The following is a 125487-nucleotide window of genomic DNA, read 5'->3' as shown; positions in this document are numbered from 1 at the left end:
ATTTTTCCAAATTCGCCTACTTTCTTAGCTTTTAAAAAAACAAAAACCACGCAACCGCGGTAATAGCGCAGATACACCAAATTTAGCGAAGCCCTCAACCCTCTGTGCGATCCTTCTGGCGCTCCAAGTTCCTAAGTAACGACAGGTGGGCATTCCTACTATTTAGGACTGGTAGTGGCAGGCTAATCCTACCCTGTTAGAAATCAAAATGGCTAATCTACCCTGTTAGAATTAAAGTGGACTAAACAAGGAAAACAAAAAAATTTTTTTTTAAAGTTTCAAAACTATTTAAGTCATATAAATTTTCATATCATTTAATATTTTTCATAATTCTAAAAGGTTGGGCATAAGTCCCTGCAAACTAATTAACACGTCTTGTTGTTGTCTCACTACAGGGGCGCCACCAATTTATGTAGACATTATCAGCCATTTAAATTTTTTTGTTATTTGACAGATGACCTATGAAGATTCGACGTGTTTTGATGCACTACTCAGCAATGCTTCGCCGGTTGGAAAAAGCATGGGAAAGTATAATCCCTCTTTAAAGGTGGCACGATAGATACTGACGAAAGAATATAAATATGTATTTTTTAAGAAAAAAAGTAATTCTTCTTTGCACTGTGACTTGCGATTTTCCGCTTTTCTCTTACTGCATGTCCACTGTGCCCCAACACAACAAAGCACATGTGGATTTGTATAAACTCTCGACACTTCACGCAGTTATGTTTTCTTCCACTTCTCCTTTCAAAGCAACTGCAAACGATAAGCGGCGATTCGTGATTGCGGATCACTAACAGTGCTTTAATTGTTGGGCTTGCGTTGTTGGTGTTGTTGCATATGTTTTCATGTACATATTTACAATGTGTGCTTGTTTACGATGCGTTAATTTGGCGCTTAAACTGAGTTTGAGTTGTAATTTTTCACATTTCTCTGTGACCGTCACTTTTGCTGCTGCTGCTGCTGGCTGAGGCACTCGCGCGGCACCCTTCCAAAGTGTGTTTTTGTTAGTTTGATTTTCTATAAAACTTATGTGAATACGTGTGCTTAATTACCAAACAGCAAAAAAAAAAAAAACAAAAAACCAAATTTATTTATGCTCTGATTACATTACACTTGTACTGTTAAGTATGATTTTAAAACTGATTTTTGTTTGCGGTGTTTTCGGCATTTTTGACTTCGGCTATTCAAGGTGCAAATTCACTGCATGCGGTCGTATTTTAAAGTCATGCCATGTTTTGGTGCCTTTTTGTGGATTTAGTGTGAAGTGAGTTTGATCTTTTGTTTGCGCTTTTTATTTTACTCAGATTTCCATTTGTTTAGGTTTTTGTTTTGTTTGGTTTGTTTTGTTTGACTAACTGGGTGTGTTGTAATAACCCTGGTGAGGAGGGATGCGCTTGTGGAACTGAAAATTTCATTAAAACTATAATTTGCATATACAAAACAGGAAATTAGAAATGCATTTTGCTTTGAAGTATTACGTTAGGCTACGTAGGGTGTGTTCACTTTAGTTGCTCTCACTTTACAAAATCAATTTAAATGATAATACCAAATATTTAGCTACGGAGACTGGCAAAACTTTATGGTGCAGGTATAGGCATAGTTGATATCACCAGGTTACATAAAAAGTTGATCAAAATGCAGTTTAATGTGAGTCTAAAACTTACACTAGTTTACAGCCAAAGAAGAACCAAGAGATAGACCATCAGATATTTTTGTAAAATCGGACGCTGAGTCTGAAATCGGTGATTTATTTTGCTTTTGTTTAAATAATTCGCCCTTTCTGCGTGTATGATCGAGCTTCTCCTCTTCTTGTGCATGTTTCTTGATGTTGTTCCACAAATTGAGGGACAACATGGGATGATTAATTTTGCGCCACCTTGTATTTTCAAATAATAAGAAAATAATTTAAATTAAATAGTTTAATAGTAGCTTAGTACCAATTTCATGAAATGCTACCGTTATAACCAATACTTAAAAGGGGTATTCTGGTCTAGAAATTTGAAAAAATCGATTTTTTTGCATATTTTCAAAGTTTAGATCTTCAAAAATATGCCCCTCATCGGATGTTTCAAAATTCGAATTTATTTTCGTATCGAATTTATTTTTGTATCCCACACAACCGGTCGATTTAAAAATCGCTCATTGCTCTGTGAAAACCGTATTCTAGGGATCAAAATAAAAACTTTGCCGAAGGAACCATGCCTCTAAAACGAATTCTGATGCCCCCCAATTTGGGTCGAAAGAAAAATCCCACTTTGACCCACTTAGAGTGCTCCAATCGAGTCCAAATGTGTGACCGACCCCCACTAACTTTGGACGGCCGATTCACCCATGCCAGTGGCACACCCCCTGGAACTCGCCTGGGGGGTTCCCCAAATAATCATTTCAAAATATCACCATTTTTGGCCTTTACATGAGAAAAGAAACTAAAAAGTTCGACCCAAATTGGGAGACATCAGAATTCGTTTTAGAGGTATGGTTCCTTCGTCAAAGTTTCTTATTTTGATCCCTAGAATACGATTTTCACAGAGCAATGGGCGATTTTTTTGCCTCCCCACAAATTGTCCCGGCCTAATACATATACCTATGTATATATGTACTTTATACTTCCATAATATATACCTGCAAATACATCGCCGATTAATCTAGAGTGAGTAGTAAATATTGTGATCTAAGTTATTCTATTGGAATTGTTGCTCAATTGTTGCACTTCGAACGCGATTTTCTCAAAACTCCTTTTTTTGAGATGGCCGTCATAATATCTCAAGTTCTACTTGACCGATCGCTTTGAAGTTTGATAAGAATTTTTTATTACACATCTGTTTATCGCGCCTGCCTCGGATTTTGAAAAATTTAAGTTTGAAGTATTTTTAAAAAATTTGAAAAGGTAAAAACAGAGGGTAAAAACATTTTTTTTCAAGTTGACGGCATTTTGTGAATTTTTTTTCTATTTTGATTTGGCGTAATACGATAGCGACATCCTAACTTATGAAGAATTTTTTTTTAACTTGTTTCTTTTAGATCACTACAAGGTTTGGTATCATGTCAACCATGGATCATCTTTTTTTATGTAGTCCCTCTCCGCCGGCCTGTAGTTCCACAATTAAAATTTTTTTTTTTATACATTTCCAATATTTATAAAAACCATAAAAAAATGGATAGTAAAAATGTTTTTCATTTCTTAGTTTTAAAAATACCTAAAATTAATTGCACCTAAAACTAAATTAAAAACTAATTAATTAATTTCAGCTCCTTCGGTGAACTTAAAAGTAACAAAAAAACTAACTTTTAACATTTTTAAGTTTGCTGTTTACTATGCACATCTCCCTTGGAATAATAAATATTATATTTACATATGTATTGTACATAAGTACAATTGTATATTCCTGCTCATGCACAGGAGGCTGCATCAGATCTGCTCGCTTTGAGATTTGTTCCACTTGATTGCCGCTCTTAATTTGTTTTCTTTCAGCGCCGTGCTAAGAATTTGTATCGCAACAAATTTAGAAACATAAATAACTGCCATGATTTATTTGGACAAAAACGCTGCTAATGAACGTAAAAGGCAACAATCGATAACCACCTACAGCGCCATTAAACCAAAGACTTAAGTAGCGAACTCGAAATGTAAAATCAAAAATAAAAGGCTTGGACAAAGAACGAAATAAAAAATACAAATATATAAATGAACTTAAACACTGAACCAGATATGTGAAATATAAATAAAGAGTAATAAAATAGAAGTTTGAGATAAAGATAATCGCATTATATGTAAATTCGTGGAGAAACTTAGAAGAAGTTCTTATGTAAATATTTAAATGAAAAGAGAAGAATGCAATGCAATGACAGGGGGCTGTAACTTAAATTTATGCTCACTGTTTGAAATATTTGCTAACTAACAGGCTGATTTAATAGCTTTTAAAGCCTAAAGCAATTTTTGCATCTATACAAATAGTCGACCTGCCATCAATGCCTTATGAAATTTTATGAAAATTTTTTTGATTGTTTATATACGAGATTTATTCATTAAATAACAAGCCAACATTAAATTGATGTGGATAGCTAGTTACTGTGGTATTTGAGGCAATAACCTCGCCCACAAATGTTGTAAAGTTGCTCTGGGTACACCGTATTTGTAACCAGCTTTCATGCTATAGACTCGTCTTCTTGTGTCTCTGTCTGTGAGACCTTGCTTTGTTGCACTGTGTCGAGGTTTATCTTTTTTCCGAAGTCCTCGATGTATCTCTTTACCGCGTTTCAGCTGTCCTCGCGTTCGAGCAATTTGCTAATTATGTTGCTCGGCGCGATGTTGCCAAAAATGGAATTTACAATTGATTAAAATAAGCTCTAGTAGCTAATGGAACAGTTTAAGACTAGTTGTTGACTGTATTTCCAGTTAATTGATTTCCTCAGCATGACCATAACATTTTCAAGTTCTTAGCATTATTGGTGGTGAGATGAAGAACAATAAAAGTGGGGATAAAAGTGCAACAAATGCCGTCATGATGTTGCAATTCTACCGCCTATCATTTACCAAGCTATCACTAGACCTGCTTGTATAGCCTTATTGCACTGGATTATTTTTTATCAGTTTATTTATTTTTTATTTGTTGTTTTTTGTTTCCTAAATGCTTGGCTTTTGTAATCAGGCTTTCGTGTTGCAATGCTGTGCCGTTTGACCATAGAAGCAGCCAACAGCAAACAGCCAGCAGCGAACAGCGTTAATGCAATGTCATCACTGACGCGCCAACACGCCAACACGCCTCAACAAATATGCCACTTATAGTAGAATACCAACAAACAAACACGCACACACTCACACACATACAAAGAAGCTATGATAGCAATAATAATAAAACATAAAATAACTGCCGGCATCATTCTTGCTTGGCTGTACTTCAGCTAAGAACCGGAAAAAGAACGCAACGGTGCGACTGACTGACTAACTGACTGGTGGGGGCATTACATGAGTGTGGCTGCAATACAGCAACAACAGCAGTAATAACAGCAGCAGCAGCAAATAAAACACACAAAAGTAACAAACGCCACGCGCCTGCGCCGCATCATGATGTAAGCCTAAACGCTGGGAAAGTAAGCAACTAAATGCCTCAAATGGCATTTGGCCGATGGTGGTTTCCACCGCCATCGCTACTCAAAGATAATTACTTCTTTAGCGCCGACGATTTTCGAGTGCCGGCTTGCACGCAGGCGCAATGTTGCTCGCTTAGGAGTACTGTTGTTGTTGTTGCAGCAGTATTTGTTGTTGTCGTTTCTGATTGCCGCTCTTGGCATTGATTTGGTTAGTGGCTAAGCTTTTTGTTTGTGCACGATTTATGTTTACATTGGAACTAACAAGCAAACGAAGAAGAACAAGGAGGACAAGGAGGAGAAGAAGTAGAAAATGAAGAAACTGAAATTGAAGTAATATAAAATGAGTAGCATAACAAACGGCGCATAGATAAATGAAGCACCGAATACTAAAAATTAATAAGCAAGAAAAAGAAAGGAGATGAACAAACGGTCCATTGATGATGACTTTCTTCTTCTGTTCTCAGCGCCAACAATACCAATACTAAAGCACGCATTTAGATACATACAAATGTATGTACGTATGCATCTATTATCTATCCATGCATTCCCATTCGTTCCCAACTCAATGCAGGTGATTAATGTGTGAGCGTTGCCTCTTCACTGCCAAGCTAGCCGCTCGCTTAGTCGAACTCACTCCGCCAAGAATGATTCTCAATTCGACTTTTGAGCCGCCTGGACGTAACATTTGTGTTGTGCGCATCACATTTTGCATCTCATCAACTCCGAATTGTTTTGGCTAGTGTAATATAATATAAAGAAATAAATTTAAATATTTCATCCAAAGCTCAGTCATAACAGCCAGGAGGCCAATCAAGTTGATGCGTGTGTGTAATTTAAGTAATACAATAATTTATATGCCGTGATTATTTTAATTTCGTGTTTTTGCGATTTGCATTTGCAAGATTAACTGCATTTATGCAGCTGTAATAGTGCAGTTCAATTGACAGTAAATACGGTAAGTGAGCAGCAGGCAGTGACCGTAGTCCGCAGCGTCTGTATGCAGCGGAAACAATGGCGGCAATGAAGTCAGTTACATTGTTGCATATCGCCGTGAATACACTACGATGCCATACAATATAAAAGTAGCATTTATGCTGTGTGTTAGTACAATATATTAACGGTTTTGTCACAGCGGATATCGTGGAAAAAGTGTTGTGTGAAGTAAAGTTCGTTTCTTAAGTCTTTTGTTGGCAGTGATGTGACAAGTGGGAAAATTTACTCAATAATGAGTGCTCAGTAATATTGTAGTTTACGCGTTCCATTACAACACAGTGATAGTTGAATTATTGTGCATAAAGTGACTTGTTTTCATTGCATTTGGCAGCGATAGTAATTTAGAAATGGATATGGATTACATACTCAAATTGGAGCAAATGGTAAGCAACAATTTATGGCTTGGCTATTAAGAAATTAAATCAATTATAACTATTTAAGCGCATAAGGTGAAAAAACTAACTGCATAGTACAAATTGGCGTTAAACTAATCGCGCTATCAGAAGATTTCTAATGTTTACGTCAATCATATTTGGTACTTGTGGACCAGATGGTGGCAGTATACAAACAGTCAGGCGATGGAGTGCGTATAGATGATTCCAATGGGTCTCTACCCAACAAGTTTCCAGGCAGAAATTCATGTCATTGAGATATGTGTGAGTGAATTTCTCTGTAGGAAAATGAGAGGAACTCACATTTACATACCTTCAGATAGTCAGGCGGCTTTGAAAGCCCTTCTATCAACTTGATAAATCACCTCAAAAATAGTACAATCATGTGCCTGAATCTTCTTAACATGCTAGCGAACTTTAACACATTATTATTGGGTTGGGTTCCTGGACGCAAAGGACACTAGGGAATTGAAATAGTGGATCATCTAGCTAAAAAAGGGGTAAACATGCCCCTAATTGGTCCTGAACCTTTCTGTGGACTTACCAAAGGCAACATACGCGAACTTCTTAGGAGGTAGGAAGTGAAGAAGTTCGTTGAACAATGGCGAAACTCCTTAGGTTAGCAACAAGCGAAACAATTCCTAACGCCACACAGAGGAATTTCTGAGAAGCTACTTTCACTCAGCAGAGTAGATTTAAGACTTTTAACTGGTTTTTTACAGGTCACTGCAGCCTGAGGTATCACTTAAATAAAATTGGTTTTTCTGAGACCATCGTCTGCCGATTTTGTGAGATCAACACTGGAAATTCAGAACACATTCTTTGTAAATGTCCTGCACTAGGCAGAAAACGGCTACAGCATCTTAGTGGTATTGCCATACCTCCATATAAGCCATGGAACAATAAACCCCAGAATGTGCTGAAGTTTTTAAAAGGCCTTAAAATATCGGGTACCTCAGGAGGCTTTGCACAATAGATCTATTGGGGTCGTAGGGCGCAGGAGCCTAAAAATAATAAATAATATAGGCATTTCGATCTTTTTCTTCACATCACTCAAACTAATTGGGTATTTTGTGTTTTATTTAGTACAAAAGTTTAAAAAAAATTAAATGGATAATTAATTTTGTGCCACCTTGCATAAGGTGAGTCCGCCTTTCGGACGGCTGATTTGACTTCCCTAGAATTTTTTTTGTCCTTGTTCACTCCACTCGGGAGCATAAGGCCTCGACAAGACTCAGTCTTGCGTTGGTTTTATTAATCTATTTGCTTTCTGACAGGGTAGGTGATTAGCCTACCGCTACCAGTGCCCACTTGTCGTTGCTTAGGAGTAACGCCTTCTTACTGCTTGAAGCGTCATCTGTGTGTCACATTTTTCTGGCAAAAGGATCACACAGATGGTTGAGGACTTCGATAAATTTGGTGTGTCTGCGCTATTACCGCGATTGCCCGCTTCCTCTTGCTGGCGCCACTGATGCAATGTGTAACTGTGTCTTTTTTCTTTGTTTTTTGCTTATTTTAGCAGCCACAATGCAAGTAATGCGCTGACTTTTGTGTGGGAGTAAGGATTGGAAGGACAAGGTTGTTGGGGTTAAGCTTTTGTGTTTTTTGTAATTGAAGCTAGTAAAGTAGGAAAGTTTGGAAAAGTGCGAAGACCCCACAGCCTCTGGGATGGCAGGCTAGTGCACTTACGCTAGACTTCCCTAGAATACATTTGATACATTTTCGGGCTTTTTAATGGGGATCTATGATTTTGAGTAAGTCCCTCCATTTGTGGAACAACATCAAGACGCACACCACAAATAGAAGGAGGAGCTCGGCCAAACACCTAACAGAAGTGTACGCGACAATTATTTATTTTTTATTTTTTTTATGATTTTGAGTTTCAAGATTAAATTTGCCAGAAAATTTCTTTGTTACCCAATCCATAATTTTATGGATTTAAGATTTTAAAATTTTGGAAACAAACCGTTTAAGGTTTATATATTTTCAGAAAAAAACTATTTTTGCGTTGCAGCTCTTCATTCCGATAGATCTCTCGTTACTCTCTCATCATCATCAAATTTACAGGACAATTAAGGGAAACAATTTTCGACAACCAACTAGAATTTTGAGCCACTTCAAACTTGCATATCAATATACTAAAATTTAATGGACCATTAATCTGATTTAAATTTGTTACTTGTGAATTAGGCAGTTACATTGTGCAAACAGACAATCAATGGAGTGCGTAAAGGTTAAAATAAAGATTATCAAGTAGAAATTATTCTACCACGTGAGATGATCGTATAAAAAATTATATTCTAAAAACTATTTTTCTTTATAAGTTACCCGATTTTTGGAGGCACTTTAATATCAGTGCAGCTCACGTAAGTCTTAATATTTCCGTTGGTATTTGCTGTCTTTTCTTTTTTGCTTTCATGAACTCAAATTTGCTTTCAGAAAAACAATTAAATTAGCTACATTATTTAGTGAATTTCTGAGTTCCATTCTCCTCCTGTCACACCATTGTCGTGAAGCTTGCAAAAAAATATTTATCTACGTATTGTGACAAACACAAAAATCTATAAATTCTACTTACCAAGTAATTTACAAAAATTACTGTGACCTCGTTTACGAAAATGGTTGGAAATCATTTAAGTTTGTGTCTGCTACGTAGCTGACATTTAAATAAAAACTCTCCGCAAAAAACGAAACAAATATTAAACAAAAAAATTACAACCCTCAATAGCTATTTTTGCTCTGCAGTAGAAAATCACTTTGAAAATTCTTGAAATCGCCAATTATCCACGCTGTTAAAGCAACTAACAATAGGCCATTAGATACAGCAGCCAATTGTCGAAACAACAAGAAAAGAACTCAAATATATGTTGGGTGTTTTTTTATACAAATATGCGTAGCCCACAAAGTTAATGAATGGCAAGTGCATATGCACATACATATGTACATACGCGCATGGGGGCACAGCACAATTTTAGAAGTGACAGTGGCTGAAAGTACTACGCAATTCTGCACATGCGCACAGGTGTACTCTCCCACCACTTGCGACATGCCTTGCTTATACTCATGCCTGCGTGTGTGTGTGTGTGGGAAGTGGGTCTTTTGTTTTCACTCTTATGCACGCAAAATAAAAATCTTTCATTGAAATTCTTGGCAATATTACAGTTCTTAAATATTTGCGTTGGCGTTTTTGGTTCTAATTGTTAACAAGCCTTAATTGTGCGATTCACTGATTCAGAAGCAGTGAATTTAATGGCCATAAAGGCTGCCCATACAAATAAATATGAGTTTCCAAAAATTAACAATTGCTTCGAAAACTGCAAATTCACTGTAAACAAGTTGAAATTTTATTATGAAATATATTTTGTATGCAAAAGTATCTAAGCAAGCAAGCTGATTATTGGAGATTGTTTTGAAAAAACCAAATTATGTGTTGGAAATTTTCGTGGATTTGTACATTAATCAATTGCATGACGCCGTGACGGTACAGCGCCTTTAAGATTAAAATTCAATGATGAAATTTTGTCTATCCGCAAAAAGTTGGGTTACATTTTAGAGGCAAATTCTAAGCTCTCATTTAAGCATAACTAAAATGAAAATCAGAAACTTCAAAATAAAAATTAAAAAGTCAAAAATTTTGAAAACTGAAAAATTTTAAAAAAATATCAAAAAATTTGAAATTCAAAATAAGTTTCAAAAAATAAAAATCAAAAACTTACAAAATTACAAAATTATGAAAAGTTTTAAATTCGGAAAACAAACTGGGCATTTTTATGATATTAAAAAAAAAACTAATAAAAGCCAATTTGTTTGGAACGAAAAAATCAAAAAAAAAAAAGTAAAATCTCTCTCTCTTTGTAATGTGAAAAAATTGAGCCAAAGGTTTAGTAATTTAAAAAAAATATTTAAAAATTAAAAATTCTGAACGTTAAAAAAAAATTTAAAAAAAATTTCGAAATGTTAAAAAATTAGAAAAACAATCTAAAATTTCAAAATTAAAAAATATAAAGAAACCAAAAGTTTGGAAATTTAAAATAATTTAATATACAAAAAAATTAAAAGTTCTGAAGTTTAAGATAAGTTCCAAAAAAATAAAAATTTTGAAATTTCAAATATATTAAAAAAAAAATTTTCAAAAATCTTGAAATTTCAAAACAACTATAAATTTTCCAAATTTTACAGAAATCGTAAAAAATTAATGAAAGATCACAGATTTCGTAATTTGAAAATTTCTAAATTGAACAAAAGGTTTAGAGATTTAAAAAAAATTTAAGAAATATTAAAAGTTCTGAAACTTAATATAAAAAAATTGCAAAAAATAAAAATTTAAAATTTCGGTATCGCAAACAAATTACAAGAAAAATCTAAACTTTCGAAATTTGAAAAAATTAAAAAAAAAAACAAAATTTTGAAATTAAAAAAAAAAAATTACGAAAAAATTAAAAGTTCTGAAGTTTAAGATAAGTTTCTAACAACAATAACAAATTTCGAAATTTAAAAGAAGAAATTACGAAAATTCCAAAAAGAAATCAAATTCTGAAATTTTAAAAAAAGTTAGAAATTCCAAAATTTTAGAAACAAAGATTATAAATAACCGAAAAATTTGAAATTTAACACAAATTACAAAAAACCACAAAAATTCCGAAATCAAAAAGAAAATTATAAAAAAATCAAAACTTGTGAAATTTAAGATAAGTTACAAAAAAATTGAAATTTCAAAGTTTGAAATATTGGAAGGTTGAATTAGTTTTAAAGGTTTTTTTCGAAGATTTGGGGCTTTATTGTGAAAAAACGGTACAAAATATTTTATTTGAAGTATTGGCCATCGCTAGCTACAACTTTCGCCCATCTTTCGGGCAATTTCCGGATACCGTTTCTTCAAAATTCTGGCCGCTGCTTGGCTATCCATGACTCAACCCATATTTTGGTAGCCTCGTACGAGGAGAACCGCTGGTCCGCCAAATCGAGACTCATATGCCGGAACAAATGATAATTGGAGGGAGCTATGTCTGGACTATACGGCGGGTGGGGTAACACTTCCCAGCCAAGCGTTCCAAGGTATTTTTTGACAGGTTGAGCAACATGCGGCCGAGCGTTGTCATGTTGCAAAATAACCTTGTCGTGCCTTTTTACCGTTTCCGGCCGTTTTTCTTTCAATGCCCGGCTTAAACGCATCAATTGCAGTCGGCAACGATCCCCCGTGATTGTTTCGCCCGGTTGGAGCAGCTCAAAATATACGACGCCGACCTGATCCCACCAAATGCAGAGCATGATTTTCTTGTCGTGAATATTCTGCTTGGCCGTCGACGTTGATGCGTGGCCGGGCAAACCCCATGATTTTTTGCGTTTTGGGTTATCGTAGTGGATCCATTTTTCGTCGCCAGTCACCACCCGATGCAAAAAACCCTTCCAATTTTGTCGCTCGATCAGCAATTCGCACGTAAAAAATCGCCGTTCGACGTCGCGCAGCTTCAACTCGTACGGGACCCAATGTCCTTGCTTTTGGATCATTTCCATCGCTTTTAGACGCTTGCAAACGGTTGATTTATCAACGCCCAATGATTCAGCAAGCTCTTCCTCGTTTACCAATTCCCCCAATTCCGCGTCCTCGAACTTTTTGGGCTGGCCAAGACGCTCCTTGTCTTCGGTGTGAAAATCACCACTTTTGAATCGTCGAAACCAGTACTCACATGTTGAAATCGACGGAGTATGGTCTGGGTAGGCCTCCTGCAGCAATTCACGGGCTTGGGCTGTATTTTTTTTCAAATTGAAGCAGAAAAGCAAAGCTTCCCGCAAATTGCGTTTCGACGGCACGAAAGTTGACATACTCGGAGCACGAAAACACTGCGTTGTTTATACTTCAGCGAAATGACAGATACTGATAAACAAAGCCTAGGGATGAGGCTTTGTCATGAATATATATTCAGTATTGCCAACGCGATAAAGTGATAAATAGCGCCATCTGTGTGTCACCTTTAAAACTAATTCAACCTCCCATATATTAAAAAATTTTGATAAAAATTACAAAAAACTAAAATTTCGAAATTTCAAAAAAAATACAAAATATCAAAATTTTCAAAATTTTCAAAATTGAGCCCAAAAAACCAAAATTTTGAAATTTGAAAAAAATTGAAATTCCGAAATCTAAAAAAAAATAATAAGTAATCAAAAATTTCGAAGTTTAAAACAAATTACAAAAAAACATAAATTTGAAGTTTGAAAATTTTACAAAAAAAGTTTTCAACTTCAAATTTTGAAACAAATTTCAAAAAAAAAATTAGAAATTTCAAAAAAGTTATTAAACAATCCAAAATTTCAAAACTCCAAATAATTTAAAAAAATATTTAAAAAAGTTGAAACTTAAAATTGCAATTATTGATAACAGACTTGGATTACTTCACATAAAATGCCCTTACACCACCGGTTATATTTTTCTTTTTCTTATTTTGCCCTTACACCAGCCGTTTTATTTTTATTTTTTAAAGCTCAAATAATAATAGAATTGTTAAATAAGCAAAAACAATTTATTTATAATAAAATTTGTCTTTTGTTTCTTATAAGACAAAATTTTCTAAGCTGATGCTGTTTATCTGCTCGATGGCGCTCATCGTACAGTAGAACCAATTTTCATTTTTTAATCTTATGATTGATTCCATTTCACAATTTTAATCAAAGCTCATCATCGACCTTTGTTGTTTTGTCTTTTTTCAACATTGAAAAATTATCCAATATTTCCATATATCCATTTGCTTAAGTAGCTTCTTCGGTAGTAAGAATATTTTCATAAGCGCTTTTTATACTCATTTGATTCTTTTGTAAAAATATTTAAAAAATATTACCGTAACTGCACCCGATTCTTAACAAAAAGTGCTTTACTGTTATATACGGTAGAATGGCAGTAGCATCTTTTTCTTAATTGAATATTCATTTCCTCTCCTAAAAGAAAATTAATGACAGATATTTTCTTTCATTTATTGTTTTGATTTTTAAGAATTCCTTATCAACACGCTTAACGTTTCACTTCATATACAACGCCTTAGAATTGCCTCTATTACAATCGAGACAATCGAGTTCGTTGCTTAAGTCTTTCAATTGCTCACACCCTTCCATTCATTGGCTGCGTAGTCAATAATTAAACTAAACACATACATTTTTTTCTTTCGCAATATCCACGGATATTTGAATAATTCCACCCGAATAGTTTACCGTTGCGCCACCACAACAATAAATTCCTCAACATACGAGGCGTAAAGGCGCGATCACACACAAGCCCGTGTTATGCAGCATTCGCCAGTAAGGCGCATATGATGGAAAAGTTGTTGTTGTTATTGTCGTTGAGGCAGCATGTCGTGCGCATGCAACACTGTAGCTATCATTCTTATTGCCGTTGCGCCTGTTTAGCTGTACATGTCAGCTGTGGCGCAAACGCAATTGCTACTTATACATACTTAGGTATGTGTACATACATATATTTATGAATTATCACAGACATACGTACATGCATACATATTTATACATGAGCATTCGAATGTCTATCGCTGTATATTTGCGCTGTGTGCCAGCATTCTGCCGCTATGCGCTCATTTGGATTTCCAGCTGTGTGCTTGCAACTCTGTGTTTACATACCGATTCCACAGCCACTGCAATGGGGGCTATTGCTGATAAAATAGCGCGACAGCAACAGCAACAGCAGCAACTACCACAACTATTAGCTGTCAGCCACTTGCAAGTGGCATCCAAGTGACCTACATAATTTTCTAAACTTAATGCTAGCAATGAAATTCGCTAAATAAATACTTTACGACAAGATAGGCACACATACATGGGCGTGTAAGTGTGTGTGTGTGCATGTATGCATTTGAAAATTTGTTAAGAGCTTTGTGTGCTTGTGGCACAGTAGAGGAAACCTATGCAATTGTGTGTGTGTACGGTAAGCAAATGACAATCGCATGAAATTGTCCGAAGCGGAATTTTTCTTATAAAAAATTTCTAGTTCCTTTGCTGCAATAATATTTTAGCGCAAATTTTTTATAAACTTTTGTTGAATGTAGCAACGAAGCCACACTTCAAATTTCGAGTTCAAAAGAGTGTTTTTGATTCTGCTTTTTCTGAGAAAATTAAAAAAAAATTAAAAAAAAAATTTGGAAATTTGAAAAAAATTCAAAAGATTGAAATTTGAAACTTCTTAAAGAAAATAACAAATTTGGAAAAAAATTAGGAAACAAATCTAAAATTTTGAAACCTTAAATAAAAAGAAAAATTCGAAATTTGAAAAAAGTTTCAAAATTTGAGAAAATTACAAATGAAAAGACAAACTTTCGAAATGTGATAAAAGTCAAAGATTTAAAAACATGAGAATAATTGAGAAAAATCGAAAAAATAAAAAATTCCGAAAAATGGAAAAAAAGAAAAGGTAAAAAACAAAAACTTAAAATGTTGAAACTTGAAAAAAAAATAAAAAATTTCGAAATCTGAAAAAAGTTTCAAAATTTAAGAAAATTACAAAAAAAAACTCAAATTTCGAAATTAAAACAAAATAACAAAAAATTTTGAAATTCAGCAAAAGTCAAAGGTTTAAAAACAAAACAATGAAAGTCTAAAATTTTCAAACTTGAAAAAAAAATAAAAAATTCCGAAATTTGAAAAAAGTTGCAAAATTTGGGAAATGCACAAATGAAAAACTGAAACTTCGAAATTTGAAAAAATGTTAAAAGTTTAAAAATTTGAGAAAATTCCAACAGATGCTTTCCATTTCAATTCAAAAGGGCTATTCGGGACATGTTCTTCGATTTCGATGTAACTCAAATATGTTTTGGGCGAAAAAAAAAATACGTGTCTCATTATTTTGACCAGAGAGCAACATATTTCAGTTACATCGAAATCGAAGAACATTACCCGAATAGCCCGTTTGAATTGAAATGGAAAGCATCAACAAACAAAAAATTTCGAAATTAAAAGAATAACTACAAGAATAACAAAAAAAACTTGAAACTCGAAAAAAGTCAAAAGGTTAAAAAAACATACAAAAAACTCCAAAATTTTTAAATAAAATTTAAAAAAAAAATAAAAAAATTCGAAAAGTGAAAAAAGTTTAAAGTTTCAAAATTTGAGAAAATTACAGAAAAAAACCAAATATTTCGAAATTTTTTAAAGTTTACAAAAAAAAAATTATAAAAATTTACCAAAAAAATGTCTCTGATCCGGTTTTCAGTACATAAGAACATGAGGGAAATGAAATCGCTGATGAGCTTGCCAGGAAGAAGTCGACAGAATTCATCTCAGACGTCTCCAATACGATCATCATCATTCCTCTGACTGTTGTTAAAGGGAAACCGCACAACTTATTTCTCAGGAATGCACAGTTCAGATGGAGTTCTAGGGACTCAACGCCATTCAAGTGCCAAACTTTTAGCTGTGCTTACCGGTCAATAGACGTAAAAGCTGGGTTAACCATTTAATCCCCATTGCAGAAGCTGTGGCGACCTTTCAGAGATGGAGACTGTTGAGCACTTTCTCTGTAAATGTCTGAGTTTAACTGCTAGGCGATTAAGGTGACTGGATGCTCCCTTCTTCGACAGCCTGGGGCAGTTGTGCAACCTAAATCCTAACAACCTTCTCATTTACATCAACAGCTCTGATTGACTGTAGATATCTGCGTGTTGGAGGCCTCTTAATGGTACCAAAACGGCAATTTATTGCTACTTGGGGAGTGCCGGAGTGGAACTTGAACCATTTCACCTCAACTTTTTCACTTCAACCACCTACCTGCCATACAATAGTTATACATAGTTTTTATTATACTCATCAGTATAGTTTTTATTATACTGTTTAGTAGTCTCGTAACATACACCATAAATTTTGCCAAATTTTATCAAAATATTTGAAAATTTTATTTTTCCCTAATTTTTATTCCATATGTTAAGTGTACATTGTTATCAAAAGTCACATACAAAATGTATATATCAATGTATACAGTAAATAGTAAATAGCTAACATATTTCGCTAACAGCGCTGCTGCTTTACTTGTCGCATAACAGCTACCAACATACTGTTCCTGCTTCGTCTAAAAGACCGGTTGCTGTTAGAGCCTCTGTTGCCAACAGTAGCATCTGTTGATCCCATGCTGTTGCGAACATTTACATGTGGATAAGTATTTGTAATGTAAAGCAGTGATGCAGCAGCATTTTCCTGAGCTCGTGACTAGGTATTTGAAAATTTTTATATATTTTTTTTTTGTTTTTACATATTTCAACTAACATACAAGTGCGCAACTGCAACTATTTATTTACTTGTAGATTTCCATGCGAGTATAACATATGTACATAGCAACAAAGCGGCATCAACAATTTCACTATTTTTCGAACATCAAGAAAAATTTTGTTAACAGTATTCAAACATGACTTACCCTGTAGAGGAATCCTATACTTGAATTATTACTATACTTGAAATTGTGGATCTGCCAGAATGATAGTTCTAACTACAGGTAGTCCCCTACTAGTGACAACATTACTAGTTTTTTACGTAACAGTAGTAGTGCTGAAATCTTACTACTTCTGTTTTCCTGCAGGTTATGCATATATCTCTCAGTATTTGCATGTGTATGTGTGCTTTATCTTCCTTGTTTTTATTCTCATAGCGCCATCAAGTTTTCTAGTTTCCTCAACGCTAAACAACATAACGTTTATTCTTGATTCTTGAAGTGGGTCACTCAGTCACTATGGCAATGATGTGACTAAATATTTTAACAAATCTATGTATGTATGTACATGTGTTCGTACATAGCTTGTTCAGTATTTGTGTTGTGTCGGCACCAGTGGCACTTTTACAGTTGCACAAACATACGAGATTTTATACATACAAAGTTAGTAGGTATGTAAAAACTTACAGCTGCGAACTTTATGCAAGCAAATACGGAAATTCTGGATTTCGGTATTTTGATTTATATACGAAAAGCATCCCCGTAAATTTTGTCTACAAAAAAAGTTGTTAGTTTACAACCGACGTAGAAGTTGAACGACAAGTTTTGGCGCATTAAGAATTTTAGTATATTAATATAGAATGTTCGTAAATTTGTAAGTTGTAAAGCAACTTTAGCTACAGCAAATTTTGTAGCAAAATGTGATTTTTTTGGGGGAGGTTAAATGTTAGCCGCTATGAAGTAGAATTGCATAGATATGTATGTATATGATTCGTATGTTGCATATCAGCATATTCTGGGTACTAGTAGTTGCGTAATAAAGTGGCTTGTTTTTGGTCATTAATAAGTTTGTACGTATGCTACCAAAAATTAGGAGCTTTACGCCGCGCCAATGCTTGTTTGTCTATATTAGAGCAAAATGTTGCATGTATAGGTGGCTTTCAATAATAACCAGTACCCCAAGGCTGCCGAAATTTTCATTGGTGTCTCAATGGTTAACAAATCAACACCAGTTATTTGAAGGCATTCAAAATGCGAACTAATGAAATTTTATGCATCTTGACAGGATATGCTTTTACGAGTTATTTCATCACGATTAGTTTTGTTCGTATTGTTTTTCTTCTCCCAACTAAAGGGTTTTCCAATAAGAGGTGTTATTTTGATATTCAAAGAAAAATGCTATTTTTTAATATAAATGATCGGATGTTTATTCATTATAAAGAGGAAGGTATGCCGTTAATAGTAGAAAATAACATCAGGAAAATTACCACCACGACCACGCTTACAGGAAAATATCCATTTCATGAAATTTTCCATAACTGAATTGCAAAGTGGCTGTCCTATGTCCTCGATAGTCTCACGAATTCCATCTTTGAGGACTTGAATTGACCCTGGGCTGTTGGCGTAGACCTTTTCTTTCTCGTGGCCCCAAAGAAGGTGTTAAATCACAAGATCTCGGTGGTCAATTGTGATCACCTCTTCGAGAGATAACACGGTCCGGAAACTTTTCTCGTAAAATATCAATGGCTTCTTTGCTTGTGTCGCACGTAGCGCCGTATTGTTGAAAATAAACGTTGTCCAGATTAATACTATCCCATTCCGGCCATAAAAAATCGTTAATCATCTCTCCTGTTTAACACCTAACGCCTGTTATTGGAAAACCCTTTACATCAGATTCTTTTCTACTGAATTCAACGTAGTTTACCCGTCTCATTTTCTTCCTTTCTTTCTCATGTCAGCTCATACGATTTAATAATTTTACATTTAATTTTATCTACTTTTAATAGACCTTTCAATGAAGAAAAACACTGCCCTACCATTACCATCACTACCATCATTTGCCATTTGTATAATTTTTTCTATTCAATGAATATGGCCCAGCTTATCTTAACTCGGTAAACTAAATCGAAGTCTATGTAAAGCTTATGCAGTCTCTGATTAAAGAATAGAAGAAAAATCTATAAATATTTTTGAAAATAGTGTATGCTTCTGGCTTCTTCAGGTACTTCTTTTCACCCAGTCTTGCCATAAGTTCTGTTACAAGTTAAGTTATTAATAGTAAAAGTTATCGCTGTTTGTGTGGAACCCGTTTCTCCAGAAGTCTCTTGCGGTGATCATCAAAAGTCCTTGGAGATTCATCTAAAATCAATTGGACAAGAGAAATTAGTTTTATTAATAGATAATCTTGTACCTGATCAAAGCTTTGCTTTTTTTTTCAAAATTAACAATATGGCGGCCTTAGGAAATATTTTTCAGTTTTTCGAGAAAAAAAACCGATAAAAACATCGAAATTTTTGAACAAAAAATCCTTCGCTCGTGCCTGATTTTTTATGTTATTCAACAGTAGTATAAATTTTATTGAAATCTACCAAACGGTTTTTAAGTTACAGTGATCACCAGTTCAAAAAACTTAGTTTTGAGAAAAACGCATTTAAAGTTTTGCTATCGATTTATGGAGCACCCGAATAATTGTTGAATAACTCAAAAAGTATTTGTCGGATTCACTTCAAATGTATCTTTTTTTTTAATTATACTTTAAGAAAATGCAAAAAAAATCCAATTTTTTGAAAATTTATTTATTTAATTTTAATCTTCACTCGAAATTATCACCATTTGCATTTACGCAAGTCCTCAAACGATTAAGACACTCAGCTATTGCAGCACGCACGGTTTCTATGGACATTGACGTCGCTGCTCGAACCAAAGATTGTTTGAGATAAATTTCTGTGAGGTCTTCGATATTCCACGTTTGTAAATTCTGACCACAAACTGTAGTCCAATGCATTCAGGTCTGGACTTCTAGATGGCCAATCTTCTGCGACTATGAACCCATGAATATTATTTTTTAGCCTCTGCTGGGTGGTTTTCGCTTTATCGGCTGGAGCGGAATCTTGCTGGATGACTCAACGATGTCCATTGAAGATGGGATGGACGTTGTTAAAAGATGATCAGTTCAGCGACGGAAGGCTTTCATGTGAAGATTATCTCTATTAGTCTTAGTATGGATCTAGTCGATAAATTCATTTCCCTGGACCTGATTTTCTGCTTTCTAAGGGGATTTCTGCGAATTGTTTCTCGAACGGCTTTTATGGCTACACTGGTTTGATCCACGCGAAGGCGGCCACTTCTTTTTCTGTATGCCACTTCAGACTTTTGGGAAAAAGGATTGATTGTGCGGTAAACGAACATTCTCGAAATATTAGGTTATTTCAGCAATTCGTAAATCTCTTTTGCACTTTTACCACACTTTGTAAAGCAATAACTGCAATGCGACTTTCCTTAGCTTCTCACTCCATTGTTAACAAGCGAAATTTGCCACGAAACTGAGTATAATTTATGAGTAGACAAAGCAAAAATAAACGAAAATTTTTTTGCGAACTTGCTCTCACCGTATGCATTATAAAATTTATCACAGAATTTTTGGCAAGACTAAGTATATATAAAAATGTTCAAATACACTTCCAAGATGAGATTGCTGAATATCCATAAATGGAGCAAATCCCATTATCATCTACACCGATGTTTCTCTTTCCAAAAACCAATGGCGTAAGGACAAGAAGTTTCTCTGAAGTACTAAATGCCCTCCTTTTGTTTAGACTGCATAAGTTTTGTAGCGTCTTCATTCAGTTTCATATAGCCAAAGTCAGGTATTGAGCTCGACGGTTGAATGAATAGATATCTCACTTATATGAGTTCCACATCATAAGAGCCTGCAGGTTAAGGAGATGATTCTGATTAATTGCTATTGCGCCGATCACTGGATGCATAGTGTTAGAACAAATGGTTTCTATTGATTTCAGGTTTCAGCGTTTGCCTTAACCAGTGCCATCGGATAACTTTTAACTTTCTCACCCACAAGGGCAGAAGGCATGGTAGTTGGCCAATCTAGACAATTTCTCATATTTCTTATATTTTAAGTGCAAATAGATCATCTACAAAATTTCATCAGAAATAGACCAGAATTACTTTTGTCTGCAGCTCATACACTGTGCGGCATGTGCACAGTACATACATATATGAGACGCTTTGTCATTGCGAAAATGCACAAGCAGGTTTGTAGCAGCCTTCCGAGTGCTAACCCTCCTAAAGCAGAACTTTTCCTATCATTTTATGTCTTATGCTCACAGTTAGCAACGAACCAGGGATCAATCGAAATATAGTCACTGGCGTCACTCAATAGGCAACGACGACCGCCATTGCTTAATTTATTTAAAAATATCAACATGTGTGTGTATGTGTATACGCATTGCTCACCTCATTCTGCACCTCAGCATTCCTGTAAACAGCGAATTCTAAAATATTTATAATTGGCTTAATTATATTGTAAATTAAAAATTTGACATAGTCCCACTGCTGTACGTTTTGAATAATTAAAAGGCGAAATAATACCAATTTTCAATATCCAATACAGGTCACCGCAAGCATTGACATATTCGACATACTTTTGTTGCTTAGGTTTCTTTCACAGTGGTTTTTTCTGCAGAGCGCAAAATGCTTAAGCAATAGGTCAACTCAATTCTTTGTTTCAAATTTCTTCGTTCAAAATGATGCTAATGACTTTTACGGCTATTTGTCCGCTATAAAAATTGGATAGGTTTTGTCTGCCGCTGATGTTAATACTTTTATGCCTCAACTATGCATATGTGTGCGTATATTTTGCGCATGAGCAATTTTACACATCACTTTCTACTTTTTTTTATCAGTTAGCAGAATTTTACATAGGGGTTAGCATATTTATGTAGTGGGTCCAATAACAAAACATCCATTAACGGTCGTTGACTTGAAATGAGAGAGCACAACAACGATAAAGGCAAAGCTGAAAATATAAATGTAATTCACTTAGGAAAGACCACAAAATAAACTCATTGATGCTGGAAATATGCAAAACAATTAGGAAGGCTTTTAAAAATTACTTTCACCTATTTTAAATTCGCATTTTTAAATACCCACCAGCCAATCTATGAATTTGTGCAGGAATTGAGGTTAGGGCTGCCATTAAAAGCAATAAGTGGAAATTAATTGACATTCATTTGCTTGAATATTTTTTGTTTATTTCTTTTGTGGTTATGAATATAATTAAAAAATATAAATGGATATTTTTCAGTTTTGCACAAAAGAAGAAGTTTGTTCAGTGACATTGAGATTGAATTTTATTCGCAGTACATTCTGAAATCGGCCATGCATTGTATTTTCAAAAAACAAAAAAAAATAATAATAATAATTTCCATTTGTATGCTAACCTAAATTTGTAATGCACATGTAAACATACAAATATATACATATGGTATTATTCAGTTAGACACCGTGAACTAAAAAAAACATCAATAAAATTTCATAAAAACTTCAAACTTTTCAATCAGAATTTTTAGAAAATGTGCCAATGAAATAAAAAGAATTAAAGCTGCAAGTTTGAAGTGGCTCAAAAAACGTTGATTCTTGAAGATTTTTTTCTTAACTTATCAAACTAGCACTATATCGGTACCCTCAGAAATAAAACATTTCTTGCAATAAAATCAAACCACGAGAAAAAAAAAACCAATTCCCAATCATCCTGCTTACTCATTTTGCTACAAATTTTATTCACCTGCGCAGTTGCAGTCAGCTCATATGTGCATACATATATACATACATACAAATGTATGTAGAAGCACCCGAGTCGTTTATTTATTTGACTTCGTCATGCACTCGCCTCTTTGACAAACCAACCTACAAATACAATTTCTGCATACAGCCACATACTGACCTCTCCCACCAACACTTCACAGCATACTATCTACTTCTATCTACTTATTTAATACTTTCTAACTTCTCTTTAGTATCATCTGCTATTATTTAATGTAAAACTGTTGTTGTTTGTTATTTAACATAAACTTGGATTACTATAATGTTAAAAATAAATTTTAGTTTGCAATAAAGCACAAATGAATTAAGTTGATTTGTATAACTCCGTCGTTTCTGTTCGTTGCAAACGTTTCAAACGTGCTCAAGAAGTTATCACTCCAAAAAACTTATGTGACTGCCCACAAATCTGAGGATAAATAAAATAAAAAAATTGTTTCACGAAATGCAGCTTTTTACTAACGAACTTTTTGATTCAAGTCAGTACTGAAGAACTTTGTGTCGAAATTTCAAGCAAATTTTTACTATTTTATTATTTTTCGGCTTTATGTATTTCCTTAAAAAAAAAAAAAATACAAAAAGTATCTTTGTACTAAGTATGAATAATTAAAATAAACAAAACAATTTTTTTTTATTCGATTTAGTAGATTTTTTATTCACTGAAGAATTTCTTCCTACTCTTAGTCTCCTTAGGCGCACCTGATCTGTTGGTTATTATTATGAGAGGACTTAGTACTGCGACCTGAAAGATCCATTGTGTGCCCTTCATGGATTCAGAGTGTTTCTTTGAGGCCAACTTCCGCAATCAATTTTTGTATTGTATTTGTTTGATTTTATTGAGTTTTATTTCTTTCTATGGTGAAATATATTTACCGTTGGCCTTATTTCGTTCTGCATCAGTGCTGGGCACAATAACAGCGTATGTTTGGCGGTTTCTGATGATCTCTTTGCTGTAGGATACATCAATCCTTTATCCTTCTTTGGTATTTAAAGATTTTCTGAAGATTGTATGGAATGTATTTTGAATTTTTTCTATTGCTCATAAAATAATAATTTTGTCTATAAATAATAAAACAACATAATTAATTTTTATATCCAACATAAATAAAATTAGCTTTATTTATATGAATTTGGTGCAGAGCGTTTATTCCTGCAGCAAAATACTTTGCACCTACTGAAGGTTTTCCTTTTTCCCGAACTTTTTTACTACTGATAGTTTCGACTACACAAAAAAAAAAAGAATTTGACTTTACACTCTCCCATTCCTTCAATAACCTGAGTTACGTATTAAAGCTTGAAATTTATTTTAAGGTCAACCAGTTGAAAGTTTTTGCATAGTAAAAATTTATCTTAAAGCTACTCTTGCCTACCTGAGTTGGCTATCACTAATTTTTACTGTCTTCAGAAAATTCAAATTATCAAACTATATCTTTTGTAAGCGTTTTTTTTTGCTTCAGCATCACTCTAGACACTTGAGTCATAAAATTTAATCCTGCCAAGAGTATTTCTTACAGAGGATTTTTACTATTCTTTTTTTTGTTCCTTTCTAATTCTTAATCACCCATTCTTCCACTTTCTTGTCGCTTAAGTAGAATGATACATTGAATGCCTAATTTTTTCCCCATTTTATTATATTGGCTTATGAACACTCTAAAAATATATTGACTGAAATAGTCGCGCCTTCGCTGCCAACTAATGTGATTTTAATGACTTATGGAGGTATCCATGAATGCTTTCCACTCATTTCTAACGCAGTAGAATGGTTGTTGATGATAATTGCAGTCAAGCTTTTTTCTATATACAGCTTTTTTATGTCTCGTTAATAGAAATTTTTAATATTGTATTTTTTAGCAGAATAGGTAAGTAATGTACGAAGCAGCCATTAAAGTGTGAATAATAAAAGAAAATTTATTTAGTTGGAAAATGTTTGCGAAATTAATAAAAAATATATTGACGATGTGGGAGAAATCTCGTAAAGCACAACTTTATTGTTGGATAATCATGCGCGTACTCAACTTAAAAACTAAGCTTAACATAAACTAGGTTTTGTTATTGCAGATAACTCAATTAACAGATGAATGTAATTATATGAGTAGTAAACAACACTAACAAACGCATGAGTAAAGTGAGAGTCTACCAAATATAGTTAACAGAAGTTAATAGAATGACTAAACATAATGTTAGTCTGTGAGTGAATAGAACACATAAATGTGTATAAGCATATTAAACCAAGTAGGATTGTAATGTAACAACATATTAAATATAACACACAAGCGCAAGCAAACTATGACTTTTTTGACTAAATATAGTTTACATAGGTAAGATTTTTTAGAAGTAAAGGGTGATAGTTTAGAAGTATCGGATTTTAAATTGAAATAAAACAACGAGAATTCAAATTGATGGGCAATTTCTAGTATTTTTTGTAGCACATTCATGACATTTATTTTTTAAAGTTAATCCCTTTCAAATGTTGACCGTAACGGCGCCGTAATTCGGCCATATCCGTAAACACCAATTTCTCTCGAATGACTCGCTGGCGGGCTTTGATCGGTATCTCGTGAATAATGTTATTAATGTTGGCTTCCAAAGCCTCATTCGAAGCTGGTTTATCCACAAAGTATTGGACTTTACATACCCGAGGCGGGAGATAAATTGCTCATCGAAACGATGGCACAGTAAATCCATTGTTTCTATATGGCACGGGCTGTGTGGCAAGTGGCGCCGTCGTATTGGAACCAAAGGCGCGTTGTGGAGATCATGGGCTTCAATATCCGTTCATTCAGCCCAAATACGGCAATTTTGCTTATTGACGTAGCCATTAAACTTAAAATGGATCTCATAGCTGATCGCCATAAGTTGGCCTGAGAGCACGATGAACACTTTTCACTTTTCAGAGCCTCGATTTTCGTAATACAATTGAACGATTTGTAAATGGTGTTGATGCGTAAGTCTTGCCATGCTGAAATGTCAATGAATAGTGAAAAAAAAATTATGTACAGTAGGTTCTGTTTTTATGCGGTAGATACGTTCCGCAAGAAACAGCATAAAAAAAGCTACTAGTTCTATAGTAAAACTATAGATACGTTTCAAATGCTAAAACCGCATAAATCTGGAATAATGTAATAAAATCGCATAAAAAAGGGCACTAGTCCCATATTATAACTATAGATACGTTCCATAGACCGCATGAATCTGAAATAATTAAATAAAATCGCATAAACAAAATATTGTATTTTTGAAAATTATATCTTTATTTAAGAAACGTCAGAATCGAAAAATAAATTTAAGTCAGAAATAGAATCAGACAATACCCACATGTTGCGCATTCGATTAGGATTTGGCGTAAAATCACTTTCGTCACTTGAGGAAATGTACACGTCTGATCTAGATAGGTATGCAGGCGGTTCCATACTTGTAGGGTTAGCATTTCTGATGTAATCTGTGATGAGTTTTTGCTTAGCTGGTTTAGAATCTTGTTTATATGTGCAATTCCCGATAGGTCGACATGCATTTTGTAATTTAAAAAATAAACCGCACTATTTCAAAACCGCATAAAAAAAAGCCGCATAAAAACAGAACCTACTGTATTTAATTTCATAGTAGTCCCGCGTGATCTGTCAAAAATACCCTATTGGAAAATGTACCTACAATCTGATTAAGGTCAGTGAAATGGCGGCCGCTATAGCCGAGTGTGTTGGTGCGTCACTATCCTGGGAAGGTTTTCCGAATTCAATGCCAACTATGAATATAAAACGTTAAATAATACATAGAATATTTTCTCTAAAACCAGTTGTCCTTCGCCAGATTTCCAAGTCCTTTTCTGCCATGAAAAATCTTCTCATGTTCTCAGTAGAACCATTAATTTTTAGAAAAACATTAGGACATGCTGACATGTCATTTTTGGCATCAAGCATCGCTGGTGATAGTCATCTTTGTATCCTCGGTGATTTTAATTTATGTCGCTTTGGTCGTTGGTCCCTACTTAGAAACTCAGCTGCTTTTATGACTTCTAACGTAAATTCTTCACCCGAAATTCATGTCATTGACAGTTTTTTAAGCATTGATTTATGACAAATTAATGGGTTTTCAAATAGCCTTAATAGAATTCCAGATTTAGTATTTATTTCCAATAATATCCACCACACTTTGACGGAAGGTAACTGTTAAACATCTCTTTAACTGATAAAAATCAAGTTCCGCTTTCTCTTGAGTTGGAATTTTACGAATTTTCTGAGGTATCCGATGAGTCTAACATAAAATTCAACTACAACTCGATTTTTCAAGTTTTAACAAAATCCTATTAAGTATTGATTAGGAACCCTTACCTGAAGATGATACCTAAAAATGTTAACTCTAGTTTTCAATTCTTCCAGACCAAGGTCTTTGAGCTGCGCTTGAAGCACATTTCTGTTTAAATATATTATTATAGTAGAAAGTATATAAGACACTTTAGCATACCAAATGGCGAAGATATCTAAAGAATCTGAAAAACTAATTTTGCAAACTGTAGAACAGATCCGGTGGCCCAATGCATTTTTCTAAATTTCAGTGCCATTTAAAGGAAATTTAACTATTTGAACAAGTTCCTATACAGATTTAAATCTTGAATTTTGAAATGAAAATTATTTTGGCATCAATATTATTTCGAACTCGAAGGCCTTTTGGCATTTCATCAAGTCAAAAAAGTCTTGTTCGACACACCAAATTGGCGGTATAGCTCAGCGTCAAATTTTATGAAGGGTGGTTAAGTTTCAAGGGCCGGTATTGATTTTGAATAAAATACAATTTTTTTAGGAAATTATTGTCATTTCTCTTTATTATGATAATATTGGTATGGCTCAATTACGAATAGAACAAAATATCGGCCAAATTACCGCGCGGCCTCGGTGGCACACCTCCATCCGATGGTACAAATTTTCGATGACGCTGAGGCATAATTGAGGTTCTATGCCGTTAAGGTGCCGAATTATCTTTCAAATAACCCCAAAGAAAGAATGCCAACGGCGTCGTTGACGTTTAGGTGTGGTTCACATTCAACATCGGCCCTTGAAATTTAACCACCCTTTAGTTGTATATGTATATATACACATTCACATAAACAAATATTTAGCAGCATAAAAGAAAAATTAAATAAGCATTTGAATGTTTTCTTAACTTTTTTTTTATTTTATCACCAAAATTTGCGGTGACTGAACCCTTGCATTGCGAAATAGTAACAATTGTAAAAATTCAAATGAAATGTTACCTGTTTGCATGCATTTGCAATTTCTGTCTAAAATCACTAAAATCCGCTTATAACTGTATTGCAATGATTTTCTTTCCCAAAGCATAATGACTGATGCCAGGCAAAGCCACAGCAAATAGGGCAATTTTTAGTGCTCAATTGGCGATGGAATATGAAAAAGTTTTGCTTAGGTTTCCAAAGCGGATTTGGAAACCCGCCAAACGCTTTCTTTTATGCGCCAGTCCCTTTAAGTATTTTCCCTTCTTTATAAAACTTATTGCATTGTACGAAAATACAAAAAAAAACAAAAAATGCAAATAATATTGTAAATCGCTTTGCCAAAGGGACCGACAGCTATGCAAGTGGTTGAAAAGCCGCTATGATCGCCACTACAGTAGCTGCTACGATGGATATTTGTAAATACGAGCAGTATTGCTGTGTGTGCGGCAGCAGTTAAAGCCCTGCAGTCAAATCTACTAGTTTTGAATTAGTTTGCTGCCAGTTTACTTTGTAACTTGTCTAGTTTGCCTTCTGCCTATGTACAATGAAATGTTATATGTTTGCTTCATAGCAGTTAATGAACTAGTAGGCCCATGCTTCACTGTTAAACCAGTTAGTGATGAAGTGGTAGAAAAAAAAATTATAATTCATGCATTTGGTATGGAAAATGTTAAGAAATCAGAAGATAGAAGTGAGGGAAACAATAAAAATGCATCCAATACAAATTAATAAATGGGAATCATATTTTAAAGAATTATACAAATATGACATCACAATGTTAGCGAGCACTCCATTCTATGATTATGAATCTGGAGATGTATATATAACTACTAAGGACGTTGAACTTGCTATAAAAATGCTCAAGAATAGAAAAGCTACTGGTCCTGATAGTATTTCAAAAGAAATGCCTAAATATGGTGTAGAGTGGCTTCATCAAGAGATTGCACTTTCACTTCAACTTTTCATTGAGAAATGAAAAAATACCATCTGAGTGGATATCAAGCGTTACGATACCAATTTTTAAAAAAGGCAAGAAAGATGATCCACAGAATTATTGCGGTATGACCCGGCTAAGCTCAGTTCAAAAGCTTTTCACTAAGATTTTGTTGTCGCAACTCCGTCCTTACTTACAAGAACAAGAGGAGCAGCAAGGCTTTCGTCAAAACAGGTACACAACTGATTGTATATTTATTTTACAACAAATTATGGAAAAGTCAATTGAGTGCGATGATCCTGCTTTTATGTGTGTTGTTGATCTTAAAAAAGCGTTTGAACGCTTCAAACTTGAGGATGTACTGCAAATAGTAAAGGAAAGAAAGGCGCTACGACAAATCCTACAAGTCATCAGCGATCTCAATACCACGAGCTCAACAAAAATAATGGTAAATGGTAAATTTAGTAAAAGTATAAATTGCGCTACCGAAATACGGTAAGGTGACTCTTAAGTCCACAACTTTTCAATCTTATTATGGATAAAATTATCTCAGAGGTAAGGCAATTGGCTGTGTACAAAATGAACAACGAATATGTATATATATATAATATGCGCGTACACCCTTTTTGTATGTTTGGCCGAAGTTCCTCCTCCTATTTGTGGTGTGCGTCTTGATGTTGTTCCACAAATGGAGGGACCTACAGGCAGATATTTTTATGAGGAGCTTTTTCATGGCCGAAATACACTCGGAGTTTTGCCATTGCCTGCCGAGGGGCGACCGCTATTAGAATAAACTTTTCCTTCATTTTGGTCTTTCACCGAGATTCGAACCCACGTTCTCTCTCTGAAATCCGAATGGTAGTCACGCACCAACCCATTCGGCTACGGCGGCCGACATACATATCAATAATATTTTATGTACACGACGATGTTTTGGTAGCTGATTGCAAAGATAGGTTAGATTAGTTTAGCCTGGTTGGCATTAAGCCACGCATAGACCTTTTGCTCCCTAGCGATACCAGATGGAGGCCGACCTCTATGAATACTGAAAATAGACATCATATAGGATGTCAACGCTTTTCTAAGCATAGTTGGGAGATCCGCTTTTGAGACGTCCTCCAGACCCTCAAACAATGGGGCTCCCATTTGTTCTTGTGTAGGCTAGCTCCGCGACTTTCCCCACAACAAAAACGTCCGCTTGGAACATACTGCTGTGGTCTGGCAGCTTGATAGGCTACCTTATCCTTAGCTTTGAGCACCCACTCCGTCTAAAGTTTTAGAGCCGTCTGTATAGATGTGAAAAGTTCTATGGCCAGGCTTCACACCTTTGTGCCATCCCTCCTCTTCAATTGTAGTACGAAACCATTTCTCCCAATTGAAGTACGGAGTCATGTAGTCTGTGCACCATGAACTCCTCTTTCCTATTGAGCTTTGTCCGAAGTTCCTACAGGCGAATACTCCAGCAGCCACTACCCTCCTCTCGGATTTCGCTGCCCATTTTCCACCATAAGCTCAATAAGTGGCATGCGATTGCGAAGATAATCTTCAAAGGCTTTTGAATCGCTTTGTTACTAAAAAATTAAATCTTTAGTAATATCAAAAGAACCTAAAAGAAGCACGTTGAATATTGACCGCCATATGATAAAACAAGTAATGCAATTTAAATATTTGGGTGTAGATGTAACTAGTAATCGAAATATAATAACAGAGGTGCGAGAGCGATGCGCAAGCGGTGCACGGATATCAGAGAGCCTGCGAGAAATCGTGTGGAAAAACAAGTATGTAAACATGGAAAATAAAACTCGAATCTACAAAACAATTATAAGGCTCATATTGACTTATGGAGCAGAAGCTTTTGCAGAAAACATGAAAACGAAGCAACTGCTGCGGATTACCGAAATGCATGCACTTAGGGCCATAGCTGGAAAAAGTAGAGTAGATAATTTAAGAAGCGAAGGAGATAAGAACACAGACAGAGGTGACCGATATTGTAAAATTCAGAAGAGCCAGAAGACGAGCATGAAACGACATGTGACACGAGCCCCTAGCAATAGGTTGATAAAACAGCTCGAATTGGATACATAACTCAGCAAAAAATCAATCACAGCAATCATATGAGATTTATGGATTATATTGTACGAGAAGGTACGACAATTTATGTGTATTATCCCTAAATATTAAAATGTATTTATGTATCAATGTATATAAAGGTAAATATCAATGGGGAGATCCCTAGCATAGATATTTGTAGCAAAGAGTGCCTTCGAAGAGGACAGACACATTTTGCCAGACAGTCAGGCAGCCTTACGTGCACACTGCTGTCTTATATAATAGTAATATCCAGGCTCTTTGAGGAATACTTCACTGTCCTCAATGCCTTGGGAGCAAGGAACATCGTCATGCTGGGCTGATGAGTACCAGAATGTGAAGGCAACGAACAGGTGGACTGCCTAGCGAAATGAGATGGTAATATATAACAAAATTACATGGCCAGAACTCTTTTACGGGCTTTCTAAAGACCACACACAGAAAGTTATCAGCAAATGGAAAGATACGGCATTCATACGGCACTGGATGGAAAGTCCAGGGCTGAGGTAGACTAAATATTTTATTCTTCCTTTTAGAAGAGCAAAATGTAAGCTACTAAATCGTGATTGAGAGGACTTCGGTATTCTTACTGGGTACTACTTGTGAACGGGAATTGTAGTCTCCTTATGGAATTATAGTCTTCGTTATCATTTCACAAAACTAGGACTAGTAAAACCAAGTGTCTACCGTCTGCGAGTTGGCCGCTGAGTAGCCAGAGCACATCCTGGCGCAAATGTGTGTATCTCTTGCAAGACGAAGATATGCGCACCTCAGTGGTGTGACTCTAAATTTATTGGTAATGTGGAACAAAAAACCTGAGAAATTGTTTAAATTTATTAGAAGCATAAAAGATTAGCAGTACACTAAGGTCCAATACTAATAACTGGTCTACTTCTAGTCACTGTGAAACTAGTACTACCTCCATTAAATGCCAGTTCATTAACTAAAATGCCTGTTTTGTGGCTGTTTGACTTTTCTCTGCAGCGTAAAATTAAAATCAAAGCACACTCACACAAGCACATGCCGGCATTATTTGACAATATTAACACTTCATGGCCAATCAGCAATGAGATAAACGTCGACAAATTGCAGCAATACTTGGAACGACAACAATTACACGGCAGTTCACGCTTTGAAATTGAAATTTTTTGCTTTTTGAGGTTGAAAAATGGTCTATGCAAATCGTTTGTCAACTACTTGAATATTTTAGTTAAATAATCAGCCATGTAGGTTAATGTCTTGTGCATTTTAAAAAGCTACTCTTGATCAACAGCACAACGAATTTTTGGCAATTTCTTTTGCGAATTATCTACGAGCATACAGTCCGCGTCGAATGATAGTACAACCATCCTTTTACTGGTTTTAACTGTTTCTTTGGTTTTTTAATGTTTATTACTTTCTTGTATAAAAGTATTATTCGATGTCTAACAAAAACTGTATAAATCGACGTTTCAAACTTTATATAAAAATTTGAAATATTCCATAAATTTTTCAGCACAATTCCATGGGTTTTAGTTATAATTTCTGGGCACATTTTTGGTATGCAGTTTTATAGCTAATAAGTTTTGGAGTCATAAATGAAAGTTTAAATTTACTAAAAAGTACCGTTAATACTATCAAAACGGCGCTTTAATGCTACTTGGGGAGTGCCTGCATGGTACTTCAATCATTTCCACTACCGTCAATACTTTATATTTGGGAAAATTTCCATATGGTTCCCCATGAATTTAAAAAAACAGTTTATAAGGGGGGTAGAGGGGGTACTCTACTTTCCAAAAGTGAAATCTTCACCGGTCGCGAGGTTATAGTTTTTAAGTTATTTGATTTCAAAATGTTCCCTATTTCAGTGTTGCACATTTCTCCTTATAGAATTTTTTTTATTTATATGAAGATAATCCGCGTCATCGTCAAGGAAAATGATTATAAAAAATTAATGAACGTTTTTAGTAATTTCGAATTTGTACTTCTGCACTGAAATTTATTGAGCTATGAAACTGTGTAGGAAAAATCTGCTTCGAAATTCTAGATAAAACCATGGAATTGGGATAAAAGCTATCTGAAATTTTGTAAAAGTAGAAAATTGGATTTATAAAAACCGATAAAATAGTCAAAACTGTTCAAAATATTGATGTGTTATCGAATGCTTCGATGTCAGATACATTTGGGTTCCCGATCACAGCGGCAAAGACTGATAGTTGGCTACACAGGGAACTTTGGAGATGGTTTCGACGCAAAATGAGAGGATTGGGATTCGCTTAAGAACCTGTGGTCTGCTCCTGGAAAGATGGACCTCCAGTCAACTCAGCGAGCGCTGGGGTAGTGCGCAAACGTGTAAGGTCGCAAGATCCTTCTGGCCACAAATATATCGGGACCCTCGAGGGAACTCCTAAGGCTAACAAAGTCCCAGCTCTCGAGTTTGGGGGGTATCCTTACCGGACATTGAAGAAAACTGCTGGGCTCATGAGCTGGCTGGACAGGGAACCTTGCAGACGGTTTCGACCCAAAATTAAAAGATTGGGGTTCCGTTAAGAATCTGTCGTCTGCTCCTGAAAAGATGAGCCTCGAGCGCAGTTAGCGAGCGCTGGGGTAGCGCGCAACCGTGCAAGGTGGCGAGATCTTTCTGGCCACGGGTAGATCGGGGGCGCTCGAGGGAACTCCTAAGGCTAACAAAACCTCAGCTCTTTCCACATCTGGACTCTCATTTCTTCGCTACGCCTGCGGATATAGCGGGCATAAATATCATACACCTGGTGAAGTTCATCAGTAGCTTGATGCGGCTAATTACGAATGTAAATAAACCGCTAATCCCAAAAGGCATCACAACAGACAAATTTCGAATATTTGTCCAAGTGGGCCCCAAGGCAGCTATTTAACCTAACCTAACCTATCGTTTTGTCGAGGGTTTTTTTTTCTGGGATGGTATGAAAAGGAAACTCACATTAGTACTGCCACAAAACTCCGCGCGTCTTAAATAATTATAAATATTTGTTACCTGCACACAGATTATCTTCCAGTTATTAGCTGGATTCAGCTTAAAGTCGACAATATTTTCTCCGCTTAAGATTTTATAGCTTTCAGGAGTTTCTTCTTCCTTCTCCGTGTAGATTGGGCAGTTTGATGAGCTATCATGAACAAATCTAGGGAAGTATTTTCGAAATAGCCCGTGCCCTGAAAGCGTTGTGTTTGGTACTAATTTGCTGCCTCATGGCACGTCGTAGGGGTGGGTATTAACTCATGCGTCCATCTACCTTTAAGTGATCTCTTCGATCGAACGATGCCTTTCTTCTGCTGGAATTTCTTTGCGCTTTGCTTTACCGCCGTGTTCGAATATCCGGATACATATACACTGTCTTCATTGCTTTTGCCAACATGTCAACCGGAATCAGGCCTGCAATGATGAGGGAAGCGTCATCAGAAATTGTGCGGAAACCACATATATGTAGTCCACAAAACGCTTGGCCGATAGATGGATATTAGATTTCTTGAATATCTGTTTCTGTTCAATGCGTCAGTCCCAGATCGGAAAGGCTTTTAAGAGGACTGAGCTGACAACGCTATTATATAGTAACCTTTATCTATGGCTAGGGCCAACGATGTTTGACATTATTCGTGACAGACAGGCCTGCACATGCGATGCCTTCTTTACAGCATATTCTAGGTGAGTTGTAAAGTTAAAACCGACTATCTTACAACACCCGTAGGTATTTAATTAGCGGGCTTTGAATTGATAGTTACAGTCCCAGCATTTACATTCGTATTTTTCACTGCCTCCCTGATGCTTATTAGGACTACATCGGCACTGTGCTCAGCTATTTCCAGTTTCATAGACTTCAAACAAGCATTGATTCTGTTTACAGATGCGTAGGCGATCTTCTCAGTATCTTGGATGTATTTCGTTACCATTACCACCGCGCGCTATCATCCGCGAATCCGATGATTTTGGTTCCTGGAGACATTAGAATCTTAGGACACCGTCATACATTAGGTTCAATAGTAGTGAGCCTGAAGCTGATCCTGAGAGGATGCCTGCTGTTACATTGTATTCCTCAATATTTTTGTCTGTTCTAAACCTCTCTTTACGATCCAAAAAATAGCTCTGAATTATTCCCAAGGCACCACCACGCATTTGATAGCATTTACTGTTGAGCGGGATTTCCTGGAACCGAACTGGTATGAGGATAAAACACGTTCATCTACTTAGATATTTCGTTTGCAGGGGTTGTGCAGGAAGTTCGCATCCGAGGCTTTGTACATCTTTTCATTGGGGGGGTTTTTAAGTGGCGGGTTCCAAACACGTTGGCTCACACCCGAACGGGCCTTCGAAAGCTGCCTAGAGGATACTTGGGCTAGTCCCGGAAGTTGTGAGCTGCTTGAACCATATGCAGAAGAATCGTCTTGCTACTCTGCGTCGGAGTTATCAGGTGGAGAAGCACTTAGCTTCACTTGGTGCGCCCAATTGGCGCCGGTTAGCACGTGAAAGAAACGTCTGGAGTGCTTTATTAAGCTCGGCCAAAATCGCGTAAGCGGTTATCGCGTCAAATAAGAAGAAGAAGAAAAAGACTTAGATATCTGCTCAATTTCTTCGCGTAAGCCACATAAAATTGTTTCATAATTTTTGCTATATTTGATCATTTAAATTCATCTACGTCGCTTGACGAGAAAACCATCAACATTTCGGCTAAGAGTTTTCAATACTGCGCGCCAACTCAAAATTAGTTTTACGGTAATTGTTTAATTTGGCCGCAATAGCTGCAGCGAAAGATAAGTCATTACCTACTCATCTAGCCACAGTGGCAGTGGTCAATGCTCCTTCCTGTTTTTTGTTTTCAATTTAAATTTCTTTAAATTTCTTTTTCAATATTTTCCAGTACATTTGTAAGATTTCTGTTTATTCCATTTATTTTTGTCACGCTCGATGACGAGTTATTATTTTTTTTGTTTAGGTTGAGCTGCATAATTTCAACGCTCGTTCGTGCGTTCATTTGTCCACTGCGGCCTTTGTAGGTGTAACGCTGCTGCAAGATGTGAAATGCTGCAAGTGTTTGCCAGAAAAGGTCCATTTCACAAGCAAACGAGCCATAAATATTCAGATTTTGCATTTCGTGTTAAAAATTTTTTACTTTTTTCTTTGTTTTTTTTGCTCTATGCAAATATGCATTTTCTATTTTCGTTAACTAATTGGCAGTGTTGAAAACTCGAGACTCGTGACGGCAAAAGTGTGGAAGAAAGTGCACTAAATTATTAAGTACAAATATGTGGCTGACTATACATTTAAGTGCGCGGCTAAGTGGCTGTGGGCCAAGTGCAGTTGTCTTGCATTTATTGCCAATTTTTCTCCAAGTAATGTGGCGTTGGCGCCGCCGCCTTTGTAAAACGAAAGCTGCTAGACGTCGTTGGACTCTTGCATATAATTTTCTCTGCTTCATTTAGAAAGATTATAAGAAATTAATTTAGTGTAACAAATGATTTATTGCAGCTATGAGTAGTTGAAATATGAGTGCAACTATGGAGGTATGCAGCGAAGTTTATACGATTTGATATAACGAATTTTAATTACCATTTGCATTGATGTTATCGTGAGCTACATGAAGCAGCGAGGAGAGCAGTGTAACAAAAACTGGTCAAGCTTAAGTGATCTAAGCCTGCTCTTAGTCTTGTGATCTTCACGTGGGTAGGTGGCGGTGTGTTTTTGGCGAAGACATCCGAACTATTACTTTGGTGTTAGCCGCTTCGTACTACTTATGAAATTCATCCGGTTTTCAATATATGGGCAGGCGTAGCAAAGAGATAAGAGCCAAATAACTTAAATCTTAGCCCTGCAAAAGCAGCGCAGTTAAGAAGAAAGGGCTGATATGATTCCACTTCATCCTCCATACAACTGACGCAAAAAGGACTCGAAGTAATGCCGAGTCTCACAGCAGTATATAGGTATACCTCGCAGCCAATGTGATGTAAGGGCATATACGAAATTTGAGAGCTGAGATCTTGTTAACCTGAGGAGATCGCCTAGAGCGCCTCCGATCTACTTGTGGCCAGAAAGATTGCGCGACCTTGCGAGTTTGTGTACTTGTCCAGCGTTCGCTGAGTTGATGCAAATCTGGCCTCTCCAGGAACAGACCGCAGGTAGTCAACGAGCTCCCAATCCTTTCGTTCGCGTGGTAACTACCTCACAGATCCCCTTCTTTATCCAAATCATCTGCCTCGTAGTTTTCTGCAATGTCGTTATGACCAGGTACCCAGAAGAGCCGTATATCGAAGAATTCGGATGCAATCGAAAATGAAGTCAGGCATTCCCTAACCAGTTTCGAGTGCCCTAACATCGAGCCCAGGTGTATGATTGCCGCTTGGCTGTGAAGTAGATATTAAACTCCGTGACAGTTATTACATAAGTGAGCAGCCAATCAGCGCCTTTTTTAATTACCGTTTCCACTGCTTGGAATACACTGCAATGGTTCAGTAACCTGAACTTGAGTTTGATGGGGAGCTCCTTGCAGAATACTCCTTCGCCAACCCTTCCATCCGATTTCGAGCCATCCGTGAACAGGCTCACCAGGCTCTACCTCCAAATACTGCATCCCGCCCACTATTCCGTTGAAAAATGTGAGTGGAGAATGTTCCGCTCCGACTAAGCAGGAATGCGTATTGATCAGGCGCCAATGGGATGAACCCAAAGTTCCTAAGTATACTTAAGTGTCCGTAATTGAAGGCAAGTTTGTAGCCTGAGATTGTCAGTCTGATTGCTTCAGCAAGTGAAGTCAAGTTTTTCACCACCTGATCTTTCCAAAGCAGAGAAGGCCTTCCTCTTCCTCTACTAACACCAGCTGGTACCGCATCGAATACTTTCAGAGCTGGAGCGGTTATATCCATTTGGACGGCTTGACGCAGCCAACGAAGGCGCTGGGTCTTTATTCGCTGCGCTATGTCTATATCGTCGTAAAGCTCATACAGCTCATTGGTCTATCGCTTGGGATGCTCGCCGTCGCCAACGTGCAAAGGGCCAAAAATCTTCAACAGAATCTTTCTCTCAAACACTCAAAGTGACGCCTCACCGTCATCGTCCAAGCTTCTGCGCCATACGTTTGGACGCGCATGATGAGAGCCTTGTAGAGTGTTAGTTTTTTTCATTAAGAAACGACTTTACTACTCAATTGCCTACCTAGTCCAAAATAGCAAGAGAGGTAATCCGTTGGATTTCAAGGGTGACAAAAAAGGTTAACCACAAAGAATTATTAAGCTATTATTTTTACACGTACTTTTCAAACGACCCTCGTATATCGGCAATCAAACTGTAATCAACTCTAACCCTACGCGCGATTCGTACTCAAGCACAGAGCCGGTAAAAACCTAAAGGAAATCCACACGCATAGGTCCTGCAGCATCGAAATAATTGTAGCGAAAAATGAGAAGTTAGTTAGTTAGAAGTCTACTCCCCCGAAGCTATTCTAGTACCATTACCCCATTTGTTACGCTTAGCCTTCAGCCAGAGCAAAATTATCTAACTTCGGAAGAGAAAGCAAAATTTTATCGAAAGAATTTATTGAGACATCAATGAAAGTGCGCTTGACATATTTTTCCCTGCCGCAGAGGTCATTGCAGCTTACCAATTACCTTCACTGTAGCATATAATTTTCGTTTGTGGCAAGCCAGTCATAAATTTTGTTTACACCTATTTTACTTTTTTTAATGCTTATTTTTTCTACTTTTTGTGTTTCGCTTTTTATTTATATATTTTAGTTGCATTTCATTTTTGTTGGTATTTGTGATAATTTCTGACGGCCAGCCAGCCTCAAACTTTACGCCATCGAATCAGTATTGCACACACCAACAACGGGCGGTGACTTGCATTATAATTTTAGACAATTTGTCGCTTATCTGTCGAACTTCGGTACAAAGTCAAAGCGAAAATGCAGCACGTGTTGTGTGTGCAGATGTGGCTATTTATGAAAGTGAGTACTATATATGTGCATAGTAATGTGATACGAGGGTGCTTACTATGTACTTAATAACGTTACGCCATTGATTAACTTTAGTGTCAACTTATCGAATCTGATGTCATATCTTAGATGCCACATTATTTGACAATCGTTAAGTCATATAGATTGGAATCGTTGAAGAGAACATAGACAGAAAAGCGAGTGGAATATGAATCTATGCGCGTGTACATGGTTTTCCATAAAGACGTTGCACGACCACATTTTGCTCTGACAGCAAGTCTGAGTGACCAATTGTGGTTCTCTAAATCTAGCGCCCTCTGATTTTCACGTGTTTCTATCAATCCCACTCCATCACTCTTTCAGCAATGCAATTAACTTTGAACAAAAGACATCAAAAATTGGCTTAAATCAGCTTTGAGCTCAAAAGATGAGCTGTTACAGCAAAGCAAAATGTTATAAATTTCTATGGTATGTACTTTAAATAACTTACTCATTATTGTGCAATAGAAATAAGGTCAAAATTTTTGCAAGAAAATCGCTTAAGCACCCTCGTATTACACAACTAAATATCGCTATTTGCTTTTTAGGCACTGATTTGCTTGACCACCACACTCGGCCGTACTTTCAGTAATTTCAATTAGTTTTGCCTGTGCGCTATTGCATACAACTAAATACACAACTCATTCGCCATGCTACACTTTTTTATTCAAATTCATGTCATTTTCTCTGCGTTGAATGCCAAAAAAAAAAAAAAAAAAAAAGAAAATAGCCTAATAAGCACCCATTACATCCAGCCATTTGTAGCTGGCAATTCACTGGCCGGCCATTGGGGCCAACAGAAGCGTCTTCAGTAATCAGTTTCGATTTCTATGGAATTTTTGAATGCTGAGACATGCCTGCATACTGATCACGTTTAATACGGAATGCTAAGTAGCTGATTTACTACTATTTCATAACTCCATGAACGATTTAAGTAGATATGTAGGTAATTTTATTTTGCAATTCTGCTATCGGAATTTGTAAGCATCTCAGTGTTTGGGGTTTTTCCTCCAAATTTCAAAGTTTTATGAGTAACAACATTTTTCCCAACAATCAAATAGTAAAGATGTTTGTATGTAGTTGTAGTTATTAAGTGGTGCCCAAATTTTGCAATTTCAGCATTCTAACCCCTTACAGAATGAAAAAAAATAGCTTTCCTGCTGCCCCGCGGCCACCAATTCAACTCAAAGCAGCTTTTAATATATTTACGACTTTGATTAATCTCAGCCATTAGTGTACTTGCTTCATCTTCATTGCTTTTGTGCCAGTCGCGCCATCAGCATTTTAAAAATATGTACAGTCAGCTCTGAATTGTTTCTAATAATTTAAGCGGCATCCAAATTTATTTTGTAATTAAATACGTTTTATTGTTTCCAAAGTTTATTCCCATGACTATTTTTTCTTTATTTGAATATTCATTGCGATTGCTGTACATTTACAATTAACATTTTTCTTTTTATTGAACAACATTTCAAAAGCGCAATTGTATTTTATTCTTTTCTAATTAACATTTAATGTTTTCATATGGAATTCAAATATATTTCTTAGCATTAATTCAGTGGATAAATACCGGCTGTAGTGGCTAGTAGTTCCTGCTTGTCAGCCACTGCGAATCACTTAAACATCTTATCTGAAAATATGTACATACATAATTATTTAACAATTGTAATAAAAATAAATATTTAGTCATTCTGCAATTAAGATGATTTTTTCCCTTACCAACGCACAGTGGTGTAATTTTTATAGCATGCGATAAATTATATGGTATTTATCATATAAAAGGTACGCTAAGCAAGGACACATTCCACTATTCATGACACATTCCAGCTAGTCTCTACACTTTGTGAATTTACAACAACAAATAAGAGAACAAGTTTTTTCTAATAGCGGTCGCACTTCGGCAGGCAATGGCAAATCTCCGAGTGTATTTCTACCAAGAAAAAACTTCTCATAAAAAACTATCTGCCGTTCGGAGTCGGCCTACCTTGAAACTGTAGCTCCCTTCATTTGTGGAAGAACATCCCGACTCACGCCACAAATAGGAGCAGGAGCTCGGCCAAATACTATACGCAGAAAAGGTGTAAACGTCAATTATATATACAAGGTGAAGGCCAGAATAAACAGGACTGGCGTCATAAAAAAGTTTTTGATGGCGCCATCTTTTAAATGAGTTAGTGCGTTGGAAGTTACGCTCCTAGCCGACTTCTAGTGAAAGCTTGATGACATTCGGTTCAGTGGAAGCGAAGTTATTGCGTCTAAAGTGTCAGTATTTTTGTGTCATCAGTACAAAAATTAGTTTCGAACAAAGAGCTAATATCAAATTTTGTTTTAAAATCGGTAAAACGTTTACCGAAACATTTGAATTTATAAAAGAAGTTTATGGTGATGATTGTCTATCTCGTGCCAGAGTTCATGAGGGGTTAACATGTTTCAGAATAAATGACAATGAAATCACATACGGGCCACCCAAAATCAACCGAAAACTCCATCGAAGTTGTTCGTAAATTTATCAAAAATGAATTTTTGAAATTCATGGTATCGGAGTTGAATATCTTCAAAACATCAATTTATCGCATTTTAACTGATCATTTGGGCTTAGGAAAGGTCTGTGCACGTTTCATTCCGCAGAAGTTGAATGAGGACCAAAGATTGCTCAGAATTCAACATTCGGCAGACCTCATTAAAGAGTCGAGAAAAGACGAGAACTTCCTTTACAACATTGTAACTGGTGATGGTTGGTTGGTGTTTCCAACATGAACCTGAAACTAAGCGTCAAAGAGCCGAATGAATGGCCGCAGACGAGCCGCCAACCAAAAGATCGCGTTTGGAGAAGTCAAAAATCAAGTTGATGCTCATTTGTTTTTACGATTCCAAGGGAATAGTCGACAAGGAGTTCATGCCAACGGGCTAAACCGTCAATGCATTTTCTATCTTGGCATTTTGAAGCGTTTATTGCATCGCATTCGTCGAATTCACCCTAAATACCGCGAAGGAAGAAGCTGGCGCTTATTGCATGATAAGGCACCATCTCATCGATCCACTCTTATGACTGATTTTTTGACTAGGAATCGCATTTTAACCATCAATCACTCACCGTATTTGCCTGATATGACTCCCTGTGACTTTTACCTATTCGGAAAATCGAAAATTGAAATTATTAAAGAATTGTAAATCTCCCGATAAGGTGATTAATTTTGCGCCCCTTTGAATAAGCACACGAATAAAAGCCTCGTGTTTCGGGAATTCTGACCAACTCATTGCTTCTTTTGCTACTATAGTAAACTATTTTTAAAAAGTCTGGTTGAGCCTTTTTTATCTCACCCAGCGGAGTATTTTACGTGGTACTGTCGCCACATTTCGAGGAGGTAGCTATTTTTACTTCCACCTCCTGGGATTTTTTGTATTTCCCGCAGCTTATATCATCTAGAGTTACACTTGCTATGGGTGTTGCTTGTGCTAAAAGCTCTGCGGACCGTAAGTTTGTAAGAATCTTTCTCATATTTCGTAAATCGAGTTCCGCATTCCAATAAACAGTTTGCGTCTTAGCCATTTTTCATGCTTCTGCAACATTTTTGGTTTGATTTTTTGTTTTCTTTTTTTAGTTTGCTTATAAAACCAGAATCCGTATTCTGGTAAGCAACTGACAAAATAGGAAGGGTGCTTCTATACCACTTTCACTTAGCTGGATGTAGTTAAGCTGGGCTTGGGATTATTCGAATTTTCCACGAAGAAGTGTTAGCGAGGTGAAAACACATTAGGGGGCGTCCATAAATTACGTGAGGTGTTTTTTTTAATTTTCTGTACTTCCCTCTCCCCCTGGTGAGATGTCGTGAGATTTTATTCCACCCCCTCCCCCATTCCCCAATCTCACGTGAGATTTTTCAAAATGTGGGTTTCTTATGTAAACGCGTTGGATTGTTATTGTAAACATTTTTCGTATTTTCGACTTAATTTAATTAATTAATCTAGATTTTTTTAAAGACGACTAGCGGAACGGGCGGGTTTTCGCTAGTTTGGTATAAAACAAATATGGTGGTTTGACAGCAGTAGTGTATAACGTCGAAGTAAGAATGAAATTATTTTCTTTCGAACGAATTAGTGAATGATCTTAATCATACTACGATTACGCTTAAGATTAAATCTTAAGCATGTACAATCTGGATAATGGACCAAAATAGTATAATTTTTTTTCTTTTAATCAGAAAAAAAATTGCGTGATATTTGCCGAGACCCCCCTTCTCTCCTCCGTAAGATTAGATGAGATTTGACTCGACCCCCTCCCCTCTTAAACATCTCACGTAATTTATGGACGCTCCCTTATTGCCTACACGACAATCAAATTCATGAGGCCAACGTGAAACATGAGAAAATCGTAATATATTCTCTCCCTTAATCCAATGGAAAAGAGCATGTTTTTAAGGATTAGTTTTTTTGCAATACATTTAGTGTTAGTTTACTCAATCAGTGATCATCTAATGGTGCATCATTTCAACAATATTTTCCTCAATTTTGATTGTCAAATATTACAAATTGAGTGAGTGATAGCGCATTTCCGGAAGCGCCTTGAGGAAAAGTGATTTCGTGGTGTACATCACAATTCGCAACAGAATCATTTGAAACAAAATTCATTTATTAAAGGAAATTTTGCTTGAAGTATGATATTTCTAGAAGGGTTTCTTTTTCGATTTTTAGATATTTGGTAGTATTTGAAATTTTATTTATTATTTTATTTTGGTGTCAAACCCATTTGTCGTTAAAACAAAAAAATGGCTGTTCTGTTATTGTATGCAAGTTTGATATTATTAGAATGGCATGCATTCATTTAAAGAAAATTTTTTGGAAATTTTTAAATTTTAAATAAAATTTTTTTTAATGTAATAGCATGTAAAAAAATTCTAAAAAACAAAGATAGTTTAATATTTATAGTTTTAATTAAAAGTATTATAATTATTTTAAAATAAAAAAAGGGTTACGAGTTATTAAAAAAAGATAAAAAAATTTAAGAAAAGGTAAAAATAAATAAAAAAAGATAAAAAAGATTAAAAAAAATAAAAAAAGATTAAAAAATAAAAACTAGATAAAAATAATAAAAAAAGATAATCAAATTAGGGTTATGAGTTATTAAAAAATAGGTAAAAAAATTAAACAAAAGGTAAAAATAAATAAAAAAGAGAAAAAAAAATAAAAAAAGATAAAGAAATAAAAAAATATACAAAAAAATAAAAAAGGTAAAAATAAAAAAGCTAAAAAAAATTATTTTAATGCAATAGCATGCAAAAAAATTCTAAAAAACAAAGATAGTTTAATATTTATGGTTTTAATTAAAAGTATTATAATAACTTTAAAATTAAAATAGGGTTATGAGATATTAAAAAAAAAGATAAAAAAATTAAATAATAAAATAAAAAAATGAAAAAAAGATAAAAAAATGAAAAAAAGATTAAAAAATGAAAAAAGGCAAAAAAAATAAAAAAAGATAAAAAAATAAAAAAAAGAAAAAAATTAAAAAAAATCTAAAAAATAAAAATAGTTTAATATTTATAAAAGATAAAAAATTTAATAAAAGGTAAAAATAAATACTATAAGACAAGATAAAAAACGATTAAAAAAAATTAAGAAAAGATACAATAAAAAAATAAAAACTAGATAAAAAAATAAAAAAAAAGATAAAAACAAATAAAAAAGGTAAAAAAATGAAAAAAGGTAAAAAAACAAAGATAGTTTAATATTTATAGTTTTAATTAAAAGTATTATAATAATTGTACAATTAAAATAGGGTTTTGAGTTATTAATTTTTTTGATGTAATATCATGCAAAAAAATAAAAAAAAAGTTTTTTTAATTAAAAATATATAATAATTTTAAAATTAATTTTTTTTGCATATAAAAAAATTTGTTACCTAAAAAAATTTAAAAATACAAAAAGCGTAACATAGTATGAATTCCCTTAAATTTGTTTTTTAATTTTTTTTAATAACTACTACTAGCTTATTTTTTTAATTTCTTTACATGCTATTAAATTTGTTTTAGAATGAATGCATACTATCTAATTTTTTTCATATCCTTGTATACTAAATATTTTTTTAATTTTTCTATTTATTTTAGTTTACTAAAAATTTAAAAAACAAATTTTTTAAATTCAATTTAAAAAATTAAACACTCATACCTTCGTCAAATATGCTCCAATTTATTTGAAATTATTAAAAAGGTATGTATTCATTAAAAAAAAAAAGGTTTTGGAAATTTTAAAATTTTTCTTAATTTCTTAAATTGTTTTTTAAACGATTGCTACTATCTTATTTTGAATTTTTTGTTTCAATGAAAAAAGCTTATGAATTACTCATGCCCCCATGAATCAAACCCCATCATTATCGGAAGCAATCGGGTTTCGGCCAAAACTATTGAAAATTGCCCATAGTACGTCTACTTGTATAACTATTAAATTAATATATACGTATGTATGTGTGTACATATCTAAATACTTACCAAACAAGCCTAAAAGCTCATCACTTCAATGTTTAATTATGTAAACTTGTGTGTGAGCATTTCTGTGTTTTTCTTCTCTATGGCACTGACACATTCCACGCGCACGTGTACGCCGGCCTTTAGTTGTGTAGGTGTGCCCAGCCAGTTGTTTGTTATATTGATTGTGTATATTTATTTATTTGGTATTGCCTGTACAATATATATACACACACATTAATATAAACTATACGTCCATTCTGTGTGCTTGGTTACCTTGTCTTTGGTTTTATCAAACCTTAACTCCTGCTGCTATCCGATAGTTTTGCTATTTTTAGCATCACAACGCGAAACATTTTTCGTTTTTTTTTTGTTTTGGTTTATTTGGTTTATTTTTTCTTGACATACAGAATTGTTTCTTGTTTTTATATAACTTGTATTTATGTTGCGCTTTTAAATATGCGGCTGTAGTCAGGTTGTTGGCAGAAGTGTTCGTACGTGAGTATGCACCTGCGTTTGGGGCAAATAAAAATATTTGAAAATAAATTTTAATTCTTGAGACATTTGCGATTTACATATATTTATCCACATTCGCAACCTGTGCAGCTCTTTTCGTTCTTAAGAATCGAATGAAATACATATAACAACCTCTTTTAAAATACTTCTGCTATCAAGAACAGGTATTTCTAAATCAGTTTTTATGTTGTATATGTCACTAAAATCTGAATTATGGATTTGATCATTTATATCTAATTTATAACTTAGCACATTTAAGATAAAAATGTTGATGTTACGAGGGTTGCTATTTATATTTCTGGTCTTGGACACTTCTAATGTTGTCAGGCGCCATCTGACATTTCCATTCACAAGTTTGACATAATTTACTATAGGTCTACGGACACTGCGCTGTATCAGCTGTGCACGGAGATCCAGAGTTCCTTTGACTGTGAGGAAACAGTTCTTTGTGCCTTTCCTCGCCTCTCAAACAGGGGTAAGTCGCGCACTAAAGAAAAGAAACGTGCAGAGACCCGTCTGCAGAGACCCATCTGCAGATGGATAGAGCAGACACGTATAGCTAAAACCGCAGAAACGGACTACAAAGGGATGTTCTCACCCCTCCTATAAAGCCTTGTAGTTGATAACCTGCTTCACTTGCTGACAAACAATGGAATCTGCTGTCAAGGATACGCGAATGACGTTGTAATTATAGCGATAAGCAAGTTTGAGAACACTCTTTACGACATACTGCAATGAGCTTTAATCCTGACGAAAAGATGGTGTGCTGGGGTGTATCTGGATATAAACCTGTCCAAAACAGCCATCATTCCTTTCAAAAAGAAAAAAGTCTTACCAGGAATGAGGGAGATCAGCATGGGAGGGGCTGCTATTAGATTGGTCAGCGAAGTTAAGCATCTTGGCCTTATCCTGGATGCCAAGCTTAACTGGAAAAGACATGCTAACGCAACCTTGTTCAAAACAACAAAGGCTCTCATGATCTACAAACGTCTAGCAGCAAAATCTTGGGGTTGTAGCCCAAGAATCTTAAAATAGATATATACATATATATTCAATTAGCTTTTTGGGTGAGCTCCTCCTCCTATTTGTAGCGCGCGTCTTGATGTTGTTTCACAAATGGAGGCGCCTACAGTTTCAAGCTGACTCCGAATGGCAGATATTTTTTATGAGAGGCTTTTTCATGGCCGAAATACACTCGGCGGTTTGCCATTGCTTGCCGAGGGGCGACCGCTATTAGAAAATACCTTTTTTCATTTTGGTGTTCCACCGAGGTTCGAACCTACGTTCTCTCTGAATTCCGAATGGTAGTCACGCACTAACCCATTCGGCTACGGCGATAATAAGGCCAATTACAACATATGGAGTGATTGCTTAGGCATCGAGACCCGCTTTCTCGACAGCACGGGCAGCGCTAACTAAACTCCCATGTACCGCCATCTTGAATGCAGTGCTATAGCGCGGAGAAGGTTGAGACGTCTAGGCCATTTGCAGCTGGTAGAAAGGCACGTATGCTCAGTCCAACCCAGATCCGTCTTAAGTTTAATAAGAGAACTTAGTCTGGATGAGGGAGGTACTGTGATGAGTAGAGCGCACAAGGGACCATGAGGTCGAAGTGCAAACCTGCTATAAATTGAAATCTAATTTACCATTAACGCACTCAGAACGCTTCAAGTGTAAGTGGAATTAGTGTTTTCAGTGGCTTTAAAAAATCTTTCTGGAATTTAACCGCGAACACATTCATGCGATTATTTTTCATAATTTTCGAATTGAATTAACAAGACAAGAATGAATCGATGAACTAAAATCATTATACGACGAGCAAGCACTATCCAACTTTCTAATGAAACGAATTTCGGCCAAATGAGGTGGTGGTAACACCAGAAAACATAAAAAAAATTCACGAAATCGTTTTGAATGATCGAAAAGTGAAGTTGCGTGAGTTAGCTGGCATCGTAAAGATATCAGGAATTAATTATTATGAAAAATATTATTTTCAATCGCCTCTTTTTAACCCTCCACCAAATGTAGAAGAGCTCCATCTATTTCAGCAGTGAAGTTCTTGCCTCTTATTTTCTTTTACTGAAGTCGCATTGATGTTAAGTAATGATATTAAAACTTTTTTCTCATAAACCACAATATTTACTTTTACCGATTTTTTCTGTTTTTATTCCTCTTTTCTATCCCTCTGAGCATTAAGCCAATTACTTCCCAGAGGGTCGGGGAAAAGAATACATCCGCGGTAAGGCATGCCTGTCGTAAGAGGCGACTAAAATCCGGCAGGAGAGGAAGGGGCTCGGCTCGAAAGGCCTCATATACCCCAAGTACCTCCAGCGACAGGTCTGTAAAGCTCATCGGGATCGAGACCAGTAAGATCCTGATTACGGTATACTGGAAATATTCTTAGATTAGGAAGACTATGGGCTGGTGAAAGTAGTATTCTATCACCTCAGTAGAGGAGGGTGACACCTCACCGAAATGGCTGATAGGCTAATGCTACAATCGCCTCCGTCCCGTTAAAACTCTGGCAAGCCTTCGGGTACGTTCCTTATTTGACACCATTAAGTTGTTGGTGCAGACTCATTTGAGAAATCCTGACTAGTTCCTGTCCTGGCTCTGAACTCTATTGCCCATGAGGCGTAGAGTCAACCCTCGCATAAATATTTAACCGGTGTTGAGATAACGAAATCGTATTTATTATATCGGCAATAAAATGTGTTCAAATAAGACTGTTCTCAGACTTTTACAATATAATTGAATAGGAATTTTTTTGTAGTTGACTTTAACCCTCTAACTACTACTTCAATGGATATTCTCGACGTGTTCTTAAAACAGCTATAACGAAAGGCTGCATCTTTCTCATACGCCGTTATCTTGCTCATGCGTCGTTATCTTGCTCATGCACCGTTACCTTGCTTGAACTGTAAGCGAAAGCGCGGAACGAACGACAAAGAGGCACAATCGGCCCCCGCGTTCGGCAACGTTCGACATCTGGCTCTCTCCTACTTGAGTGAGCATATGTATGTATGTATATGTATGTATATGCGCATTTGTATATAAATTCATATACTTGTATTTGCATATGCCTTCTTCCTGTGTGCATGGTAATGAACCATTTCTCTGTTGAGAATAGGACGATGATAGGAAAAATAGGAAATGAAAGGGAGTGTTTCAAGTGTAATGTGTCTTGAAAAAGTCAAATCGATGATGATGCCTCTTAGTGTTGTTGACTTATTAACGTTTGATGCACAATCGAAATTGAACATATCTTTCATGAATTTGATAAATGTTTCGTCATTTTTCACTTTTGTGTAAATGTAACTTGACCTATTCCATTGCGATTCCATTTACCTCCTCCTCTATATCCATACAAAATATCTATCAAACAAATAAAATTAAAATTTTGTTTTGAAAATTGCAACCATTACATCAGTATTTTCTTATGACGTTGTCACGTTAAACTATCGTCAGTAAACCGACTTTACAGACAACCTCTTTTTTTTTTGGTTTTCGTCGAGTGTTAGAAAATACCTGTACTGCACTTCATAGTGTGAAATAACGGATACTATGTTAAGCGTCATACCATCAGTTTATGGGTGGTAATGAGTTTTCGTTAACTTAAACTCCTCAGAAGCTATCTATTTTGTAAAATGTAGCAATGAATTATAAAAAACTTTCCTCCCAATTTTCGCAACAGGGTAGCTGTAACATAAATATAAGCGAGAGTTTTCAATTGTGTGCTCCTCTATGCATGCACGTACGCGCTCTATAGGCGGTCTCATCATTTTCACGTCTTAAAAATAAATTGAAGGAGAATAAGAGTGCCAGAGTGTTGCCAGTAACAATAAAATACTTCATGCATATTAAGTCAACGTGATTATGCGGCCAAAGGAAAATGCCAGCATCGACTCACATAAGCGCGCACGCATCCACACATAGCGTATGCATTAAGACGTATGACAACATTAATACCTACAAACAAGCTGAAGATAAAAAATGAGCACATACCCACACATACGTGCGAGTACTACATATGCATACATACATATATTTATAAGTATTGACTCAGCGGTGGGTACCCCTCACCGAACTTCTGTTGCTTGGCTTTCTTTTTATTGCACTTCTACGCTAGCGCAGTTCTCTTGCATGTTGAGTGGGTATGTCAATCCAATGATGCTGCTAGACTTCCGATAAAGAGTAATTGCGGACCACCGGGTGCAGTGTGAAGCAAAGTGACGCATTGAGGCAAATAGCAGCAAAAGCATCCATGGTGAGATAAATGAGGAGAACATCAGCCATTAAATACCCTAAACAGGTGTTTTAAACTTTCTGAAAGGTCGGAAATTAATTTATGTAAAGTAGTGTTACGGGATGAATAGAAGAAAATTATTTTCCACTCAACAAAAAGAATATGTTTCAACTGAATTCACCACAAGTAGCCGCAATAAATTAAAAAATCGGTTATGGTAAACTGTTTCTATTGAGTCGATCGCTGCTAAAAGCTTTCTTCTCAGTTATCTAAGTTTGATATTCTTAACGTACCGCTCTGTTCGGTGTATTTTCCTTGTCATTTGGTCAAGTGAACAACCGTCATTTGGACAGACGTAATGTAAGTAACCGGGCTCGGTAGTCTAGCGTAAGTGCACTTTTCCAAATGTACCAACTTTTCCTGTTTCTAAAAACAAAAAAAAAAACAAAATCTCATTCCTCAAAACCAAAAACTTATCCTTTCCATCCTTACTCCTGCACAATAGTCAGCGCATTATTCGCGCAGACACATCAAATTTAGCGAAGTGCGATCCTTCACACAGAAAAATGTGAAACACAGATGGCGCTCCAAGCAGTAAGAAGGCATTGTTCCTAAACAACGACAGGTGGGATTGTCTATTTAGGGCTGGTAGCGGGAGGCTAATCACCTACCCTATCAGAAATCAAATAGATTAACGAGGCCCTATGCTCCCGAGAGGAGTGAACAAAGAAAAAAAATGTAAGTAACCCCAATAATTTAGAATCTTCCGGCTTAAAAGCCGCACTGTATAAGGCTTTAACCAAGTCCATCATACTACGAGGAGAGTTCAAAAAGTTCGTGGCACAGAGAAGTAGGTGTTGGAAGTTTTTCACTTAACAACATTTAGCGAGTCAATACAACAATAAATACTAAATTTCAATCAAGTTGCTTTTCTAAGCTTTGATATAGCGTCGAATAAGCAAATCAATCCGGAAGAAAACTTTCACGCTAGAGAAAATTTAGTCTCATCTAAGACTAAGTTTCTTGTACAATTAGCAAAGTAGAAACATCACAGACCTTTTTGGAAAGTAAGTCATTGCTTTATGCTACCTTTTTCCCAGAGGTGCCTTGTGTTTTTCATAGGTGCCTTTGTGTTATTCAAGCCAGTAAAGTAATCAAGTGAAAACGATCAGTGCTCAGTCCGGCTCAGACGAATAGCTTTTTCTTAAAAAAGTCCGTTTGAAAATATTAATAAATTGCAGAAATAGTTAAAGAATCCTCTGAAACCATTTGGAACATCCTCCATATTCATCTCATCATCATCATTAGCAGCATTGTTCGAGTATTCCAAGTAGCAAAACGTAAGTCACAATCCTTAATTCGTTGCTTGGTACTGCAGGTTTGATGGTAGCCTCTTATACGAAGCTGTTTTTGTGTATTCGCGTCAATGAATGCTGGTATAAGACTGTCAGCCTTAGGACCAGCAACGTCTAGGAGAACCAGATCACCCACTTCTTTTGTTCACTTTCCTTCCACTGAGATTTTCCACTTTATGAGGTACCCAGTCTCTGGTTGGGGTAACCTTTTCATCTCAGTGTGTCGCCAAGCACGATTTTATGTCGTAGCGGGGGCAGCGTTCATAGGAGCGTTCCAAGCGCTCATAGAAGGAATCTTTGGTCGCATCGTCCTTCTTTTCCGTCGGAGCGTGGGCGCAAATTACCGAGATGTTAAAAAAATGGCGCTTTGTTGCGGATTATTGCAAGACGCTCGTCCACTGGAGTGAACGGCAGTACTTGGCGATGAAGTCTCTTTCCCACAACAAATCCAACACCGAATTTGCGCTCCTTTACATGGCAGCTGTGGTAGATGTCGCAAGGTCCTATGTTTTCCTTGCCTTGCCCCATCCATCGTCGGCAGTGATGTCAGCCTTTACTCTCACGAGGAGATCAACCAGACGGGCAGAGGCACCTTCCCCATTAAGGGATCGGATATTCCAGGTGCATGCCCTCAAATCGTAGCCTTTAGTTCGTTTGCAGGGGTAGTCATCAGTATAAGAAGTTCTCTTCCGAGGCTTTGTACATGTCTTCATTGTGGGGATTTTAAGTGGCGGCTTCCAAACGCAGCGCACAACCAGCTATCCTGGGATGCTTCACCTTCCCACGTTGGCTCACTCCCAAGCGAGTGTTCGGAAGCTACCCAGAGAATACTTGGGCTAATCCCGGAAGTTGTGAGCTGCTTGAGCCATATGTAGAAGAATCGTCCTACCCACTCCAAAGTGAATGGCGATCAGTAACTTTCCCCACTTGCGTGTACTTCTATATATGGAACCATCCTCCATACTTATACATATACCACAAATACGAGTACAACGTCCGGAAAGTGTTACAAGCACTACCTTACCAACAAGCTCTGCACCAAGCCACACAAAGAGCATCTAATTTGTTTTCCCTTTGTTTTCTTTACTTTCGAAGTGTAGCAAGTAAAATCGGTACAGGACAGCAAGAAAATGCCACACGCACGGGAAATATTAATTTTGTATGACAAGCGCCCAATCAATGCGTTTGCCACCGAATACACCATGCACCAACTGGCGCGTATGCAACTCGCCTCCTAAACAACGCAGCTTTGCTGCATCATTTCCACGCCCTTCTACATACGTCAGCGAGCACTACAAACAAACGATTTCAGCTCCAACAAATGGAGTGAATAGGGAAATGTTGAAAACTTTGCATCAAATTTAATTATTTCTCAGTACAAAGGGGAGCAGAAGCGCGGAAGCGAGCGAGCCCTATTCAGCAATTTTGTATTAACGAATAATACGAGTATAGACTAACTAGTAGCACATTATTATACATACTAACAGACATGTATATATTTACATATATTGTATGCGACTGCTACTATGCTTTAGCTTAGAATGCCAGCATAATCACGTGCCTGTGTGAATTATTTCCGCTTCGGCAGCATTGCACGGGCAGATGTCGGACAGCAGCACCCAGCAGACAATATTTGTAACGCTGCAATGCGCTTGTCGGCTTATGTGTTCTTAGCTTATCGCACAGTTTGTACTGATTGCAGCTTTTTTGTTTACCTGTATATGCCACTGGTGCTGATGTTGTTATTGCTGCTGGTGGAAATGAAGCAATTGCCGTTTACCGCATCATGCGGTATCGCGATCGCATTTCGCTCAAAGCTCTGGCGATAAGTTGAGTATTTGCAGTAGTTAAAGAGATTAAGATACGCCTATCAGCGTATTTCGCAATATTGTGAATCTTTTCTTATTTGTTTTGTAAATATTTTTAAAGCAGTTTAATATACAAGAAATCATGGAATTCATAGCATTCAGTAGCCCTATATTGAGTGGCCCACTTGTACTTCTTCATAACGTTGAATGCGAAAGTATAATCTTGGAAATCTTTACAGCTATGTAAAGTTGTATTGGCAGACAGTTGTTGCATTTCGCTTGTTTTGTAGTGGTACAGATTGGTATTGGTAAGCGATTGAGGCTCTGCTATAAAATAACGCGTGGTATCTACAAGCCCGCCGTAGACAATTGGATTGGTGCGTGACTGCCAATCGGGCGTGCGTAGGTTCGAATCGCTGTGCATGAACATCAAATAATATACTGTATTTCTGCCATGAAAAGCTCCTCATAAAACCAATTGCCATTCGGAACCAGTTTACAACTGTAGGTACCTCCATTTGTGAAACAACATCAAGACGCACACAACAATTAGGAGAAGTACTCGGCCAAACACCTAATAGAAGTGTACGTGCCAATGATTAGGTGCGCAACTAAGTTCTCGCTGTTTTTTTGATGAAAATACAACTTTATTCTGAAAAATGGTTACAAGTGAATTATTGAAAGTATTGTACATGCAATCGCTTGTAAATGGATTGCCGGGTAATTCCTAATACTGAATCAAACTCTTCTTGCGTTTGACACGGATCCTCATTGAGCAATGCCTCCAATTCAGCGTCTTCGAAGGTTTTTGGCCTTCCTTCACGCGGACGGTCGTCAACATTAAAATCACCGTCTTTGAAGCGAGGTAACTAATCTCGACACGTTGTTTCACTTAAAGCAGCATCTCCATAAACTTTTTGTAGTTCTCGATGAGCTTCAGCCGTCGTTTTTTTTTCGAATGAAAGAGGAAAATCAACACTTCCCGCAAATGACGATTATTCGGCACAAAATCAGACATTTTCACAAAACCAAAAGTATATGATACCAAAACAAAATCACCAATGTATCGAAGCAGTTTGTTTACCATGTGTCTAAGCTTGGTTTATGACTTTTAGGTTATGTTAGAATCGACTAGTACACACTTCTGGCGGCATCTTTTGACAAACAGCGAGAACTTAGTTGCGCACCTAGTATTTATTTATTTAATTTTAAAACCCCATTGGTGAGGAAATTAGATGGCGAATGAAATTTTCTGAATGATTTAATCTCCTTTTTTAATTTCCCTTCACAAATATCCAGAAAGTAATTGCTTATGATTTACATAATAAGGGAAATTATTTAAACCAACACATGGGCTGAAGAGTCCCGGGCATAACACATAGATGGCACTAGCTTTATTGCATTCACCTCTTTTTCAGTTAGTACTAATCTTAAAAAGACAGCTGTCAAAATTTCATGATATTCTATTCATTAATTCGTGAGTTCTTGTGCTAGGAGTGACGCTACTTTTGTTATTTTCAAAGCAATGGATCAAAAAGAATTTCGTGTTTTTATTTCTCACTACATCTTGATGAGGGGAAAAATACCGTTCAAGTGAGGCAATGGCTTGAAAAGTGCTATGGGGACTCCGCTCCATCAGAACCAACATTAAAATGATGGTTTGTTGACTTCAAACGTGGCCGTAGGGACACCAAAAAATCATTTAAAATGGCGAATGCAACTTACTGGTCCTGAGCCTTTCTGTGGACTCACAAAAGGCCACATTAATGAATTCCTTAGGAAATGGGAAGAAAGAAAACTTGCTGCACACTGGCTAAACTGTGCCGGTCAGCGTCACTCCAAACTATTCCTAAGTCCCAACAAAGGAATATCTGACAAGCTTCTCTCACTAAACAGAGTAGATCTGCGTCTTTTAACAGGATATCTTACGGGTCACTGCAGCCTGAGGTATCATCTAAATAATATTGGTCTATCTGAGACCAATGTCTGCCGCTTTTGCGAAATGGAAATAGAAAGCTCAGAACATGTGCTTTGTGAATGTCCTGCGTTGGGCAAACAGAGACTTCATCACCTTGGTGGTATCGTAGTATCTCCATGCAATCTTTGGAACAACAAACCCAAAATTGTGCTAAAATTTTTAAAAAGCCTAAAACTCTAGGGTTACAAAAATAGGCCTTTCACAATAGATCAGCTCTGGTCGCAGTGCGTAATGACCTTCTAATAATAATAATAATAAAATGGCAGATGTACATTCAATTCTTCCAGGAAGGTCGGGAAGGGGCTTCTCAATTGGCGGGCATTGTAGCCTAGGCGTCAGTCACCTGAATACCAAACACCAAAAATTTTTTTGTTTATTAAGGTCATAATTTCTATATGAATTAAAAACAATGGAAAAAACAAAATTCGCGGAATAAAATGCTACTATTGTTGCTTCGAAAAAATTATTTTTTTGAAAAATTTTCGAATCGTGAATTCACATAGAAAGTAATATCATAAAAAATATGCGTGCCAAATTTCAGGGAGATCGGTCAATAACTTGTAGAGCTATTATGTACGCCAATTCGAAAAATATAGTTTTGAGAAAAACGCGTCTAAAGTCGGCAAAGTAACTAGCGCTCGAACGCAAAGAATGGAGTCGTCACGGTTGACGATGATGAATAAAGCTAATTTTGAACAAAGAAAAAGTTGTTTTCTTTGTTATGCCCGGGACTTTTCAGTCTATGTGTTACTTGGCGTTCCCGCATTCGCCTTGTCTGCTCGCTGTACCGGAATTGCTGCATTATTTCGGCAGCAATGTGCTGTAATTTGTACTTATGCACTTGTATACCCCCCACTTGTATGTATATAATATATAAGGTTGTCAAAAAAGTCTTGCGGTATTTCCGCAAGCTTGTCTTTGCAAGCGCGTAGTTCTAGTTGTATTCGTCGCATCGGTTCACGCTAGAGCTTTTTGGAAAGCTCTTTTCACGTGCTAACACGTGTTTGATTAATTGTTGTTTGCTTTTAGTCGTTCGTGAGTTATAGCGTCGCAAACATGGAGCAACCCGATACAGTTTTCATTTCCACCGCACAACGATGGTTTCAACGTTTACGTTCTGGTGCAGAGGTGATCGAAGATGCGCCACGGTCCGGAAGGCCTGTCGTCGAAAATTGCGATAAAATCGCTGAATTGATCGAAAGAGACCGGCATAGTAGCAGCCGTAGCATCGGCCAAGAGCTGGGCATGAGTCATCAAACCGTTATAAACCATTTGAAGAAGCTTGGATTCAAAAAGAAGTACGAAATACATAGGTATGGGTGCCACACGACTTGACGCAAAAAAACATTTTTGCCCGTATGGATGCATGCGAATCGCTTCTGAATCACAACAAAATCGACCCGTTTTTGAAGCGGATGGTGACTGGCGATGAAAAGTGGGTCACTTACGACAACGTGAAGCGCAAACGGTCGTGGTCGGAAAGTGGTGAAACTGCCCAGACGGTGGCCAAGCCTGGATTGACGGCCAGGAAGGTTCTTCTGTGTGTTTGGTGGGATTGGCAGGGAATCGTCCACTATGAGCTGCTCCCCTATGGCCAAACGCTCAATTCGGACCTGTACTGCCAACAACTGGACCGCTTGAATGCAGCACTCATGCAGAAGAGGCCATCTTTGATCAACAGAGGCCGAATTGTCTTCCATCAGGACAACGCCAGGCCACACACATCTTTGGTGACGCGCCAGAAGCTCCGGGAGCTCGGATGGGAGGTTCTTTTGCATCCACCGTATAGTCCGGATCTCGCACCAAGTGATTACCACCTATTTCTGTCCATGGCGAACGAGCTTGGTAGTCGGAAGTTGTCCACAAGAGAGTCCTGTGAAAATTGGCTCTCCGAGTTTTTTGACAATAGGGAAGCGAGCTTCTATAAGAGGGGCATTATGAAGTTGGCATCTCGTTGGGAACTCGTCATCGAACAAAACGGCGCATATTTGACTTAAATCGCATTATTATAACCAATTTTATGAACAATTGAAAATTCAATAAAAATACCGCAAGACTTTTTTGACAACCTTATATATATAGGTATGCAGTGGATTTTCTTATCATATTTTCTTACTATCGATACTCGTTTAAAGATTCTTATCAAGTTCCATTTGAATTGTCGATCAGTTTTTAATTAAGAGGCTTATCTAGCGCCCCTATCTTAGTAGACCTACTAACACATTTTAGGCAAATACTAATTCTACTCTATATTTCTTTGTATTAAGTATAATAAATCATACAAATATTACTACTGTAGTCTTTTGTTCGTAAGGATGTTACAGTTCGTTATCGTGGAATTCCTTATCATGAATAAAAGGTCTCTCCAAAAGTTATGAATACAAGTGTATTTACTGCTAATAATTCCAGTTTAAATAACAAGCGTTTATAAGTGGTGCCTAATTAAATAAAATTGTATTTAAATTTTTTATCACAACAACAAATAACTACTAAACCCCTGCAGAGAGCAAACTGGTACAAATCTATTGAATTTCGGACCATGAAGATTTCGAGTTCTTTCACTTATTCATATAAGCAGGTGGTGAAGCTACAAATTTAAGCAAATCATAATTCATTTATTTTATTCTGCGAGAAATGTGTTGAAGGTTTTAGAAGTTGTAAAGTAGGAATACAAAAGACAAAAAGCCTTCTAGGAATCTTAAAACTTTTGAAAAATCTGAATTCTGAGTCATTACTAGGTGTGTACTCGCACCAAATGCAAAACGAAAGGCCTGTACAATTATAGTGGTTCAAGTAATAACTTCATTTAATGGTTTAAAGCAATGGCAGTTGTTCAAAATCAAATAAAGCGGATACCGTACAATCGCAGCTGAACTAAAATGTTGCACTTCGTTTCGCACATGCGATGAACTGCTTAAAGGGCAAAGAGGGTGTTCTGCAAGCAGCGGTGGAGGCCAAAAATATCTTTTTCTCTACCTTTTCGCACAGTCGCTCGATTCTCTCTTCAAGCGAGCATCACCTGCGCTGCTAATATCTGGAATATACGCCTGTATTTGCAGAGTGCATTTCTCCGGCTTGTTTTTATTATCTCCACTGCTTTCTGATGCAGATATTTTAGTAGACTAACTTTTCGAAAATGTTTTGGCGAGAAATGTTCGGCGAGAAGCCCTAAAGGCTCTAAATTAAGCAGAATCAGTACTTGCTGCTAGTCACCTTCGAACTTTTGAATCTTGGTCTCTTTCCAATTGTGCTTTAAAAGGTTCGAATTGCAGTAGGAGAGCACTTTCGTCATATCTTTTGGAGCGGGGGCGCAAAGAGGAGCTAGATTCGATGTGGTAAAGATAGATCCATAGTCTCCAACTTTGCTGTCTTCCAAATGTTTTGCACCAGAACATATTCTTCTTGACGCAATAACCGGTTAGGCGATTTTGGCTGGGGCGTTTGTATCCATTCAGAGGGCAGCCGCTGGATCTTTATTCACCGCGCTATGTCTATGTCGTCGTACAGCTCATACTGATCATTTTCCATCGCTTGGGATACTCGCCGTCACCAACGTGCAAAGGTCAAAAAATCTTCCACAGAATCTTTCTCTCAAACACTCCAAGTGACGCCTCATCGGATATTGCCATCGTCCAAGTTTCTGCGCCGGGTATAATCAGAGCCTTATAAAGGGTTAGTTTTATTCATTGAGAGAAGACTTTACTACTCAATTTCCTACTTAGTCCAAAGTAGCACTTGTTTTTCCTAACTACCATCAAGTTGTATTCGATAGTGCAATAAGTATTCCGTAGCTACTGATTCTAATTTAAATGCATACAACTTCAGCTTGCATTTATTTAAAATGTTTGATTCATCAAGTAGTCTGTAAGAGTCTCTGTAGATGCATAATCATAAGTATGTAAATACAAAAATACTGCAGAGAACTTTGGCGGAGCCTTAGGACACAATCTTTTCTACTGTTGCCGCATCCTATGAATGATGATGTTAGACCATTTTGGGACGTCCTCGCACGACTTTGGTGCACTACCACTTAACTTGAATCTCTTCTCGAATGGATATTCTCGCTTATACGATTATCGCCTTTCGTGCAACACATCCGGCTGGACCCAGCTCGCACTGTCTCGTTTCTGTCTACATTTTCTTATGTCGCTTAGTCTTATCATACAACCTTCCTTCTCAAGCGTTTAAGTATACTCGTATTTCTCCGTTTACGCTAGACGAGAAGTGTTATGGTTTTTTCACGAAGTTTTGTTGCCATACGTTCAGTCATTTCTGCTGTTTAGACCTAGCCGAGGTAGGTAGGCAGGTAGAAGTGGCAGTCGGTCTCTAAACCAACTCACTTGGACGGTTGCCATTACATTGCGATACCACAGGAGCAGTTTATCTGCTATTCCTCGTTAAACCATTTTGTTTTAAGTGCTGACACTTCTGTCCCTAAGATCTTCAATATAATTAAAGAACGATGAGCCAAAGTATCTCAAACTAGTGGCATGCCACGCGGGACAGTAACAGAGAGAATGTCTGAGAGACTATTCCTCCTCCTCATTTTTGCAGCTTCTGCAATAGTCAAAATGAGGTATGTTCAATCTTGGAGCCTAACATTGAGACGTTTAACCTCGACTAATTAAGTAGCGCCTTTGAGCGAATGATGTCCCATTTTGATGTTTTTTTTTTGGAGTATGACATGTCAGACTATCAACCCATCTCGTTTTGGCCGAAGTGACAATGCTGCTTGCAGCACGCAGTTTGCAGTCTGAGAGGGTTATACCTGCAATCTCCATACCAAGAGTGAGGCAAGTCATAGTGCCCTCTCTCGCTAATTTGTCTGCCTTACAACTCCCTGGTTTGTCGCTATGCTCTGGCACCCATATCAAATGGATGCGGAAGTATTCAGTCATCTCGTTAAGAGACGCACGGCATTTGCCAGCAATGCTGGAATTAGTGACAAACCCACCAAGAGACTTAATCGCCGCTTGACTATCGGAGATTTCTCTAAAGGAAGTTACATTTTTGCTTAACCCAACAACTACCTCGTGGCGAGGATTTCAGCCTGAATTGCGTTACAGTGATTAGAAAGGCGAGCTGACACTTTTAGCTTCTTACAATAGACACCAAAGCCAATTTGGTTGTCAAGCTTTGGGCCATCAGTAGCACCGTAGACAGTTTTTCCGACCAGGTACATTGTCAAACTCACTCAAATCTACTTATATCTAGCTGGAATTCTAATACTAAATAATCTTTATGAAAGTAAGGTTAATCCACAGAATAGTTGCGGCAAGCCGAGCAGCAGTGTCACCTGCTTTCTGTTTACCCAATATGGTAAATCTAAGGGGGTAAGAAGAAAAGAGTTTTCGGAGCATTAGAAGGTGTGGTTCTAAGAGCGCCGCTGACACATATAAGCGCCATACGTTGAACCCTCTGAAGCCTGTTTCTAATGGTAGTCTTATCGATTAGACCTAGCCTAAATTTTAGAAAAAAATAACCCACATCACTACATAATTTCGGTATACTAACCGTAATATCCTTTCAGAATTTTTTATTTACATTAATAATTTTTTTTAAAGCCATTTCTACAATGACTGACTAAAAGAGGAAATATGAAGTGTTAAACTGCATTAAATTTATCTATGAATCACTTTTTCGTTTGAAGACGTCTCGAACCCTCACTTCCCTGCCTGCTTACGTGCACACAACATAAACGGTTCTTAATTCTTTAAAATATTCTAAACTACGCGCTCACGCTTAGAACAGGAAAGAGAAAATTGTGTTCACACCAAACATTAATTAAATCTAACTATTTCCGCAATTAAATTCAACTGACAATGTTATAAAATTGGAAAACCTTATCGTGAGCTCTTGCATTTAAAAACAAACTCCCAAGTGCTACCACTTTTATGCATACCGAAGTGAGCCAGCAAAGTTGTGTGCGTGCATGTGTGTGTATGTATATACAGTTACATCACGATGTTGGGGGCGCAGTCCAAGTTACGCGCTCCTACCTAACGCTCCCGTTCTAAACCAACAAAAGAAAGAAACAAGCTGAATGAAGTGTTCCCTCCACTACGATCGCACGGGTCGTTGCAATAAGTCGTTTCTATGTAAGCCATGAACTTTTTTCATATGCCTGTGTGTGTGTGTTGGTGTGTAAAATAAATAAATGTAGCTTAAATGGTGCACAAAAGCATAGAGTTTGCAACAAAAGTGGCCATCACCAGTGATCAACACAATAGATGACCGACCTACCGCCGACCCTCCATCCATCCGCCCAATCAACCAACGAGCGACCGACCGACCAGCTTATTGGGTTCTTGGCCACCGCAATCCATTGTGCGCTACATGGTGAGTTGAGTACAATGACGGCTAAGGCTGCATCGAGTGAGGAGGGGGCCGGTGTTGGTGATGATGGCACTGTTGATGTTGGCGGCAACAATGTCTTGCAACAATAACGACTCGGTTCTGGGTACGTGACATTTGCGGCAAGCACGTAATAGTTGGCAGCGTTGAGACGTCGACGACGAACGCTGTCGCCGACTTCATTCGAGACAGTGACACTACTGCAATTGGCTGCAATTGTGGCAACGACTGGCCTCGCTTTCTGTCTTCAGTCTGCTCGTTGTTCTATTTTCTTTTTCTTTGGCTTTTCGTTTCACATTTTCCATTTCGCACTCACTGCCACAATTGTCATTGTGTTTTAGTTTTAGTGAAGTTTTTGGCGCTCCTAGGTCAATATCTAGGTTTTGTGAAAATATAAGTTTATGTATGCACAAACTGTGTGTATTTTTTTGTTTTATTAAAGGTCTTTATTTAAGGTCTTCTTCATGTCACAACAATCGAGGTTACGGTTCGTTTTACATTCGAAAATTATCATTAGAGGAGTTTAATTTTTTATAACTTTTAAACATTTCACTAAGCTGGTATGTATAATAGAGGGCGGTTAAGTTTCAAAGGCCGGTGTTGATTTTGAATAAAATACAATTTTTTTAGGAAATTATTGTCGTTTCTCTTTATTATGATAATATTAGTATGGCTCAATTACGTGTGGAACAAAATATCTGCCCATTGGCCGCTGCGGCCTCGGCGGCACACCTCCATCCGATGGTACAAATTTTCGTTGACGCTGAGGCATAATTGAGGTTCTATGCCGTTAATGTGCCGAATTATCTCATCCTTTAGCTCTTGAATTGTTGCTGGCTCATCGACGTACACCTTTTCTTTCAGATAACTCCAAAGAAAGAAATCCAACGGTGTTGTTGACGTTTAGGTGTGGTTCACATTCAACATCGGCCCTTGAAATTTAACCACCCTTTATATGCAAGGTGGGAACAAATTAATCCTACAATTTTGCTTTTGGATAACTTTTTTACTACATACATTTCTTAAATTTTTATAAAAAAAAATGATTTCGCGTGATGGAAATTGGAAATTTTTTTTTTACCTTTACGCGTTTGCATTGCTAATCAGTTTGTATAGTGCAGCTGTCTATTTCAAAAGTGTCAATAGTAGTGAGTGACGCACGACGCCATTTGCAAAAATTATAAATCATCCAATAAGGTGATTAATTTTGCGCCACCTTGTATGTAGATGTAGAGCGATTCCAGGTTAGATGATCGGTATATCGATTCTTCTAATACTTGGTTTAATTGTTGGCTTGAGTATAGGAAGAATTGAACTGAATATAATTTGAAAAAAAAATTATAATTTTGTGATTTTGTAACTGTTAAAAAGTTTTGTATAGAGTCAAGTTTTCTCAAGTGGATCACCCAAAGTTGACTTTTCGAGTTTTTTGACACCTTCAACTTGTTCCTCTGTTCCACTCACAAAATCAACCGCTTTCAGCACATTCCGCGCATTATCGATGGTAATGGAATCATTTTTTTTATTAATTTGCATACTAATCAACACTGTTTCGATTTCTGTTTTTTTAATTTTTCATTTGTTACTCTATATTTATTTTGATTGTGCGCAAATTTTTCGGTAATGGCCAACCTTTTCCTCTGGTTTTTTTCATATCTTTTGTTGTTGTACTTAGGTACATGACTTTGATTTGACCAACATATCAACGTTCCTTTGAACACAGAAAATTATGTTACCTAGACTTGGTGCATGCACACCTACATATACATATACCTGTAGGTACTTATGAATAAACATATTTATGTGTATAATCAATGCTTTCGCATACATACATGCGCACGTACAAACTTTGCTGTAACAATATTTGTTTAATGTCAACAACCTTTTTTGTGTTCTGCACTGAGGTTTTTGGGGTCTTGTTGTAAGCTTTTACCAGCTGTGCCACCAATAACACAGGCAAGAACATAAAGTACACAAAAGTGCAGACTCTTTTCGAAAAAAAACCAAACTTTTTATAAATACACATGACCAGTGCATGTTTTGAGATAAATGCCTTTTATTAATTAAAATATTTGCCCGCTACTTTCGCACATTTTCCTTATTTATAAAGAAATTGGTTTATGAACGACTTTCGGGAGTAGATAATAATCGAGTGTGGGGTGCCACGTCAGGAAAAGTGCAAAGAAATAATTAAAATTATTGCTACAAATTTACTCTCAACTCAACTCTTGTCAGTAGGCAAACTTGGCCCGTATGGAACATGGGACGCTCTAAGAGTTTACTTAAGGGGTTATATACACTTGTAAGGCTGAAAAATCAAGTTTTTTTTGAGAAATTTTTTATAAAGAATGATTTTATTAAGCAAATACAATTCTTAATTATTCAAATAATGTCTACTTTAAAGTTAATTATAGCGCATAAAGTTAGTGAAAATATTGAAGTGCACTGCTCCTGCAGCTGATCTCCCAAGCGTCCACCAAAAAAAGCGTTCGGCGGTGTACAAAATACCTCCGGTTTGGATTCTCTGAAATCCAAAAACCAATTAGATTCTTTTCGTGGATAGATAAAGCTAGGTATTAATCGAAGGAATAGTCAAAATTTTAATTTTTGATAAAATGGCGAGTAAAGGAAAAAAAAATCGAATTTTCTATAAAAATTTTCGCGAAAAATATCCTAAAAAAATATAAAAAATCATCAGAATGCTTATTCCTTCGATCAATACCTGGAGATTATATCTGAGAAGGTTGTATTAAAATTTCAAGACTGTCGGTTCAGCGGTTTTTGAGAAATCGTGTCCACCGACTTCGAAAACACGGTTTTGAAAAAAAAACGCGTTTAAAGTTTGAAAAGCACTTTACATAGAGTAAAAATTCTCTGAAACGCCTTTTCAAATTTGCGTATAACTTCGAAAATATTCACCGGAACGATATTAAATTTTCTGTGTGCATTCTTAAATATACATATGTACATTAAGAAAAAAAATCAATGTTTTGAAAATTCTAACTATAACCCCTTAAATTAAACAGGAGGGGTGTAAGAGTTGTAGAAGATGTCCTATTTGGGCACTGTATAATAGGCAGATGTGTCAGTAGGTTAGGGGCACCATCCAATGACTATTGTAGAAGCTGTCAGTATATAGAAGAGGAAGAGACAGTGTAGACAGGAACTTACTACATTTTAGACACAAGTCCATGGCAGCTCTTTGTTCGAAGCTCCTCTTTTGCCCACATCACAATGGTCGCTTGCATTTGTTGAATAAATTCTGTAGATCGGGCAGTGCCAGAACGTTCCTCGTGTTTTTTGAGTTTTGCCACAGATTCTGCATCGCCACCTGATGCTTCCAATACATAGCGAACCTTATGAAGGAATGAGCGGGCGCACTTAAGAAAATAAGGGATTTCTAAATCTGTGTGATTTTCACATAAAGTGACGATAACTGCAGGTCTCTTCATTTCTTGATTTAAGTTGTCTCTATGTCTTTCCTGAAAAAGAACAAAATGCAAAATAATGTTTTGGGGAAGTTATAGTCAAATACCGTATGCACCCTGTATATATGTACATATTTATAAAAAATCCAAAGTAAAATACAACCATTTCTATGAAAAAACACTAGGCCAGATATACCTAACCTAACCTATAATAAAATATTATATTACAAATTTTGTTTTTCGCTCCTTTGCTACCCTGCTCTCGCGGGACTAAGATTTAAGCAACTTGGTTCTCACTTCTTTTCTGCACCTGATATAGCAGGTCTTGATATCAAAAATCTGATGAGCTTCATCAGCAGCATAAAACGGCTAATACAACCGCAAATTAGTCACCGTTCATAGTCCACAAATACTCAACCCTTTCTCTTTTTTCTGCCTATCGTTTTTTCCTTCCCTCTTTTCCCCTCCTGCAATAGCATCTCAAGGGATGAACCAAACTTCTTTCGTCCAAGTGGGCCCACTCTCTGGGCAACCATTACAACCTAACCTAACCCAAAAAAATCATTGAAACTTCATTTTCAAAAAACAGAGCTATAAGGTGGCGCAAAATTAATCCCTCCTAGGTGTATAATATTTGCGAGTGGGGTCGTATATCAATCAATTTGACACTTGTGAGCTAGGCAGCTGCAGTATACAAATAGGCAAGCCCCTTGCTTGAATAAAGATCAAAATAAATATTTCCCTCATTTTTTATTTAGTGAAAAAGTTAATCAAAAACCCAATGGATGATTAATTTTGTGCCACCTGACCACAAGCGCCCCCATTAATGAGCACTAGTGTCCAACACCTCAAAAGCCTGATAGTTACGAAAAAAAAGCTCCAACAAGCACAAAAATAAATTACCTTTCGGGTGCTTATTTCAGAACTCTTTCTGTTTTTTGGTTAGCCAAGATGATAATGCTGGTTTAGTACAACGATTTTAAAAAATTTCCAAAGATGGCAGCTTAAGTTGTTCTTATTTATAAAAAACGTTTGGTTTTTTCTGGAATAGAGGGTACACTCGTATGCATATATGTAAATGGGTGTATGTATATTAGTTATATACGCAATACTTGCTTTGCTTGACTTTGCCATTTAACTCTTTATTGGTATTGTTGTTCCCGTATTTACATTACCTACTACCGATCGGTTTTGTGATTTTCATAGTTTGCTCTGTACGATTGGCGGTTATTGCTTGTTGACTTGCACTTCGTTCCAATGTTGGCATTGTTCGTACGTTGCGACGCGTTCGTTTGCTTTCAGTGTCGCCACTGTCGTTGGTTGCCATTTGCATGCCATCGATGACATTCGTCAGTCAGTGGCTCCCACTCTGTTCTTTTGTTATTTTGCTGGTTTTGCTTGTTTTATGTGGCTTATTGTAGTTTTGTTGTTTTGTTATACAACCGCCGTTATTTTTGTTGTTTTGCTTGTTTCAATTGCACTGAGGCTTTTCTAGTCGTTATATTAATATGCTTTTACTAACTAAGCGTTTGTTCCTATTTTTTATCGGCAATTGGTGTCCGTCATGTTTGGCAGTTGACATTTGTGGGTATCCAGCGGTAGAAAGAAATATTCAAACATATGTATGTGTATATACTGTGTATCCGCATATATATGTATGTATGTATATGGGCATGCCATTCAACTTTGGAATGTGGGCCAAAAGTTTATATTCGGCCGCCACAACTCTGCGGCCTTAAATCAACTCTGCACTAACTGAGCTCTGCTGCTCCCTAACATTGTAACGCTTTCTTCAGGATTAGATTTGTACATATTATTTAATTTCTGTATATTCGGCATATTTCCCTAAACATGTGTTCTAAAATAAATTAAGTATAATACAGGGTGGTTCATCTAGCATATGAAAATTCACCTATCACTATTACTTTAGTTAAAAATTTACTAGAATTTACTTGAACAAAATTTTCTGGGTCAAACAAGATGCTGAGCACAGTGAGCTGAAAGAAAAAGAAGCTAAAGTTCTTCAGGGGAAAAAGCTAAAGTTCTTCAGGGGACCCATTTTATATAAACTTTTTGCATGAGATTTACCAGTCAACAAAAACTGCGCTACTGCAACATTTGCCGATGACATAGAAATACTTTCTGTTGGTAACACAGAAGATTAGGCAAAGAAGAAACTTAACTCCGTCGCAAGACAGAATAAGCTTGTACTTATATGGGTTCCAGGACTCTCGGATGTTCAAAGAAACGAGATTGCCGATGTATTGGCCAACAGTGGATCAGAGGTTCACCAACAGGGACCCGAGCCAATAATCGGAATCAGATCCGCAGGAATCATAAATTGGACCAGCGATTATGTATGCAATTTACATAGCGAGCGATGGTCCGGTCTAGAACGTTGCAGAACTGCAAAGTGTTTTGTGACAAGTCCGAACAGGAAAGCTGCCAAACTTTCTACTAAAACTTGGAAGAAAAAACGTTCGGTTGATAGTCGGTATTATTACAGGATACAACCCATGGGGTCAGCATATGACAACCATTTCAGTCATTGAGGACCCGATGTGCATGTCTTGCTTGGAGGAGGTGGATTGCACTGAACACTTTCTCTGGGAGTGTCCAGCCTTTGCTAGAGAAAGGCTACGAGTTGTGGGTTCCGATGTCGTGAGAATGCGAAATATTCGTTCTCTAAAACTGGAGGATATTTACAGATTTGCCAAAGAATCTGGAAAACTCTCACATAACTAACTACCTTTATCTCTGTTTCTATTCTTTCCTATCTCTTTCTTACTTATTTACTGATACTTTTCTCCTTTCCTCCTTGACTATCTACCCTCTCTCCAGAGCTCTAAATACAATGGGATTTTTAGCCTGAGTGTTTTGGGAGCCACCAAATCTCTTGGTGCTCCTTGGCTCGACCTACTTAAATTTCAATTTTCATTTCAAGCTTAACGAATCGAAATCAGTCCGTATAAATTTCTATTGTAATATAATAAAATTATATATTAAAATTTTCCATTGTATCTAAATGGCATCAAAATTGACTCTAGATGCTAAGATTAAGTAGAACGAATGCATTCAGGAAAAAATTAATATCAAATACAAAAATCTCTAGTGGCTCATGTGCAAAAGGCCTAAGTTATCAAAATTTAAAAAAAATTCTGCTGTGCAAGCAAATTCTGAAACCTGTATGGACATGGAATACAACTTTGGGGTTGCTTAAAGTTCCAGCAATGTAATGCAGATTCAAAAATTTCAGAATAAAGTATTAAGATGCGCCGTAAATGCTGCTTGGTAATGGACTATGAATAAGTTCGTGCGGTTTTTTTTCGAAATTTGAAACTTTATTGACGTAAAATGGTTACAAATTTAATATTCAAAATATTGTCCATCGCTTACTACTACTTTTTCCCATCTTTCTGGCAATTCACGGACTCCCTTTGTGAAAAATTCGGTCGGTTTTGCCGCAATCCACGAATCGATCCATTTTTTGACTTCATCGTAATTACGGAAGTGCTGGTCAGCCAGGCCATGTTGCATCGATCGGAAGAGATAGTAATCGGATGGCGCAAGGTCTGGACTATACGGCGGGTGGGGTAGGACATCCCATTTGAGCGTTTCTAAGTATGTTTTGACCACTTGTGCAACATGTGGCCGAGCATTGTCATGTTGCAAAATAACTTTGTCGTGTCTATCGGCGTATTGCGGCCGTTTTTCTCGCAGTGCTCGGCTCAAACGCATCAATTGTCGTCGGTAGACATCCCCCGTAATCGTTTCATTCGGTTTCAGTAGCTCATAATACACAACACCCAGCTGGTCCCACCAGATACACAGCATAACCTTCAGGCCATGAATATTCTGCGCCGACGTCGATGTTGAAGCATGGCCAGGGTATCCATACGTTGCCCGACGTTTTGGATTGTCGTAATGGACCCACTTTTCATCGCCAGTCACAATTCGATGCAAAAAACCCTTTCTTTTGTGCCGTTGAAGCAGTTGTTCGCATGCCATAAAACGGCGTTCAACGTCTCTTGGCTTCAATTCATACGGCACCCAATGGCCTACCTTTCGGATCATTCCCATGGCTTTTAAACGTTTGGAAATGGTTGATTGATCAACTCCCAAAGTTTTTGCAACCTCTTCTTGCGTTTGAGCCGGATCTTGATCGAGCAATTCCTCCAATTCGGTATCCATGAACTTTGGCGGCGCATCCTCGCGTTCTTCGTCTTCCAAGCCAAAATCACCACTTTTAAAGCGTGCAAACCACTTCTGGCACGATCGCTCAGATAGAGCATGCTCACCATAAACTTCCACCAAGATACGATGACTTTCGGCTGCTTTTTTCTTCATATTAAAATAATGAAGAAGAATTCCCCGCAAAAACACATTATTTGGCACGAAATTCGACATTTTCAAGTGTGGTAAAAATATTGTTGTTTACGCTTCAAATAAAAAACTTATACTGACGTTTGTGCCTTACGACAGTAGCTCTCCAATGAATGTTTGGAAATGTGGATCGATGGAATAATAATCAAGTTACGCCATCTGTTGTAAAACCGCACGAACTTATAAATAGACCTATTATATTCGTTATAACGACCTTAAACGCATCGTATAAGTCGCCGCCACAATACAAAAGTATGCTAAGTCAATAATGGATAGACTTCAAAAGCATATCAACAGCGAAGCTTCGGTACTGTCTAGCTTAAGCAATTGGAAGATAAAGCTTAAACCGAAGAAGGTCAGAAAAAAGACTAAACGAAGTACCTCCTGTCATGAAACAAACAATCGGCGTACTCTCGTATCGGCATCCTCGTTATTGTTGACAGTTATGATTTCGAGCTTATAAGAGACTACATTTATCTAGGAACCAGCAGAGAATCTCTTTTGCCAACAAGTACTACTTTGGACCAAGCAGAAAACTGAGTAGTAAAATCCTCTCTCGACGATCAAAACTAGCTCTTTATAAGGCTCTGGTTATGCCCGTCCTAGCGTGTGGCGCAAGAGCTTGGGCGATGACATCATTCGATAAGGCGTCACTTGTAGTGTTTCAGAGAACGATTCTGTGGAAGATTTTTGGACGTTTCCACGTTGGCGACGGCGAGTATCCCAAACGATGGAACAATAAGCGGTATGAGCCAGCGGCTTCCTTGGCTGGGTCGTGTCGTCTTAATGGATACAAACGCTCCGGCTCTGAAAGTATTGGATGCGTTACCAGCTGGTGGTAGCAGAGGAAGAGTAAGGCCTCCTCTGCGTTGGAAAGATCAGTTTGAGAAGGACTTGGCTTCCCTTGGCGTGTCCAATTGGCGTGTCCAATTGGCGCCGGTTAGCAAGAGAAAGAAACGACTGGCGCGCTTTGTTAAACTCGGCCAAAATTGCGTAAGCGGTTATCGCACCAATCAAGAAGAAAGGGAATGTTTATAACTAAAAGTAGAAGTATGCAGGATTGATTGAAAATCGCCTTTGCGCCTTTTGCGCCTTTTAAAAGATTAAAATAAAAAATATCGTCCAAAAATAACGTATCGAGCTATAAGAATATACATATATTTTTCTAATCAGTCAGTCAAGATTTGCATCGATTGCAGTTTCGAGAAAAACGCGTTTAAGTTTTTCGCTACGGTGCGCATCTGACTGAAAGATTTTACACTAAAATAAAATAATTTTTATAAATTTTCCTGCCTTTATCCCTTGAATATGCCATTTTTAAAGTATTAGAGTACATTTTGGCTTATGCTAAATACATTTTCTCATGTTTTTTTTTTTTATTTATTAACCTCGCCTCTGTCGTGTTGATCTAAAATATTACAAGACATTTTTACAGTGGTCTTACCCCTTACACGAATATAGGCCCACCTTATCGCTCAATATCACAAAATGAAAAAAAATGGTAATAAATCTAAAGAAAGAAAAACGTTAAAACATAAAAAATATATAAAAAAATAATTGGCGCGTACACTTCTGTTAGGTGTTTGGCCGAGCTGCCCCTTCTATTCGTGGCGTGCGTCTTGATGTTGTTCCACATAAAAAACATAAACAGTCATAAAATATTTAAACTGAAATATCTTATCAATCTGCCTGAGTCGTGTGAAGTTAACATTTCGCGGCACATTCCATCAAAATTTGTGTGTAAAACTTCATGAGTCATTGACTTAGAATGCGTACCTAAGACAATAAATTCGCATACACTTTAAGTAGACAAAAAAAATTGTTATTTTTATTCAGACAAAAAAACAAGCACTGTGACTAATTTTTAATTTATTTGTTTTTTTGTTCTCTATTTTCCAGGGCTCCGATCCACGTGCGGCCACATGCCGTGGCAAGCTACAGACTCGTCGCTGCAAATTGAATCAGGAAATCAATAAGGAACTGCGACTGCGTGCTGGTGCTGAAAACCTTTTTAAAGTGAGTGCTCACATGCATACCTATACCAACACATATGCACTCAGCAACATACATTTAACCTAAGCCAAATGCTTCTACTGCCATCTAAGACAATATCGCTAATCCTTTGCTTTGTTGTTCGTACGTTTTTTAGGCCACCACAAATCGCAAACTGCGCGACACAGTCGCTTTGGAATTGAGTTTCGTCAATTCGAATTTGCAGTTACTGAAAGAGCAATTGGCTGAATTGAATTCATCTGTGGAAATCTATCAGAACGATAGGTGAGTACTCGTAGAACTATGATTTCTATTTGTATGGAAGTATGTGAATACACGAGTATGTGTGTATGTGTGTGTGTGTGGATGTGTTTCATCTTACATAAATGTTTATGTGTCACGCAAAGCATTTTATTTCTATTGCACTGTATTGTTTTTGCAAAAATTCTAGGAAATCAGTCGCAAAAAGGCAACAATTTATGGCTTCAAACATTTTTATCTCTTATAAATAAAATTTTATGTCCATTTCAATTCACGAAAAAGGCGACGCAGGGTCACAGCGCGACCAATAAATATTCGAAGGCAAGACTTGGATTACTCCAACGCATGCAATTGCAAACGTGCCTATGTTTTTGTATATAGTATAAAGCATTAAATTTGATATGTTATAAATTTAATTAATGTGCATCACAAGCGTCGATCGTGAATGGCGGAACTGAGTGTATCAAAATATGTTGGGGTTTGCCAAAGTCAGTTGATTCACTTAAAATTCACTTGAATGAGTTAAGAAATTTTATGAATTTTCTCTTGAAGACTGTTTAGGCGCAAATCAAATTGCAGTTAAAGCAAAATATGCCTTTGAAAATTCGTCAACATACGTGCAATCAGTGTTTCCAAGAACAAATTTTGAAAAAACCTATCAAAAGATGATAAAATCCTCAAAATAAAAAAATATAATGAAACGAGCAAAATACTGAAGCTGCCTACAATTTTTTTGCACTGCGAGTATCTTCTTTGAGTGTGGCGCTATAGCGCAGAGAGGGTTTAGACATCTCGGCCAATTGCAGCCAGAAAATAGCCACATACGATCAAACCAACTCAGCTCTATCTTACGTTTAATAAGGGAACTGGGTTTGGATGAGGTGCTGTGATAAGTAGAGGCCACAAAAGACCATGGGGTCGAAGTTCAAATTCGCATTATTATATTCTATTCCATTTTATACCTAATTTTAATACTTATTGTAAATTTATACTGATTTTCACAGCAACTACGCTGTCCTTGGTGGCAGGAATGTTTTTTACTCTCCCAATTAGGCAAGCATATCGCACCCTAAATATAAAAGGGTCACAACTCAAAATATACCTTCTGCTCAAATATGAATGAGACGTTATCAATAAAACGGTCCGCGGATGACATATGGTAAAAATAAATTTTTTGTTTTTTGATAGGACTGTTATAAGCTTACATGCCAAATTTCAGCGTGATATGTCACATAGTTTGTTTTCTGTGCTACTGTAAACAAGTCAAGCTCGAGTGTGGAAAATTTTGAGTTGTGACCCTTTTGTATTTAGGGTGCGATATATTTTTAGAGTGGCAATTCTGAGTGGATATTCGGGCCATTGATAATATCTTACTAATGACTCTATTTTTTTTTTTGCACTCGTTTGTTTTTTTATCCCATGGGATAAATAGGAATTGAAAATAGCTAGAAAATTCGATAAAGGTGGAAACTTTGCCAGTGAAATTAAATTCTGCTCTATATCCTTTTTGAGATTTCTAAAAATGATTTCCAATAAATTTTTGAACTGAGGTGACAATTCTGAGTGGATATTTAAAGTATAATTAATATTTTTCTAATGGTTCTGTTTCCCTTTTGCACCCGTTTTTTTGTTATATTTCACGAACTAGAAGGCAAAAAGGAAATGACCGGAACATTTGATGAAGCTTGAAACTTTCCCAATGAAATTTAATTCAATTTCCGTGTGGAAAATTCTAAAGATTATATCAAATATTTATATTTTTGAACCGAAATGTGGTTATTATCTTTGCAGCAGCATAAACATCCCCCCTAGATGTATCAATAAATGCTGGAGTGACAGTCCTTGACCGGAAATAAATCCGAGTTGTAACGTAAAACCGACTGTCGTGGAAACGTTTCAATCGAGATCTTTCATACCGCTTTAAAACTCATTCATTCATTCACTCATTACAAAAGAAGAAACTCCAGTGCATTTTCATATCAATTTAATTACCCTTTAATAACAATTGACCGGCGTATATGTCCTTGAATGGCCTCTAGGTCAAACTAACTACAGGTGTCGCTTGTGTTACACGATTAAGTGGTTCCGTGTAACTAAACTCAGATTCAGTGTCTTATATAGGTACATCCACTTTTCAAAAGCAGGAGGCAAAAGGATTCTACAGATTTTTTTTCCTTGTTCACTCCTCTCGGGAGCATAGGGCCTCGACAAGACTCAGTCTTGCGTTGGTTTCCTTAATCTATTTTTGATTTCTGACAGTGTAGGTGATTATCCTGCCGCTACTAGTCCTAAATAGTGGGAATGGCCACCTGTCGTTGCTTGGAGCGTCATCTGTGCCATCATTTTTCTGCCACAGAAGGATCGCACAGATGGTTCAGGACCTCGCTAAATTTCGTGGGTCTGCCGCTATTACCGCGACTGCCCGCTTCCTCTTGCTGACGCCACTGATGCAATGTGTAACTGTATGTTTTTCTTTGCTGTTTTTGCTTATTTTAGCAGCCACAATGCAAATAATGTGCATACTATTGTGCGTGAGTAAGGATGGAAATGATTAGTTTTTGGTGGTGAGGAATGGAATTGGAGGATGTTTTTGTTTTTTTTTTTAGACAGGGAAAGTAGGTAAATTTGGAAAAGTGCGAGGACAGAGCTTTACGTGGGATTCGATCCCACAACCTCTGGGATGGCAGGCTAGTGCACTTACACTATTCATAAATAGTCCTTTTTATGAAAACTGGTAAGAAACCGTGTAACTCAAATACCGTGTAACTTGAGGGAATGGCTCATATTTTCCGTGTAACTCGAAAATAGTGTATCTCAAGCGATACCTGTACTTCTATAATTTGTGGCGCGCGTTTTGCGCCGCTCAATAGTTTTACAGTAGAAGCCTTTTCATAGCAGAAATTCACTCAGGGGTTTGCCATTGGCTGCTGAATAGTGACCCCACCTCTTGCGCCTGACGTGACTCTGAAGTTTCTACAAGATTAGTTGCAATAATCAGGTTTTATTTCTAGAAAATTCGTTTCCACAACAAGGATTTTTCAATTTAAATATTAACAAGTAATTTGGGGGTTTTCTGCTTTAAACAGTCAAACGTGCTGGCATGCGATAATATTGCGGTTAAATCAGTTTATCACACAGCTCAAGTCCGGTAGCAGCCGCAGTGTTGTGTACACATTTTTTTCTTGCAACTATTGTATTTGTTTGTGTAGCCATAACGCGTGCTAAATGAGAAAAATGTTTAAGTATAGTAAATACTACGAAAGTGACTCATACTCGTAAAATAATTCTCAGTATAGTTGCCTTTGAAATGTGGACACATTTGTTTTTTCGAAATGAATTTGTATATTGGAAAATACTATTAACAGACATACATACATGCATACGCTACTTTTGCACACATACAAATATTTATTACGTTTTAAAAATAACTAAATCATAAGACAGCTGGGTTTGCAAACTATTTTTTTATGCTACGCTTAAGGTGAATTTACTTTAGTTTTTTTCAATGTACTTTGCTTCAAACAGACGGCATTTTGTAATAAATTTTAATAACTTTTTTTTTTTAATTAGTGTTCGGAAAAAAAACTTCCATTTGATCTACAAATTAGTTTTATAATTGCACTCGAAACATGAACGATTTTTATTTTAATAACATTTCGATTTTTCTCAATCATTATTATTCAATCAATTCTACAATAATTACTCTTTTCCTTGAATACTGAAAGTGCTATAAATATTAAAAAAAAAATTACCTTAATTCAAAGTTGTACCTTTATAGCTGTATTGTTGTAAATTCATGTACAATTCATGTACACTAAACAATAAATCTGTTGGTTGGGAAATACGACAGTTTAATTTGGATCATTAATTAATTGTTTCGTAATTTGGATCGAACGCGTTAACTTCAGAGCAGCAACAATAAAACGAGAAATAATGAGTGAACTATACAACAACACGCATATGTACACAAACGCGCATACATATAAGTGTATACCCGCGCTTTCGAAAATCCCCAACCTGTTACATAGAGAAACCGATCAGTGTATATTTTGGGACACAAATTTTCCTGATTACTCAATATTCTCGTATTCGCTTTTTACTTTGACGCACAAGTTTAGGTGCTTCCCCAAATGATTAAATTTATCATCTGCATCTCAGAATTTTTTTTACGACGGTGATCAAGGCGATATTAATGGTTTCAATCGATTCTCCTAATTCACACGAAAAAAGAACTTCGTTAAAAAACTATATTTTTTAATACCAATTTGGGGTCGCTGAACACAAAAGTGGGAATGAAAAAAAAAATTAAAAAATTCATAAAAAGTTCGAAAATGTCCTAATTTTTTTAATTTGAAAGCTGACCCCTCAAAAAGTACTGTTGCGTTTGACAAAAAATATATCAACGCAAAGGGGCGGAAGGTGTCTTTTGCACGATATGCGTGAAAGTTTAGTTTTATTTGCTTTTCTTTAGCTTTTTTGGTGATAACTGCTAAAAGCCCCAGAAACAAATAATTTTTTACCTATATCTCGGTTTCTTTGAAAAAATAAATGAAATTTTTTTGCGCGCTTAGCGACCCGAAATTTTGTTCACAACACCGGTTTTAACGAGGTACCATTTTTTAAGAAAATATTTGTATGCAGACTTTTGTTCTTGGTACTTGTTTCATCAGCAAATGCAGTTTCGGAAACAGGCAAAAGCTGCAGAATCCCAATCGAGTGGAAAATCCTGTGAATATGACTTGAATGGTTCAACAAAATTGTCAGATATTTACTCACAACTCTTGACCAGTCAGCTTGTGTGGCACAAATTGAATAGAATTTACGAGGGTCTAACACCTCGATTAAAATACGACATGAACTGCTTTTTAAAGAGAAAATGATGGATAGCAAATTTTGTGTTCACTACCTTTTTTTGTTTTTTTTTTTTACTCTTTGGAGGAGAATTTTCGCTTACGCCCCAAATTAAGTTATGGTATGTCAATACTAGACTAGTGTTTTGAATTCAAAAATCTCCCAACAAATGACGCCATAACCTCATTTTACTTATAAAAAACTCGTTTTTTGAAATAGAGTGTTTATATAGTGTCAGTAACTCATACGCACTGTTGATCAAACGATAATTTTTTCTAAATAAATCTGAATAGAACAAACATAAATATTTTTAAAATTTCAATTAGTCTTTCAAACATTTCAATCCATCTGAAACATTATAAAGGCCTTTGAGAAAGACATGGGGTATATTTGGTATTCGATTTTTGTCAAACGGTGATCAGATTGAACAGATTTTTTGACAGATCACCCGGGGCTACTGTCAAACTAAATACATAATTTTTTTCAGTATTCATTGACATTTCATCATGAAAAGACTTTTGCCTCAACAACGTTTACACATCGTACAATTGTATTACGAAAATCGACGCTCTGTGAAAAGTGCTTATGGCTCGCTCAGGCCAACTAATGGTGATCAGCGATGAGGCCCATTTTGGTTTAATGGCTACGTCAGTAAGCAAAATGACCGTTTTTGTGCTGAAGATTCACCCATAACTATTCAGGAATAGCCCTTATAGCCTTTAAAAACAACCGTTTGGTGGGGTCTATGAGTTGAAGGAATCATCGGCCCATATTTCTTCTAAGACGAGGCTGGCAACAATGTAACAGTGAATGGGGAACGCAATGCCATGATAAATGACTTTTTGGTGCCGAAAATTGAAGCCCGTGATCTCCACAACACGCCTGCCAGAGTAGTTGCCAATAGCTTCTACTTCATCAGTGCCTTCATTGGGGCTAAAATTTTTTTTCAAACGCTCAGCAAATAGATGCGCTTTTTGATCAATTGTCTGAGCTTGTCAGTTTCTCTCGTCAATTTTAACTGGAGTGCTGTGTTGAGTTGATATATTGAAGAATTTAGTCACTCTGCGCAAGAATAGTCTCTGCTTCTATCGGCTGTCAGCCCTGGCAGAGATCGATTGAATGCATCGTTTTTAAATGTCTTGATCGCTGTGTGTAGCTGCTTATTTTTTAAGTTCAATTTCGTTTTCATTTCTGGAGATCGGGTTTGCTGTCAACGTTTTCTGCCACTTTTTTTCTGCTAAATTGCTGCTACATCTAAAAGTCGAAAAAAATGCCTAATAGTACCACAAGACCCCATCCAATCATACTGATAATATCCACAATTTGCATGTCACCAAAATATTCGAAGTGCGAAATTGAATTCTAGTCTTTACCAGTTACGCTGTGCACAAATGCGTGCGTGTGTGTGAAATGGGTGTATCTACAAAAATATATTTTTGCACTGTCGCTGGCGGCCTGTGGAATTTCACTCATTTGCGTCGCGATTTCTGGTCAAGCGCGTTTTTGCGCAGCCAAGCGGAACTACAAAAACACTGCCAACCGTCGCTATTTGATTTGATTGTTTTTTTTTTGTGCTTTTTATTTTATGTTCTTTGCTTTTTAATTTTTTTTTTTTTGCGGCTGTTAATATTTGTGTTGTCGTAGCTGATGTTATTTTAACAAGTGTTTTTTCGGTACTGTCATTTTGTGCTCAAAGTAGAATTCAATTGTTTACGAGAAATTTTCACTTCTAGTCTTATGTTTGCCATCCACAAATATGTGCAAAGGTATGTGCGTATGTATAGTAGACACACAGTAACAAATATTCGATAGCTGTTAATTTCACGTTAGGAGATTCTGAATTAAAGTTTCGATTTTATTTAATCCTATTATCACCATTACCAGTTTGGCTGAAAGTTAAAGTTCTACTACTACAACAATGGCCTAATGAGCCCATTCCCACTTCATTCATAATCAATGATTAATTTCCATATTGAATAAATGTGAGAATACTCTTAAGGCTTAAGATATTAAAATATAGAAATAAAGTCAAAGAAAGAAATAAATTATCAGCATCAACTTGTTTGGCTGGACAACCAAAAGCAGCTTTATTCGGGTGCTGAAACAGTAGCCGTCCGGGTTTATCACCTCGCGTTTCTTTGAAATATTAATTATTTTATATATAAAAGAGAATATGTGAGATACACTCTTGCATATTCTGTTCAATTCATTAAAACTTTAATAATTTGAGAAATTTTTCGGGACAAAATTTATAGTATTTTCCGAAGTGTATTTGATACGGCGGGTAGATGACAACTCCTCTCATGATATAATTACATAGTTGGCTTATCTTTTGGTAGGTAACATTATTTGAGTTTCCTCGTAGGTTTTGGAAGTTATGGTGATACACTTGACCGGATCATCTGTTCACTTATGGTTGCCTCGCTAATGCAAAATGTATCATTTTTTGAGTCAAACCACGCATCGAACCTATTTTCATATGCTTATGCTGTGGGGAACAAACATGTTGGGAGAGACTTAATATCCCCAGAAATGTTATCCCCGTACACAAAATCCCCAACTTGGGAAATGCACCCTAACACAGAATCCCCAAAATTAGAGTCCTCACTCTCAAAATGTGCAAATTTAAATGCCTAAAATTTATGTAAATAAGTACATAGGTAGAAAAATATTAGCTTGGTACTCGAATTCCCGAATTGGTGGACTATGCACCCGCGCCTAAACTTGCCATTACAACGTTCACAACCCTCCTACACTCATGGGAAGAGTGGGAACGGGGCGATGTAAGACAGGGCGAGTCTATCCATGTATACACAGATGGCTCAAAGCTCGAGGGCAGGGTGGGCGGAGGTGTATACTCCGAGCATCTGGGGATCTACTTCAGTTTTCGGCTCCCCGACTATTGTAATGTCTTTTAGGCTAAACTGATGGCAATAATGAAAGCAGCGACCCTGATACAGTGTGATGCAATATCTGGAAATGACATCTGCATTTTCACTGACAGCCAGGTGGCGATAAAATCCCTCACAAAACGGTCGAAAACCTCCAAAGTAGCCATGCCGCATATCTGTTAACGAGATGGCTGAGTTATTTCGCCTAAAAGTAACATGGGTTCCTGGCCATCGCGACATTGAGGGCAACTGCAGACCCAATGAACTAGCAAGACTCGGCGCCAAGTCGACCGATGCGTATATAGACAAAGACATAGGCATACCCTTACAAACATGTAAGCTACGCATCCTTGAAGAAATCGTAAGGAAAGCAAACGAAAGATGGCGTAATGAAGCCTCCTGTAAAATCGCCTGTCAACTGTCAACACACTGATTCCGGTCATAACGGGACATTGTGTAATAGGAAGGCACGCCCAAAGGATGGGTGTGCAGGCACATGACTACTGTAGAAGTTGTCTTGATGAGGAAGAGACAATCTTGCCCCTTCTATGCCATTGTCCTGCTCTATCCAGACGCAGATTTACCATTCCAGGCAGACAATTTTTTAACGAATTGGAACATTTCAGTTCTGCAGAAAAAGGAGGTGTTCTAAAATTTTTGAAAAGCATGCACTGGTTTTAGGAGAAATAGGGAAAGCTCCCCATGCGGCATCACAATGGGCTATGAGCTTGAGTGTGTCCCACAGGACAACCGCTTCAACCTAACCTAACCTTGGTACACGATAGCTCGGTGTTCGGTAATTTTTCCCTGCAAATTTTGTGTAATAATAATTTAAAATTAATTTATTTATATTATTAGATATTATATTTACCGACTACCGAACTCTGTTGGAAGCAAGTTTTATTTATTTTTTGGTTATAGGCCAACTACAATCAGCATAAAATGTGCCATTATCTATATTGTATAGCGGCCGCCGTAGCCGAATGGGTTAGTGTGTGACTACCATTCGGGAGTGCGGAGATTCAAATCTCCATCCATGAAACATGAAATAATAGAAACACTTTTTTCTAAAAGCGGTCGTCCCGCGCCAGACAATGGCAAACATCCTCATAAAAATATCTGCCCTTCGGAGTCGGCTTCCATTTGTAAGACAACATTGACACACACACTACAAATAGGAGGAGAAGCTCGGCCAAACACCTAACAGAAGTGTATACGCCAATTATTTATTTATTCTTTATTTATTTTTGTCTTCTTTTACTTGTTATCTTACTTGTAAATGTTTAATAAATCAAATTCAAAAAAGTCATTGAAAAGTCTGCATAGTTAAAAATATGTTTTGTGCAATAAATAAAATGTTTCTCCATGTGAAATCTTCCGTAAAGAATCCAATAAAGGAATGATTTTTTATGCATTGACGCTTACCATCTGCAGTCTTGCGTGCGTGAAAAGAAAGACTCGCTGGAAAACATGGAAATTAGGCTATTTTTAGTATGGAGATCTGCATTCTCAAATAATTGGCAATTATTTCTCTTGAAGAGGGGATTTGTTTTGAAGAAAGCTATTTAACTGGAAAAGCCGGATCGAACAATCCATAATTTGATCATAAATTTTGGAGTATAGCAAACTCCTTTAAAGATAATTTTCAGCGCACTCAAAACTTCATCGAGGCGTGGCATCGTAGCCTTGAAGTTATTGTTGGGAGAACAAAATGTGGTATTTTTAGAATGCCCGAAGAACTTGCCAAGGAAATGGTTTTAATAAAAGTCAGCTTGCAAAAGTTACAGTCAAGAACTATAGCTTAAGAAAATACGTTGAGAATTGTAGTAAACTAAATGAGCTTGACCAATTGAATGTAGAATTATTCTAAATCAGCTGACTAGGCGATGCATCACGAATGTTATGTGAGTCTCTATGCACAAAGTCATTTCAGGAAATTGCAATGCGGCTGAGTTAGCTAGGAGGACATTCCTGTATCGTCAAGCAAGCCTTGAGTCAAGCTGCACCGAAAGCCCTTGCTAACCCACGCTGCTCTTCGAAGTTAGTTGGTTAATGTAAGACAAAACTGAACAGTGTTGCAAAATACAACAAAGTTAGTCTTATTTGGGTGCCTGGACATTGTGGTATTACAGAGAACGAGTTAGCTCATAGACTGGCTGATGAAGGCCGTGCAAGTATGCCACTAGGCCCTGAACTCTTTCTAGGTATCAATTCCGCATCGATTCAACTATGGATTGACGACTTCATAAGGTCATATCCATAGATGGCATTGGTATGGGTTGAACTCGTGCAGAGTAGCCAAGTGCTTTGTGAAAGAACCAAACAGGAAAATAGCGACCTTTCACCTAAAACTCAGCAGAAAGGACCTGAGAGTACTGGTGGGTGTAATCACAGGGCACAACGTCTGTGGTCAGCATATGGCTACCATGGGGGTCGTGGACAGCCCGATATGCCTATCCTGTCTTGAGGTTGACGACACTGCAGCACATTTTCTCTGTAGCTGTCCGGCGTTTTCCAGAATCAGACTTTACTCTTCCTCTTCCTTATCTCTTAAGATTCATCAATGAATCCAAGAGGTTTGTGGAAGAGTGACCTCAAACTAATTTATCCGTCGTACCACCCACATTTTATATTTCCTATCTCTATTCTTTCTACTGAAATCTATCCGGGTGTAGTACAATGGTCTCCTGACTGCATACTTGAACTTTTCCAACAAATCTAATCTAATCTTATCCGGGAGTCTGGTGTGTCTATATCGCGCATGACAACAATAGATGGACCACAGAGCACAATCTAACCTGCAGTGAATGGAAGCATAATACCATTAGTAAAGTAGCTGGTATTATGACTGCACGCTCCCTAATGGGAACACATGGGAAGGTTAGTTTGATTCCAACTAAGGACCTATGTTGTGCTGCGGGGATAAAAAAGAAGTGGAGGGCGTTGAACACTTTCTCTGCCACTGTCCGGCTCTTAACAGTGCGCGATATCATTGTCTACACTTTCCCTACTTTGGATGGCTGGCAGACTTAGAATCGGCAGAAGTGATTTCACCACATTGGGAATCAGAGAGAGAAACTTGAGCCCACACAAATGGTATCCTCCTATAGGAGTCTTCCAGACCTAAGTGGGTCTTTCTACACCCTCATATGGAGTTGCAATCACCGTAAGCTAACTTAGCTTGGGAACCTTCCTCGACCGCATTCAGGCGACATGAAGCCAGAGAGACCACGCGGCCTCGCATGTTATTGTTCTCGCTGTTCAAGACCAGCCCTTACAAGCGCCAGCCACGCGCAACCAAAAGGAAGCACTTACCACCCTCCCTTTGCACGGCGAGACAATTCCATCCCACGGGCTCCCCAGTCTAGCCAGCTTCTTAGGCATTCAGTTTCCTTAACGTGTTACGTTTTCTACATAATTGAATTAACTTCATCTTAACGATCTAAATAATATGGAAGTAAATATTTTGAATTTTTTCTTTGGCAGCAACTTGAATTATTCATTTCTAATTTCGTTTTCTTAATTGTTTTCATCTCAGCGCCTTTTTTTGTGTTGTAAGTTTTTGCAGTTTTCATTAATTTCTTTCGCTTCTGCTGTTTTTACATCGTAGCCGCAAAGTGCGCAGAGCTCGCGTGTTTCGTATTTTTGCCAACTTGTTGCATTTTGTGTTTTTATGGCAAACCTACAAACAGATTTTCGTGTTTTTGGCTCGCATATAATTTTAACGGCTTAGGCGTTGCTGCTGTTGGTGTTGTTAAGCCTGTTATTGTTGCTATTCGAGTAGTTAGTAATTATTATTGTTGTTATTACATGCTTGGCTTGCAATCCGCTTGACACGCGCTGATGTTATTTTATTTTTTTCTTCTATTTTGTGTGTTTTTTGCTCCAGCCTGTTTTTCTCGAATTTTATTTTTCATTTTAGTTTTCCTTTGCGATTTTTATCTAAAAACTACACATTTTTTTATTATGTTGTATATCTAGTTGTTGTTGTTGTTGTTGTTATTGTTACACTGTTGATGTGGTTGTTTGTATTTTTTTGTTTGTATCTTTTTTAACATTTAGTAGTTTGGCGCTGCTATTATAATTATTTAACAGCAATTACAACCACAACTACAACTACAGCTCTTGCATATAACAACAAAAACACATTTGCAATTGTAATTATAATTTATATATGAATATATTTTTCTGCTTGTAAAATATTTATTTGCACATTTTTCGAATTCATTTCTTAATGTTGTTTTCGTATTGCCATTGCGGTATTTTTCATTATTTATTGCGTTGCCTTTGTTGTTTGGCCACTTTTTCGTTACACAACCAAATAGCAGGCAACAAATGATGCATTCGACAGGCAGTGAGTATTGGCAGCCATCGGGGCAACTCTATTAAATATTTTACAGCACTAGCAGGCAGCTTTGATTTTGTTTTTGTTTTGTAATCATTTAAGTGTTGCTTTGATTGCACCAAAATTTGCTTAAAAGCTGACAAAAACCAAATCTCTTTGAAGGGCATAGTAAAGATTTCGTCATAGGCGCATAAGCTGCCATCAATGGGAGGTAAATGCGAAGGACTAAGTCACATTTTTTAAAATATAATTTGATTTTTTTTAATGGCAACTCATTACTATGGATGGTACTTGCGTATATCACCACGATCCTACATCAAAACAAGAGGCTAAAAAGTAGTGTGAACCCGGTTTTTCGGCTTCGGAACGCGTTTGTCTCCCGAAATCAGTCATGAAGGTGTATGTTTTTTCGCTTGTGTTTTGGGATGCGAAAAAAAATTTTGTTTGTGGATTACTTGCAAACTGGAAAAAGAGTAAATTCTGAATATTATTGTAATCTTTTAGACCATCTGAAGAAAAAAATTCGTTAAAAAAGAACCAGTTTAACAGAAAAAAATTTGTTTCATCAGAACAATGCATTCGATCATCAGGGAGACTATACTGGGTAATAAAGCATCAAGCGCAATACTTATTGCACAATCAATAGTTTATGTAGATCTAATTCAAAAATGGTATTCTCGCAAATCATATTCCAAAATTTTTCTGAAAAATAAGACACCTCTGTATGCAAAAATAAGGGCTATGTACTTTAAAAATTAAACACTTGCAGATCATGCTCACGGTTGACTCTTATGTCGTTAGCGACCGGCTCGAATGAAACCCAGAACTGTAGGTCCAATTTTCGACCAATCAGTCAATAGGGATGTGTTTTGTTCGAGCTGCGTTACTAGCAGAAAAAATTGTAAATCGTTATCCCATATTAAACACATGCCATACGAGTATGTTGAAGTAGACAGTGAATAAAGCTGAACGTTAAGAGCGAAGAAAGCCTTTGATGGCCCTGGTCAACACGGATACTGAAGAGAAATTCCATGTCAAATGTATTTTGGACACTGTCGTCGATTCTTCTAAGAATTGGTTTATTTGTATAAGAAGAAGGAGGAAGCTTGATGGACTCGTTCTACCTAAACCAAAAGGAGTCACAATACAGCGATCCAAGGAAATTAAATATCTTGGGGCAATCCTCGATAGTAAGCTCCTCTGCAAATCACACGTTGAAACAAAGACATCCAAAGCACTGACAGCCTTCTGTCTGAAACACAATGGGAAGTGGTACGGCCCCTGTCCGGTATTGGACAACAGAGTAGGCATGGACGTCGATCCAACGATCCTCGACATGCCCCTTGACTCCATGCCATCCAGAGTCGTGCTTGACTAGAGATACAGTGTGGTGCTACCAGAGGCTCAACTGTGGTCAAACTCAGAAAATGAGCCCGGCAAACACTGTTTACGCATTTTTACGGATGGCTCCACAACCGAGCACGGCTCCGGCTCTGGGGTCTATATGCGTGGAATCCAGCGGAACAAGACTGCACTTTGCTTTTGGAAAGCATGCATCTGTGTTTCAAGCGAAGGTGTATGCTGTTCAAGAAGCCATGAGCTTTGTTGTGGAAAAGAGATAGAGAAGCAGAGCTATATGTGTCTGCAGCGACAGCCAAGCTGAGCTCATGGCCTTAGACAGCCCTCCAACCACTTCAAGGGTAGTCGAGTCCTATAAAGGCTGAACTATGTCGGTGGGCATAGTAGCCTGATGGGCACGTGAGTATCATGGGTAATGAGACTCTTTAGCCAGAATAGGCTCTGAGGCCAACCTTCTTGGCCCGGAGCCCGTTCTGTCACTCTCTTCTGCAGCCATCAAAGCCACGGTTAGCAAATGGGTTACTACAGCCCACAAGTGAGTTTGGCAGGCTGAAAGAAGCTGCAAATGGACTAAACTGATGTTACCTGTCGTGTCCGACTGACTGCCGCAGTTCCTGGTGTCACTAAACAGAGGGGACTGTAGGAGGCTGGTAGGACTGATGATGGGCCACTTTCTATAGGTAAAGCACATGGAAAAGGTGGACATCTCATTCATGTGATGAGGAGGATGAGACAGCGGACCACTTTCTGTGCGTCTACCAGCCTTCGCTCGAATTAGGCTTGAGGTCTTTGGCACTGATGTATTAAGAAGCGACCAACTTGGCTCCTTGTCACCACAAGATCTACTCAGATTTCTTTGGAGGTCGAGTAGATTTAAAGAAAATTAAAACGGGAATCCGAGTTCAGTACAATGGATTTAATTGTGTCTGAGTGCTGCACTTGCTAGTCTGTCCCGACCAAAAAAAAGAAGAAGTAAACTGAACAAACTTTGAAAAAGATTTCATAATTTCGTGATTTTTCTAAATAAAATTTTATTCACATAACTTTTTAAAGTGAAATATCTTCGGTTCTTTTTAATATTTTAATTATTTATCTTTTAATTTTTAAAATAAAATTTACATCTAAAAAATGCTTGGGAAAAATAATATATTTTTTGTTCAAAATTTTTGGGAAACATTTCTGTCATTTTTGAAAAACACTCTTTTCTAAAATTTGTTTCTTACAATCGGATCAAATCAATTAAAATTGTAATAAAAAAAAATCAATTAAAATTGTAATAATTTCTTTTCTGACGACTTTTTACAATTTATCATTGAATATAATAGAATTTTTCATAAAATTTTTGCCCTCTGCTCCCCGCGGAGCAAATCGATTAAAATTGTAATAAAAAAAAATCGATAAAAATTATATATTTATTATATTATATACAGTAGGTTCTGTTTTTATGCGGTAGATACGTTCCGCAAGAAACAGCATAAAAAAACAGCATAAAAAAAGCTACTAGTTCTATAGTAAAACTATAGATACGTTTCAAATGCTAAAACCGCATAAATCTGAAATAATGTAATAAAATCGCATAAAAAAGGGCACTAGTCCCATATTATAACTATAGATACGTTCCATAGACCGCATGAATCTGAAATAATTAAAGAAAATCGCATAAACAAAATATTGTATCTTTGAAAATTATATCTTTATATATCTTCCATACTTGTAGGGTTAGCATTTCTGATGTAATCTGTGATGAGTTTTTGCTTAGCTGGTTTAGAATCTTGTTTATATGTACAATTCCCGATAGGTCGACATGCATTTTGTAATAAAAAAAAACTGCACTATTTCAAAACCGCATAAAAAAAAGCCGCATAAAAACAGAACCTACTGTATATGTAAATGAATTTCTTATGAAAGGAAATGCGCAAGACTGTTTCTAAAAAAAAAATTAATTACATTCAAAATTATATGAAAAATAGCCATCCCCATTCACTAAAACTTCAGTGTTATTAGAAACGCCTATATAAATTTCCTCTTTTCTTTATACATATATACATTTTCAATTAAACTCACCTTCTTTTTTTTAATTGAACCCCTCAAATTGATGCTTTGCTGTTTTAAGGTGTGCTATCTCGTCACCTTTTTATGCATAGCAGATGTCAGTTGTCACAGTCATTAATCACGTCTTCATCACTGGCACTGACTTAAACTCGAGTGCATACTTACAGAAAATATTCCAACAAAAAGGTGTGGCATCGCGCTGTAGGTGCGAAAGCACCATTTTGATTTGGCTTTGTGCCATCTCAGTCAGCTTAATTAAGTTTCTTCATACCGCAGGCAGAACAAATGAGCAGATTTGTGTCATCCGCAATATCATTCAAGTATTTTTGTCAATTTATCTTTTGTCACCTATGCGGCGCTGTTCGTATGTGGAGTAGTGGCACGGTCTCGCATTTCAGACAAAATAATTTCTTTACATATTTACGATAATTGTATTATCATTTTTATTGTTGATAAAAAGAAGCATGTCACGATACAACAAACTGCGAGCAGCAGTATCGCACAGAAAACAGTATCAGGTATGCGATACTCACGAATTTTGCCGACATTTTCGCCGTCATGCTACATTGGGAGCTGAAAGAAAATGTGGCAGCTTAAAATCACATTCTTTTCTACCTTTTTCGCTACTTATTTGGGTGATGATTCTTTACTTCAGTACGTTGCTGCTAATCTCACAGAACCTCTCAAGGTGAAATTGGTAAATTCTGTGCCGTTAGCCCAAATACCTGCGGGCGATTGAGGCCAAAGTGCCAAATGGCGCTTGATTGCCTTAAAATTAATAACAAAAGATGTTTATAAATTAGCAGAAAAGTGAATGTTTATTGTAAGTTACATTTATAGCGTTCTCTCATTTTGCTGTTGCTTACTTGTATGACTAAAAATTTTCTTTTGTTTGTTCTTTTTTTATCTCATTTGCAGTCATGAAAGTGTTATGCCAATGATACCACTTGGCTTGAAGGAAACAAAAGAAATCAGTTTTATGGAACCCTTTTCAGATTTAATTTTGGAGCATTATAGTGAAGAGCCGTCCTTATATTTGGACGCAATCGCCGATATCACAGACACCAGACAGGTAAGTGGCGAAAGATTTTACTCCCAAATGAAAGACTTAAGCAACGAACTTGACTTTATATGCTTTTTATTTTTGATTTTATTTCTCAGGCATCCAGAACGCCGTCACGTGATGCGCAAGGCGTGGCACTGCTTTTCCGTTACTACAATTTGTTGTATTATGTGGAACGGAGATTCTTCCCGCCAGATCGGAATTTGGGCGTTTACTTTGAGTGGTACGACTCCTTAACTGGTGAGTGACGGGTACTTAAGATATTTGGAAGTAGTAAGCAAAGGATTTGGGTTTTAAAGCAAATGTTGCTGATTAATACTTAGGGAATAACAGTTTATTTTGAATTTCAGATATCAGATATTTGAAAATTTTGGTTCATTTAGGCTTATAGTAAAAGCGCCTGCTTATCGAGTGATTTTTCTTTGAGTTTAACAAAACAAGTATAATGCAATAGACGTCGAATCAGTATCTATAAATGAAAAAAAAATATTTTCATGGAGTCGATATACTCACCTTTCTCGATTTTCTCTACACTCATCTTTTTTATATATTATTATTATTATAATTGTATCACGCCGGCGGAGTTACAAAGGGACGGAACAAATAAATTCCATTGGGGCTGATTTACAGCTTTTGACTTTATCTGCGGCCAAGCGAATGAGTCGTCAATTGTCGTGAATTTGTCTAACAGGTTTCGTCTTCATATTCCTTTCAGCCATTCTCTTTGGCGAGAGCCTAGCGCATGCCAGTTTAGGGATATTCTGCTGTCATTCTGCTATCAGTCGCAGATTTCGCTTCGTGTGAGGAGCTCATCATTAGAAATCCAGCTATCTGGCCACAATATGCACAGTATAGCTCTTAAACAACGATTTATAAAAGTTTGGAGCTTTTTTGTTGTTGAAACCGTTACGGACCACATTTCGTAGCCATACTGCAGCACAGACTTCACATTAGATTGAAATTTCTTAGCTTTATTCTGGCGTTTAGCTGCTTAGAGTGCCATATATTTTTAAGCATTGCGAATGATGATAAGGCTTTCGTTATTCTACCCACTATGGAACAGACGCTGCAGTGTTTGGGTTTGATGCTTATTTAAAGGCGGCATCTTGTCGCCTTGTCCATGCTGACTTCGCTCTTGTAGTATTTAACTAGAAGAATAAAGTGCCCAATATACACCTCAACTACAGACTAGCACAACATCCGTTGCTTTTCCGGAACTGCTTATTTGTGTTATCAAACTTATTCATAGCTAATCTCTATATCTAGAGGCATTTCACTACCCGCAGCCTGTAATCCGTCCGGTAGTCTACAGCTTGACTTCTACAGGCATAAATTTCCATGATACAGGACGATAGAAGTTTTTATATGATATATATATTAGTTTCGCAGAAAAAACCAAAATATAAAACATTTTCATTATTATTATTTTTTTTTTTTTTTTTGAAGTGAACTTTTTAGGTGTCAATGGACGAGCGAGAATGGACTCTCCTCCCCAATTTCAAGGCCATGCAACGTTTTAGGCATTTTCGTTCCGCGAGAGAGAAAAAAGATATAACGTAAAGGAAAAGGAGAAAGAGAGTGCTTTGCCTTATATATATCTTAGATACACTTTAGACTATTTTTCCTGAGTTTTGCCCTGTGGTTGCTAATTTTTAGTGAGAAATAACACTGCCTACTTTTTGGCGCTTGTTTGTTGGTGCAAACTTATAGGTGATATATTTTTGGTGCCTACTTTTTGGCGTTATATTTCATCAATATTTCCTTGTCGCCTACTGTTTGGGGGCGTTTTTTGGTCCCAATTTTTTTGGGATTTTTTCGTGCCGACTTTTTGGCGCTTATTTCCGTTTCCTGGCTAGTCTTTGTGCGTACTATAAAGTGCTATCCATTCCGGCGTCGAATTTATTGGAATTGGATTGCGGTAATTTGTGCAGTTGCTGTGGTCCTGGAATCGCTGCGTTTGTGCGGGTGATAAATGCTCGCAGTAGTGCGCGTTGTTGCCATGGTTTGCGTCCGGCGTTTGCCTACACCGGCCGACCCTTCTCCGTTTTTTGTAACTTTTGTCTATTTGTATTCTCTGCAAATGTTGTGAATTTATTTAGATATATTTTTTTTCTCCCTCTCTCTCATTCTTCCTCGGGTCTCTCCCTCTTTCTTTGACTGCCCTGAAAGTTTCCCTTCTGTTATGTGCACTACGCTCACGCACTTTTTGTTTGTTAGTTTATAGTTTATATTTTAACAAAAAATGGTATAAAAGAAAAATATAGTCCAAAACTTATTAAAAATTTTATGAAAAATCGACAAGTTTAATCAAATTATTAGAATTATTTCGAACATAATTTTTTCGCCTATTTAATTTTAATATAATTTGTGCAAGTCACTTCGTCTCTTCGACGACTTTCAACTGTTTCGAAGTTATGAGGTTTTTCCTTGAGGAATTCCCCATAGAACCCAAGACGCATTGAAAAGTTAGTAGCAGTAGAACAAAAACAACATGTGCAATGTATTTTGTTTTTGATTTTAGTCTTTCAAATTTCAAAATTTATAAATAAAGATTGACAGTTTAGAGTAATTTAAACAAAATTTGACAATTTAAAAAAAAAAAGAAAAAAAAAATTGCGCGTTCACTTCTGTTAGGTGATTGGACGAGTTTCACATCCTATTTTTGGGGGTTATATAGGTACAGTTAGAAGGCTGAAAAAAATGAGTTTTCCAGAATATTTTCTGAGAAAACTTTTAAATTTATTGGTCTAAAAATTTGTACACATATTATGTTATCTTTTAACTGTATTTGAAGACTTAGTATTAGTAAAAATATTTATTTGGAAAGGACCTACTGCTGATCTCCGGGAGCTCCTCTCAAAAAAGACGTTTTGCGGTAACCACTATATCTCTAAACTGGATCCTGTGAAATTAAAGAAAAGAACCAAACAGATTTCGTTAAAGTAATGTTAAATTAGTAATTAATCGAAAGAATAAGCAAAATAATTTTTTTGATAAAATGGCGGTTTCTCAAAAAACAAAAACATATTGATTTTTGACCAAAATTTCGGCCTAAAATTGTTTATAAAAAAAAACAATCATCAGTAAGAAAAAATCTTAGATTAATTAGTAAAAAATCTATTTAAGAAGTTCGTATTAAAATTAGAGACTAATCGGCTTAGTCGTTTTCGAATAATGTTGGTCACCGTTGATGTTGCTCACCATTTTTAGAAAGTTTAAAGTCTGAAAGGCACTTTCAAGCACTCTGGAACGCCTTTTCAAATTTGCGTGTAACTTCGAAAATATTCACCAGAACGATATTAAATTTTCTGTATGTATTCTTAAATAAAAGAAAATAAAAAAATCGATGTTTTGAAAATTCTAATTGTATTATATATAACCCCTTAAGCCGCCCACGAACGGCAGATATTTTTTATGAGCAACTTTTTATGGCAGAAATAGACTCGTAGGATTGTCACTGCCTGCCGAGGGGCGTCTGCTATTAGAAAAAAAACATTTTGGTGTTTCATGCACGGAGATTCGGGCATACGTACTTGCGAATTTGAGAATTTAGATAGAAATAGATAAAATAAAAATAAATAGAAAATATCAAATAGCAGCCAATAGCCCTGATAGCCAGCGCTGTAACATAACTATCAAATTATATAATCTATTATAAATTTAATTCAATACATAAATATATAAGATAAATCAAATAAAAATATCAAACAGTAATTCGAAAACCTTAGCCAAGCGAGTTACCTTCATTTCTCTTTTCTCATTCGCTCTATTTTTCATTGTTACCACAGGTGTACCCTCCTGTCAGCGCACCATTGCTTTCGAAAAGGCCTGCACTCTCTTCAATTTGGGTGCCATCTACACACAAATCGGTGCACGCCACGATCGCACCACCGAAAAAGGTTTGGATGCAGCGGTGGATAGCTTCTTGCGAGCCGCCGGCATTTTTCGTCACATCTACGACACATTCACCAACGCCCCTTCGATGGATCTGAAACCGCAGGTGCTCGATGTGCTGGTTTCGCTGATGTTGTCACAAGCGCGTGAATGTCTCTTCGAAAAGTTGCAGCTGCAAATCGAAGCACTCGGTCTCACCGAGTCCAGTCATGTAAGTTGCAATGCTCCCCCAAATATATCTGATTAAATGTTTTTGATTGTGCGATTTTCTTCGTTGTAGCTTTTCAAAGACTTAGCGGGCGAGGCAGCACAACTGACGCTCGAATACAATGAAATGCACAAAAACATACAAATGAACGACACACACACATACTTGCCGGAGTGTTGGGCCGGCCTAGTGCCGCTCAAAGCTGAATTCTATAAAGGTGAGTTATGGTGCACGGTTGCACTTGCCGGCATAATCGATGCAGCTGCAGCTGCAGCTTGAGAATGTCATAGTATGTTGAAGCTCGCATGGAATGCGACCGGATTGCCTTGTCCAATCGTCGCACACACACATACTCATGACCACACATACTCATGACCCCACACACATACTTGTTTATATGCGCGCGCACGTGCGTTCTGAGCGATGCATAATTCAATAACAATCTTAAGCTTTACAAATCGGTCAGCAACTTGTTTACATATTTACACTCTTCACCTTTTTCCGCTCCTCTCTACTTGCAGCACTTGCCCACCATTATGAAGCGTGCAGCGTTGATGTGGCCGCCGACAAGACATCGCTCAGCACAAAGAAGAGTCAAGCCAACTCGCATGGCGGCACCGCCAACGAGTCATTTATTGGAAATGCGCGGGAGGCCTTACGTGCTGCTGCCGCTGCATTTGACGAGAGCGAAGAGGATGCCGCCAGTGCGACTGCGCTGAAGCGCGCCCAGCTGAAGGAGGCGATCGCTAGTCATGAAGAAACGCAACGCCTGCAGCGCATGTGCCGATTTTTGAAGGTGAGCTAAGACAATGCAGTGGCATACTCTGTTGTTGTAAATACCATAGATGTACATATTGATAGTTGTAGGTAAGCGTGAATGTGTGCATGTGTGAGTGCTAAGCTGCTAATTGCAGCTGCGTCATACTTCCAATTCATAAATTAAAGTCATTCAACATTGTTGACATTTACTATTAGATAATCATAACATGGTTGTTGATGACACTCCACAAGACGCCCACTACTTAAAGATTAAAGTGGTGTGGCTTACCATCTTTGAAGTAGCGCAAGCAGTTTGTTTGTTAAATATGCGATTGTGGAGATTAATTCATAGTTGGCGTTGACTTATTGTTGAATTTGTAATGGATACAAATTACGCTGTGCATATTTTTCAATATAATATTTGTGAGTTGGGGACGAAAAGTGGTACATAGAGCCATCCCGAATGTGTCCAGAGAGATTATCGAACGTGGAACCCTATTTGCGCTGTTGGATCCAATTAAAAAAACACATTTTTTACGGCTTTTCAATATTTCACTTCATCAATGGACCGAAAGATAGTTGTACTTATATGTATGTATAGAATTCTCTAAATTTCTTCGAGCACCAGTAGAATTCATTGGCATGTAGGTCCCTCCGAGCTAATTTTATACAGAGTAGTTATCGATGTAATAAAGAAAATTAGGTGTTTTAGAAAGTGACGCATTTTAAAAGGTGATTTACTTCTTTGTTTTTTGTGACTAGCCTAAGTAGTTATTTTGTGAGTCACATTTCTTTCCCGCTGGAAATCTTGACCGGAAGTCTCCGTGAAATGAAATGAATCGCTTTAAAACTGAACAACGTTGAGAAATAGTCCGTTTACCGGTATATACCTATGAAATGAGACCTTTTTCATTTTCAAACGTTTATTAACAAAACATGGTTACAAATTTAATCTTCAAAATCATATTCACCGCTAGCGACACATTTTTCCCATCTCTCGGGTAATTTGTGGATGCTGCGCCAAAAACAGTGGCCGTCTTTGGCCGCAAACCAATCATCGAACCATTTTCTGGCTTCGTTGTGAGAATTGAAGCGCTGCTCGGAAAGTGCGTGGCCCCTCGATGCAAACAAATGATAATCGGAAAACGCCAAGTCTGGTGAGTAAGCCGCATGCCCCAGCGGCTCCCAATCGTACGTCTCCACCAATTCCCGGGTCGCTCTTGTTCGATGTGGCGGTCACATTGTCAGTTCATGCGGCACCCATCTTCCGACCTTTAAAATCATGCCCATGCCTTTAAAATGTTTGGAAATGGTTTTTTGGGTCACTTCCAACTGCTCTGCCATCATTTCTTGCGTTTGACCATCATCCTTATCCAACAATGCTTGCAATTTGGCGTCCTCAAACTTTTTCGGTGGCCGGCCACGGTTCTTGTTCTCCACGCTAAAATCACCACTTCGGAATTTTTCAAACCACCTGAAGCCCTGTGCTCTACTTAGAGCATGTCCACCCTAAGCTTCTATAAGCATTTGATGAGTTTGAAAAGCGTTTTTCTTCAATTGACAACAGAAAATCAACGATATCCGTAAATCGTAGTTTGAAGGCACGAAATTCGACATTTTGAAGAGCGACAAAAATACATTGTTGAAAACGAAATCCATTACTCTCTCGGTAGAAGGCTGTAGTGATCGATATCTCGTAAAGTACCGATCAAACAATTTGAAGTTTATGTTCGCTGTCAAGGCCGCATTTCACATTAAAAAACTTCTTTTGCTGTTTTTTGCTTGTTTTATTCAGCTGTGAGACGAAAGTTCAAGGCAGGCCACTGAAATTGTGAATGGTGTTTGTGGTGCCGATACTCGAACAGCTAATTGCGTGCAATTTTAGTTTCGTCGATTCCGTTCAAGCATTTTCGAAGTTAAAGCAAATGTCGATAATGTCGAAAAATCACAGCAATACTGGAAGTTGACTGGCATGTCAGTAGTCGTACCATCGCCCAAGAGCTAAAGATCGACCACAAAACAGTTATAAACCATTTGTGCAAAGATTTTACTCAAAAATAAGGGAGTTCTTTTCCCCAACCTAATATTTTCTAACGAAGCACATTTTCACCCCGGTGGCTTTGTTAACAAGCAAAACTGCCGCCTCTGGGAATATAAAATTCCGCTCGTAGTCGCCAAAAAGCCAATCCGTCTTCAGAGAGTGGCAGTTTGGTGAGGATTTGTCAGCGGCAACTTCATTGGCCAATTTCTCTTTGAAAATACTGCTGAAAATGCCATTTCGATCAACTGTGAGCGCTACAGAGGCACGAATAACGATTTTTTGTAGTCTCACTAGTTCCAAGTTTCCCCTAATGAATTCTTTCAGTTAAAGTTCCATGTCTCCGTAAGTTTTCCTCTGCGTTGTTTGACATCTCGACACAAAATAAAGGAAGGAAGGAAAGATTGATAAAGTAAAGACATAGCCTTGGGTGATCTTCTGCTTCCACAGAATGGCACCCCATGCCACAAATCCCATCCCACAATCGATATTTTGCGCGTCATGTTTAGTAAATGCTATCTCCTATCTCGGCAATGTCCATTGGGTACCTCGGAGAGGCTAAACGTTTCCTTTGGGGATGCTGGGTTATGTGAACAATACATTAACGATTCAGATCATTAAGGTGACAAACTGGGTTAACAGGATACTCTACTATGCGGCCAGCCAAGGCCATTTATTCTTTCGAATAAACTAATTATATACCGAAAACAATTTTTTTTTTTACATATTTTTTCTCTTCCCCTATTTTCTCTTTGAACTAGAAAACTTTAGTTTTCTTCTGCAATTATTTACTTCAAGGTCGATTTTCGCTTTTTAGTTTACTTGTTCATTTTCAAACAGTCATAACTTCTGAAGCCTTGAGATTCCATTTCGGAAAATATGTTATTTAAAAGGTTTTTTTTTTTGATGTTCTTACTACTCTTACTGATAGTTCTCTCGAAACAATTTTGGAAATTAAAAGGTAGAGCCTTCTCAGAAATATTTTGTGGAAATAATTATGAAATACTGCCAGCGATATCCCATTTATACAAATTAGATTGTAAAATTTTGATTTTTATAAGATAAGACAACATCTCTCGTTAGGCCATTTTTTTGATTTTTACCACCCTTTTCTCTGAAATAAATATAAAAATGTTTGGAAGTCCATTTTCATCAGTTTGAGCTTGAGTTTTGCCCATGAGTTAATATGAATATATTAATAATACATGCATTAAGGGGCTGTTTCCCCTCGGGCCCACATGCATCGTTTCCAAACATAGTAAGACGGTATTCTTCACTTTTAGCGCATTAAGAACATTGATGCAAACTGAGACAATTTCAAAGTAACTAAGTAAGAGCTTGCAATACCGCCAGGATTTCCGGCATAAAATTTATATCTAGGTAAAACTCGAAGATGTTTATTTTGAAGGTATTTAGTAATGCTTAGTAGTAGTCATTATTATTTATTAAGCCCAACGGCTACCCTTCTCATGCCCAATCGACCCCAGAAGTGCATTATGTAAGACGTACGAATCATTTTTGATGTGGCAATCGGCTAAGAAACGCAGGTCTTTGTTAAAGTCGAGATTTGAAAATGTTCAACTACAGAAAAAAATCATCAGCCGAATAAAATCATAGAGAAAAAGATCAAAACAGGCTCGATATATCAAATGTGTTGGAATGAAAATTATGGGAATTAATGAGAGTTACAATTTTGTCATAAAAATTAAAATATTTCATTAAGTTCGTAAATTGTTTACATGACTTAAAAAAAAGTCGCCTAAATTGTATTTACACTCGAAAGGAAATATTGAGGTTAGCTTCTGCCACAAAAAATGGGCTCAAAGTTGACCCTGTGAGTAATATAATCAAATATAATTTTCAGCATTTTTCTACCACTAGTAAGGGTATAAAATTAATAAGATATAGCCGATTATTGCATAGCAAAGCACCATCGAAAATCTCTTAAGGCAAAAAGTAAAAACGGTTTTTGAATTGATTCTTCCGGTCTATGGTATGCAAATTGGGTATCGGGCTTACCAGAGTTATAAAAAGCACTTAAGTAATACATTGAAATCTTTTCATCACAGCATAATAAATACACTAGCACCTTTGGCTTTACAAAGTTTACTTTTTACTATGGTGAAAACGAAAATTTTGAGGAGAGCTTCGGCATGTCACTTAGGAAATTCGGCTGCCGAATTCGACACGATCATTACACACATATTCACACACTCGTCCAATCAGTCGTTGTTCAGGCGACAACGAAGTTTCAGTGGTTGGTTTTTTAGTACATCACCAACACAATATCAGGTTTTTTCTAAACATATCCCAAGTGATGTCAACCCATCAATTGATTCTGTAAAATTCGCTCAGAGCCGAATAATTGTTTTTCCACGGGTGGCATTAATATGAAGATTAAAATTAAATTAAAATAAAATTTTCATTTTTCCATTTTTTTTTTCTTCTTTTTTTTATTCTAGAACAAACTAAGTCTGACGCAGGTTCTAAAAGAGGCCTACTACAAAACACAAGACGAGTACGAGAAATTTCTTGAAGAGACACCAACAAGCGATATACAAGATGACTTTCAAGTGATAGATGTCGTTGCAGAAGGTAAGAACTAATGAAGCTTTTTTAATTTCTCCGCAAAAGAGAGTGTTTCAAATACTTACAACAAAAGCAATTGAAATATTATAGCTCTCACCGTAAATTGTTAGTAGTGCAAGAAACTTTGTGTTTCTTCGTGTGGGCTATTAAGAATTCTTAACAATTGCATATTTCATGTTGCATTTTTTTAAATTTGTTTTTCTTGTATCTCTCTTCCTTTCTTTAAAGCCTGTTCAAAATTCACACTCTCGCTAACCGGCCCAGATTTTACATCGCACAAAGTAGAGGATCCCTTCAAACGTCTTGGACCCATTGCGATTTTTTCGGCACGTCGTCATTGGACCGCGCCGCGCTGTGTACGCCTGCAGAAGGGATCTTCCATTTATCACGAGAGCACATCCACACATTATCGTTGTCACTGTCCAACACCAAATGAAGGACACGAAGTTGGCTGTAGTCAATACAAAGAGGAAGTGGAGAGTTTCGGTTTTCATGTGCGAGGCGATGCGCCGGTCATTATAGCGCACGTTGAAATCAATTCGTTGGCCGATGTAAGAATTGTAGTCAAGAATTATATTAAGAAAAATACTAATGTTTCTACATCCAGGCCAAATGAAATGTAACAAACTTCTGTCATTTTCGCTCGAATGTTACACATGGACTAAATTCTTGCTCAAACTGTAGGAAATGGACTGAAATCAAATTTTAAATTTTCTTTCCAAATGTTATGGCGGTAGCAAAAACCAAAAAAAAATTTTTAACAAGGGCAGCTATGACCTTATATAAGTGAAAATTTTCGGATCCGGTTTGCATAAATGGGGTATAGATCAGGCCGTATTTCAGTTTGATTATTTTCATAATTTTTTTTGCAAAATATTTTTTGCTTCGACTGAACTATAAGCAGTAAAATGATCCAAAAAAATTTAAATAAAATATTTACTGAGATGGAGTCTCAAAAGCTTCAGAAGTTATGACAAAAGTACACTACAAATAAAACACACAAAAACAATAAAACTTTTCAAATTTAAAGAAAACAATTGCCTCAGAAGATTAAACTCTTCCAAAATTTGATATGAGCATTTGGAAAGGACTTGCTTTCACAAGTTTTAACCTAAACTCAAACCCATCCGCGCTTAAAAAAAGAAAATTCTTTAGTTATTTTTTTCACAACTGCATTGTAATATTTTTGTGGGCAGCATATAAACACGAGTAACAAAACTATTCCAAATGTAAGGAAAAGAAGAAGATAATCAAACTGAAATTTAGAATCTTTCTTCTTTTTTGATTCATAATCTTTCCAGTGTTACTCCAATTGTAAAATTGGGTCAGAAAATGTTGGCTTATATAGGCAACACTTGTTAGAGATTTTTTAGATTTTTGACGTGTTCATAATTTCTGTAAAAAATTTGAAAATTTAAGTCCATTTCCGTCAATTTGACCATGAATTTAGCTCATACGTAAAATTTTAGCGAAATCGAAGGCCATGTTGCAGAAGTTTGCTGCATTTAATATGGAATCACTCCATATATGTAAATATAAAATAAATTCAATATTTTCCAATAAAATTTGTTTTAATTAAATTCTTTAAAACAAATTTTTTTAAATCAAATATTTTTAAATTAAATTTTTTTTAATTAAAATTTTATAATTAATTTTTTTTTAATTCAATTTTTGATTTTATATGTTTTTGAATCAAATATTTTATATAACTTTTTTTTTAATTAATTTTTTTTTTAATTAATTTTTGTGATTAAATTTTTTTAAATAAAAAAAAGGAAATTATGATTGAATATAATTATTTTAAATAAAACTTTTTCTTAACACAATTTTTTTAAATTCAAATTTTTTAACTTAAAAGTTTTTTAAATTAAATTTGTATTATATAAAATTACTTAAATAAAGCTTAAAATTAAAAGCTCTTAAATTAAATTTTTTAAATTCATTTTTTTTAAATTAAATGTTTTATATTAAATTTTTTTAAATTAAATGTTTCATATGACATTTTTTTAAATTAAACTGTTTTAAAGTTTTATTAAATCTTTTTAAATTAAACATTTTTAAATTCAGTTTTTTTAAATCATTGTTTTAGTAAAATTTTTCGAAATAATTTTTTGTTTTAAAGCTTTTGAATGAAATTCTTTTTAAATTAAATTTTGACATTAAATTTTACAAACAACATTTTTTTAACTTAACTTTTTTTATATTTAAGTTTGTTAAATACAATTATTTGAGATTAAAGTTTTTTATATTCAAATTTTTAAAGTAAATTTTTATTGAATTAAATATGTTTAAACAAAACTTTTTTTAATACATTTTCTTTTTAATTAAATTTGTTTAAATTAAATAAAAAAAAAATTTCATACAATTTTTTTCAATTCAATTCTTTTATTGTAACTTAAATTTTTTAAATCAATTTTTTAAAGTACAATAAATTTTTTAAATTTAATTTCTTTAAATCAAATATTTTTTAATTAAATTTATTACAATATATTTTTTTTAAATCAATTTTGTAAATTATATTTTTTTGAATCAAATTTTTCTCTATAAAATTTTTTTGAATTAATCTTTTTTTAATAAATTTTTTGCGATAATTTTTTTTAAATAAAATTTTATTAAAGTAAATTTTTATGAAATATAATTATTTTAAATAAAACGTTTTCTTAACACAATTTTTTTATATTAAATTTGTTTAAATTAAATATTTTTCTGAACAAAATTTTTATTTTTTTTAAATTAAATTTTTATCGAATGAAATTTATTAAATTAGGCTTTCTTAAATTAAATTTTATTTAAATTTAATTTTTTAAATTTAATTTTTTTTAATCGAGTTTATTATACATTTTTGTAATTAATTTTTATTAAATCAAATTTTTTATACATTTTACATTTTAGGTGCACTTTTTTAATACATTTTTTTCAAATTAAACCTTTTTAAATTCAGTTGTTTTAAATTCTATTTTTTTTTTTAGTAAAAATGTTTTAAATTAAAATATTTTTAATTAATGCTTTTGAATTAAATTCTTTCTTTTCAACTCAATTTTTTTAACTTATATTTTTGTTAAGTTCAGTTCTGTTTTAAATTAAATTTTTTTAAATTAAATAAATTTTTTGAAGTAAATTTTTTAAAGCAAATATTTTTATGTTAAATTTTTTTAAACTAAATGTTTCTTTTAAGTTTTCATTACAATAAGTTTTTTTGAATTAAAATCTTTTTAATTTAAATTCTTTGAAATTAACTTTTCCTAGATTAAGTTTTTTTAATTAAATTTACTTATTCAAATTAAATGGTTTTTTTAAATTAAATAGCTTTTAATTAATTTTTTTTTAAATAAATTTTTTTGAATTTTTTTTCTAAATTAATTTTTTTAAGATCAAATTTTATTTAATTAAATTTCTTTGAAATTCAATATTTTTAAATTAATTTTTTTAAATGAAAGTTTTTTAAATTAAATATTTTCAAATTAAGTTTTTGCAAAAAAAAACTTTCATTTTTCTTATTGCAGTTGGGCGGCATTAAGGAGGGAGACTTCATAGTAGAAATCGCTGGCATGGATGTAAAATGGTATTCGCATCAGCAGGTGGTGCGCCTAATACAATCCTGTGGCAGCACCTTAGAATTGAAAGTCATCACACCCATGGATAGGAATTATTTAAAGGTATGAGAAGAAAGCAATCGAAAGCGAGTTGATTTTAATATCTACAAATTTTTTATTTCCCTCCATCAGCCGCTGTCCTCGAAAGGCTCCATTTCCACATTATCTGCGGCCAGCTCGTCAGGCGTTTCGTCAGGCTCATCCAGCCCCACTGGCACCACCACAAAACCAAAGCCACGCTTCAAAACCACATCGCCGAAGAGTCGTCTTGGCAGTCTGTCATCATCATCTTGGAATCCCTTTCGACGTACGCCAAGTTTGGCGAAAATTTTCTAAATGCGCTTGCGTGCCAATGAAAACAAACAAAAATTCCACTGGTGGCCATTTTATGCGTTTGGCGAAAAAACCTTCCGCATTATTATCTTTCAATTCATTTAAATATAACTACTATGTATGTATGTATGTATTTTTGTATATGTTTATTTAATTATTTCTTTGTTTTTCTTTTATTGTAAAAAAAGAAACAAAAGAATTCTAAGTTTAATTGAAATTTTATTGAATCTTTTAATTAGGCGACTTTTTCTTCATATTTCGTTTTGTTTGCATGCTGCTATAATTTCGTTTATTTTCTGGGTTATGGAAAATATTTGTTAATTGTAAATTATATGCAAAAGTTATACAAATTTGAGGTTTCCAAATGTATTGAAAATTTTTAAATACTTTTGTTTTTGTATTTAGTATTTTTTGTACTTCTAATTGTAAGCTTATAAGAGTTTTTCAAACGAAAGAAAGTTAGGGTTAAGGCAAAGTGCTTCCAGGCCAACCTGCGGACGTTTTCAAAGCAAAAAATATATATAATATATAAATAAAATGAAGGTGTTCGTAAATTAAAAATTGGATAATTAAAAAATGTATGTGTGTGTGGGCTTTTGGTAAGCCAACTGACGTGACTTTGAAAGGTTTTGCTTTAAGTCAATAGATATTGATCCATCATTAGAAAAATTTAGAATTTTCCACAAAATGCTCACTCAAGCTGCGTCTATGAGTGATTAATTGATTAAATATGTCGAAAAAGCAAGCAAATTAGTGCCTTACAGAAAAATGTGCTCAGTCGACTTAAGTTGTTTTATCAGAAGTGCACACATATGGGCATATTTTTCAATCAGAACGAATGAATTTTGTAGTGAAAACCGTTACACACATTTGTATGTATTTACACCTTAATTGTTAGTACTTAATCAATAAGGTAATTTTTTTTTTACATATATCAGTAAATATTTATGTACTTATAGCTTTTGAGAAGCTTACAAAATAATTATATTTAAACGCCATTAAGAAAAAAGTACACAAAATATAAGGTGGCGACATTTAAATTTGTATGTTATGCACAAAATATTTAGAGCCTGTAGTATATGTATGTATGTTTATATACGCATTTATTTTATCGTAAATATATTTTATTTTACTGTAAAAATAAAGATTATTATTCATTAAAAAACAAGAAAAACTGTTTCACATTTGGGCGAAAACATAAAATATTGGCTATTGCATGAGCGAAGGCACAGCAGTGGGCTCAGGAGATATTTGGTAGTCTGATACCAACTCCCTAATGATGTTAAGCGCTGCACTAAAAGGACCTACAGTCACCTTAATGAAGAATAAGGGGTATTTAATAACAGTCACAAAACCAGTTCATTAATATATTTAAAGGATATTCGAAGGGTTATCTTTCCTTAACCACAATTTTAACCATTTTGCTATGCGGTAACTCGTTTCTTAACAAAAATCCAAGGCGAATAGAATACAGATGATGGAATAAGGGATTCTCACTAAACAACTTCCACACTACAGTCTATATAGATGGCAGTAAAATGGATTGTGGTCTTCCTAATGCTTGCAGTGTCTTCCAGGCGGAAGTACTGGCAATTGGTGAAGCCTGTAGGCTACTAATCACTGATTTCTCGTTTAAGGGCAATATCGCTTTCTTTCGGATAGCCAAGCTGCAATCCAAACACTGGGTTCGGCTACAACAACCTCTAAAGTGGTGGAACACAGTAGGACTAGCCTTACCACCTTGAGCAAAAACCATAAAATTACCTTAATCTGGGTCCCGGCACATCGGAGCATTGAAGTTAATGAAAAAGCAGATGAACTGGCAAGAAGGGGGTCTGCCATGAATAATGCTTTTGCAGAATCGGTATTCACACCATTAGGTGCAGTCAAGAGTGCAATTTCCACAAAATACCTCCGAATCGCGGATTGCAGATGGAGAGACCAGACGGAATGCAAAATTAGTAGAACGTTATGGGCCACCTACAACCTCAAGCAATCATCAACACTGATAAACATGAAACGACGGGATGCCTGGAAACTCACGGCAGTCATAACTGGCTTTTGGTCTGTGGGAGAACAAGCAGCCAAAATAGGCATCCCTCACAACACATTCTGTCTCAGTTGCAAACAACCGGAGAAAAATGAAGCAATCTTCCATTTCCTCTGCGAATGCCCTGCCCTATGGAAGGACAGAATGTTAACCCTGGGTAAACCGCTGTTCGAGAGTCTTGAACAACTGACTGGCTTAGATGTCAACAACCTGATAAGGTTCGTGAACCGCACAGTCTAAATAAAGTCATGCCGTAAATAACTGGTAAACAAGTTGGTAACAAGGATGTGCTGACAAAATGGTGCGGAAGCGCTAGTTGGATTCTGGACGAATCACCACTTAAACCAACCAACCAACCGTAATACAGAATACAAAATACGGAAAATCAGCTTTTTCGGTTAACAAGTCGATTGTCGCAAACCAGCCGTCAACAATTTTGTTTCTGTTAACTCAAACGAGAAAATAAGAATTAGTGGTTTTAATTAAAACGGTGAAATTATATTATTAAAAAATGATTAAATATTTGGCTTATGATTTACCGCTTGGAAAGGTGTTAGCTATGGTTCAAATTGTGGATTGACGTTTGCTGCGGCATGTGGACAATCCTTGCCATTTAATTGCAAAGGAGTTTCAAAAACTATTTCGGTTAACTTCAGACTTCGCTGAAAACTAAACTTTTCAGCTTCACAGTCAACTTAGAGATTCCAGAATAACAGCGATTAAATTCTTAGGTTGCAGGCAGAATGGAAGCGAAGCCGAACAACTTAGTTAGGGCCAGCGAATGCCTTCTCGTTGTTAGCAACCTGACTAGCCCAACCTAACTTAAGGTAGATATCCTTAAGGGAAATGTTTACTTAGTTGCTCACTGCTTTTGGGTTAGTTGGCGGAGGGAGAAGAGGTATAGCGCCTTAAGCCACGTAAAAGCACCATTCAAACTTGAAGAAAAGCAAGCCTTCCCTATGCGACCCCTTGGGATCCTTTTGAAAATAAGACAGACCCCCCTTCGCAGTACTTTTCTTAATTCAAGACAGTTTCTGCACAGAAGGTTTCGACGACGCTTGCGCAATGTCCTTATCTTCATTTTCGCTTTCATTGTGATCACTTTCATATGTTTACTACTGCACCGTTTTTCGTCTTCGGCTTCGTCTTCGCTTTCACTCTCTCTGCATTTAAGTTCTGCTGTATTGCCATTTTTCGTAACTGAATATTATCTATAATCCGTAGGTGAATAATGGCAAATATCAATGAGCCAGTGGTCCGTTAGCCGTTGTAGCATGTGCAATCAACCGTTCCATTTTTAGCGCAAAGGGGAGGTTTCCTATGACATAAGTTGAGCAGCTGGCTGCACTCTTCTATGAGCTGTCGATATTATCCTGAAGCAATATACAAAAACTATTAAGTAAACATTAACATAATTAAAAAAAAAGTTATTTTATTTTACTTACTTTTTCGCAAACACTAAGTTGTTCAATAAGTTTTGCAATTCGATAAGAAAAGCACCATTTTATGGTTTGAAATTCATTTTACTACTTATTTTATTAATATATTCATGAATTCAATCCATTAAGTCAGAATCTGGAAGAGCTGAAAAATCTGCGTCTCCGGCTGTTATGACCTCATAATTTGACCCTTTCCACGCATACATTTTCTTAGGACTGGAAATAGAGGGAAGTTACTAAGGTCCAAATCTGGTGAATACGGGGGATGCTGCCATAATTTGAACTTAAATTCATGGATTTCTTGAGGAAAACGATTTTTTTCTTTTGCAAACCGGTTCGTTTTTCACGATTTTTTTCCTTCAACTGGTTTAAAAGGTAACAATAATGTTCAGCATTTGTTGTTTTACCATTTTGCAAGTCATCTACAAACAAAATTCCTTTCGCATCCCAAAAAACTGATGCTTAGACGTTCTGGGGCGATTTCTGTACACCAACTCGTTTCGGAGCTGAAGAACCAGGCTCACACCTTGCTTTAGCCTCTTGCTTTGATTTTGGATCATGATAATAGACCAAAGTCTCATCCATAGTGATGAATCGATGCACAAAATCTACTTTACCCTTTCGGAAACGCTCCAAATGTTGCTGAGAAAGTTGCATTCGAATGTGTTTTTGTTCCATTGTTGGGGAATGCGGAATGCGGCACCCATTGTGAACACAGCTTTCTGAAACCCAACCCCAAACTTTAGTCAAAATATTGTTTACACTGCTCAATGAGTCAGTCGACGATTTTCCAATAAGTTTTTCTGTATTTTTTCTACGATTTCTTACGATGTTATTGCTGTTTTTGGACGTCCTTGACGTGAATCGTCTTCAAGACTTGTATGACCACGTTTTAACTCAGCAACCAATCTTTCGTCTGTACTTGTTGATGGCCTTATACACTTTCAACATTCTTTCATAAATTTCCGTTGCTTTTAAAGCTTCCAGAAACAAAAATTCAACCACTGGACAATACTTGATTTTTCCCATTATAGAAAATACTGTGACACGTCAATACTAAATGGCTCGTAAACAAAGAATGAATTGACAGATTGAAATGAAACTTCACATACGCCAATATGAAGAGTGTTTCAACATAAGAAGAAAAAAACGGGTACCATATGTGGCTTGGAAAACCTACTTGTAGTCGTACAGAAGCCAATTCAACCTGATCATGTGACTCTTTGGCGTAGTTTTTGGAGTCAGCAAACTGCACCAATTTTTCTACGAGAAAGAAAGGTAAAAGCAAAGTTCAAATCAGCAAAGAGCGCTCTAAAGACATGCTAACCATTTTTTGTTTTGGTTTTAAATTTTTTACGCCTTATTGGATATCGGCGAGCTCTTGTTTCAACTTATCCAACAATAGATTTCTTGCTTACTGATTCCAGTAATTGTGTAGCCCACCGTTTTGATGATGCCGTAGGAATCCACAGACCGTGACTTGACGCCATTAATTAAATTTTGTGTGGTGCCGTTAAAAGTCGATGTAACGCCGACAATTAAAATACAATTAAAACTAATTTCTCTGAAAAATATTGAGTATTTTTATATTTAATGTGCCTAAGTGTACACTTACATAAACCATTATAAGAATCAAGACATGGCTCGACTCACACGACCTTAGCTTGAATCCCAAAAAAATAGAACTCGCGAAAAAACTTCAAATGAACTGAAATATCTGAGCATAACTCGACAACAAGCTGCATTTGTGCCCAATCCAATAGGCTGCTGAAAAATCTGCCAAAACAATCTCAGCGCTATCAAGATTACTGGCTAACATCGGAGGCCCCACGTTATCTATACGGATGTGAAATATGGGCGGACACACTTTAAGCTGAGTGTTGCCACCAAAGCCCAATGAACTGCTGCCCTCCGTGTTGTTGCAGCGTATGACACGGTATCCGAAACAGCAGTACTCATCATTTGCGGCACGATACCTATAGATTCTCTAGCGAGAGAACGAAGAGAGACTACACATGCGCCCGTACTAATAGCACAAAACAACAAATTAAAGCACACACACTACAAATATGGCAAGAGCACTAGGAGTCAAAGACGAAAGGCAGATGGACGGAAGGTGAACTTTTATACTCAGATACCAGCTTTATATGGGTAATTTGCAATTTACAGAGATGCTCCCGTTGATGATCCAGATCATACGTTCTTTAAACATAAGAGATGGGAATTAGAATGCAAGCTGTCGAAGGCAGACTAGGTCCCTCAAGAGCAGACAGCATCATCCAGAAAATTGGCAACTTATTGGCACATACACATATAGAGCGAGTCCTGTGCCCCAAAAATTTTGAGATAGGCAGAGATGATCAGCCGAATGCTAGCCTACGCATCCATTTAGAAAATGAGCCGATAGCATGATACTGGCTCTAAAACTGGTGATCCTGAACTCAGGGAGAGTAGAAGGGGCAGTCTATATCAGGCTGCCTACTTGGATCTTCTCTGTCTTCGATGAAATGCTACAGTTGTTCCGGAGTAGAAGACTCATCCAGGAGAGGAAGAAGAGGGATAGTTTCAGTGGCACACCCCTCACGTAAAGACGACAGTCACTTTATGGTCCGAAGGCTTTTAAACCCTACTTAACCGCCACAACAAAAGTCCATACAGTCGTGATGTTCTGTTGCGACCTCTTCTCTTTACAATACTTCGAACCATTGTGCTCTTTCTTGTGCCCTACTGAACCAAGATGTCTTGATTTCTCTGGTGACTAAACGCAGAATCGACATGACTCACTCGACCATAACCCAAAGAATACAAAAACTATTCATCGAGTTGCGGAATTCGACTCGTTCTGACTCATTGAAATTTCATATTAAAGCTGTTGCGAAATGAAAGCCTAAAGGAAAATAACCAAGAATGGTGAAGATTTTCATTCTTTTCTGTAAAATTTGAAAAACTGTTATTAGAAAAAGTTCAAAAAAGGACTCATAACCATTGGTGTAAGGAAATGTTCAAGAATTTCAGCCGCTGTGGTTCAAAGTGCATCTATGACATCGTAATCGGTGACACATCTGGGACCTATGCATATGAGTCGAAAACAAGCAACAGCAATCGACGTATGGATGTTTCAAGACGAGCTTAATCCCACAAAAATTGTCCGCGGAAGAAGCAACTCAAAGTTTATGGTAGCCTGTTTTTTCGAAAAATCGGGTCCTGTAGCAATTGCGCCAGAAGTCAATTTTGATTGGTACACAATCTTTAATTTGACAGAAGTTTTCGGGGAATTAAGGAAACCCAACCGCCGAAGGCGAAGCATTATTCACCATCCTTTCAATTCGAGCTCTCACGCATCGACTCACACAAGAGAGCTTTTGAACACTCAAAACTCAAAAGATCGAATAAATGAGTTATCTGCCTTACACCCCTCATTGGCACCTAATGAATTCTTTTTGTTCCCGAACATGAAAAATAAAATGCAAGTTCAAGGCTTTTCAACGGCGGAAGGCGCAATTTTGTTTTTTTTTTTTTTGTGGGTGAGGTAGGGTTCAAACTGCCTTCGCACATACAGCGACCGTCATCTACTGCGTTGAGTGGTGTGGCCACTAAAACAATCCCTCCTCCTCCTGGGGAGATAGCCTTCCCGGAACTACTTTCTACATTACTTCGGGAGGGCCCAGAACCGGCATCTATAAAGGACCAATTCGGTTTATCCATGTCTGGGTTCACCGTATATGTAGCCAGCTTTCATGCTATAGACTCGTCATCTTGTGTCTCTGTCTGTGAGGCTTCGCAAGTCTATCTTTTTTTCAGTAGAACGTCCTGGATTTATCTCTTTACCGCATTCCTGTTATCTTCGCGTTCGAGTATTTTGCTGATTATGCTACTCGATGTCGCCGATCTACTTTCTCAGAGCATCTCTTTCCGCGAGCCATCCGTCACAACTAAAAAACGTGTGTTCAGCGTCATTGCTCGGCGCTTCGCAGTATATGCACTTCGGATCGCTTACCTTATCCATGCGTTATAGGTATCTCCGAAAGTATCCATGATCCGAGAGAAACTGATTTGAGAAGTAGTTCAGTTCCCCGAAGTTCCTTTGGACCCACTTGCTTCTTGATAGAATAAGTTTCGCCGTCCATCTGCCACTCGGTTCAGCGTCCCATCGACTTTGCCACCGCAGCATGGTTTGACATCTCCGTTCCGCAACGGAAGACGCTGTTGAAGCCTTTAAACAGCTCGTTTTGAAGGCACCCATTTCTGAGTGGCAAATGTGCTATGAAAATTGTTTCAAGCGAGTGCAGATGTGGGTTGACTTCCAAGAGGAAAATTTGGAAAAGAATAAAGTCATTTTCATTATTATTTTATTCTGTTTTTATTATCAGGCGCAAAGTATAAAAGGCTGCCCTTATATGAGCTGGTATTTCGAAATCGATTGCCTCTAATTTCGCATAAGGAATTTCAAAATAATTGAAAACATGTTTTTGTGATGACTATCGGCAATCCACAGCAAACGCAAGCCTTCTAGTGCATTTGTGCAGAGAAAAATCTGCTCGTGAAAGAATTGCCTATTGTAGGCCATATACAACTTCAAAGTATTCCACTTGCAGCTCAAAACCCAGCCATATAACACACAGCTGTAGAGAGGCTCACCTTAAATATGTCAGAATTCGAAGGCGGTTCATTATTTTCATTTGATGTGGCACTAATAAATAAAGCAGAACACTTGATTTTCACTACATTTAAAATTTTTCTTTAATGACGATTTCTTTTATTAATTCAATAATTATATTATTCAATAATAATATTAATAATATTATAATATATGTATTTTTTTTAATAGATTTGTATTTTACCTTCTCTTTATATTAAATTTTTTTATCTCACTTTTGTTGTATCGTCTTTGTTGATATTTATTGAATTATCATTACTTAATTTCATTTGTGTTGCAGTTACAATTTAATTTAATAATTTCAATAAGAATTTCAATAATAATCATAATCGTAATAACCATCATTTTTATTATCAACTGCTTCCACAGACAATGGCTAGATTATCCAACAGCATCACAATGGTAATAATTAATAAATATCTGCAGTACTAATAATAATAATAATAATTAACTTAGACCATAAGTCACAATAAAAGATAGATTCGAATTTCAATAATTATGTATGTATGTATGTATGTATTTATTTATCTTTGTATGCGTATTGCCTTAGTGCTTATCTCTTTTTTCATTCATTTATTTTCATTTTTATTTTTATTTGTTTACACATTCACATTGGAAAATTATGCACTAAGTTTGGATGATGCGACAATATCACGACCAATGACATCGACTAATTAATATTTGTTCACATTTTTTTTAAATATTGCGATTTATTGTTTCTTTTTTGTATTTATATAATTTCAATTTATCCGAGGACAATGTACACACATGCATGGGAAGAGGTTTTTCGCAGGCTTTTCAAATTTTAAGGGCATTTTTCTTAATTAAATTTTTTAATTATTTACGTTTTTCAAAAAATAATTTAATATATTTTTTACACAAACTGTGTTTAACCAGTTGAGTTTGAGTGAGTTTTTCAAATGAAAATACAAAAAATTATGAGAATTTAGGTTCTCCCAAACAAAAAATAAATAAGTTCTTCTCTTCCGATTAAAATTGGAACACACCAAAATGAGTTGTTCAAATGCTAACGAAAATTCATAATAAAATTTATAATTTCATTTTTCAAAAAAAATACTTAAATTCTTCATCCTCAATTTGAGTAAAATTTTTAAATGTTTAACGAAAGTTGTATAATAAAATTTCTAATAAGTAAAGTTTTCAAAAAATAAAAAAAAAATTATGAGGAAATTCTTCTTCTCGAACTTAGAGTAAGATTTTCATATACCAACGAAATTTTTTTAATAAAATCTATAAGAAGAAAGCTATTTTTTTCTTGTATAAAGAACGGAGCTTAGCAGCGGTTCCCCCACAAGGGCCAGAGCCAAAATCGAAATCAGTTCCGCAGGAATCATGATTTGGATAAGCGATTATGTATGCAATTTACATAAAGAGCCATGGTCCGGCCTAGAACGCTGCAGAACTGCAAAGAGTTTTGTGACAAGTCCGAACAGAAAACTGTAAAATTTTCTACTGAAACTTGGAAGAAAAGACGTTCGGTTGATGGTCGGTATTATTACAGGACACAACCCATGGGGATAGCATATGACCACCATTGGAGTCATTGAGGACCCGATGTGCCTGTCGTGCTTGGAGGATTCGGATAGCACTGAGCACTTTCTCTGTGAGTGTCCTGCCTTTGCTAGAGAAAAGCTACGAGTATTGGATTCCGATGTCTTGAGAATGAGTAATATTCGTGCTCTAAAACTTGTAATGTTCAAGTTTATTCAATTCGAAGGTTGCAGGCAGAGTGAAAGCGAAGCCGAAGATAAAGACAAGGACTTCTGCATTAGCTGTGGAGATGCAGAAGAAATTGAATCGGTACAACACCTCCTCTGTGAATGTCCTGCACTTCAAAGAAACCGTGCCAAATATCTTGGCGATTATTTCTTTGGAGACGTGGGAAACTTGCAAAATGTCTCACTGGAGGGACTCGTCACCTTCTTAAAAAGGTCTAAATAGTTTAAGCAACTTAATTAGGGGATGCAAATTAAATACAGGTATCGCAATGGGCCTTAGGGCCAGCGAATGCCTTGTCGTAGATAAGCAACCTGACTAGCCTAACCTAACCTAACCAAAATGGCAACTGTTTTCCAACGGAAATTTTTGCCATCCTGCAAGTAGCCGAATGGATAATCGAGAGGAGATGGAGCGGGAAACAGATTGGAGTTTTTAGTGACAGTCAGGCTGCTCTGAATACCCTGGAGAACGCGAAGCAAACGTCAAATATTGATCAAGAATGTAAGAAGAAGCTTAAATCTGTCACAAGACAGAACAGACTTGTACTTATATGGGTTCCAGGACACTCCGGTGTTCAAGGAAACTAAATTGCCGATGAATTGGCCAACCGTGTATCAGCGGTTCCCCCACGAGGGCCAGAGCCAAGTACTTTCCCTGTGAGTGTCCTGTCTTTGCTAGGGAAACGCTACGAATTCTGGATTCCGATTTTGTGAGAATGAGTAATATTCGTTCTCTAAAACTGGATGATATTCACAGATTTGCCAAAGAATCTGGAAAATTCTCACAGGACTAACTATCTCTATCTCTGTCTCTATTCTTTCCTTTCTCTTTCTCTGATACTTTTCTCCTTCCATCCTTGACTATCTACCCTCTTTCCAGAGCTTTAAATACAATGTTCTTTTTAGCCTGAGTGTTTTAGGAGCCACCAAATCTACTGGTGCTCCTTGGCGCGACCTTTTCAAATTTCAATTAGCTGAGTTTGCCCTCCAATTTGAGTGGGTTTTTTCGAATGAAAGTTTTATAAAAAAAACATTATAATAGTTCAGGAAAAATAATTAACTTATTCCCGTCAAATGCTAATAAAAATGGTATAACAAAATTTTAAATTTAATATTTTCCCAAAAAAAATATAATTCGTTAATTCATATGCATTTTGAGTTGAAGTTCATGTATTTTTGAAAAAAAAAAAATGTTTGAATAAATAATGAAATTCATATCCATTTTGAGTAAGATTAACAAATGTAAAAAAAATAATAATTTAAAATTAAAAAAATTAAAATAATAATTAAAAAAAAATAATAATAATTTATATAAGAAAGTATAATAGTAATAAGTAAATTCTACTTCTGCAATTAGGCAATTTTATAATAAAATTTAAATTTTTTTATTTTTTTTCTTTATAAAGAACTGCGTTCAGTTGAGCTTGTCCTCCGATTGAAGCGCTAATTCCAATGATAATTTTATTATAATTTTATTTATAAAATCTAAGTTTTGAAAAAAAACAACAATTATATTAATGAAATTCATATTCAATTTGAGGATAATTTTCAAATGCTAATGAACATTTTATAATGAAATTTTTTAATTTAAGTTTTTCAAAACAAAAAAAAAATTATAATGAAATCCATATACGATTTGAGTAAGATTTTCAAATGCTAAGGAAATTGTGTAAAAAAATGTACAATATATATTAATAATTTAAATTTTCAAATATAAAAGAATTATTTGATTTATTTTCTCCAATTTAAGACATAAATCGAAGTTCTCAGGTTTTTAAAAATTTATTAATTTTTTAATAAGCAGTCACTGGATGGCTCAAAAAAAGGTGAGCTTGTCCTCCAATTAGAGTAACATTTCCAGCTGTTATTGAAAATTTATAATTTAATTTTTTTGGAAAAAAGATTTAAATGCTTGAAGTCTTCCTTCCAAATGCTATTGAAAATTTAAAATAAAATCTGTAATTTAATTTAAAAGAAAAATTCTGCTCTTTCGATTTGAATGAAGAGCTAACGAAAACTTTGTAATAAAATGTATATTAATTTAAATTTTGAAAAAAAAAAAATTATTTCATTTATTTTCTCTTATTTGAAACATAAATCGAAGGTCTTAACAGCTTTTTAAATATTTATTAATTTTTTAATAAGCAGTCACTACATTAGGATGGCCCAAAAACTTTTTTCTTGATGCTACCCATTAAATACAGGTACATATGCTTCGTGGCCAAAAATATTTTGCTTTTCTATATTATTTAATATTTACCCGTACCGCCAAAGCTTTGAGTTCGAAAATGTGCTATACATATGTTTAGAGGGATGAAGGTGAAGCCTCCTACAAAATAATAAGCTGTTGAAATCAGGTGAAGTCATAAGTGAGGATAGACAGCGACTGTAGCTGATGCGCTTGAGCTGAACATTTACAGAGAAATTAAAAAGGCAAAAAAGGGCGTATTGTCTTGCTCTGGCCATATGCTGCAAATGTTGACTACAAATACTTGAAAATACCCAAATGATTTGATGTCCTACTCCAGATGCCGAATACACCTTTCAATTTTGGTTATTTTTATCATTATTTGACCCCCAGGCTTCGAAAGTCACTGTAGTCGGCAGACATCAATCTGATATGGTTGAATCTGGAAGTGGCTACCTTCTACCTCTACTCAGTACGAGCTAACTAAACATGAGAAATTCTAAAAAAAATTGATTTTATGAAGTCTTGAGTGTCCTTGCCTTTTTTTTTATCTTATAAGACGCCACATCGACTAAGAGCAAACAACAAATGGTAGAATTCACCCACAAAAATGGAGTTAAATCGCTGAAATATCAGTTATTGATTGGGTAACACTGGAATTATTCTACTACTTACAACCGGCTATCTCGGAAATTAATGAAGGGACGAGTATCACCCTGTGCAGATGAAGACCTTGAGTTGCCCCGAAGGTGTCACATAAAGCTGAGATAATTTCAATCGCGATACTGTATTATAGTAAGTCAGCCTGTTACTTATCTAGGATAGGCAAACATAAACTCACTAGCCACTAATCACCTCTTCACTGCTAACTACCTTTTCTACCACCTCGCTGCGAAACCAATTCGTTTAACACCTTTCACCTTTTGGTCCCATAACTTCGGTACAGCAAATTTCCTAGGCCTTCTTTAAATGAATTCGTTGACAACAGCTAGTGGAACATCGACCATGGCTGGATTTAGTAAGACACACACACAACAAAAATAACAACTTACACCAACAACTTTCCAGCTACTACGAATATTGTATGAACTTTTAGATTATCACAGAGCAGAGACTGGCAAAGCGAATAATACTTTGCAAATAAGCTTCAAAGTGTTCCTTCAAAAGTGCGATCTTGCTGTTGTAGCAGCATAAATATTCCCTATGCATGTACGGGAAATGCTGCTGGAGTGACAGTACTTGGCAGGATATAAATTCGGGTAATTCCGGTAACGTTTAAACGACTGTTGTGGGATTTATGCTACTTGAGCAAACTGGATTTTTATTCAGTCAAGCACTGTCCACTATGTCACATTAGCATTACTAATCTTCATCATCGTGAAGTTCCATTTTAACTCACCGCTAGACACCTTTTTCAAAACCATTTGTTGGGTACCCGGGTCTTGGACTTTTTTTGTCCTGTTCGAGGATTCTTTTAAAAAAGTTGTATCCATAAATCGATGGAAAATTAAATTTTAGAAAGCTACCTGGAAGTTCAAGCCGTTAGCTATAATTATTATTATTATTCCATACTCCTTTAGGAGCTTAAAGATTCAACAAAAGTTTTCCAAACATTTCGATTTCTAGACATAAATCTCAATTCATTAAACAATTTTACAGTTTCATTGCGGATAGTCCTTTGCCAAGTCATCAATGGCCTGCCTCTTCTTCGCGTCTCTTGCGGGCTCAATAATAGAAATATGTTAAATTCATGACCAAATTCGAAAAAGCCAGTCTGGCCAGACCCAGATGCCCAACGGAGGGTTGATCAAACTTCTACGTACAAAGCAGCATTTGGAAATTTTGAAGTTGGAATAAAACTGAAGCGTCTGAATATTTTCAACACCAACGACCAGAGCCGAATGGGTTGGTGTGTTACTGACATTCAGTAGCACCTAGGTGCGAAAGGCAATGTGCGCATGGAACAACAAATATCAGAAAAAGTTGTTTACTAACAGCTGTCGTCCATCAGCAGGGAATGGCAAACTCTGAGTGTATTTTTGCCTTCAACAAAGCTTCTTCTCATGAAAATCAACTGCCGTTCGGAGTTGGCATAAAACTGTAGGTCCCTCCATTCGTAGAGCAACAACAAAACGTACACCACAAATTGGAGGAGGAGCTGACACAACAAAGTATAACTAGAAACCCATTTAGTTTTTGATTACTTAATTACCGGCAGGCTAATCTCCTACCCTGTCAGAAATCAGAAACAGATTAACGAAACCAACGCAAGATTGAGTCTTGTCGAGGCCCTATGCTCCCGAGAGGGGTGAACAAGGAAAAGAAAAAAATTAATGAAAATAAAACTTCATATTAAATTGAAACTTACCAACTTTAATCAAATTCAACTCACAAATTAGTACAGGTGAAATTATAATAAAAAAATATAATATAAAAAATTATACAACTAAATAATGATTAAGTAATAATAATAATAATAATAATAGAACTTAAATTCATTACAAAAATAATAATTTTCAAAATATACATTCGAATAAATTATAAAAAACTATTTTGCATTTAGCGGTGCACCTTGAATTTTTCGCCGCTCGTCCTTTGGTGCAGCAGCAACTGAGGACCGCGGCGCATGTATGTGCGTACATTGTTTGTATGTTTACTCTCGTGTTTTTTTTAATTTAACTTTTGTTTTGCTTACAATAATTTTTATATGTACGACGCTAAACGCAATAATGATGTACGCATGCATTTTTTTCTTTATTTATTTATATTTATGATTTATATTTTATTTTAATGTTAATGCGAGAAACTTAGTAGCTAAAAACATACAGACATTCAATTTATTCACATACTTTTCTTTAGATTTTTCCTTGTTGTTCTTGTTTTTTTATAGTTAATAAGTTGCATTTCTTGTTTTTGTGGTTGTTTTTTTTTTTGCGAAAAAATCTATTTTTCAGTTTTATAGACAAAGTTTTTGTGTTAAAAAATGCTTCTAAAAAGGTTTTATATTTCTTTGTTTTCTTTCAGTTTTTTTTTCTTGTTTGTTTTGTTTTGTTTCTGTAGAACTTTATTTTTTATATGCATTGATTGGTTAGTTTTATTTACTTAACGCTTCCGCAATATTCTTTACTAATTTTTATGCAGTTGACACGAGTTATACTGCAAATGTATGAGATTTTTTTGTTGGAGCTTTTTTTCATTTTTTATTAATTCTCTTCTTTGCTTATTATTATTTTAATATATATATATATATTTTTTTTTTTTGTTTATGCGTTTTTTGATATTTTTTGTTTGTTTTTATTCATTTTCATAATACTGAAAATACGACTAGACATTTATATGTATGTATATATGCATGTATAATAATTATATCTATATATAGTAATATATTGTATGTATAAATAATTTTTCTTGATTTTTTGTTTTTGTTTTTGTTTTATTTAATTACCGGGTGGTTAGTGTTTACACTTCATTTCTTTTCATTTACTTTATTCTCACATTAAATATTCGTATAGCGAATACTCTTTACTTTATATATTTTCTAGCAGATATTAAAATTGTTTTAATTTTTTTTAAATATGTTTCGAAATGTTTTAAATTTTGTTGCGGCTACAAGAATGACAGTAAGTGGTAATCAACATTAGTAGCTCAAAAATGTAAGAACCCATTTTTTTTTGGAAAATTCGCTGCATACTTTGATAGGCAACAGACCCCCTCGATTTTGGCAAAGCAAAAATTTTTACGGAAAAAGCACACAAAAATTAAAAAATATTTTTATTTAATTTTGTTATAAACAATCGTGTTTGGATATAACGAGCTAATTGTTGAAAGACCTGGATGTTCAAAACAGTACCCAAGTCTACTGGGTCAAGGTTAAAATTTTTGTTGAAAAATTTGTTTCATTTTCCCAAAATACACGTGAGTGTGTGCGTGCAAAAATGAAAGAGATCATTAGAATAAATACTCGCTTTTTTCAAGAGACTTCCACTTAAATGCTAAATATGTCTGGTGAGAGATGGCATTACGTTTCCTTTTTTATGTTGTGTGTGTTTTTTTTTATTGCCTTCTGCCTGGAGTTGCTTTTAAAATTTTGTTCACTACTTAAGTTTTCGATTGTTCACGATTTATAAAATAAAAATGCAAAATTCAGTGTTCAGATGAAATATGTGTACGACTGTATTTATATCAAAAAAAGTAAAAAAAGGTAAAAAATAAAAAAAATTTAAAAAAAATTAAAAAAAAAAAATTTTTTTTTAAAAATTAAAAAGTAAAAGAAAAAGTTAAAAAAAATATATATAAAATATTATAAAAAGAAATAAATTTTACACTTACTCCATAAGTGTTTTCAATTTCAAACTAAAAAGTTAAATAAACAAATATATGCATATATATGTATATATTTTTTATTTTTATAATTGTTTGTTTTTATTGTTTATAATTTATATAATTTTATTTATATACATGTATATATTTCTAAAAATAAAAATTATAAAAAATTAAAATAAAAAATTATAAAAATTAAAATAATAAAAAAATTCATAAAAATAAAAAAAATAGAAATTATAAAAATAAAAAATAAATAAAAAGTTTATAAAAAAATAAAAATAAAAAATTATAAATAAAAAATTATAAATAAAAAATTATAAAAATAAAAAATAAAAAAAATCATAAAAATATAAAAAAAATAAAAAATTATAAAATTAAAATAAAAATATATATAAAAAATTAAAATTGCTGAATTAGTGCAAAATGTAAAAAACAACAAAATATCACAAAAGTTTAAATTAAAATTTAAAAATTTTTAAATTTTATTTATTTATCCCACCCCAATTAATGTTTGCAACTTTTGATGAATAAAAAATAAAAAAAAGAGTTATAAAAAACATAGAAACAGTAATACAATATTTAAAATTTTACAACAGTTATTCACCTCACTTCAAAAAGTGTTTTCAATTGAAAATTTTTGCTGAATAAGTACAAAATGAAATATGAAAAACAATTAAAATTTTACATTTGCCCATCCCACTTGAATGAGTGTTTTTGATTTTATATTTTGCAGAATAAATAACAAATACAATGTTTTTTTGAACAAATATTTTTAAATAGTAAAAAAATTAAAAAATTTATAAAAAATTAAAACAAAATTATAAAATATTACAACAAATTAATAAAATTACTATAAAGAGAGTTAAAGTATGTTAAATTTAAAATTTTGTAGATGCCCCTCCCACTTTAATAAGTGTTTTTAGTTTCAAACTTTAGCTAAATAAGTATAAAAAACAAAAATGTTTTAATATATAAAAAATTTAATAAAATATGTAAGACATAAAAAATTAAAAAAATATTTAAAAAAAATTTTAAAAAAAATTAAAAAAAATTTTATAAAACTAATTTAAATAAATTTAAAATTGTGCAGTTGTTTGAATAAGTATAAAAAAAATTACAAAACAAAAATTTATTTGAACGAAAATTATAAAAAATTAAAATTAAAATTTAAAATTTTACAGCTGCGGGCCCCTCTTGCAATTTGAAACTTTTGCTAAATAAGTACAAAAAAATTACAGAATATTTTTTTTTGTTTTAAATATACATATAAAAAACTAAAAATATATATATAAAAATAAAAAATATATAAAAAATTAAAAAAAAAATATATAAAAAATTAAAAAAAATATATAAAAAATTAAAAAAAAAATATATAACCAATTGAAAAAAATTATTATAAAGAGAATTAAAATAAATTTAAAATTTTGTAGTCGCTTATACTTGAATAAGTACAAAAAAAATTACAAAAAAAAATTAGTTTGAAAGAAAATTATAAAAAATTATATTTCAATTTAAAATTTTACAGCTGAAAACCATTATAAAAAATAATAAAAAAAAATTAAAATTTGCTCCTGGGATTTGGGTAGTTCTTTTCAATTGTAAGATATTCAAAAATTGCAGTTTAGATTTTGTATGTAGCAGCACTAACGCACATATCAAGTTTTAGAGTTACTACAATTAAGGATTGGGCGGAGTTACCTCAGCTCGTTTACGATTTTATTTAGTAGTATTTTGAGTTGTGCCCCTTTTGTATTTAGGGTGCGATATCTTGCTGCTCTTGGTTATTTCATAAATCTATTAAGAATTTTAGCAATTGTGCTAGGCGAATGAAAAAAAAAACGTATGGAACGGCTCTATTGAACAGTTTTACACAATATTCATGAAAACTCACTGGCATTGTCCCCGAAAACATGCGGAAAAGTTTAATTCGTTGGAACCTATACTCGAGCTGCATATTTAGTGTGCGTTCGCAAAATTACTCACTAATTTTAATTAAATTTGCAGTTTTCTGTTTTGGATTTTACCATCTTAGCCGATTACGCCAAATCCTTATGCGCACCCCTTAAGATCCCAGTAGAACACTTTTGGATTCTTAGTACGTAAAACTGCAAAACTATTTGAATTATTTGATTTGCTATTGCGAATTTCTTCCGACCGCTTACGTAACTTAAGTATTTTTCCCAATATGTTTTTGTTGCTTGCTATAATAAAATTTCCACTAATTGCAGCGCATTCTGCTCATAGATGGGCACGTAAAAAAATATTTTTGATGCAATTTTTTTCAAGTAATTAGTAAAAAGATATTTTTACTGCAATTTTCTTCAATAATCAGTAAAAAAAAAATTTCCGGTAATCAGTAAAAGAAATATTTGTAATGCAATATTTTTTCAGTAATAAGTCAAAAAATATTTTCACTGCAATATTTTCCAGTAATTAATAAAAGTTTACTCGTAATGCAAATTAAATTTCATTATCAGTAAAATTTTACTGCTATCTCTAATGCAGTGTGCCCATCCATGATTTCGTTTATTTGCTTATATGCCTAAGAGCACACAAACAACACAAAATAGCTAATGTGAACGGTAGCGCAAAATTAATCAGCCATTTAGTTTTTGAATAACTTTTCTCCTAAATAAGAACAAAACAAATATTTTGAGTGATGGAAATCTTTTTTTTTTATCTTTACGTGTCCCATTGTGTCCCCGTACGCTAGTTGCAAAAATTATAAATCGTCTAATGAATAAATAAATAAATAATTGGCGCTTTTTGGGTGTTTGGCCAAGCTCCTCCTCCCATTTGTGGCGCGAGTCTTGATGTTGTTCCACAAATGGAGGGACCTACAGTTTTAAGTCAACACCAAACGGCAAATTGTTTTTTATGAGGAGCTTTTTCTTGGCAGAAATACACTCGGATGTTTGCCACTGCTTGCCGAAGGGCGCTATCAGGAAAAAAAACTTTTTTTTATCATTTTGGTGTTTCATGCACATAGGTTCGAATAAAACTTTCAATATTGTGATTAATTTTGTGCCACTTTGCACACAATAAATATTTCGTTTTTAAACAACTTTTAAACTTTTTTTCATTTCATTGCACTACTTATATGACAAAATTGTGATTTTGCAAGCACTGAATATTTGAATTTTAGTTCTCTTTTGGAACGCATTTACATAACTCAATAGCATAACCGCTTAAGTGCATTGTTTTTTTCTGTTTTTCTTCACTTCTCTTGTGGGTAAAGGACCTCTACAAAGGCCGCTTTAGCGCATATGGAATTAAAGCGGGCTTCAAACATTCTTGTTAGGTGGGAAAAATAATTTCTTATGTACCAAATTTGAAATTAATTTCTTGGGTACCAAATTTTAAATTCATTTCTTGAGTACTAATTTTTAAATTAATTTCTTGACCACTAATTTTTTTTAAATTAATTTCTGGGCTCTTACGTTTTCAAGCGCCCAATTGTTGATTACCACAGAATTTTGTTTCACATTATTTCGTAAACCTATTAAATCGACGCCAAAGACTAACACAGCAAACTTCGTAACACCTTAAACTACTCATACAACTGAGTTTTGAGAAATTTCTTTTGAATACTCGGCAGAATGGTATTGCGAATGAATGTTTGCTGGCGAAATGCTTTCTAACGTTTTTAGGATTTTCTTTAAATGCACATATTTATTTTGTTCCTGTTTTATGTTGAAATGTACATATTTTATATTTTTGTCACACAAATTCGTCTTCTCAAATTTCTACAACTCCATTTTCCTGCCGCGAAGATTAATACGCTAATTTGCGAAAATTTCCAAAAATTAGTATGGCTTACAGTTTGATGATCTACAATTATTGTTATTACATATTGCTGTTGTAGTAGCTAAATATTCCTTCGCTGTGTTACAAATCAAACATACAAAACTGTAGATTAACTTAAAAATGTGTATAGATATACAATTTTTTTTTTTTGAAAAAGAAAAGCAAATATGCAACTATGCATATGGAAAAAAATCATAACTTAGGCGTAAGTATGTATCCAGTGGCTTTTAAGTATTGTACACAATTTTGTAGAGAAAATTAGCAGCACAATATAAAAAAACATACAAATAAAAAAATGTTTTAGTTTAAAAAAAAATTTAATTACAATTTTAAAAATAAAAAATTTAAAAATTTAAATTTAAAATTTTAATCTTTTTTTTAACTAAAAAGTTTTTTTTTAATTTTTTATAACACAATATAAAAAAAAAAATTTAAGAAAAAATTTTTATCTAAGAAAAAAATTTAATTAATTTTTTTAAGATTAAAGAATATTTTTTTTTAGTTTAAAAACAAATATTTAAATAAAATTTAAATTTTCAATTTCAAAAATCAAAAGTTTTAATTTGAAATTTTAATTATTTTTTTTTAAATAAAAAAAAATGAAAATAAAAAATTTTTTAGTTTAAAAACAAAATGTAATTACAATTTAAATTTAAATATAAAAAATTTAAAAGTTTTAATTTAAAATTTTAATTAATCTTGTTTTTTTAAACTAAACAAATTTTTTTTTTAAATTTTTTATAACACAATATAAAAAATTTAAGAAAAACAATTCTTTTTAGTTTAAAAACAAAAATTTTATTAAAATTTAAATTTCAAATATTTAAAAGTTTTAATTTAAAATTTTAATTAATTTTTTTAAGATTAAAAAGTTATTTTCTTTAGTTTAAAAACAAAAATTTAATTAAAATTCAAATTTTAAATTTCAGAAATTTAAAAGTTTTAATTAAAATTTTAATTCATTTTTTTAATATTAAAAGAAAAAAAATTTTTAGTTTAAAAACAAAACTTTAATTAAAATTAAAATTTCAAAAATTTAAAATTTTAATTTTTTTTTTAAGAAAAAATAGTTTTTTTTTATTATTTTTTTATACTGTGTTGCTAAAAAATTTAATTTAAATTAAAATTCGAAATTTCAAAAATTTAAAAGTTTTAATTTAAAATTATAATTAATTTTTTTAACTAATAAACATTTTTATTTATTTGTTTTTTTTTTTAATTGTGTTGCTAAAAAATTTAATTTTCAAATTTTAAATTTCAAAAATTTAAAAGTTTTAATTTAAAATTTTAATTAATTTCCGTTTTTAATTAAAAAAACACCACCGATTGTTTGCAGCTTGGGTGTCATAAGTATATCGTTTATTGTGCGTATACATATGCAGAAGGATGTATGTATGTATGTGCGAAATTATTTGGACTTAAAAAGTGAAATCTACGCGCACTTTCTGCACACATTTCATAATATTTTGTTTGAGATTTTGGCATTTATTTATTACTTATCATTTTATTTTTATTTTATGTTTTCCTTTTAATTATAATTAAGTTTTTTTTTTTTTTTTGTAACTCAGCAAGTTTTAAAAATTGCAATAAACCGAATTATATTTCTATGTATGTACATAAATGCAAATTTAACTTAATACTCCACTTTACAATGCGAAATGGTACAACTTTTCATATCAAGTTTTCACTTTTCTCTTTAAAAATTGTCCATTAAATTATTATGTTATGTACCATATGAATTTACAAAAAAAGACACAATTGCAGCAGCCTTTTAATATTCGACCGTAACGAATTTGAAAAAAAAACGCAGAATTTATACACAAACTCAAATGCATGCAATACAATAATTTTAGATTTTTCAAATCATTCATGTAAATTTTGCTGCACAATAAATCAAGCGGCGCAAATACAATTATGCTAGGCTTAAAACAACAACAATTTGGTTGTTCACTAAAATGAAATGCTAACATAATATTTTTATGTAATAAATTATAAATGTGTATAATAAAATATACGATATTACTGTAGGTATGTATATATATGTATATATATATATATATATGTAGTATATATATTAATAATTTCGCATTTGCTTGCTGGTTGCTTTGCTAATTCGCCCACATTCGTTTGGCTTTGCTTTGTGCTTTTGCAGCTTTTCCACGCGCTCCATGCAGTTCTTTACTCTTACTGTTTTTTTGTTTTTGTTTCTTGCTTTTGTTTGCGCTGTTTTTGTTTTCGGTTGCGTTTTTGCATTTCATGTACATTTCGTGTATATGCCTACTTATACATACATACAGCAAATACAATAGAATGCATTTCTATGTTCGATTCTTCTACATATACTTGTACACATAGGGGTATTAGAACTACATCAACTATCGACTCCCACATACACATACACACAGTACAAGAATTCTACATGGTTTTATTGTTGTTGTTGTTAATTTTGTTATTTGTTTTGAGTTTTAAGTTGTATTATGCTTTCAACTGCGCTTATTATTGTATGTATGTATGTATGTATGTATATTTTTTTGTTTTTGTTTTTGTTTTTCTTTTTATGCATCATCTTACTTTTAAATATAATATGAAAAAATCTTCAAATACTATTTTATATTTACTTCACTTCTATTTGTTGCTTTGCTTTCGCTCGCAATTACGCTAATAATAATTTTATATTTATTTATTTATATAATTTTTATCAGAATTAGGTACATTTAAAAAAGATTATTACAAGTAATTGTTAGAAACGTCCATATACATATTCGTCTATATCTCATTTTACCACCCACTTTCGCTAAATTCTCCTTCTCGATAGCATTTCATTTAATAGCTTTTGTTTTTGCTTTAACTTCCACCAATAACTGTTTACTATTTCCCCACTTTTTCAGTGTTCATAGTTTATGCTCTCAATTTATACTTTATTTGTTACAAAAGTTACTAAAAAACTTGCTAATTACTTTTTAGTTCCTGTTTCATGTTATTAATTTTTTTTTTATTAGTATTTTTTTTTTACACATTTTTCACATTTTCTTTTGCACGTTTAGTAGAAATAGCAGACATTTATAAATACAATACAAATATACTCAGTTTTTTTTTGTTTGTTTTTAGTTTTGTTTTTTGCTTCTCCGTAAATAGTGTAAAATTAAAAATAAATACAAAATTTCATTTTTAGTACATATTTAGACTCGGCATTAGTCGATAGGTTTAGTATCACTACTCCATACATATAAATATATATTTATAAGTTAGATATACAAGTGTGTATATATAAAAAAAATTAAATGTTAAAAGCATAGTCGTGCTTTGTAGTCCTCTTTGAAGCAGGTATATAGACGTTTTTTTTAATCTTCTTTCAAAGTATTTTTTGGTTACTAGATTTTTGTTCGTGAAGCAGTAAAAATGTGTCGCCCAACGTGAAGTGCAGGTTGAAGCAGTAAGAAGTAAAAAGTATTCCTATTACCGATTTTTTATAAAAATATTTGATAACTGTAAAATTTTGCTGACTTTCATTACCCATACGACAAAACTATCGCTACTACCAAGGCGTCTCAATTTGATAACGGATTTTTATAAAACTGAACAATAAAAGAGGAAGTTTCAAAATGTAACGAACGAAACTTAATTTTCAATTAAGTGAAGTAAAATATTAAAAGTTTCATGGCAAGATTCAGGCAACAGTCACTAGCTGCTACTTATTAGCGCCTATTAGCACGTCTAGCGATTGCTCTCTGAGCCTAAGTGTAATTTTTTCGAGCCACAAATACGCGTGAAATAGAAATTCATTAAAAGGCAGAGACCT

The 125487-nt window shown here is 35.4% G+C and overlaps 1 protein-coding gene across 1 annotated transcript; it reads left to right on the top strand.

The window, feature by feature from the left end:
• The first annotated feature begins 3993 nt into the window (after window positions 1–3993).
• On the top strand, window positions 3994–102615 carry LOC128857252 (rhophilin-2-A). The gene is made up of 12 exons (XM_054092922.1): window positions 3994–6467; window positions 71157–71273; window positions 71407–71534; window positions 87927–88080; window positions 88170–88311; window positions 91860–92176; window positions 92246–92390; window positions 92695–92969; window positions 97433–97565; window positions 97788–98110; window positions 101063–101215; window positions 101285–102615. The coding sequence occupies exons 1-12, from the start codon at window positions 6432–6434 to the stop codon at window positions 101486–101488; spliced, it is 2127 nt and encodes a 708-aa protein (XP_053948897.1). The 5' UTR covers window positions 3994–6431; the 3' UTR covers window positions 101489–102615.
• The last annotated feature ends 22872 nt before the right edge of the window (window positions 102616–125487 follow it).

The sequence above is a fragment of the Anastrepha ludens genome, chromosome 3 (assembly GCF_028408465.1).
Source record: "Anastrepha ludens isolate Willacy chromosome 3, idAnaLude1.1, whole genome shotgun sequence".
Lineage (NCBI taxonomy): Eukaryota > Metazoa > Arthropoda > Insecta > Diptera > Tephritidae > Anastrepha > Anastrepha ludens.
This window is presented reverse-complemented; position numbering and strand designations above follow the sequence as displayed.

Excerpts from the sequence above, each read along its gene's own strand:
- LOC128857252 (XM_054092922.1), top strand. The coding sequence starts at position 6,432 with ATGGATATGGATTACATACTCAAATTGGAGCAAATG. Across the intron at positions 71,535-87,926 it reads GAAATCTATCAGAACGATAG|TCATGAAAGTGTTATGCCAA; the intron begins GTGAGTACTCGT and ends TCTCATTTGCAG. Across the intron at positions 88,081-88,169 it reads ATATCACAGACACCAGACAG|GCATCCAGAACGCCGTCACG; the intron begins GTAAGTGGCGAA and ends TTTATTTCTCAG.